Source organism: Anomaloglossus baeobatrachus, chromosome 3 (assembly GCF_048569485.1).
Source record: "Anomaloglossus baeobatrachus isolate aAnoBae1 chromosome 3, aAnoBae1.hap1, whole genome shotgun sequence".
NCBI classification, from domain to species: domain Eukaryota; kingdom Metazoa; phylum Chordata; class Amphibia; order Anura; family Aromobatidae; genus Anomaloglossus; species Anomaloglossus baeobatrachus.
In genome coordinates, this window is record NC_134355.1 from 374,044,050 (window position 1) to 374,188,228 (window position 144,179).

Sequence of the window (144,179 nt, forward strand, 5' to 3'; positions counted from 1 at the left end):
TGCCCCATTGATCTTTCCGAGGGTGACTCAGAACTGAGTGACTTGATTGCTTCCATTAATTCTGTACTGGATCTCAATCCGCCAGTAGCAGAGGAGCAACCCTCTCTGGCAGAAAAGCACCAGTTTACCTCGCCTAAGAGAGTAAAGAGTGTGTTCTTTAACCACTCCAGTTTTCAGACCGCTGTGACCAAACCCAGGGCCTGTCCTGACAAACGCTTCCCAAAGCGTGGTTCTGATGACCGTTTTCCCTTTCCACCTGAGGTGGTCAAGGAGTGGGCTCACTCCCCAAAGGTAGACCCGCCGGTGTCCAGGCTCTCAGCCCGGACCGTTGTGTCGGTGGCTGATGGCACTTCCCTTAGGGATGCCACTGACTGTCAAATTGACCTTCTGGCCAAATCCGTGTATGAAGCGGCGGGGGCCTCGTTTTCCCCCAACTTTTGCAGCAGTATGGGCCCTCAAAGCCATTTCTGCTTCTCTAGAGGAGATACATTCCCTCACCAGGGAATCTATGCCCGAGATGGTTACTTTAACTTCTCAAGCTTCAGCTTTTTCTTCTTATGCCATGTCTGCCATGCTAGAGGCTTCTCACCGCATTGCGGTGGCTTCGGCTAATTCCCTCGTTATCCGCAGGATCTTGTGGCTTCGAGAGTGGAAGGCAGATGCTTCTTCAAAGAAGTACCTTGCTGGGCTCCCTTTTGCTGGTTCCCGGCTGTTCGGTGAACAGCTGGATGAAATTATTAAAGAGGCTACTGGTGGGAAGAGTACTTCCATGCCACAAACCAAGACCAGGAAACCTGCCCAGGGTAGGATTCAGTCGAGGTTTCGCTCCTTTTGTTCCTCCAACTGGTCGTCCTCTAAGCCCTCCGCCTCGTCCGCTAACTCAGCTAAGGACCAGAAATCCAACTGGTGCTCAAAAGCGTGTCCACAGAAGACCGCAGGAGGTCCTGCCACTAAGGCAGCCTCCTCGTGACTCTCTGCCCGCTCCAGCAACGTCCTTAGTCGGTGGCAGGCTCTCCCACTTTGGCGACGCTTGGTTTCAACAAGTTTCCGATCAGTGGGTGAGAGATATCATATCTCACGGCTACAGGATAGAATTCTCTTACAGCCCGCCAAACAGATTTTTTTCTCTCAACTCCTCCCTGCTCCAAGGCCGCCGCCTTCTCACAGGCCGTGGCAGCCTTGTAGGCCAACGGGGTAATTGTACCAGTTCCCGCCCGGGAACGGTTCAGAGGTTTTTACTCAAACCTCTTCCTAGTTCCCAAAAAGGACGGTACCTTCCGGCCCATCCTGGATCTCAAGCTTCTCAACAAGCATGTTCGGGTGCGTCATTTTCGCATGGAGTCCCTGCGATCAGTCTTTGCCTCAATGACCCAAGGGGATTTCCTGGCGTCCATCGACATCAGAGATGCCTATCTACATGTGCCAATAGCAGTTTCACACCAGCGTTGGCTACGCTTTGCAATAGGAGAAGATCATTTCCAATTCGGGCTCTCCCCTTCGGGTTAGCCACGGCCCCTCGGGTATTCACCAAGGTCATGGCAGCAGTGATTGAGGTTCTGCACCTCCAGGGGTTGGCAGTGCTCCCTTACCTGGACGACCTTCTAGTCAAGGCTCCATCCAGCGCAGACTGTCAGCGGAGTATCTCGCTCACTCTTGCCACTCTAGCCCAATTCGGGTGGCTTGTCAATTTTCCCAAATCCACTCTGACCCCGACCCAGAGTCTCACGTACCTAGGGATGCAGTTCGAGACTCTGCCGGCACTTGTGAAGTTGCCCTTAGACAAACAGCTGTCACTCCAGCTGGCGGTGCGCTCTCTCCTGAGGCCCCCCGTTATACCCTCAGGCGTCTGATGCAGGTGCTGGGTCAAATGGTGGCGTCCATGGAGGCTGTTCCCTTTGCCCAGTTCCATCTGCGTCCCCTGCAGCTGGACATTCTCCGCTGTTGGGACAAGCGGCCTTCCTCCTTACACAAGTCAGTGGCTCTGTCGCCACGGACCAAGAGCTCTCTTCAGTGGTGTCTTCGGCCCCTCTCCCTGTCCCAATGGCGCTCCTTCTTGGCCCCGTCCTGGGTGATTCTCACCACGGATGCCAGTCTATCCGGCTGGGGAGCGGTATGTCTCCACCACAGAGCACAGGGCACTTGGACTCCGTCCGAGTCAGCCCTTTCAATCAATGTGCTGGAAACCAGAGCCGTGCTTCTAGCTCTCCTAGCATTTCACCACCTGCTGGCAGGCAGGCACATTCGAGTCCAGTCAGACAACGCGACAGCGGTTGCCTACATCAACCATCAAGGCGGGACACGCAGCCGCCTGGCAATGATGGAGGTACAACGCATTCTTCAATGGGCGGAGGACTCCGGGTCCATCATATCCGCAGTCCACATCCCAGGCGTGGACAACTGGGAGGCAGATTATCTCAGCCGTCAAAGCGTGGACGGTGGCGAGTGGTCCCTGCACCCGGCAGTATTTCAGTCGATCTGCGGCAAATGGGGCACTCCGGACGTGGACCTAATGGCTTCCCGTCACAACAACAAAGTTCCTGTTTACGTGGCTCGCTCCCACGATCCTCAGGCCGTCGCCGCGGACGCTCTGGTTCAGGACTGGTCCCAGTTTCGTCTTTCCTACGTGTTTCCCCCTCTAGCTCTCTTGCCCAGAGTCCTGCGCAAGATCAGAATGGAGGGTCGTCGAGTCATCCTCATTGCACCGTTCTGGCCCAGGCGAACTTGGTACCCAGACCTGCTCCAACTGTCCGTAGAGATGCCGTGGCATCTCCCGGACCGTCCAGACCTACTCTTGCAAAGTCCGTTTTTCCGCCCGAATTCTGCGGCCCTCAAATTGACGGCGTGGCTCTTGAGTCCTGGATTTTGACGGCTTCTGCTATTCCCCCTGAAGTCATCTCCACGATGACTCGGGCCCGTAAGTCTTCCTCCGCTAAGATCTATCACAGGACTTGGAAGATTTTCCTGTCCTGGTGTCGCTCTACCGGCCATCCTCCTTGGCCATTCTCCTTGCCGACCCTTCTGTCTTTTCTACAGTCCGGTCTACAGCTAGGAATGTCCCTCAACTCTCTCAAGGGACACGTTTCGGCTCTGTCAGTTCTGTTCCAGCGGCGTCTCGCTCGGCTGGCTCAGGTCGGCACCTTCATGCAGGGCGCGTCTCACATCATTCCGCCTTACCGGCGGCCCTTGGACCCCTGGGACCTTAACTTGGTTCTCACGGTCTTGCAGGAACCCCCCTTTGAGCCTCTTAGGGAGGTTTCTTTGTACCGTCTTTCACAGAAAGTGGCCTTTCTGGTTGCCATAACTTCTCTCAGGAGAGTCTCTGATTTGGCTGCGCTCTCCTCGGAGTAACCTTTTTTAGTCTTTCATCAAGACAAGGTGGTTCTCCGTCCGACTCCGGACTTTCTTCCTAAGGTGGTCTCTCCCTTTACCTTACCTTCCTTCTGTCCGGCCCCTGTTCATCGCTTTGAAAAAGCTCTACATACTCTAGATCTGGTGCGTGCTCTCCGGATCTATGTGTCTCGCACCGCTGCGCTTAGGCGGTGCACCTCTCTTTTCGTGCTAACCACAGGTCGGCGCAAGGGCCTCCCTGCTTCTAAGCCGACCTTAGCCCGTTGGATTAGGTCGACCATTTCGGACGCCTACCAGAGTACGCATGCGCCTCCCCCGCCGGGGATCAAAGCACACTCGACCAGAGCTGTCGGTGCCTCTTGGGCATTTAGGCACCAGGCTACGGCTCAACAAGTCTGTCAGGCTGCCACTTGGGCTAGCCTGCATACCTTCTCGAAGCACTACCAAGTGCATGCTCATGCTTCGGCAGATGCGAGCTTGGGCAGACGCATCCTTCAGGCGGCGGTCGCCCATTTGTGAAGTTAGGTTCTGCCTACTTCTTAGTTTTTCTGTTTATTTCCCACCCAGGGACTGCTTTGGGACGTCCCAAAGTCTGGGTCTCCCAAAGGAACGATAAAGAAAAAGAGAATTTTGTTTACTTACCGTAAATTCTTTTTCTTATAGTTCCGTCTTGGGAGACCCAGCACCCGCCCTGTTGCCTGTTGGCAATTTCCTTGTTCTGCGTGTTTCACCGGCTGTTGTCGTGGACAGAGTCTCCGGTTGTTCCGGCTCTTGCTCTGTTCTACTTGCGGGTGGCTATTCTCCTTCAGCTTTTGCACTAAACTGGCTGTGACTGGCTCACCAGGGGGTGTATAAGCTCAGAGGGAGGAGCTACACTTTTAGGTGTAGTACTTTGTGTGTCCTCCGGAGGCAGAAGCTAAACACCCAAGGTCTGGGTCTCCCAAGATGGAACTATAAGAAAAAGAATTTACGGTAAGTAAACAAAATTCTCTTTTTTGTCAGATCCCTATCAAACTATTCGCTTTGGCGTTGGCTGTTGGGCTCACATAAAACTGGCCATTTTTGTGTGCTAAGTATCTCAATTATTGCATGTTTTTCATAGCAGTAATGCAAGTCTATGTTGTCATAATCATTGCTACACATATCTTAGCACTGCAGTGTGCATCTGTCTCTTTTCTGTTACAGCATATATCTGTTAGGAAAAAAAAATCCTAAAATTTGACAATTTACCCAGCATTAATTGAAACCCTGTCAAAAAGTGTCCTTTTGGCTTACTGTATGTTTGGCTATAATTAGAGTTGTGCACTCACAATTCTAATAGAGTTCAATGTATTACACTTGTTACTGCAGCTATCTACAAAACACCTATTGGAAGCAGCGATCCTAAAAGTGAAATGTGGATTTTTAACAATCCTTTGCATATGACTTAGGATTTTATGCCAGATCTGAATCCCAATTTGCAGACGCGGTGTTTCGGGGTGCTTGCCCCTAGTCAGTGCAAAGTATGGGGTGTCTGATCTGGCTCATGAGAACCTTTGTGGGGACCACAGGGGAAGACTATTCTCCTTAAGGAGACTTTGCAAGCCAGTCTGACTGCCAGTAAGGGGACTTAAAGCTGCCATGCCCCTCTGGGAAATATTCCAATTGTCTCTCCAGGAAAGGAGACAAACTCTAGCGCAGCGCCACCTACAATACTTGAGAGTACGCCATTTACATTTTTATTTCTTAAATCAATAGTACACATGAAAATATCAACTTATATGTATTAACTTTCTCTGTAATATATCTTATCAGAGAAATCTGCTTCTTTCTCCTCCTGGACTGACCGTTAACTCTCTTCATCCATGGGTAAAATCTGTGAAATGTGTGTTCAGTGAAGACAATTTGTCCTGTTACTGAGATTGGAGATGGCAGTTGGTGCATATAACATTCTGTGGAGAGGGGAAGGAGGCGGACACAGACTTTCTGCTGAAAACGTTATTCTCCATAGAATGTTATGAGCACCAACTGTCATCTGCCATGTCCACAATGGTAATGTCTGTATCCACTGAAGACACGTACCCGTGAAGTGAGAATTTTGAGAATGAAAGATCAGTGCAGGAGGAGAAAGAAGCAGATTTCTCTGTTAACACATATCACACAGTTTCTTATTTTCAGGTTTACTATGATTAGGTATATTGTTATGTTGGTGCTTTTTTGTCTTACTAGGACCGTTTCAGACATTTCATGGTTGAACCGTGGCTTATTCTTTAGTATTGTCAGCAGATGTAATCAGGCAGATGGCATTTTATGGGTATAGGGCGTACAACATGCGTAGGATACGAGGAAAAAACCACTAAACCTCTGGATGACTGAAGATTTCTCTATCCTGCAGGCAAGATGCTGTTCTGCTTTAGAAATACCTGTTCACTCAGACGTCTTACAAGTGATTCTTGATTATATCTACACAGACGAGGCCCCTGCTGTAAGAGGTAGGTATAGATCTGAGGAGGGACACATGTTAGGGGGGAAAGGCAAAGGATGATAATGGGATGATTGCTAATTAATTGCCCAATGTAAACATGGCAGCTGACAAGTAGCCAAAAAATAACCACTGTCAGCAACAAATCTCCGTATGTGCTGCTGGGAATGTATGAAGACCAAAATGATGGTTCATCTCCATGCAGTTTCCTTCGGCATGTGTTAAAGGGAATCTGTCAGATCCCCCCTGCCGTCCAACCCAGCAGCATTGTAATCTGTATGCCCAAATTCCCTCCCTACCCAGCCCTGTATGATGCTATTCACTAATATGACTGTTTAAAAATAAATGATAATTAAACTGCACTGTGCCTATACTAATTAGCAGCTTGACTAGTCGCGGGGGTGTTGTTCCCCTAGACTAGTTGGCCCTCTTTCCATGTTATCACATCCCTGTGACCATAACATGTCCACAAGCCGGCGTCACAGCCAACTAATGGAAATCTCACGTCATGCTTTCAGCTCTTTTTGGCAGCATCAGAGTGCTTAAAGGGAACCAATCACCAGGATTTTCACATATAAGCTAAAGCCAGTGCGATACTGGCACTATCAGGCTGAGTCTATACATACCTGTAGTGGTCAGTTCGGATGTTTAGGTTTTGAAATCCAAGAAAGTGAAGTTTGTAAAATGAGCTGCTTCTTGAGTGACAGCTGCACTGGAGCAGATAATATATTCATAGTTGTCCCCTCTGTTAGAATTAGCATAAGCATTATACAAACGACTCACTTTGTCTAGCAGGACCTGTGTGAGGTCATAGCCATGTGACCTGGTATGCAGCTTTAGTGGCTGAGGCCCCGCCCCTTCTGGTCACATGGGTATAATCTCACCACAGGTCCTGCTAGACAAAGTGAGTCGTTTGTATAATGCTTATGCTAATTCTAACAGGGGGAGGGGATAACTATGAATATATTGTCTGCTCCAGTGCAACTGTCACTCAAGAAGCAGCTCATTTTACAAAGTTCACTTTCTTGGATTTCAAAACCTAAACATCCGAGCTGACCTCTACAGGTATGTATAGAATCAGCCTGATAGTGCCAGTATAGCACTGGCTTTAGGTTATATGCGAAAATCCTGATGATTGGTTCCCTTTAAGAAGGTGGATGCTTCATTAGGCACACTACGTATGACTGGATGGTCAGAAGATGGCTAACTTACACGTCTTCTGAACTTATGGTCATGTGCAATGTGCCTAATGAAGTCAGGAAGCGAATACCCTGCATCAAAGGCACACTGATGTGGCTGAAATGAGCCGCGGGTATGCGCCAGACTTACAAAAGCTGGCGGTGATGCCAATTCAGGGAAATCATGTTATCACATGCACAAGGGCATGATAACATGGAAAAGAGGCCAACTAGTTTCGGGAACTAATACCCCTGAAGCTAGTCACAGGTCTAATTGGCATAGGGAAAGCGAAGTTTATAAGTCGTTTTTTAAACATCCATGGTAGTGAATAGCATTATGTGTTGGAGGGCATCAAGGACCTGACCGGTTCTCTTTAATCGAACACCAATCAGTCTGTTAAATTGGTGTATGGCGCTTGTTATGTGCAGAAATCTACCGTGTAAATGGACCCTTACACAGACCTCTCATAGACAGCGTGAAGAGCATGGAGACATCTGCTTATCGTTGGATCTCCTTTATTCTCCTGTCAGCAGCCCATAAACTGTAATCACTCTTCTTCTAAAGATTCAGATTTTCCAACATGTCGTCACATATTGTGCAACAGTAAATGTTTCTAGTGGTTGGAAAAACACTTTATTTACCCCATTTATAGTGTGATTTTAGGTTATTCATACTTGATGCTTCCACCCCGTTCTGCTTTGCCAAGACTAACTATGACTAGTTTTGGCTGAGCCCATGACTTCTCATGAATAGTATGCGGTCTATGTGCACGGTGGAGCTCAATCAATAAGCCCATCTTGATCTCACTCCTAAAGTGGTGCCGGGTTCATATGTAATCATTTCTTTTTTTTCTCAGAGTCGGCAAATGTGGAATTTATTTGTAATGTCCTGGTGATGGCAGATCAGCTACTCATTGTCCGATTAAAGGAGATATGTGAAGTCACACTTACCGAAAGACGTGAGTAGGCGAGAAAGCATTTCTGCGAATGTGTTAAGTGCGCATTTGTGTTTTTTATCAGAGAACAGTTTATTGAAATGGAAAGTTGTATATATAAACAAGATTAAGTGGTTTCACGGACATCTGTGATCCATTACCACAAAGGTCAGAAGAAGTGTCACGCAGTAACCTACAATCTTATATCCATGTACCAGAAATGGCCCTTTAAGGGTAAGCCCACTTGGCACAGCCAAAATCCCATTCAGCCAGTGGCCACTGGTGGATGAAATTTCCACTCTACAGACATTAGTATGTGTGGTCTCATTCTAAAGCAGGGTGGGAACCAGTTTTTCTGCCAAGCGTCATTTGGATATTTATAACGCCATTCGTGGACCCTTGAAAATTATCGTGTTAAAAATTAGCCAGCTATATTAGATCAAACATTTAAAGAAGAGCGTTCACCAATATTCATATGTTGATTTGGACACAAAATGTAACCATTGCTGAGGTATTAGACACTTAATGAGTTAACTTGTAGTCTTTTTTTTAAGTCCAGGTTGGTGTTATTAAATAGTTTTGTAAAGGACTGCTCCCAGCAGTAAGTTGTTCTGTATACACATATATGTTTCAATACAGGTTTCGTCAAAATGGCAAATTTAGTACTGCTCATGTAACATATTTAGAATTCAAGTAGTGGAAGTCTGCAATATACATCACACAGGAGACACTAGGAATGCTTTAGAAACATCACATAGTATACACTGAGAATACTGTACATAAAACAGGGTACATTACATAGGATACGCCAAGACTGATGTATAGATTACATAATATACACTGAGACTGCTATATACATTATGCAGGAGACAGGGCAAGTGCGGCATACATTACATAGGAGACACAGTGAGACTGCTGTATACACATCACACAGGATACGTTCTCTCTATATATCGTATTTTTCAGACTGTAAGACGCACTTTTTTCCCCCAAATGTTGGAGGAAAGTGTGGGGTGCGTCTTATAGTCTGAATGTAGGACTGCGGGGAATGAGGGTGCTGTGGTGGAGCAGGTCATCGGTGGCATGTACAGGCTGTAGCAGCCAGCCGTGACCACTTGGGCCCGCTCATTTCATATGCATGCATCCTCCCGCCCATCATCTCTCAGCGCTTGCGCATGCTAAACAGCCGGCCCGCGTGATCACCCCTTGCAACTACAGCCTGGAGTGATCACATGTGGCTATATTCACTGCCCCCCCAGTGAATAAGTATACTTACCCGTCACTGTTTCCCTGCAGCATTGTGGTGTCCTCCCGTCTGCTGGCCAGCTGATCTGTGTAGAGAACAGTGAGCATAGCGATGATGTCATCGCTATGCGCACCGCTACTCTCCACACACATCAGCTGGCGGCAGACAGGAGGACATTGCGATGCTGCAGGGGAACGGCTCCACACAGGTTAGTGGTGCTGCTGCTGACACAGAGAGGAAGATGATCGATGTTGCAGGGAGTGAGGAAAGGTGAGTATAAACGTTTTATTTTTTTTTTCTGTGCCATAGGATACAGGCCATATAGCAGGATGAGGGCATATAGCAGGATGGGGGTATATAGCAAGATGGCGGTATATTATGAGCAGGATGGGGGTATTTATCAGGATGGGGGCTATACCAGGATGAGGGACATATATACAAGGATGGGGATCATATACAAGGCAGGAGGATCATTACCAGGATGGGGTACCGTAGTAGAGAATTTGGGGACATTACCCCCATAACAGTGTCAGCAGCAGATCCTCGCCCCATAACAGTGTGCCATGGCCACATTTTTTATGCTTAAAATTTTATTTTCCTCTAAAACCAGGGTGCGTCTTATAGTCCGAAAAATACGGTACATCACATAGGAGACACTACGACTGATATATAAATCACACAGGAGACACTGTGACTGCTGCATCAAATACCTGAGTGCAGAGTGCACAAACTCTGGCTACGAATTCCCTGACACTGGCCAGCTTCAAGACCTAATATTGCGTTGTGTGCACCACAGTAACGTTCAGTAGTAAACTCTACATGTGTGCTCAACAGAAAAAGTAAGAGGGCCAGCGATCCACGCATTGTGGCAATCCAGGGATTTTCCTGAGGTTACCCAACACTATCCTAAAGCTAAGCTCACATGAATATCATCTTTCAGCTCATGGGCTGTTCGTATGCAAAACAGACTGAACATGGACAAGCTAGTGGACCGATGTTAATCTAATTGGTATGCTATTGCTAATTTCATGAATGTTTTTCTACACAAAAAGGTAATCTGTGTAGAAAAAAAATCTCAGCAGGAGCTTGTCTCTTCTGTATTTCAGACGAGTCACACAAATGTTAAGTGTGGAAAATAGATGCATGCCTTGTGGAGCCATTCATTTCTAATGGATACTTTGCAATTCCATAAACTGTTAGGCCATGTATTTCTAATTGTTTTTTAAATTGAGATGTACAATACTGATATTGGATTTAAAAATCAGATAAACCGATGACAAACTGCGCCGTATGGAAGATAAAACACCTGCCTCTTTTGGGATTGATGAAAACTGGACAACGCTTATTGGGGTGTTTATTTAAAGGGGACCGGTCACCTATAAAAATGCCATTAAGCTGCAGGTATGGGGTTAATTTTCAGGTTAATAGCGTTTGAATCCTGCCCGGTGCCTGCACATTACACTCCACTGCTGGAAAAAAATGAACTTTAATTTCCCCGGCAGCATTCCGGTATCAATCACGAGGCGGCCCTAATGCAGGTTCAGTCATAGCTGTGTGTATGGAGGGCGGCGGCTGTCACCATGCCCCAACACTGTCATTCATCATAAGAAGAGGCTGTCCGTCAGTGCGGGGGACATGGTTAAAGGCGCAGCTCTCCATACATAGAGCGGTAACTGAAACCAAATCGGCGCCGCCCCCATGACTGAATCCAGGAAGCTTCAGGTGGGATTACAGTTCGATTCCTCTCAGCAGTGGGGTTCAATGTGCAGGCACCGGGTACGGTCCGAATGCTATTAACCTACAGATTAACCCCATATCTGCAGGCTAATAGCATTTTTTACACATGACATGTTCCCTTTAATGTTTTACACAAGATATTAACCCTTTTGCTTCCAAGTCATATTCTGCACTTGTGACAGACATAAATCAGAGCATTTAGAAAAATGGGAATGCCACCAAGCAGCCGGCAGCGGGCCTTCACATAATTTTGCGTCAAAGCTTGACCTTTTGGAAGAACTGCTTAAAGATTCATTCTTTGGGTTACGTCTGCCCCAAAAAGTCTGAAATTCACAAAACCTGAGGCTAACATCTAAGGTGTTCATGGTTCATTAGTTCATACATGCACATACCTGAAAATCTCTGCTATCCGAATACAATACACATCCATGTCATCAAGATGCCAAATTAAGCTGGAAGGTTGATGAGGTGTGCAGCTGCACCATTAGTAGAAAATATCTCTATAGAGGAGAGTGATAGCATGAGGAAAGGCTCCTACTCCTGGGGTCACTGCAGCCTCGTGCGGGAATGTGGTGACAGGGACAGGCTGTAATCACCATGTGTTCCTGAAGACTCCCTTTCACTTCTCCTTTAACTCCTTCCTGCAAATGTACATCCAGATTGCATGTTATCTCCTGCATTTAGGTATACAGTTACATCTGATCGATGAGTGGCAAGGGCACAGGAGTTGTCTGTGCCATCCGTTGCCGGAGTCAACTGCTAAACTCAGCCAGGCTTTTGCTGCAAGTTCTGAGATTGGACATAGTGCTGATCTCATATGCTGCTGTGATTGGTGAGGAATCTGCCCATTTGCACCCCCACCGCACAATCTTGGGGTGCCGATGGTTGCTATGGCAACAGGGAGACTTGACAATGACCTCCCTCTATGCCATATCACACAGCCAATCAGATTTTGTCAGGGACGGGGCCTGACAGTGGAGAAACAGGGCTAAATTCTGTTTGCTACAGGTTCTATAGTAGACACTGGCTGCACCTCAGTAGTAAGGATGGGGGTGTCTGGGGACAAGAATGGCTGGAAGGTTGGAAGAGAGTTTTTCTTGTTCAAAACAATCAAGATCACAAAGTCCTAGACGTGAGGATATGGCCCCCACTGTATTTTGATCTTTACATATTTGAGCCTGTCTAGGCTTACATGAAGATGCAGAAGGTTTTGCACAAGTCTACATTCACAAAGGATCTGTGGTTAGTTCTCCAAGATGTTTGGGCAGCCCTCTGTCAAGTTCCTTCACAAATTGTGTAGAAGAATTGATGTCTTTTTTTAAAAGCAAAGGTTGATCACACCAAATATTTGGAATATGTGTCACTATGAAAACTTCTTACTATACAGTGTTATATACACAAAATTAGATGGCACAAGCCAAATTGTATCCCCTTATGCATATAAGTAGGGTCTGATTAATAATGCAGCAGAATCTTACACAATCCTTCTCAGTCCTTATTATAACCATATCACAAGTTGGATTTTCCCAGCCTCAGTTCTAGTGACCTCTATAAGGGTATGTGCGCACTAGGCGTTTTTTTCACGCTGCGTTTTTATGTGCGTTTTTGTCTCAAAAAACGCACCCGCGGCTAAAAAACGCGACAAAAACGCATGCGTTTTTGCCGCGATTTGGTGCGCTTTTTGCTGCGTTTTTGCTCACTGCGTTTTTAATCAGTGCACAATGCCATTAAAGATTGTTGATGAAAAAAAAAAAAAAGGTCTGATGTCATTTCCTTCTTCAAAATGTTCATTGTATGCAGGAGAGCAGACAGCTGCAGAACTAGTGTATGCAGGAGAGCAGACAGCAGCTGCAGAACTACAAGGCTCAGCATCCTCCATTCACTAGTGTATGCAGGAGAGCAGACAGCAGCTGCAGAACTACAAGGCTCATCATCCTCCATTCACTAGTGTATGCAGGAGAGCAGACAGCAGCTGCAGAACTACAAGGCATAGCATCCTCCATTCACTAGTGTATGCAGGAGAGCAGACAGCAGCTGCAGAACTACAAGGCTCAGCATCCTCCATTCACTAGTGTATGCAGGAGAGCAGACAGCAGCTGCAGAACTACAAGGCTCAGCATCCTCCATCCAGGACTGTATGCAGTTTTTTGCCCAAAAAGAAAAAAAAATGACATGGGCTTCGCCATATTTTTGTATGTTAGCCGGGTACAGCAGGCAGGTACGGGCTGCCCCCAACCCCCAGCTGCCTATTTGTACCCGGCTGGGAACCAAAAATATAGAGAAGCCCTTTTTTTTTAATTATTTCATGAATTTCATGAAATAATTAAAAAAAAAAATAATGATGTGAGCTTCGCCTAATTTTTGAGTCCAGCCGGGTACAACTAGGCAGCTGGGGATTGGAATCCACAGTGCAGGGTGCCCAAGCTTTCTGGGCACCCCCACTGTGAATTGCAGTCTGCAGCCACCCCAGAAAATGGCGCTTTCATAGAAGCGCCATCTTCTGGCGCTGTATCCAACTCTTCCAGCTGCCCTGATGCCGGGTGGCTAGCTGGGTAATAATGGAGTTAGGGCTAGCTGTATATTATCAGCTAGCCCTAAGCCCGAAATTCATGGTGTCACGCCAATATTAGACATGGCCACCATGAATTTCTAGTAATGATAAAAAAAAAAAAAAAAACCACAACACACAGAAAAATATTTTTATTAGAAATAAAACACAACACAAATAGTGACTCCATCTTTATTGAAATAAAGAACCCCCCCCTCCGCAGTAATCCTGGGTCAGGGTCCCGCGCCGTCCAATCCGGATCCAATATCATCTGATCGGTTTGCTGGAAGGCAAAGCGATCAGATGATGTGTCAGGTTAAACTACGTGAATCACATCACACATCAGCTGATTGTATAAAAGCCGATTATACAATCAGCTGATGCATCAGTAGAAAAAAAAAAATACTCACTTATGTGCTGTGCTGATTACCGGCAGCTCCTGCAGCGATCGATTGGACAGGAGTCTGATCCTGTCCGATCGCTGCAGGAGCTGCCGGTAATCAGCTGATGAAGTCCCCTGACGGCAGGATCAGCTGATAGCCGGCCGGGCGCGAAAAAGCCGGCGAGACTACGATCAGCTGATGCGTCAGGTGACTGCATCACGTGATCCACCGCCAGGTCCTGCAAGCAAGGTCCTGCCCCGGGGAGACTGCACACAGCCAGAGCGGCGGTACCGAGACAGGGGCTGGGAGCGTGCATGGCACCGGGACCCTGCAGACAGGTGAGTATATATGACATTTTTTTTTTCTACTGTTCACTTTTGTTTTCGCCGCTGCCTCCACCTCCCGCCCAGACATGGCGCCGCACGGAGCTGACATGCACAGGACGGGAGGTGGACGCAGCGGTGACGGTACCGGGAGGATTCATGCTTCTGTGTTTACCAACAGAAGGAATCCTCTTCCTGTACACGTCACTTTACTGCCCACCCATTGCGTTTATAGCTGCGTTTTTAGTCATAGAAACGCGGCTATATGCGTTTTTCATTGCGTTGTTGAACATCTCATTGAACTCAATGGGTGAAAAACGCAGTGAAATAACGCAGAAATAATTGACATGCTGCATTTTTGTGGTCACCACAAAAACGCAGCTACAAAAAAACGCTGTATGCGGACAGCACTTATGAAAACCCATTGACATTGCTGGGGAAGCAATGTCACTGCGTTTTCAGCACAAAAACGCGGTAAAAAACGCCGCTAAAAACGCGGCAAAAACGCCTAGTGCGCACAAGGCCTAAGAGCCTTCCCACATATCACTGCTATGTACTGCTCAGCTGGTAGGAAACGTGATCATGGATGACTTTTCTGCTGTTTGTTTATTCTGCAATGCTTTATAAATAGGAATACTCCAAGATCCACATAGATAATCCATGAGTAAATGGACTTCTATTTGTCGTCTTCATGACATTTACTGTAGGGGAGAAAAACATGTTATGTGATTACAGAGACACACAATAATATATTTTAATAGGCTGTTGACTTCTACTGGTTTACTTGTGAATTCAGATTAAGGTGTTTAATGTAAGGGTGTCCGCCCAGATTACCAAAATGTATTGTGTAAAAGGATATACGGTACTCCACGAAGTGTATTTCTAAAGGTGCCCATACACCTAAGTTCAGCGTTCCCCCAGCTTCAGGGATCACCTGGACAATACTAAGGAAATCCTGAAAATATGATCTGTTTGTGGCTCTTAAAGGGAAACTGTCAGGTGTAATATGCACCCAGGACCACAAGCAGTTCTGGGTGTATATTGCTAATCCCTGCCTATCCATCCCAGGCTATATTAGCATACTTTTTTCTAAAGAGCTCATTATGTATTTCTAAAGATCTTTTATCATATGCTAATGAGGCCAGGGAGTAGTCGCAAGGGCGTTCGTTCCTGTCCTCCTTGCAACCTCTTAGGGATTTCAAAGACTGTGGAGGAAAGACAGGCGCATAGGGTCTTAACCGATAAAAACAATTCTGAAAATTACAAGGTGCACTCACCTATAGATGTTGTGAAAGTCACAAAACCTAATGACGCATACTCGCTGGTGGAGACAGCTGCGGACCCGCAATAGTGGAAATGGATCTTTATAGGAAACCGGGGATCACCGCCGCGCTTGTCACCAATGACACTTAAAGTAAGAAACGGCATACATAAATTCTGCATAACGATAGTAAATAATCAGCACAATATAATATATTATGCAGAATGAGGACCACAGATTAAGACCAAATCGCTAATACTATAGAACAAAAACAAAGAACAAGAGGCGATCAATTAGGTCTATTTATTTTTTATTATGAATAAAAGTGCGGACAGGTGAGGGAAGTCAGACCCGGTGTACATCACTACAGTCATCATGCACCAATCGTGCAAGGCATTAAAAAAGTCAAGATTGTGAATACATATGCACCCTCAAAATTACAATACAATCTGCATAGGGTATAAATTCATCAAATATCCCTTACTGATTTGCTGGGACTCGCTCATCCATACATGCACATATAGAGAGTACAGTATTATAGATCAATTGGAGATCACATGAACTACTCCAAGCTCAAAACACGGACCTGTGCCGATATAACTCTGAATATCCCCTATATGCGCATGGGAACCATACATAAAAGAGAATCCAAACATAATTCCAAGCACAGAGCACGGAGCAGTTCATGAAGATAGCACAATTGTCTAATTAGTGGGCAAAAATTATATGCCTGGCAAAGAATTAGGCTTCCATGTAATTCTTAAGGGATGGTGGTAATAAGAGCCAATGCTCAATATCCATAAACCATATGAACTGCTCCAAGCTCAGAACACGGAACACATGGCCAGAAATACGAGACCATACTCCAAGGATCACTATACCAAAAAGGCATCAATATAAGTCTCAATTATCCACATATATATGGTGACCATAAAAAACACATAAATGGTTCCAGGTACAAAGAACTTTGAGCAGTCCATGAGATGGTGGCACACCCACACAGAATATCCCTCATCTACTGTTATAGTGTACAGAGGATGAATTGTATAGGATAGGGACACTATTCATATATAGCTATAGTCTATGGCTACTTGGACGCCGGGTTCCCCGGCGTTCGTGTATCCATGACGCGCCTGTGAGGCGGGACTTCCGGTTGACCGGCCCCATGTGCGTCATCTTGCTGCCCAATCGGAGAGAGCGGTGGCCTATAATTACCTCACTTCCTCCGTGTTTGTTCATGCCCCCTGACGAAGGTTTACACCGAAATGCGCATTGGGCGCATTCCACTGCAGTCATTGTCATCTTTAAGTAACATGTAAGTCTTGAATTGTTGTTCATTACTATATGTACCTGCCTCTGCATATCCGGTTCTGGGCGATGCTCGTTCGTGCCTTGTGCACTATATGAGTGATTGGTGGACATTACATTGCCACGGGTTCATGGAGTGCCATGTGCTCCATGATACAAGCGTGAAAAAAACCTAGTGGTATTATCATTAGATACAATTCTTGAAATTGCCTGTGTACAGATGAGGACCCTTGGAACTACAATCTCTTTATTGTGTGGGTATTGAACACTGTCCTGTGTGATTATCATTGTTTCAGCATTATATGGGAATTTTTATTCCGTTGCTGAGCATGGGATATTATGATCATCTATATATGAATAGTGTCCCTATCCTATACAATTCATCCTCTGTACACTATAACAGTAGATGAGGGATATTCTGTGTGGGTGTGCCACCATCTCATGGACTGCTCAAAGTTCTTTGTACCTGGAACCATTTATGTGTTTTTTATGGTCACCATATATATGTGGATAATTGAGACTTATATTGATGCCTTTTTGGTATAGTGATCCTTGGAGTATGGTCTCGTATTTCTGGCCATGTGTTCCGTGTTCTGAGCTTGGAGCAGTTCATATGGTTTATGGATATTGAGCATTGGCTCTTATTACCACCATCCCTTAAGAATTACATGGAAGCCTAATTCTTTGCCAGGCATATAATTTTTGCCCACTAATTAGACAATTGTGCTATCTTCATGAACTGCTCCGTGCTCTGTGCTTGGAATTATGTTTGGATTCTCTTTTATGTATGGTTCCCATGCGCATATAGGGGATATTCAGAGTTATATCGGCACAGGTCCGTGTTTTGAGCTTGGAGTAGTTCATGTGATCTCCAATTGATCTATAATACTGTACTCTCTATATGTGCATGTATGGATGAGCGAGTCCCAGCAAATCAGTAAGGGATATTTGATGAATTTATACCCTATGCAGATTGTATTGTAATTTTGAGGGTGCATATGTATTCACAATCTTGACTTTTTTAATGCCTTGCACGATTGGTGCATGATGACTGTAGTGATGTACACCGGGTCTGACTTCCCTCACCTGTCCGCACTTTTATTCATAATAAAAAATAAATAGACCTAATTGATCGCCTCTTGTTCTTTGTTTTTGTTACCAATGACACTTAGTAGTTATTGTTCAAAGTCATTTATTCAAAGAGCATATACAGGTCTGCGCGTTTCAGGGGTCTCTGCCCCCCTTCCTCAGGACAGTATATTAATGACACGGAAGATATCTTCTGTGTCATTAATATACTGTCCTGAGGAAGGGGGGCAGAGACGCCTGAAAAGCGTAGACCTGTATATGCTCTTTGAATAAATGACTTTGAACAATAACTACTAAGTGTCATTGGTGACAAGCGCAGCGGTGGTCCCCGGTTTCCTATAAAGATCCATTGCACCCTCTTAGCATGGTAGCACACCCACAGAGGCGTGCTAACATGCTAGTCAATGCCCAGCGTCATCGGTGGTGACGCACTTACCTGTCTATTGTCACTACATCAGACGCAGGGCAGTGCGCATGATCAGGATGCCCCGCGCTTCAGGTCATGCGCAGTAGACTTCTCTGAAGCGTACCTCCGGCTTCATACTGCGCATGACTGGAAGTTCTAGGACTTCTCATCATGTGTGCACTGCCTGGCGTCTGAGGTGGTCACAACGAACAGGAGGTACACGCGTCACCACTGATGACGTTAGGCAGTTTGCATTGAATAGCATGTTAGCACGCCGCTGTGGGCATGCTACCATGCTAAGAGGGCGGAATGAGTACAGGAACTAACGCCCTTGGGACTAGTTGTTGGCCTTATTTGCATATTGTAAAGGATCTTTAGAAATACCTTTTCTAGAGATCTCTTTATCTATGCTAGTGTATACAGGGACGGTTAGGCAGGGATTAGCAATATGTACCCAGAACTGCTTGTGGTCCTGGGTGCATACTGCACCTGACAGGTTCCCTTTAAGGACTGGTATTGGGGAATAATGCCTTAGATGAGCATTAGATAAACTCGCTGGCTTTGACATGTACGGCTCGCCATCTCATGCAGGATTTCTCATGCTTTTTCTGAAACCTCACCTGACCAAACTGATATCTGTACCTCACCAGCAGTGGTCTATGCTAACATTGAATATTTCTTAATAAAACAATGAAGTAATCCTGAGTTGGTGAACTATTGTTAAGGCTGCTTTCACACATCCATTTTTTGCTGAGCGGCACAATACGGCGCTTTGCAGAAAAACGCAAACGTTTGTTTGTTTTTTTTTACGCCAGTTGCGTTTTTTCCCGCATAGACTTGCATTAGCGCCGTATTGTGCCGCATGACCTTGCGTTGCGTCTGTTTTTTCCCAGATGCGGCATATTTAGCCCATTCAGCGGCCGGATTGAACGTTGTCTGGCACGTTTTTTTGTGCGGCGAAAAAAACACATTGCGCCAGATCTGGCGCGATGCGGCGCGATTTACAAGGCAAGCCTGTGGACGCCGGATGCGGCGTCCTGCTGCAAAAACCGCATCCGGCCGCCGGATGTGTTTTTTTGAACTGTGCATGCTCAGTATCAAGCTGCATCAGTCAAAAAACGGACGGGCCGCATGGAAAAACTTATGCAACAGATCGCCGCATCCGTTGCATAGGTTTTTGAGCCGGATTGAGCCGCACTGCAAAAACCGGATATGTGAAAGCAGCTTAAATTCAAAGAAAATACTGTGCAGCAAATTATTACCGTATTTTTCGCTTTATAAGACGCACCGGAATATAAGACGCACCCCAAACTTAGACATAAAAAAAGGTAAAAAAAAAGAAAAATGGGGTCCGTCTTATACTCCGGTGTTCTCTTACCGGAGGGGGGCAGCAGTGGTGGTGAAGCGGGGTCACAGGAGGCACAGGTTGTGCTGGCAGGCGCGGCAGGTCAGTGGCAGCGAGGTCCGTGGTTGCAGGTGCCGTGGCGTCCGTGGTTGCAGGCGCGGTGGCGTCCGCGGTGGCAGGATCCGTGGGGTCCGTGGTGGCGGCAGCAGCCGTGGCGGGTGAGCCGTGCAGCAGGCCGGTGCAGTGAGTGTCCGCGGTCCCGGTTCAGTGGTGGCAGCGGCGGCGGCGACTGCTCAGTGGTGGCAGGGACTGCTCAGTGGTGGAGTGTGTCCGCGGTCCTGGTTCAGTGGTGGCAGCGGCGGCTCAGTGGTGGGAGTGGCGGCGACGGCTCAGTGGTGGGAGCGGCGGCAACTGCTCAGTGGTGGCAGCGGCAGGGACTGCTCAGTGGTGGAGTGTGTCCGTGGTCCCGGTTCAGTGGTGGCAGCGGTGGCGACGGCTCAGTGGTGGGAGCGGCGGCGACGGCTCAGTGGTGGGAGTGGCGGTGACGGCTCAGTGGTGGGAGCGGCGGCGACGGCTCAGTGGTGGGAGCGGCGGCGACGGCTCAGTGGTGGAGTGTGTCCGTGGTCCCGATTCAAGTAATGGCGCCCGGAGCGACGCATGCGCAGAAGGAGCTCTCATCCAAGGGCTCAATCTGCGCACGCGCTGACTCCCGGAGCAGCGCGTGCGCAGATGGAGCTCTCATCCAAGAGCTCCACCGGCGCCATCATTTGAAAGTGGGACCGCGGACAACTGGTAAGCTGCACAGCTGCCCGCCCCGCATGCACAGAGTGGCAGCCAGCAGGCTGCCCGCCCATCCTGCGTACAAGCCGCCGGGTACCTGTGCTTGCGTGCGGTGGCAGCCGGGTACCCATGGCTGTGTGCGGGCGGCAGCTGGGTGACTGTGTGAGGGCGGCAGCTGGGTGACTGTGTGAGGGCGGCAGCTGGGTGACTGTGTGAGGGCGGCAGCCGGCTGCCGCCCGCACGGGCACCCGACTGCCGCTCGCACACAGCATCCGGCTGCCGCCCGCACACAGCCATGGGTACCCGTCTGCCACCGCATGCAAGCACAGGTACTCGGCTGCCGACCCCACACAGCACCCGCTGCCGCGCGCACACAGCCACGGGTACCCGGCTGCCGCTGCACGCAAGTACAGGTACCCGGCCGCTTGCATGCAGCCACAGGCACCCTGCCGCCCGATCGCCTCAGACAGGACTCCCACCCCCCGGTACCGCTTTATAAGACGCACCCCCCATTTTCCTCCCAAAATTTGGGGAGGAAAAGTGCGTCTTTTAAAGCGAAAAATACGGTACTTATGTAATGTCCCCAGTTGCTCCTAAAAACACTAGAAAGCCTTAGGCCAGGGTCACATTTGGGTAAAGCATCTGATGATTTTCTTAAGCGAGTGAATCGGATGCTATGTAGTAATGATACTTGGCTCAAACGCTGCTGCGTGCGTGATCCGAGTGTCATTAACTGTGCTTCAATTCTCTCGTATGCAAAAAATTGGAGCACAGGTACAGAGAAGAGCTTAATTTCTCCATCTTCTCTATTGTCTGCTGACATCCAAATGCAGTCTGAAGTTTCACATGCACCCATTGACTGGTAGGGGTGTGGATCTAATTTGCAGAGGAACTCATAGCATACGGATATTGTTTTCTCATAGTAAATCAGCATGAGAAAAAAAATGGAAGATCTGCAGTGCCGCATAGTATAACACAGGTCCGAGTGCCATCCGATAAAACATCAGACAACACTCGGCCGTGTTATATACTCGTGTGAGCCCTTATAGTTTGAGAATCACTGGTTTAATGTGTATGACGTTGTCCCTGCTTCAGATGAGAGGTTGGACATGTTGAATTTCAGCATGTCCAATTCCTATGCTCTTAAAGGAGATGAGCCGCTGACAGAAAACACATGCACTGTGAACATACATGTGTATAGTGTCCGCCAATGTGAGCTCGAAATTATGAGGATTTGTTTTACGCTTGGTAAATCCATACAGCACAGCCTTTATGGTGTACTCAGGACTTCTCCTTTATTAGCACACGTGACCAGTTTAAAAAGAGTCACAAACAAAGAACAAGGTCCCTCTGAGCTATGTACCAATAAGAACAAGGGGCGTGAATAGACATGTGAAGCTTCCCCAACAGTCAGTGCCGCCCGATCACCATGACATACTGTTATAAGATAAGATGCATACCATAAGAGCAAAATGGATTCTGCACATAGATATCAAAATCCTTGTTTGTAGATTATTAAAAAGTCCAATTTGTTCTCGTTTTTTTTCCAGTTACTTTGAAGAATGCGGCTGAGTTACTGGAGCTCGCTGCGTTATATAATGCGGACCAGCTGAAGGTCTCCTGCTTCCAGTTCATTGGACTAAATATGGCGGCTTTACTGGAGGCCAGGTATGGAGATCGCATTGTGTTGTTCCAATCTTCTATAGAGTATCTAACACTAGGTCCTCACTATCGCACTTCTTTCTATGCTCCAATTTAATATTTTGGATTGGTTAGTGGTTTATTATACATCATTCTTCGCGCTTATGTTAAGACTAGACTATATCTATATCTAAGAAAGTCAAAAATAAATGCTGGAGTTTAGTTTGTCACAAGGAATAAAGGGTCTGTCTCTTGAAGATTATCCTGTGTTTATGTGTCCTATTAGGCCATCTGAATACATGAGATGGGGGGTCTCCCATCCTGGACTCCCCTCGTTTCTCTAAAGAGTTTCTCCGGAAGAACGGCTTTCTCTGGTGGACTCTGCATGTCCATGACGTTGATTAAATGCTACATTGCACCACAGGGTCTGGATGGGCTGGGGGGACCAGAGGGGCATATGTTCTCCTGGGCCAGTCCCATAGCATGTGTGTAGGGACCTCAGGAGCTTTAGCGGCACTGTACCTTTTAAATCCTCTAATCCTCTATGGCCACATCTCAATATGTAACTCCATTGTGACACAGCCACAATCATTCATACAGTAGTACTCGGGTGTAGTTATATTCTGGGGTGTAGGGGGTAATTCATTATTTTCCTATGGGGGGGTGTGATTTATAATCCTTGGGGGAATGGTTACTGCAGAGGGAATCTTCCATTCATAGTGGTGTGATTTATAATCTGAGGGTGGGTTATTGCTGCAAGGAGGTAAGTGATTGTGATCGAGGGGGGTTGGGAGGTGGTTAGAAATGAAGTGCATATTATTGCGCATTGTTAGTTGCCCCACAGTCTTGCAGAACCTGCTCAGCCATTAACAATAAGTGATCCATTTGTTATTTATTGCTAATGATACAGTAGATAGAGACTGAATTTTAAGAAGTGGGTTGTTAGCAGCCGCACCATGGATATGTGCTAATGCACTAAACATACTGAGCACTACATGCGATCCAAGCCTTAAAGGGGTTGCCCACATTTTAATCAACACATCTTGAGATAATAATAAGCACCACAACTGGATGTGCTAGAAAAAATGTTCCTGTATTGACATAATCAGAGATCCCTTATTCATTGTTAGCATTTTAGAGTGCAGGTGTATATGTTTTGCCGTTATAATATGTTTTCAGCTAGCACCTATTCACACCTGTTGGATGTGCGGGTCAGTCTTTGATATATATGTAGGGCATTTCTTTCTGACTTAGCACCCCGCCCTGTAACCAGGCTGTGTCCACCCTCTTTGGGCAGAAAGGATCCTGCTATCAGACACGTAGGCTTTTAACCCAGATATAGAAGCATTTCAAGTTAGGGTCCCAGTATATAGAGATATACCTTAATGTGGTGACCGGGCTCACATGCATTGGCCAATATATAAGCTAAATATCTTTTTCTCAAATATTCCTACAGCAGTAATGCAATACCAGAGTTCCCTTATTCAATATTAGCATTTTAGAGTGCAGCTGTATGTATTTTTGTACTTAAATATGTGTCCCTGTTGTGCACTGTGTAATAGATGTGTATGACCATGCAGGAACATGGTCAGCACATACCATATCTCCTAGCCAGGGGAGGATTAATAAGTGACTTTACAGATGACATAGCAGTCGCTTGCAGCTGCTGCTTTCCGTGAGGCAAAACATTTCCCTGCATGTTTTATCATATGAGCAAGTGTTTCTATGGTGTCTCCAGTGCTCTGAGTTCACCATGAATCAAGTCTGTGACTAAGAAGCTCAGCTGCAGTTGAGCTCATATGTCACTGACTTGATGTAGGATGAGCTTTGGGATTGGAGACACAAAAGAAACACTCGCTCCTGTGATAAAACAGGCAGGGAAATGTTTTACCTCACAAAAGCAACAGTTGCAAGCCACAGCTATGTCTTTCTAATCACTCATTTTTCCTCTGGCCAGGCAATGTGTGTGTAAACCATGTTCCTGCTTGGTCAGAAAAAGCCATTACACAATACGGGCACATTTATGACATCTCAGCAAAGGAACATTTTATTCAACACATCCAATTGTGGAAATTATTATTTCAAATTCTGTTGATTTAAAATCTACTTTGTTCATGGGAAAACCCATTTAAGCCCCCCATACACAAACTCACGAATCCCCTCCCCCATACACAGAGCTGCTGGACTTGGCCAAGCCTTCCCATGTTCTCTGAGATAACTGCTGCCAGACCCTTATGGCTTATCTCCCAGAGTAGAAGAGAATCGATGGTCTGAAATCGGATGTGCCAGATTCTTCTATGCCACAAAATAAACTATTGTAGTACTGTGAGGAGACCTATACAGATTAGACTTTAGACGATCCTGGCGTTATCGGAGGGTTTAACTGCCATTAGTCTGTGTAGGGGGACCTTGGGGATTCATTGTGATACTCGTTGGCCAGTGTTTTGTGCTTATCCACAGTGTAATCCCAGGTCGTAGGAAATGTATAGCTAAATACAGCGTCCCCAAGTGAGAACAGCCATCGTCTGGAGTTAGAGAAGACATCTGCAGCAATCAGCTGATCTTTAGTGGTCGTCTTTGAGATGAACGCTTTAAAAAGAATCTGTCACCAGATTTTTGCTCCCCTATCTGAAAGCAGCATAATACAGAGACCCTGATTCCAGCGATGTGTCACTTACTGAGCTATTTGCTGTCATTTTGATACATTCAATGTTCCCTCTGCTGCACATCTACCAGTTATACAGAGCTCATGAATATGCTGCACTACCTGCAGTACACCAAGTAGTCCTCTAATGATAATCTGCTGCTGATTAATCAGTGATTTTATCTGAAGTGCACTAAACAGCTCAGTAACTGACACATCGCTGGAATCAGGGTCTCTGCCCCTACGTTATGCTGCTCTCAGAATAGGTAGCAAAAACCTGGTGACAGATTTCGTTTAATAAAGATGTTTAATTCTATATCAGATTTTATGTCTTTTTATGTCTTTTAACATTTTTTTTTAATGTAGGTCTTTAGATGTTTTGAGTGAAGAAGTGCTGAAGGAACTGGCAACTTCTTATAGAAAAATGGTAAATATTGCTGTATAGGGGAAAATCTACTATATAATGTGCATAAAATGGCAGGCAGAACATCTTGTATGCTTAGAAGCATAGTGTTCATCCAGGTAGTTATTGATATAAATGAACTATGCCAGTTCTGGTGGCCGTAAAAGCCTGTGTGGGCAGGGTCACACTTAAAGGGGTATTTATGGCAAATCTCTGATTGGGGATGCCCAAGTCCTTATGGCAATTCCTATGACATAGCGTAAGGGCTTCAGACAAGAATGCTCCTTTTAACATTAGTACGTACACAAGATGTTACATGAATATAATGCTTTATAATCTAATGACAGATTCCAGCCATGGACAAGAGACTGATCACCCCTTACCTGGATGGACCTGACGTCAGCACTTTAGAGTATGAAGAAGGTGAAGGTTTCATGTCGGCTAAAGATGACAGTTTTTCTGAACAATTAACTCCGTAAGTTTAAGATATAGAAAACTAATTGTTAGGCCTTGTGCACACGCTGCATCTTTTGCCGCATTTTTTGCTGCATATTTTGGGTGCAGTTTTACATGCATTTCCTTCCCCAGCAAAGTCTATCAGATTTTATTTTTTCTGTCCGAACGTTGCAGTTTTTTTTGGCTGAGTCTTTGTGGTGACCACAAAGATGTAGCATTGACAATTCTTTCTGCATTTTTGCCAGTGTTTTTGAGCCCTTCCAGTCAATAGATTTCACTTAAAAAGGCACTGGGCAAAACCACTGTAAAAAGGCGGCAAAAAAAGTGTGCGCATGGCTGTATACAACTGATATGGTGTTGGGGAACCTCACTCTGCACAGTGTTATAATTGTTTTAACTTTGTTTTATAAAAAGAATTACAAGATTTTTCTTTCTTTTTTTTTCTTCTTTCTTTTCCTCTTTTTTTCTTCTTTCTTTCTTTCTTTCTTTCTTTCTTTCTTTCTTTCTTTCTTTCTTCCTTCCTTCCTTTTTCCTTCCTTTTTTCCTTCCTTTTTTCCTTCCTTCCTTCTTTCCTTCCTTCCTTCCTTCCTCCCTCCCTCCCTTCCCCCCTCTTCTTTTTTTCCTCTTTCTCTTTCTTTTTCTCTTTTTTTCTTTCTTTCTCTTTTCTTTCTTTTTCTTTCTCTTTTACTCCTTTTTCTTTTTCTCCTTTTTTTTTTTCCTTTCTCTTTTTCTCTTTCTCTCTCCTCTCCTCCTTCCCTTTTGCACCTTTCATGTAAATGCTGTTTTGTTGGGTGTGATCCTCTTCTCTTTTCTGTGGATGTATTCATGTGGACCTCACTCCCTTGGCCAACAAGACTAGATTTACATATGAGGTGCAAGAGAGGCCATATCTGATGACAGAGCGGAACAGTAAAAACAGACATATTCTTCAAAATGGTGCCAATTAGGCGAGCTAAAAAACTGTGTATTTATGGCAAATGACAGGTTGCCTTTAACACTATGGATTAAACCCTATTGAGTGGTTACGTATAGACCATAATTCTTACATATTTTTTTATCTAGGGAAGCACTTTTCAAGAAAGCCAAAACTAAAGCGAAAAGGAAGCCTAGAAAGCGTTCGGACAGCTCTGGAGGATACATCCTTTCTGATGTCATTCAGAGCCCCCCATCATCAGGTACATGATGTATTTAGCATGTGTATTCTTGTCCCTGCTTGTAAAGTACAGCTTCATATTGAAATGTTACTAATTTAGCACTTACAAGGCAGAATAGAAGCACTTTACCTTCCTGAGTAACGTTCCATGCAGTAATAACCTGAGAATGGGTGGTGGGAGAAATAACTCGATCTTGAGTGTGAGATTAGTCCCCGTTTCTTTGTCGCTCTATTGGGAGACCCAGACAATTGGGTGTATAGGCTATGCCTCCGGAGGCCGCACAAAGTATTACACTCAAAAGTGTTAAGCCCCTCCCCTTCTGCCTATACACCCCCCGTGCTCCCACGGGCTCCTCAGTTTTTATGCTTTGTGCGAAGGAGGCAGACATGCACAGCACAGCTCCACAGATTGGTCAGCAGCAGCTGCTGACTAGGTCGGATGGAAGAAAAGTGGGCCCATATAGGGCCCCCAGCATGCTCCCTTCTCACCCCACTCTTGTCGGCGGTGTTGTTAAGGTTGAGGTATCCATTGCGGGTACGGAGGCTGGGGCCCACATGCTGCTTTCCTTCCCCATCCCCCTCAGGGCTCTGGGTGAAGTGGGATCCTATCGGTCTCCAGGCACTGAGACCGTGCTTCATCCACAACTCCTGTGGAGACTGCTGGATAGGAGCCGGGTTCCGTTCAGGGACATGGCCCTGCATCTTGAAGATACTCTGTATCCCTGTAGGGACCGCGCACGGCAACACCTCAGCTTTGCTGGGTGTGCTAGTGCACCGGGGACCGCGGCGCTGACCGGGTCTATATGTGCCATTACACACTCAGCGTCGCTGAGTGTGTTTATATGTAGGGGCTACCGCGCTAACCGCCGCTGCCATGTGAAACTGCGGCGCGGCTGGGACTTGTAGTTCGCCGGGGACTTCGGCGTCGGCCGCGCTTTTACGGCGGCGACGCTTATACTCGAGTCCCCGGCTTTCTTGCGGCCTAGCTTCCTTTTTCCCGCCCTCAGCCCTGACAGGCAGGGGAAGGGCGGGACGCTGCACGGAAGAGAGGGACAAACGAGCAGCATGAGGGCTGGAGCATGCTTTGCATACTCCACTCCCCTCACTGTGCACTGTGTGAGACGCCCACGGCTCCCTCCTCTCGTCAGAACGCCGCAGCCATTTCCTGTCAGCTCCTCCGACGCTGCAGAGAGGGACAAACCCTGGGAAACCCAGACACGGTCTCTGGTGGCCTCACAACCGCTTTAGGCGGCTGGTAAGCAGCACCTGTGGCATTAGCCCCAAGGTGCTGTAGTGTATTGATACATTCTGTGTTATCACTATATACTTTACACTGTATGAGCACAGTTCATTATGGCTATTTACCCTTTTGTGTTAATCAGGGAAAACAATAGCATGGCGCCCACAAAGACAGGGGTGCCAAAAAACAGAATTATTATGCTGCCTGCGCCGCTTGTACGACCCAGCTGCCGGCAGGTCCCACTGACCCTCATTGTGTGCAATGTGTGGTCCCTGTGACTCTCTTCTTCAGCCAGAGCATCTGCTAAGAGGGGCCCAGGGGGAGACACCTGTTGACACGGTCCTTAGTGACGGGGATGGAGTTTGCAAAACTCTCTGAGACTATGGCTGAGATACTAGAAGCCTTGCAGTCCAGGCCGGTATCTCAGCAAAGGGACTCTGTTGAATCATTGTTCCCTGGCCCCCCTCAATTGGACCAACAATGTCCTCCCGGGATACATTCCAGGCTGAGGGTTCTGACTTAGACCCCAGCCCCAGACCGACTAAGCGGGCTCGCTTAGAATTTCCCTCGACATCATGTTGTTCAGGGTATCAGCGGGGGGAATCTCCGGTTGATGATGCGGAGACAGCTGATCAGGATTCTGATCCTGAGGGCGCTCTCAATCGTAATACTCCAGACGGGGACGCCATAGTGAACGATCTTATTGCGTCCATCAATCAAATGCTGGATATTTCTCCCTCAGCTCCTCCGGCGGAGGAGTCAGTGTCTCAGCAGGAGAAATTCCGCTTCAGGTTCCCCAAGCGTACACCGAGTATGTTTCTAGACCATTCTGATTCCAGAGAGGCAGTCCAGAATCACCATGCTTGTCCAGATAAGCGTTTTTTCTTAGCGCCTTAAGGATACACGTTGTCCTTTTCCACCTGACGTGGTTAAAGGTTGGACTCAGTGTCTCAGAGTGGACCCTCCAATTTCACAGACTGGCGGCTAGATCATTACTTGCAGTGGAAGATGCAGCCTCGCTCAAAGATGCCACTGACGGGCAGATGGAGCTCTGGTTGAAATCCATCTATGAAGCTATCGGAGCTTCTTTTGTCCCAGCATTCGCAGCCGTATGGGCGCTACAAGCTATCTCAGCACGGCCGCGCCACAAGTGGCATCCATTACCTCCCAAACCTCGGCAACGCTATTAGTGCTGTCCTGGACTCTGCGAGCTGTACGGCGGTTGCGGCCGCCAATTCGGTGGTACTCCGCAGGGCCTTATGGCTACGGGAATGGAAGGCAGATTCTGCTTCCAAAAAAGCGCTTAACCAGTTTGCCAATTTGTGGCGACAGGTTGTTTGGCGAGCGTCTGGATGAAGTCATCAAACAATCCAAGGGAAAGGATACATCCTTACCCCAGTCCCAACCAAACATATCCCAACAGAGGAGAGGGCAGTCGAGGTTTCGCTCCTCTCGGGGCGCGGGCAGGTCCCAATTCTCCTCGTCCACAAGGTCTCAGAAAGACAAAGGAGCTCTGATGCATGGCGGTCTAAGTCACGTCCTAAACAGACCACCGGGGGCGCCGCTAACAAAGCGGCTTCCTCATGGCTTTCGGCCTCCGCTAGTAGCATCCTCGGTCGGTGGCAGGCTCTCCCGCTTTTGCGACACCGGGCTGCCACAAATAAAAGACCGCTGGGTGAGAGTTATTCTGTCTCACGGTTACGAGATAGAGTTTACCTCTCGTCCCCCGACTCGATTCTTCAGGTCATCCCCGCCTCCCGAGCGAGCCGAGGCTCCTCTGCAGGCGCGGCGCACTTTGACGGCTGAAGGAGTGGTGATCCCTGTTCCTCTTCAGCAACAGAGCCACGGTTTTTACTCCAACTTGTTGGTGGTCTCAAAGAAGGACGGGTCTTTCCGCCCGGTCCTGGACCTGAAACTGCTCAACAGACGGGTAAAAACCAGGCTGTTCCGGATGGAATCCCTCCGCTCCGTCATCGCCTCAATGTCCCAAGGAGATTTCCTTGCATCAATCGATATCAAAAATGCTTATCCCCATGTACCGATTGCTCCAGAGCACCAGCGCTTCTTGCGCTTCGCCATAGGACACGAATACCTGCAATTCGTGGCACTGCCGTTCGGCCTGGCAACAGCCCCACGGGTTTTTACCAAGGTTATGGCTACTGTAGTAGCGCTCCTACACTCCCTGGGTCACTCGGTGATCCAGTATTTGGACGATCTGCTGATCAAGGCACCCTCTCTAGAGGCATGCCAACGCAGCCTTGACGCTACCCTGGAGACTCTCCAGGGTTTCGGGTGGATCATCAATTTTCCAAAGTCAAATCTGACACCGGCCCAATCGCTGACATATCTTGACACGAAGTTTCATACTCTCAGCGATAGTGAAGCTTCCGCTGATCAAACAGCAGTCACTACGGAAAGGGGTACAATCTCTCCTTCAAGGCCAGTCACACCCCGTGAGGCGCCTCACGCACTTCCTGGGGAAGATGGTGACAGCAATGGAGGCAGTCCCTTTCGCGCAATTTCACCTGCGTCCCCTTCAATGGGACATCCTATGCAAATGGGACAGGAAGCCGACGTCCCTAGTCAGGACCGTCTCCCTCTCTCAGACGACCAAAGCTTCCCTTCGGTGGTGGCTTATTCCCACTTCATTAGCGAAGGGGAAATCTTTCCTACCCCCATCCTGGGAAGTAGTCACGACGGACGCGAGTCTGTCAGGGTGGGGAGCGGTTTTTCTCCACCACAGGGCTTAGGGTACGTGGACCCAGCAAGAGTCCTCGCTTCAGATCAATGTTCTGGAAATACGGGCAGTGTATCTTGCCCTGAAAGCGTTCCAGCAGTGGCTGGAAGGCAAGCAGATCAGAATTCAGTCGGACAATTCCACAGTGGTGGCATACCACCAAGGCGGCACACGCAGTCGGCAAGCCTCCCAGGAAGTCCGGCGGATTTTGATGTGGGTGGAAGCCACGGCCTCCACCATCTCTGCAGTTCACATTCCAGGCGTGGAAAACTGGGAAGCGGATTATCTCAGTCGCCAGGGCATGGACACAGGGGAATGGTCCCTTCACCCGGGTGTGTTTCAGGAGATCTGTTGCCACTGGGGGGTGCCGGAAGTCATCTTCATGGCGTCCCGGCACAATAACAGGGTACCGACGTTCATGGCACGGTCTCAAGATCCCAGAGCTCTGGCGGCAGACGCCTTAGTTCAGGATTGGTCGCAGTTTCAGCTCCCTTATGTGTTCCTCCGCTGGCACTGTTGCCCAGAGTGTTACGCAAGATCAGGGCCGACTGCCGCCGCGTCATCCTCGTCGCTCCAGACTGGCCGAGGAGGTCGTGGTACCCGGATCTGTGGCATCTCACGGTCGGCCAACCGTGGGCACTACCAGACCGACCAGACTTGCTATCTCAAGGGCCGTTTTTTCCATCTGAATTCTGCGGCCCTCAACCTGACTGTGTGGCCATTGAGTCCTGGATCCTAGCGTCTTCAGGATTATCTCAAGACGTCATTGCCACTATGAGACAGGCTAGGAAACCAACGTCCGCCAAGATCTACCACAGGACGTGGAAAATTTTCCTGTCGTGGTGCTCTGCTCAGGGTTCTTCTCCCTGGCACTTTGCCTTGCCCATTTTTTCTGTCCTTCCTTCAGTCTGGACTGGAAAAGGGTTTGTCGCTCAACTCCCTTAAGGGACAAGTCTCAGCGCTCTGTGTTTTTTCCATAAGCGCCTAGCCAGACTTCCACAGGTACGCACGTTCCTGCAGGGGGTTTGTCACACTTTCCTCCTTACAAGCTGACGTTAGAACCCTGGATTCTGAACAGGGTGCTGCTGGTTCTTTAGAAATCACCATTCGAGACAATGAGAGATATTTCTCTCTCTCACGCCTTTCGCAGAAAGTGGTTTTTCTTGTAGCAGTCACTTCTCTTCGGAGAGTGTCTGAGCTAGCAGCGCTGTCATGCAAAGCCCCTTTCCTGGTTTTTCACCAGGACAAGGTGGTTCTGCGTCCGGTTCCGGAATTTCTCCCTAAGGTGGTATCCCCCTTTCATCTCAATCAGGATATCTCCTTACCTTCTTTTTGTCCTCATCCAGTTCACCAATGTGAAAAGGATTTGCACTTGTTAGATCTGGTGAGAGCACTCAGACTCTACATTTCTCGTACGGCGCCCCTGCGCCGCTCGGATGCACTCTTTGTCCTTGTCGCTGGCAAGCGTAAAGGGTCACAGGCTTCCAAATCAACCTTGGCTCGGTGGATCAAGGAGCCAATTCTCGAAGTCCACCGTTCGGCTGGGCTTCCGGTTCCCTCAGGGCTGAAGGCCCATTCTACCAGAGCCGTGGGTGCGTCCTGGGCTTTGAGACACCAGGATACGGCTCAGCAGGTGTGTCAGGCGGCTACCTGGTCGAGCCTGCACACTTTCAAGAAACATTATCAGTTGCATACCTATGCTTCGGCGGATGCCAGCCTAGGTAGACGAGTCCTTCAGGCGGCGATTGCGCACCTGTAGGAAGAGGCCATTTTACGGCTCTCTTACGAGGTATTATTTTACCCACCTAGGGATTGCTTTTGGACATCCCAATTGTCTGGGTCTCCCAATAGAGCGACAAAGAAGAAGGGAATTTTGTTTACTTACCGTAAATTCCTTTTCTTCTAGCTCTAATTGGGAGACCCAGCACCCGCCCTGTTTTTTTGTGTACACATGTTGTTCATGTTGAATGGTTTCAGTTCTCCGATATTCCTTCGGATTGAAGTTACTTTAAACCAGTTTATAATTCTTTTCCTCCTTCTTGCTTTTGCACCAAAACTGAGGAGCCCGTGGGAGCATGGGGGGTGTATAGGCAGAAGGGGAGGGGCTTAACACTTTTGAGTGTAATACTTTGTGCGGCCTCCGGAGGCATAGCCTATACACCCAATTGTCTGGGTCTCCCAATTAGAGCTAGAAGAAAAGGAATTTACGGTAAGTAAACAAAATTCCCTTCTTTTCCTCTTATTTCATTGTACATTTGTCTGCACTCAGAGATCCACTTATTGCACAATTATTTTTTTTTCAGGATTTTTTAAATCTGAGAAAACCAATTCTGTGGAGTCCCTCCAGGACTTGCTAACCTCGGATTCAGAAGGAAGCTTCGCAGGGGCAAGTAGCCCAAGAGACTTACAGTCACCGGACTTCACTGCCACCTTCAGGGTCCAAAAACATGAGGTTTGTTAGAATTCCTGATTCCAAGCTACGTCCTCCCCTTCCTTGTTTTTCCTTTATGCGTTTGCCACATATATTCTCTGCTCTAATCTGGATGAAGAGATACTCTCTCGAGTTTATGCCCATTAGTCCATTATGGCTCTGAGCAGAACATTCATTTGTGGAGCTTTCATTGAATCATCGATTCCTCCTTACTGCTTTGTGTAGGTTGTCTTCTGCTGACGCAGGACACTGCTAAATATTGCCCGGTCATCAGAAGTTATTACTTTTATATGCACAAATTACTTATACAAGTATAGATTATTGCTCAGTTGAATAGCACTTTGGTTCAGAAATCCCAATTCTTCATCTTACAACAGAATTGGCCCCATACCATAGTATATTTATTACATACAGTCTGCTTTAGCAGGTTCATTTAAAGGGAAGGGTTAGGTAATGGAAGGTAACAGCTGGTAGAAAGGAGTGAACACTTTTTATTGCTCAGTGTCCACCTCCTAGTTGAAGCAGTTATATTTGGGGTCATTTTATGCATCCCCCAATGAACATTGCTTTAATGGCGCACCAGCAGATTGTCATCCGAGTTCCTATTCTCTCTCTACAGTTCACCATCGATCAGCGCACTCATTCCCACTCAGTCTTCTGGATTGTAAGACAGTGATCATCATTATGGACTACTTGTATATAAACCTAGGGTTGTTCGCAATTCTTACAACATCAGATAAACCAATAGTCTACTCTGCACTGGTCCTTCTGCAGATCATTGCATGTGCTGTACAGACTTGGTCATTTATTTCTTTGTTGAGCTGTCCGTTTGTGCTAGAATTATAAAATCTGTTCTCTTATTCCATAGGAAAGTAGTAAAGTTTACAGTGCAAGCTCCATCACTTCTTCACCACCAGTGACTGGATCTACAGGTACAAAGATGCCACCGCACTTGGCTTCTTCTCCAAAAGCTATTCCAACCTCAAGGGCTTCTGCTTCATCTCCAAACTGGGTTGCTGTGGCATTCAGGTCAGTATGTAGATCTATATAGTGAATGTGTTGGCTTTGGCAAAATGTATAATGATTTTTTTTTTTACTTTGTCAATCTAAAATAATTTTAACAGTCACCTAAGTGTAGAGGAAACACTGAGCAGGTCAGGCATGTACCCATAATCTGTGTAAGGCAATTTATTTTTCTCTTCTTATACAGTCCGGTTAGTCCTCCGGCTATGGACCTAAGAACAATCATGGAAATAGAGGAAAATATACAAAAATGTGGAGCTACACCAAAACTTGTGACTGGGTTAGTACCATTATTGTTAGAAATAAGCAGGGTTGTAATGCGACATAGGCATGATACACAAGGGTGCGTATTGAGCCTCCTGGTTGATGGCTGAAACAATTTTGGGCCCCTTCATTGATGGTGGAAGCGAAGGATAAGAGAAAGGCTTGGCTGAGGCTTTCTACTCAGGCTGCAGACTGATTCGTAAAGATATTATTGAGCTTGTCTTCAAGCATTTGACTTATCTGTTTTTCCTCTGTCATTTTACCAATTGTGGGGCTACACCTGGACACCCCACTGATCACAAATTCTGATAAGTCCTTATGGCATATCAAAAGTTTTATGAGCACAGTTAAGCTGCTTCAACCCTTTTATACACATCCTTATGGTTTCATGTAGTAAAGGGACTCTTTCAGCACAAAATAACTGTTCAAAACTAAGTACAGGCGGTCGAGCATCATGGCGGGGCTATTTGTTTATGTGCACCTTCCCACCAGCTTGTTTTCCCTCTGTCTCCACCTCCTCTTCTTCTTTGTTGACATCTCTGGCTTCATAGCGTCAGAGAAGGGTGGTGATGGATGAAAACCATGCAAGTGGGAAGGTGGACTTAAAGGGGTTGTCCACTACTGACAGCCCCTTCTGATACCCATTTTGCCCCCATTAAAATAACAAAGCATATACTCTTCCCCTGTGCTGGCAGGGTTTCAGCCATATTTGTACTGTCATTCCAGGGGCTCACGTGAGGCTGTTACGTCACATGAGCCCCGTGCCCAATGACCGCCGGCTTCTCTCTCCCCGCCTTCGGGCGTATGAGTAATCAACAGGCAGTAAACACTGCGGCTGCCACTCACTTTCTGTTAACTGCTTATACATCCAAAGCCGTAAAGAGAGAAGCCGGCGGTGATTGGGCTCCGGTGACGTCACAACCTCACGTGAGCCCCAGGGACATGAATGCTGACGCCGCTGGAACCCCCTTGATATGAAAATGTGAATATAAGGTTTCTTATTTTAATGGGGACAAACATGAGGAAGGTGAAGGGGTTGTCCTAGTAGTGGACAAGCCCTTTAAATGTTTAGTCATGCCATGATGCATTGAGCACGTATACTTGGTTTTAAAAAGTTTTATTTATATTGTGACTTAAAACATTTACTTTGGGTTTTAAAAAAAGTGAAAAATGTATTTCTCGATCGCTTTCATTGGGGGACACAGGACCATGGGTGTATGCTGCTGTGACTAGGAGGCTGACACTAAGTAGACATAAAAAAGTTAGCTCCTCCCTAGCAGTGTACACCCTGAGCCGGAGGCGGATCCCTGCCAGTTTTTTGCTTAGTGTCGTAGGAGGCTGATGTGGGCCCATTTCTCTGTGGGCCAACCTCAGCCTAGGCTATTGCTTTTTTTTCCGTTTATTCGTGCTATACGGCGCCGCTCAGCCTTCTCATCTCTTCTAGGTTTTTTGTCTCTTCTGCAGGGTTAAAGTCCCTGCATCAGAGAGAACCCTCGCCTTCTCTTCCCCCACGGGGTACCGGCCCCAGGGTTGTCTGAGGGCTCGAGACACCATGCCCTATCCCCCTCCTGCCCCATGGTACCACCCCAGGGGCTGCTTGGGGACCGACATTGTTTAAGGGCACACACTCCCCGTCGACCCCTATGGTACCATCCCAAGGGGTGCTTCTGGTGGAGGCGACGAGAGATCTCTGGACCCGATGTCAATCGCAGGCTGCAGCGCAGGAGCGCTCACAACACCAGGCCTCCCCCAGCGTTCTTCCTCCTACCCTGGGCCCAGGCAGTGGATTTTCTTCAGACAGCGCAGGAGCGCTCTGCAGTATTTCCCTAGCTCCCCAGCGCTTCCCCCTGGTGGCTTCCAGGGGCAGACTGGACTCACCGGCAGCCGCAGCATCAGAGGATGAGGCCGTGGAAGAGCGACGCCGCCAGGACGCAGGTAGGATCTTCTCCAGCAGCGCTGCGCTCCCGGCGGCCGTTCACTAATTTAGCTCCCGGCTTCGCGCCTATCTCGGGCCGGTGCGCTTCGCCCCCCTGTTTGCGCGCGCGTTTTTTCCGGCCACGCCCCCCTCGGCTTCTGCCCGGAGACAGCCAGCCCAGTGCGGCAGCACGCCCCCATTCCTCCCAGCATCCCCTACGATGCAGGATCCAGGAAGAGGATCACAGCTGCAGCGCAGGAGCGCTCATCAGCACCAGGCCTCCCCAGCGTTCACAGGGGTTCGTGGCTACACAGTGCAGGAGCGCTCAGCAGGTCGGCAACTCTCCAGCAGGCAGGATGGGACCGAGGACCACAGCCTCGCCGGCAGAACGCAGGTAAGACTTCGCTGCGCACCCGGCGGGCCGTCCTCTAACCTAGTCCCCTGCTTCGGCCTACCTCAAACCATCAGGCCTCTGCCTCCCAGTGTTGCGCGCCCGCGCGCGTGTTTTCTTCCCAGGCATAACCCCTGCAGGTCCTGCCCGGTCCCAAGCCAGCCAGCCCCCCTACTGTAAAGGAAAAAAAAAAGGGAAGGGCTGCCTTTTTCCTCTTCAGCAATGCGCCCCCCGCGTTTTCTGAGACCTCTGCGGACCTGGGTGGGACACAGGACCCGGGTGAGTGCTGCTCCTGCTTAGGAACAGACGATATCTCTTTAATTTGTTCCCCTTTTTCTCCTGTCTCCCCCCTAGCGTCACTAGTGGTTTTTTTCTAAGCACCTCATAGCTTTGCATGCATGCACAGCCTGCTAGGTAAAATTCTCCCATCCAGGCTACGCCCCCCGCTCGGCTTGCGCCCCATGTCACCGCCAGCACCCGAGCTCCGCTGCACGCCCTGATCCGGAGGGGTAGATCCTCTATCCCAGTCTGTGGACTCTCTCTCAAGGGCGTCTAGGACCATCGCGCAGGCGTTGCAGTCGCTTCCTGCGCCCGGCCATGCTCCCCCGGTCCAGCTGGCTCTGGACAACAGTCGGTCTGATCCAGACCCGGTCACTGGAGCGCAGAAGGGGACCTGCTAGGCCTCCTTTCAAAGCCTCCCGGAGATCTCATCACCTCCAGGCCCCGAGTGTTCCTCGTTCCCGAGGTCGGCCGACCCTTTATTCAGGAGAAGAGTCGGATGCAGCCTCACTACTGATTCCAGATCAGAGGACTGAGGTCAGAGGTAAAGTGGATAGTCCGGCAAAAGCGGTAAGTCATACGCTAGAGCTCCAGACGGACTCTGTGGATACCCAGTGCTTGCTTGTCTCCTTAAAACAGGTTAAGCGGGCACACAGGCAATTCGGTGACCATCCAATCGTTGCTGAAAGTCTGTACAAGCACTGACGACAACCGGTCAAGATATTCAACAAGGGTAAGTCGCTTGTTTTTCTTGTTCCCTCTTCCCGAGGCTCTCAAGAAGGAATGGGCAGGCTCGCCTATGGTCGCCCCGCTGTTTGTTTTTTTTTTCCGGCGGTCACCTTCAAGCACTATTTCTCCCGCACGGGGCATCGCTCTGAGACGCCACAGGTCAAAACACCTAGAGAGTTGCCCGTTCAGTTTTTCTTCAGACGGCAGGCACGGTACCCCTACTGCCCTCGCCGCCATCTAGCTGGCAGCATCCAGGATGGCCGGGTCCGATAACCTCCACAACGTTTTTTTTTCGCGCGGGATCGAGCAATCCGGAGTTCACAACCTGGCACACGGTTTGCTCTAGCGGGTGAGTACATACTCATCACATCTCTGTCAGCAGCTTACTGCCCAGTGAAAGCGGCTAGCAGCACGGGGACCATCTGTCGGGCGATCTGGCTCAGAGCCTAGTATGCGGACGCGCCTTCTAGGATATCACTTACAGCCCTCCCCTTTACAAGAGGTCGTTTGTTTGGGGACTGGCTGGATCAGGTTATAGACGAGATCACGGGAGCTTCGGTTCCACACGCACGAGAAAACCAGGTCCTTGCAGAGGAACAGGAAGATTCTGTACCTCAACGCACGCCCTTTCTGGCTTTTCTCAGCCACGCCAGCCATCGACGACGACGTCCGGATCACAGTGCTACCCCGCAAGATAACTCTCGGTTGTTGCGCGCGGGGCGCAGACCAGGTGGAGGGGGGGGCGCCTGTCTCATCCCAATCACGTCTGGCGGACTTGGATCACAGACGCCTGGGTCGGAGAGATGCTGGACTCAGGGTACATAATAGAGTTTTTCAGCAGGTCTATCGTCGGACACATAGGTCGCACCTAATTTTGCCAACAGCACATATGTTCCTGCGTCTCGCAATAGCAGACGATCATTTTTGGTGATTCCGTACCTGGTCGTCTTGTTGATCAGGGGTTCTTCTTCTTTTGACGACTGTCGCCTAAGTGCTCATGTCACCATCGATATCCTGTCCCGACTCGGCTAGCTCATCAATCAGAAGAAGCCCTCTCTGACCCCGGCCAGCATGATTACCTGTCTAGGCATGGAGTTCGATACCATCCAAGGACGTGTGTCCCTCCAAAGGGACCTCCAGATCCTCTGTCACTCCAAGCCGAAGAGTCATCAGTCGGATGGTGGCGGCAATAGAAGCGGTTCCGTTTGCCGCTTCCACCTTCGTCTCCTTCACCTGACTTGGCCGAACAGATGGGCAATTCTTTGTTCACCTTAACTCGCAGGATCCAATTGACTCCGAGAACCCACCGTTCGTTTTTATGGTGAACCAGCGGCTCTCATCGGTCCAGTGGAATGTTTTTTCATACCAATACACTGGCAGGCAGTCAACACCGATACCAGTCTTCTGACTGGAGAGCGGTGTTCCGAAATACACGGCTCACGGTCGTCGTTTTTATCCCAGGAGAGCAGTCTGCCTATCAATTTTTTTTTTAGGGATCAGAGTTTTTTCTCCGAGCCCTACAGAATTTTTCTTTTCAGCCTTTCATACAAGAATCGCCACCCAATATTCAGTCGGACATCACCTGGGCGGAACAAGGAGCGTCATGGCGATGGCATAGGTGAAGAAGATTTTATAGTGGGCATAGCCTCACCACTCCAGATTTTGTCCGCAATCATTTTCCCCGCCGTGGAGAATTGGGCAGCAGACTTTATCAGCAAGGTTTGGCGGCAGGCGAATGATCCTTCAACAGAGAGGTTCTTCAATGGATCTGCCTCAGATGAGATATTCCGAATGTGGACCGGATGGCTTCTCGATTCAACAATCAAGTCACAAGAGTCCTCAAGAAATTCAGAGCAGGGGGCATCCCAGTGACTCTCATAGCCTTGGATTGACCCAGGCAAGCGTTGTTCGCAGAGCTCGCGCAGTTCATCAGACACCCATGGTGGCGTCCAGATCGTCTGAGCCTCCTGTCGCAAAGTCCTCTTTGCCATCAATATTCAGGGGTTCTCAATTTGACCGCATGGCTGTGGAACCATGGCTATTAGCCCAGGCAGGCTTTATTCCACAGGTGTTACAGGCCATGGTCAGAACGCGGAAGCCTCCGTCTTCAAACATCTATCGCACCGGGAAGGTCTCCTTTAAAGAGTGTGAGGTCAACGTCAACTCATCTCCACTGGATCTGTCACTCCCAGAGTTACTGGCCTTCCTACAGTCAGGCTTACAGGCGGGTCTCTCGCCAGCAACCTTCAAAGAGCAGGTGTCGGCTCTATCTCTTTTTTTCCAGAGAATTCTTGCATCTCGGCCTCAGGTCAGGACGTTCTTCCAAGGAGTCGTTCATCTGGCACCGCTGGATCGTTCCCCGCTAGGACCATGGAACCGCCAGCTGGCTCTAGGTTCTCGTCAATTAGCCCCGTTCGATCCTCAATCTCACGCCTATCCGGGAAGGAGGCTTTGTTGAGGACAGTCACCTCAATCAGGGGAAGGTCTGCCCTGTCAACCCTCTCATGCGGGTCACGTTTTTGTCTCGTTCTTTCCCAAGACGAGATTGTTTGGCACCCGTCTTAGGTTCTTTTCCTACCGGATGTAGTATCTGAACGAGGGATGGTGGCTCCATCCTTCGGTCCAGCCTCCATTCGATCCCTGGAGAGGTCACGGTTTACACCGGATCTAGTGCGAGCTCGGAGGAGTTATGTTTCGAGATCCGCGTCCTTCTGCAGCTTGGACGGCCTTTTCGTCCTGTCTACTGGACCCAGGAGGGGCATGCCGACGTCCAAGGCTACCACTGCGAATTGGATCAAGCCGACCATTTCAGAGGCCTACAGGATTAGAGTCAGGATTTCTCCGAGGGGTGTAAAAGCCTTTCCACCTGTGCAATTAGGGCGTCTAGGACAATCGGACGCCAGGCGTCAGCCGAGCAAGTCTACAGAGCCTCCGCGTAGTCAATTTTTTCTTACCTTTTCCAGGTGTTCCAGGATACAGCAAGGGGCTGTCGCACACCTATGATAAGCCGGTTTACTTTTGCACCGAGCATTCTTACACAGTTTTTGGATATGTTTTGAATCTGTATGATTACTTCTGTACCCACCCAGGGACTGCTTTTGGACGTCCCATGGTCCTGTGTCCCCCAATGAAAGCGATAGAGAAAGAAGGATTTTTGTGTAGTCACCGTAAAATCTCTTTCTCTGAGTCTTCATTGGGGGACACAGCACCCACCCTGTCTGGATATTGGGTTGCTCTTAGTCGCCGGATGTTACTGGTTCTTTATGGAAACACGTTCTTTGGTTCCCGGCTTATTTATGTTTTTATATACAGTATAGGTTTAGATAAGATACTGTGTGTTTCTTGTTATTACCTTGATTAGTTATGGTTGTTCAGGTTTCTCCTACTACTGCTTGTACACTAAACTGGCAGGGATCCGCCTCCGGCTCAGGGTGTACACTGCTAGGGAGGAGCTAACTTTTTTTATGTCTACTTAGTGTCAGCCTCCTAGTCACAGTAGCATACACCCATGGTCCTGTGTCCCCCAATGAAGACTCAGAGAAAGAGATTTTACGGTGAGTACACAAAAATCCTTCTTTGTGATGGGGCGTACAATGGATTTCTCCATTCTAAACTTATACCCTAAAATCTTGAGGTGCAGGTCTTCTCTCCAGTTATCTCCAGGTTGTCATCCTACATAAATTCCTACCGTCTGTCAGCGAATGATGCTTTCCAGTGTAGGCACCAATATGATTATGACACTATCAAGCTGCTCTTATTGACTAAATAATAATAATGTGTTGATTTTTTTTTGGCAGAACACAGAAGCCCGTGGCTCATGGGATAAAGATTTCTCAAAAGCAGAGGAAAATGATGGCGTTGTCATCTAAAGAGAGTAGTGGCGGTGCAGAAAGTGTTACAGTTACAAGCGCTCCAGCTGCAAGTATCAAGAGCCCACCGAAAACCTGGTAAATAGACATGCTGGTAGTATAGCCCTATACTAAGAGAGCAATTCTCCATTTACCCTGTCATGCCCTGCTCTTAGTACAGCGCTGGGCAAAGTACGCCCCTTGGGCCACATCCGGCCTTCTGGCTGGTCCAGTCCGTAGACCAAAACAGCCGAAGGGCTGAAAACAGTTGCTTGTGAGCATCACCATGCGCTCCCCAAGGCCCATCTACCGCCGCTCGCTTTCTGATGTCACCGCTATTTTCATCCACAAGATGCAGACAGTGGTGAACTTGTGGAGAGGCCACTGGATCAGTCTTTCACCAATTAGATTGAGGCACAGCAGACACAATGACATCAGATCATGTATGTTGGAGGCTGTGTGGACTTATATCTAGGAGGCTATATAGGGATCATAATGTATATAGGAGGATATGTGGGGCTTAAAATGTATTTAGGAGGATATGTGGGGCTCAAAATGTATTTAGGAGGCTATATAGTGGCTCATAAACTGTATAGGAGGCTGTGTAGGGGCTTAAATGTATAGAGAAGGCAATGTAGGGGCTCATAATGTACATAGAAGACAGCGTAGAGGGTTTTAATGTATATAGGAGGCTATGTGTGGGTTCATACTGTATATAGAAGGCTATGTACAGCTCAAACTGTATATAGGAGGCTATGTGGGTGCCCTTAATGTATATAGGAGGCTATGCGGGGCTCATAATATATAAAGGAGGCTATGTAGGGGCTCTTAATGTATATAGGACGCTATGTGGGGCTTATACTATATATAGGGAGCTATGTGGGCTCATAATATATACAGTAGGCTCTTGCTTTATACAAAGGGTTATGTGACTTTGTGGGGGCTCATACTATAAAGAAAGGTTATTTGAGGCTCACATTGTATGTTGAGCAATTTTATATATATATATATATATATATATATATATATTTACTGTGTGTGTGTGTGTGTGTATATATATATGTATATATATATATATATATATATATATATATATATATATATATATATATATATATATATATATATATATATATATAAAAATGTATTTATTGTGGACTATGTGAGGGTTCATACTGTATGTAAGCGGCTGTGCGGGGCCTCACACGGTGTATATAAAGGGCGGTGTGAGGGCTCATGCTGTACATACGGGGGTTGTGTGTGGGCTCATACTGTGTATAGGGACTTGTAACATGCTTAAATCTGCTCAATATTAAGTGATACAATTAATATTAGTATAAAGTAAGAATTATAATATGCTAATATTGAGCAGAAGTAATTTTAGGCTATAGGTTCAGCCCTACACACCTGTCGCGGCCTCAAGAAAATAAATTGCCCAACCCTGTCCTGGAATAATAAGGAGCATTGTTCGTTGCACAGTGTGTACATGCCTATTTGGACATATCCGTATAGCTTTATTACAGTAGATGGTAGGTTTACATGCTCGCAAGATTTCCCTGCTAACACTTTATTTTAACAGGCAGTGGAAAAAAGGCATCATATTATTTAAATAGTGTAGCCTCAGACTTGTGTGTCATCAACTTTTTCTTCAATTATATGAAGTTTGCCAGTGCCGTATGCTGAAAAATAGCCCACACCATGATGTTCACACCTCCAAACTTCACTGTTGGTATGGTGTTTTTGGGGCGACATACAGTGCCTTTTGGCCTCCAAACATAGTATGTATTATGGCATAAAAAAAAAGAGTTAAATTTTGGTCTCATCTGACCAGGTTTTATTTTCGCAATATATTACAGACATGTCGAAGTGTTGTTGAGCAAACATTAAACACGCTTGAACTTGTATTTTGTTCAGTAATGGAGTCTTGGTGAATGTACATACAATCCGAGGACTTTGAGGTTTGCTATTGTTTTGGTTTTTTTTTTTTAAAAAAACAATTGTCATCCTGATGCCAGGTTTTTGTGTAGCTCTCCACAGTTGCCTTGGCTCTTTTACATTTCTTGGGATAATTCTTTTCACTCATCTGTCTGAATTTTTGCGGTGAGCACTTAGTTGTGGCCGGTTTATGTTGAAAGGATGTTCTTTATACTTCCGGATTATGGTCACTGGAGCCTTCAGTAATTTAAAAATTCTTCTGTAAAACCAATGCGCTCAGTATGTTTTGCAACAATAAAGCTGCGTTGGTATGGAGTCAGCTCACTGGTTTTACCAATCATAAGATGTTTCTTGTGTGGCACCTAGATTATAAGACACTTTTTTTTTTATATGTCATCAATTGAACCTGCTAATATTATTTATCAATAAGTGGCAGGACTGCTTTCTAATTAGTTATAGATTTCAGTTGTAGTCATGACTTTCCATGGCTTTTTCACCTCTTTCTTGTGTTCAATGTTTTTCCCTGTGTCATTTCTGATTATTGCGCAAAACTTACTTTATGGACAACTATGGTTTGAATATCTTTGCCAGTGTGGATTGGAGGGGTTGTTACAGTGATCTGGTGAGAAATTCATGTCAATAGCACCTTTAGAAATAGATTTACTTAGAAAATTAGTGACATGTTCAATACTTATTCCATCCGCTCTATATACTATAAACAATACTCACTAGCACAGTAAGCTACGCTTTTCAATAGTAGAGTAACCGGAAAAATTAACACTTTATATATAAACATGTTCATTTTTCAGGATATTCTTGTATTGAAACGTGTACAACTGTTTAAGAATGCTATAAACCTATTTATATAGCAAAGAGACTATTTGTGAATACCTTTGGCCATTGAAGTTGATGAGTTAATGTATTCCCATCACAGGTGTACTACTAATGTCACTTAAAGGGAACCTGCCACGTACAATATGGGTTCTGACCTATCAGCAGGCGCATGTGTGCCCTAATTACACATCCTTACCTATCCCTGTATTGTAAAATTGTGTAATATGAAAGTAATATGTAAATAGCAGAGCTCGTCGCCCCATGGGCGTCGCATCACCCTGTGGGCGTTTGCATGCTTTCCATGGTATCACGCCCCTGTGGGCGTGATACAATGGATTCACATGAGCGACCTCCCACGTCGCTCCTTCAGAATCCTGCGTGTGCGCACTTACCGTTCCCGCAGCCTTTTCCGGGTGCTCGTTGTCAGTTTCAGATGTTCTCTGTGCATGATCAGAAGAGTTTGATCATGTGCAGTGCGCTTCTGAAGCCGGCGAGTGAACACCCGGAAAAGGTTGCAGGAATGGTAAGTGCAAACACGCACGGGATCTGAAGGAGCAACGGGGGAGGTCGCTCATGTGAATCCATGGTATCACGCCCACAGGGGCGTGATACCATGGAAAGCATGCAAACGCCCACGGGGTGATGCAACGCCCATGGGGCGACGAGCTCTGCTACTTACATAGGAAATATGTAAGTAATGTTTCTTCATCGTTCCTTATGGGAGAACCAGACCATGGGTGTATAGCTTCTGCCTCCGGAGGACACACAAAGTACTACACTCAAACGTGTAGCTCCTCCCTCCTAGCATATACACCCCCTGGTAGCCAGTCCTAGCCAGTTTCAATGCTTTGTGTTCAGGAGGTCACCCACACATGCATTCTCTGATTTTTGATTTTTTGGATTTCAAAGATTTGGAAGCAAAGCGGGTCCAGTCTGGACTCCCGGCATGTCCCTTCTCACCCCACTGTGTCGGCGGTGCTGTTAAGGTTGATTTTACAAGGCTGGAGCCTTCACATGCCGCGCTCCTTCACCATCCCCTGGGGCTCTGGCTTGAAGTGGGAGCCATCACGGTTCTCACTGCTTTGCAGGAGACCGGTCTCCATCCGCAGCCCTTTCAGGATCCTGCCGGACGGAGCGTTTAACCCCCCCCCCAGGGACCTGGCACCTGCGTCTCAAAAGCTAAGTATTGAGACGTTTTTACCACAGAAAGTGGCCTTTCCAGGGGTCCCTTGTACTTTATTTATTGGGGAGAGTGTGTTATATGACTGTGTTAACATTTCCGGCCGGTTCTCCAGTTTTCACTGGAGAACCGCGCCGATGGTGCCTGCACGCTGGCCGCATGTTTAAATCTAGGCCCCGGTTTCGCCTGAGGCCTAGTTTCGGTTTCACTGCCCCTGCATGTTAGTCATACAGTGGGACAGTGCGGCTCCGCCCAGCGGCTGTTCAGCACAGGGAACGGACACTCCTCACTGAGGAAAGATTCCCTCCCCTGTATACCTCATTTGCCCGCTCTCAGAGTAGGCCCCGCCCCCTCTCCTCGCTCCGGTCGCCATTTTCTCAGCGTTCTCAATGTCAGCATAGGCACAGAGATACCACATTGTGACAAATGGGGGCCTGGGCTGGGGGACTGGAGGGCACAGAAATGTATGTTAAACGGTCTGGCAAGCCACAACCTCCGGTTTCCCTCACAGAGCCCCCACTTCTGCAGCATGTCTCACATCAGAGCAAGGCTGCAAGGCTGTTCTTAATATGCACTGCATGTAGACTCGTACTGCCTGTACCGAGCACATAAACACAGTGGTCCCTCAGCCTGGAGGCTCATCAGTGGTCCCTCCAGCTGCTCCGACTCTCAGATTGACGGCGTGGCTTTTGAGTCCTGGATCTTGACGACTTCTGGTATCCCTCCTGAAGTCATCTCCACTATGACTCGAGCTCGGAAGTATCCTTTGGCCTTTTGGCCTTGCCGACCCTCCTGTCCCTTCTACAGTCCGGTCTGCAGCTAGGACTATCCCTCAATTCCCTTAAGGGACAGGTCTCGGCTCTGTCAGTGTTGTGCCAGCGGCGTATCGCCCGGCTGGCTCAGGTGCGCTCCTTCATGCAGGGGGCATCTCAATCATTCCGCCTTACCGGCGGCCTTTGGAGCCCTGGGACCTTAATTCGGTCCTCACGGCTTCCAGAAACCCCCCTTTGAGCCTCTTAGGGAGGTTTCTTTGTTTAGTCTTTCACAGAAAGTGGTCTTTCTAGTGGCCATAACTTCCCTCAAGAGAGTCTCTGTTTTGGCTGCACTCTCTTCAGAGTCCCCCCTTTTTTGGTTTTTCATCAAGACAAGGTGGTTCTCCGTCCGACTCCGGACTTTCTCCCTAAGGTGGTTGCTGCTTCCACCTTAACCGGGGCATTTTCCCTGCCTTCCTTTTGTCCGGCTCCTGTTCATCGCTTTGAAAAGGCGTTGCATACTCTGGATCTGGTGCGGGCGCTCCGGATCTATGTGTCTCGCACCGCTGTTCTTAGGCGGTGCACCTCTCTTTTGTGCTGACCACTGGTCAGCGTAAGGGCCTCTCGGCATTTAAGCCGACCCTGGCTCGTTGGTTTAGGTCGGCCATTTCCGATACCTACCAGTGTACTCAAATGCCTCTCCCGCCGGGGATCAAGGCACACTTGACCAGAGCTATCGGTGCCTCTTAGGCTTTCAGGCCCAGGCTACGGCTCAGCAGGTCTGTCAGACTGCCACTTGGACTAGTCTGCATACCTTTTCGAAGCACTACCAAGTGCATGCTCTTGCTTCGGCAGATGTGAGCTTGGGCAGACGCATCCTTCAGGCGGCTGTCTCCCATTTGTGAAGTTAGGTTTCGCCTACTTCTCAGTTTTTCTGTTTATTCCCACCCATGGACTGCTTTGGAACGTCCCATGGTCTGGGTCTCCCATAAGGAACGATGAAGAAAAAGAGAATTTTGTTACTTACCGTAAATTCTTTTTCTTATAGTTCCGACATGGGAGACCCAGCACCCTCCCTGTTGCCTGTTGGCAGGTTTTCTTGTTCCGTGTGTTATCACCGGCTGTTGTTGTAGACAGAGGTTCCGGTTGTTCCGGGTTTTGCTCTGTCTCTACTTGTGGGTGGATGTCCTCCTTCAGCTTTTGCACTAAACTGGCTAGGACTGGCTACCAGGGGGTGTATATGCTAGGAGGGAGGAGCTACACGTTTGAGTGTAGTACTTTGTGTGTCCTCCGGAGGCAGAAGCTATACACCCATGGTCTGGGTCTCCCATGTCGGAACTATAAGAAAAAGAATTTACGGTAAGTAACAAAATTCTCTTTTTTTTTAATTACTTTCATATTATACAATTTTACAACACAGGGATGGGTAGGGAGGTGTAATTAGGGCACATGTGCGTCTGCTGATAGGTCAGAACGCATATTATACGTGACAGGTTCCCTTTAAAGGGATTGTCCTTTTTGTTCCCGGCTGCCGTTTCTTTAAAAAAAAAAATAAATAAAAAAAACCCAAAAGTGTTGTTTACTCACTGTACTCAAAGGCAGCGCTGGGTCTCTGCCATTGCTCTTAGTGTCTGATATTGGCTGCGGCTCTGAATGCTGTGCCACTGGCATGATGCCAATCGGTGATCCCGGATTCTCTGAAGGGTGTGTTCCTTCTACAAGGGTAGAGTTGGTGTGCTTACTGATTGGCTGTCGACATGGCAGGGTCCGCAGCCAATTCCAGACATCGAGTGCACCAGCAGAGACTTGGCGCTAGACCCAAGAAGGGTAAGTAAAAAGCTATATATCTCGGGGTATTTGTAGTCTGTAGCCATTTCAATATGCTTCTCCTTAGGTGAATTCACATCTGCTTCAATGGAAAGGGTGGAAAGCAAATAGGTGTACATAAGTATTAGGATTTCAGTCATCAATAAATGTCTTTATTCGATCTCATTATTTTTAAAGCACAGTATAATTTTTTCCCAGCTATTCCTGGTAGAAAAAAGGTGGGAGACAAAAGCGCAGATAGGGTCTTATCCAAGCTATGCAATGGGGTGAGGACAGTTTAAAGAGGCTCACCTGTGGGGGTTGTGAGAGTCACAACTAAGAACGTGTGGCGGCTGCTGCAGTAAGCCGATGTGTAGTCAAAACAGGTCAATAAAAGGGTTAACCAACACTGTGCTGCCGCAATATCGAATCCAGTGGAATCTTGTATAAAAAAAAGTGAGTTTATTGGTCTATGCGTTTCATAGATTAATCTAATTTTTCAAGAATACCTTTTCTTGAAAAATGAGATTAATCTCCGAAAGGCATTGACCAATAAAATCACTTTTTTATACAAGATTCGACTGTGTTCTACCTTGTGGCAGCGCGGTGTTATTTAACCCTTTCTCTGACCTATTTTGAGCTATTCCTGGGGTAAGGTAACGTTTCTTGTTGCCTCCTTGAATTGCCATTGAAACAAACCATTTACCGTTTCTGCTGTGCTTCGTTTGCAATAATGTTTATTGTAATTTTTCAACAATTGTAAAGCAGAACAGGGAGAAATAAAGGAGCGTTTAACGCTTCAGTGAAGTCCTAATTTCCCAACATCTGAAAATTCTATCCACCTGTTTCAGATATAATCTTGGCCCGAGTCCGACACCGCTCTCCAAAATTAGAAGTCCAATTCCCTTGTAAACTGCAGTCGAGTGTACTATTGTGTCAGGCAATTATTTAGCCCGACGTTCCTTATAAATAGCATTGGCTTTGTGCTCCGATTATCTGCACTATATTGTGTGGCTGCGCAGATCCTGTTTTCTTGGTTCGCTTCGTATGTGTATTAACAATCAATGAATTATTCTGGCAGGGACGCTTGGTTTCCATTCATAACTTAAGTGGTGAGCAACTTGTGAAATCCATTGAAATGAAATACTTGCTATGGAAATCCAGCAGTATTTCTGGCGCTGTTGTGTGCCAGACGGGTGGGAACTTCAGAAGAGTACGGACTAAGAATACCTCAGACTTCCCATTCCAGAAGAAACCTCTGTTTTTCTTCCATCTTTTAAGCTATGAAATAAATTCTTCTACAGCTCGTTAGCCAGAGATAAGTCATCTTAGGTGAATCTGTCAAATTTCTGTTTCCGAATGGGTTACAGGATATAACTCAGAAGATTAAAGTGTATTTATAGGGCCTAAAGTCTTACTCTAGTCCCGGTGATCCAGTTTAATAATATGTACTTAAAGGGCCCCTGCCACATTTAAAAACCTAGATGACAGATTCACTAACCATGGTGTGGCACCTCTGCTCCATCTATAATAGGGGGTCTTGTGTAGCAATACAAAAAATGGCAGCCAATCAAGGCTCTGCTTTATTTTTTTTAAACCGCTACTGACATACGAAGTGTACTGTGATTGGAGGCCATGGGCAACAAGGATAGCTTATGTTTCCATATTGCAAAGCAGGCATAGCTCTTTTTCTTTCTACTTATAGGTGATATAGGTGGACACCCTGACATGCAGGAACGTATTGTAATATTAAAGGGAACCTGCCAGGTCCATATGCACTCAGAACCACAAGCAGTTCTGGGTACATATTGCTAATCCCTGCCTAATTGTCCCTGCATCTGGTAGCATAGATAAAGGGATCTCTAGAAAAGTATTTCTAAAGCTCTTTTATCGATGCTAATGAGCAAGGGGACTAGTCCCCTGGGCATTGCTTCCCTTGCTAGTCGGTTAGTTAGTACTCCCCTGTGGGTGTGCTAGCATGCTAATGAATGTGCAGTGTCAGAGGATGCGCTCACTCACCTCTCTGCTGCCATCGCCGCCCGACGCTGGATTTCGGCTCAGTTTGGGTCATGCGCACGACTTCAGTTTGAAGCCAGGACTCGTACACCCGGCTTCATAGTGCGCATGACTCAAACTCCAGGGTCATGCACACTGAGCTGAAATCCAGCGTTGGGTGGTGATGGCAGCGGAGAGGTGAGTGAGATCATCCTCTGATGCTGCGCATTCATTAGCATGTTAGTACTCCCACAGGGGCATACTAACATGCTAATAAGGCCGACTGGCAATGGACGTAATGCCCTTGGGACTAGTCCCCTCGTGCATTAGCATACAATAAAAAATCTTTAGAAATACTGTTTCTAAAGATCTCTTTATCTATGCTAGTGTATACAGTGACGATTAGGCAGGGATTAGCAATATGTACCCAGAACTGCTTGTGGTTCTTGGTGCATATTGGACCTGACAGGTTCCCTTTAAGTAGTAAAGTTTTTAGAGGCCCCATGAGTTACAGTAACAATCACAAATGTTACAATCACTCTGTGATGTCACAGAAAATTGATTTAGACACCGGAAAGGATGTTTTCCAGTTAAAGTAGTCAAACTTTGGAATGTCCTACCAGAGCTATCAGCGGCCGATACTGTTACAGCATTCAAAGCAGATGAATGCGTATCCAATGACGTTGAAAGGTGTAGTTAATTGAGCAATAAATGATGTACAATGAATGCAAGTAGACGGCCTAAAAGGTGTGAGGTTGTTGGCTAGCAAATTTCTCTTTTTGTTTTTGAGAAAATTGAAGACCGACAAAGTAATATTGTAACTGCAGTGTGGGAGATGTAGTGATCATCCATCATTGCGATTACTAATTCCTTCATATGCTCTTCTCCTACAGGGCAACTGCTCTACATCATGATGGAGAACCAAAGTCATTCCGTGACGTCCTTCGACAAGAGCAAAAATCTGTTGTTTTAAGTACACTGGGAGATACTGGAAAAAAATCCACCCATACACCAGAAGTGGATCCGCAAAAATCTGCAAGGTGAGAGTGCAAGGCATATTGATGATTTGGAATTTGTCATCTGTGCATTTGCCAGATTAAGATTGTATTGTAGAATGGAGTTCAGATGTGGCAGATTAGTTCCACTTCTATTTTCGCTGCAAGTCTCAGCACTTGCACAGCAAAATTTTACAGTTCTTTGGGAAGGACGCGGACAACATCCACTGACCACCAATCCTTCAGGTATAGTGCTTTACCATAATACTGGTATGAATTTTGTGAGGTCCCCCTATATATAGAGGTACCTTGGTACAATATTGGGGACTCACGTTAACAAGTCATACAGAAATGCTTGTTTTTTTCTATATATAATGGTATAGCCTTTCCTGAGTGGTGTCATACGTCCATTGATAACCTGTGTGCATTTCCTGATCATAGCCATGACCACAGTCTGTCTATGATGCCCATTGTGGGTTTTACAGAGTGATGTTAGTGCAGACGATGTACATTGATTGCATCATTTATATATACAATGGTGTCTCCCTTGAGATTGTTAAGATACTGATATTAATTAGATATCTTGAATGCTGGGAGATGTGGGGAAATTTTCCCTCTTTTGGATAATGCAATCTCACCTGTTGACATCTATACATTGTTTCGTGTAGATTTGATGCGTAATGTGTCAGTTCTAGATTGATGTTTACTCAGGATATGCCTCTAGCGAGATCTCATCATCAATGTGCATAGTTTGGGACTCCATTGAAATTGTCAACACATTGGATTTACATGAGTAGGTTTATGCATGGGATATATGGGTAAATTCCCTCTCCCTGTGATGACAATTGTGATGAAATATTCCACTCTGTGGATATCTGTAATTTTTCAATTTTTTGAAGTACGGATTTCAATGGTCTCCCCTATGTACATATGGTGATTGAGGTTTTGTGATCTTTACATGGATGTAATATTGCATTGATTGACTGTCTCCGAATATGGTCAGTGTCTGATTGTCTGTTGTCCCACTTGTATTGTGCCGCCCTGCACCTACCCCTACCAATAAAGATTTCACTTTTTGCACTTTGGATTTTGGTTGTATGGTTCTCTTCTTTTTGCTATTAATTACGACTTATCCTCAGTCCCCATCCAGGATTCTATACAAATTATAATGGTTACTATTTGTACTTATGTCTGGTAAATCATGGTGTGGCTGTGGTTCCTTTTGAACAGTTCTTACATGCAGACTTTGCAGTGGATTCCCCTCTGATTTCTTTAATATGAAAGGGTGAAATAAATACGTGAACATAATTGTTGGTACCCTTATATTAAAGTAAGAAAAACCCACGATCACGGAAAGATCTTGAAATTGACCAAAGTCATTTTATTGAATATCAACTACCCTAAACCAAACATTTGTTTAGTTATTTTCAATTTAAAGTTGCTGAATATTAACGACCCGAAATCAAACATTTGTGTTCAATTGTGGTTCGAGAAAAAAAATGAAAATGGTTTAGACAAAAATGATGGTATCCTTAGAAATAAATGAAGCTAATTTGATCATAAGGACATGTGAATCTAAAGTGTATCTTGTAATTTGCTCATAGGTGTCTACAAACGTATAATCTCTCAGTCTGCATGTTTAAGGCATGAAAAGTAGTCACTGTGCTGTTTGGTATCATGGTGTGTACCATACTGAACATGAATCAAAGAATGCTAAAGGGTGAGAGTTGTCTCAGGAGTTAGAAAATTATAGACGAACATGTTTAAGGTAAAGACTGTTGTAGGACCATCTCCAAATGGCTTGAAGTTACTTCAGTTTTACATGTGATTCAGAAATTTATGGTCTGTGGGACTGCAGCCAACCTAATGGGATGTAGCCAAAAAAGACAAATTGATGACAAATTGAAGAGACAGATAATGCGAATGGTAACCAAAGGATCCAGAACAACTTCCAAAGAGATTACACGTAAACTCCATGGTCAAGGTACATCAGTGTCATATCACACCATATATTACAGAAATCACTAGATTGCAGTGGTTTCCTGAAAAGGTTGTGCAACAAATATTAGGATAAGGGAGCCATCCTTTGTGTCCAGGCCATTTTCATTAGTTTTTTTTTTTTATTTACATTTTTCTGTTTGCTCACAATTCAAAAGCAAAGTCTCATTTTCATTAGTTGATATTCAGTAAATGTATCTGTTCTGTTCAAAATGTTCACACAGGAATAAGTCTCCAACAGCAATGAAGATCTGCATTATGCTTTCAGTTTTCTGCTTCATGTGAATGAGGCTTTTAGAACCTCATCCACTTACATTTTACTATTAACTACTAGTCAACACCCCACTGCTTAATCCATGTCCCAAATTTTCCACGTCTGAACATAACCTGTGCCGATGACAAAATGGTTAGGGTATCTGTGAATACTATACTGCTAACCTTTGCTGCATCTAACCGGGAACTTGATGAACTGTCTGCATTGTGCACGGCACCCGAATATATACAGTCTGTCATTACATATTCGATCTTTTAGATGGTCTTCATAAATCTTCTCCTTAGTATTCTCCCTTGGGCTTCTATGGAAATAGGATGTTAGACAATGGCGTGTCTGTCTGCACAGTGATTTAGTTTGTAAACTGGATTAGTAATTGTTACCATTTTAGAGGGGTTTTGGTACAAATTCATGTAAATGTTAACTGCCATAGCTCCAGATTGAAGTTTTCAGACTTTAAAGCAATAGTTTGTTTTTAGTACATTGACTATTCCGCTCATGAAGTCCCACAATCAGCAGAACCTTCTATTGTACCTTGTGTTCAGATCTAAGCCATTGTTAGGGAGTGTTTTATGTATGGCTACAAACATAGTGGTGGCTTTAACATCTTCATACCTTTTAGTTTTTATGACTCTTCCCCTCTGTCCTGAAGAACCATTGAAATAGCTATTGCACTGCTTCAATAAGCTTTGTGTGTAATCAATATTGGCTAGAGAATATGTAAAGGCTGGAACAGCATTGATCAGAGACACTGCAAGTGAGACGTGTCTATTTCTGTTATGACCCCAAATTTTTGAGCCACTTCTTCCTCTGCCCACCTGAGCATCCATCTTAACAAGACAACAATAACAGTCAGCTCGAGTGATCAGATTACAACAAGGCTATTTATCCCTAGTGACTATGCCAATATATTTAAATCTTACATCTCACTTTATATGGAATTATTAGAATGATTCAACAAAGCCCAGTGATTTTAAGAATTTGGTCTTTTCTGACACATTATACTTTAATTGTAAGTTTAGCTTGATATGTTTTCATATTCAGTTTCGAAGTAACCGTAGGAGACCCATACATTGGAACCGTCCCCCCAAAGTGATATTCCGTGGGAGACCTATACATTGGAACCTTCCCCCCAAAGTGATATTCCGTGGGAGACCTATACATTGGAACCCTCCTCCCCTTCCCCCCAAAGTGATATTCCGTGGGAGACCTATACATTGGAACCTTCCCCCCAAAGTGATATTCCGTGGGAGACCTATACATTGGAACCCTCCTCCCCTTCCCCCCCAAAGTGATATTCCGTGGGAGACCTATACATTGGAACCCTCCCCCCTTCCCCTAAAGTGATATTCCGTGGGAGACCTATACATTGGAACAGACAATATGAAAAACTTTCAGCTCACCCATTCCATGTGCTCAGATTTCCCTCTGCTGCTCGGGTTGCAGGTGCTGTTACCTGAGTATAATTAAGAGGAAAGAGTTCTGCCCAGCGCAAGGAGGGGAGATACGTCCGTAAATTTCCAGGTGCTTTATTTTACTTGGTTTCCAATAAAACGATCATATAAACATATGAACAGTTAAGACATAGTCCTCCGTGGATATACCTATACATTGGAACCCTTCCCCCCCAAAGTGATATTCCGGGGGAGACCTATACATTAGAACCCTTCCCCCCAAAGTGATATTCTGTGGGAGACCTATACATTGGAACCCTTCCCCCCTTCCTCCCAAAGTGATATTCCTGGGGAGACCTATACCTTGGAACCCTTCCCCCCCCCCCAAAGTGATATGCCGGGGGAGACCTATATATTGGAACCCTTCCCCCCAAAGTGATATTCTGTTGGAGACCTGTACATTGGAACCCTTCCACCCTTCCTCCCAAAGTGATATTCCAGGGGAGACCTTTACATTGGAACCGTTCCCCCCCCCCTTCCCAGTGATATTCTGTGGGAGACCTATATATTGGACCCCTTCTCCCCTTCCTCCCAAAGTCATATTCCGTGGGAGACCTATACATTGGAACCCCCACCCCCTTCCACCCAAAGTGATATTCCCGGGGAGACCTATACATTGGAACCCTTCCCCCCAAAGTGATATTTCGTGGGAGACCTATACATTGGAACCCTCCTCCCCTTCCCCCCAAAGTGATATTCCGTGGGAGACCTATACATTGGAACCCTTGGAACCCTTCCCCCCTTCCCCCCAAAGTGATATTCCGGGGGAGACCTATACATTAGAACCCTTCCCCCCAAAGTCATATTCCGTGGGAGACCTATACATTGGAACCCCCACCCCCTTCCACCCAAAGTGATATTCCCGGGGAGACCTATACATTGGAACCCTTCCCCCCAAAGTGATATTTCGTGGGAGACCTATACATTTGAACCCTCCTTCCCTTCCCCCCAAAGTGATATTCCGTGGGAGACCTATACATTGGAACCCTCCCCCCCCTACCCCCTAAGTGATATTCTGTAGGAGACTTACACATTGGAACCCCCCCACCCCCCTCCAAGTGATATTGCGTACTTTAAAAACAACGCTCCTCAAAAGTGGCATGACAGGAATGAACATTATTTTTACCAGCTAAATGTTGCTAACTTCTGAACAGGTCACTATATCTGGCAGACTCTGATACTATTAGACCGTGAATTGCAATGACAAACCTCCGGACAACACAATCATGATATCGGGGTGCCGAACACACACTATTAACCAACTATATGCTATAGTCACTATTGACAGCAGCATCTAAGGCAGTGTTTCTCAACTCCCGTCCTCAAGACCTACCAACACATCATGTTTTCAGGTTTTCCTCAATATTAGACAGGGAATCATTCCATCACCTGTGCAACATTAAGGACATCCTGAAAACCTGATCGAGGAAAACATGATCAGTTGGTGGGTCTTGAGAACCAGAGTTGAAAAACACTGATCTAAGAGGTTAAATTGCCATGGTCGGTGCCAAAACTTATTGGGGCTAATGCAGCAGCTTGTCAGTTATAATGTGCAGCTTAAAGCTTGGGAGGATGCTATTGTTTTATATCTCAGATGTGTAAAAAGAAGTATAGATGGTCACTAAGTGGTTATAGCCTATGGAGGAGCAGTGAGAAAAAAACATTGTCAGAGACAGGCAGATTGTGCTACAGTTTCTAAGTTATTTAGTTTATCCCAGAGCTGGATTCACAGCTACATATCTCAGTTCGTCTGTACAATATATTCTATGCTGCTAATTCGGTCTGTGTGCCACGTGGATAAAAAAAAAGGAAATAACTGATGGAAAAATGCGGGATATAAGTCATATAATGGCCAGAAATGGTGTTACTCGTCATGAACATACTCAAGACAACTGATTCTGAAAAGTCACCTGAAGTTGATGGTGCACATTAAATTCTGAATTATTACAGCTCTAGGTACGGGTGCAATCCCTCAAGATTATTCAAGGGCTATTCATATCTTCATATAGTGTGACAAGTGAATTCTGTTGTGTGTGCGGTCATGTATGTATATAACGTGTGTGTGTGTGTGTGTGTGTGTGTGTGTGTGTGTATGTATACGTATATACGTGTATATGGGTTTATATAATAACCATACACATATATGTTTAGATTTATGTGTACATAGTATGTGTGTGTTTTATATAGTATGTAGATATCTTTGATGTGTACAGACAACTGCTTCCATACTACATGGTGATGCTGGAATGTGACCACTAGGTTGCACTGTGGTACCAGTTGTGCCATTGCCTCTTGCGACTCCTATGGTAAAAGTGTAATTTATCCATTTGTCACTGCTCCCAGATTTCCTGTACCTGCTGCTGTCAGTAATGTTGTCCTGGAGGTGTTCAACCAGAGCATAGAATACAAATCATAGTATCATTGGCAGGAACTAGTACAAAGCAAGGTGCTATTCCTACAATCAGCGTAATTTGTGGCATATAAATTACTTGTATAGTAGAGAGACCCCCCATATTCTGGAAAGTAAATTGATTCTAAATGCCATAAAGTCCTAAAAGGGCCAGTGGTCCCACTAATTATGGCCTAAGACACACGGCATGAAAATCGGAGCGAGTGGAATGTGATAAAACATCGCATTCCACTCGGACCAATATTAGCCTATGTGCCAGCACCCATGAGCGATTATTTTCTCAGCCCTAACCGGACCGAGAAAACAATCGCAGCATGCTGCCACTGTAATGTGATCCTAATTTCTCTCACACCCATTCAAGTCTATGGGGCTAGAGAAAAATCTCACTGCACTCGCAGTACACCGGTGTACCGAGAGTGCAGTGCGAGAATGGCAATAGCCGGCAACGGAGGAGAGAGGGAGATAAATCCCGCGCCTCCTCAGTGCCGGCCCGCCCCCCGTAGCTGTGGTCCGATCTCACGACCTCAGTCTCAGTGACACTCGTATGTCATTCGGCTCCTGCTGTGCTGCCAGCGTGAGCAAAGTGTCATGCGAGGATCGCAGTAGTCCCCGTGTGGCCCCGGCCTTAAGAACAACCTATATCATTAAAATTATACACCTGGATTGGGTCAGGAGAGATTGTGTTAAGGTCCAGTCACACTAAGCAACTTACCAGCGATCCCAACAACGATAGGGATCGCTGGTAAGTTGCTAGGAGGTTGCTGGTGAGCTGTCACACTGCGACGCTCCAGCGATCCCACCAGCAACCTGACCTGGCAGGGATCTCTGGAGCGTGGCTACACGAGTTGCTGGTGAGCTCACCAGCAACCAGTGACCAGCCCCCAGTCTCCTAGTTACAGCACACATCAGGTTAATTAACCCGATGTGTGCTGCAGCTAAATGTGCACAGAGCAGGGAGCAGCGCACACTGAGCGCTGGCTCCTTGCTCTCCTAGTTACAGCACACATCGGGTTAATTGCCTGATGTGTGCTGCAGCTAAATGTGCACAGAGCAGGGAGCAGCGCACACTGCTTAGTGCTGGCTCCTTGCTCTCCTAGTTACAGCACACATCGGGTTAATTACCTGATGTGTGCTGCAGCTACATGTGCACAGAGCAGGAGCCGGCAGCACAGGCAGTGAGAGCGGAGGAGGCTGGTATCAAAGGTAAATATCGGGTAACCAAGGACAGGGCTTCTTGGTTACCCGATGTTTACATTAGTTACCAGCCTCAGCAGAAGCTGGCTCCCTGCTCACTGCACATTAGTTGTTGCTGTCTCGCTGTCACACACAGCGATCTGTGCTTCACAGCAGGACAGCAACAACTAAAAAATGGCCCAGGACATTCAGCAACAACCAACGACCTCACAGCAGGGGCCAGGTTGTTGCTGGATGTCACACACAGCAACATCGCTAGCAACGTCACAAAAGTTGTTCGTTACCAGCGATGTTGCTAGCGATGTTGCTTAGTGTGACGGGGCCTTTAGGCTAAGTTCACACTTCAGTTGTTTTCAATCCGTCAGGTCCGTCAGCAACGGATCAGTTGTTTTTTAGATGTCAACTGATGCAACTGATGTGTTTTTCACAGGATTCCTTTCACAGGAATCCTGTGAAAAAACGGATCAGTTGCGTCCGTTACATCCGCTGTGCGTCCGTTTTTTGACGGATCAGTCATGATCCGTCTGTGTTTGGGACAGCCCAGTGGGCGTGCCAAACATACTGGGCATGCTCAGTAGAGCATGACGGAATCCTGCGCTGGATTCCGTTGTAAGACGGATTACGACGGAATCCAGCACCATAGACATACATTACAAGCTTGACGGATGGCGACGGATTCCTGTGCGGCACGTTAATTTTGACGGCCCGAAAAACGTTACATTCTGCGTTGCTCCCCGCTCGGCGGTCAGTCAAAAACGACGGACCGCGACGAAGCGGATGCAATGCAGGGTCATCAGTCGCAATCCGTCACTAATAGAAGTCTATGGGGAAATACTGGATTCCTGCAAAATATTTTGCAGGATTCCGTAATTCCTCAAGGCTACGGATTGTGACTGATGCAAAACAACTGAAGTGTGAACTTAGCCCTGCACTGTGCCCATACACCCATCTGTTATTGTAGTTTACATTATATTGAGCAGTCATTAAACTCTATTTTTTACTCTGTTGTTATGGTCTTGGGATCTGGAGGAACAGTTTAAAACAAAATATTGATCTGCTACAGGCACTGGGTTTATTAAAATGTACTTCTTCTCATCTAGTGGCGCCTCCACCCTCGCCCCCTACATGTTTCACCACATACTTGACATCATCAGGGATCTAGGACACAGATAAGAAATCTTCTCTTTTCTTATCCATGTAGAAATACCAAAAAAAAAAGCTGAAAAAAGGCTATTGCCCTAGGAGGGATTACACCACTGGTTGGAGACTGGGCTGTAATTTTTTGTCTGCCATGTAGAATTACAGATATGTCACCTACAATGACACACGAGCCCTCCAGCTCTGGAACAATGATGTTTGTGTATACTTATTTTTGAGGCAAGGCTTAGATTTTGCTTGTGAAACTACATATATTCAGGGTGAATTCAGAGTGTTCATATACTGAACTGTTCCTCCAAAAATAATCCTTTTTCTATGCCCTATAATAATGACCAGAGATTCGTGCCTTACTTCACAATCACTAGATACCTGCAAAAACTCTCTAATCATGAATGTGGTAGCTTTTAATGATTGCCAACATAGTTGTTTTGGGGCTTTTTTTGAACTAAGTTAACTGAAAATAATGGCTCAATAGGAGGTGGCATAAATCAGATATTAGGCAACGATGCATGGTAAAATGAGAGGCAGGTGAATGGATGCTCAGACTGCAATATAGTGATGGAGTAGACCTATATATATTTTCTATCCTATATCTTCTGACCTAGTTTTACACGAGTGTGTGTGTGCGTGTGTATCTGTGTGTGTGTGTGTGTGTGTATATATATATATATATTTATAATATGTGTTTATATACACACACACATACACTGATGAGCAAGACGGTAACAATGTTTTGAACTTCTGACTTTCAGGCCCCATATCTCACCTTCCTTTACAGCTTCAAGAGTGAAGCGGGCTTTACACGCAGCAATATCGCTAGCGAGCCGTACCCTCCCCCATCGGTTATGCGTCATGGGCAAATCGCTGCCCGTGACGCACAACATCGCTAACACCCGTCACACTATACTTACCAGCCTAGCAACGCCGCTGTGGCCGGCGAACCGCCTCCTTTCTAAGGGGGCGATTCGTGCGGCGTCACAGCGCCGTCACTAAGTGGCCGCCCAATAGGGGCGGAGATGAGCGGGACGAACATCCCGCCCACCTCCTTCCTTCCTCATTGCGTGCGGCCGCAGGTACAATGTTGTTCCTCGTTCCTGCGGTTCACACATAGCAATGTGTGCTGCCGCAGGAATGACAAACAACCTGCGTCCTGCAACAGCAACAATAATCGGGATGGGAACGACTGGACAACGATCAATGATATGGTGAGTGTTTTTGATCGTTAACGGTCGTTCGTTGGTGTCACACGCAACGACGTCGCTAACGTGGCCGGATGTACGTCACGAATTCCGTGACCCCAACGACATCTCGTTAGCTATCTTATATATAAATTTTCAACTGTTCAGCATATGATTAGTTATGCATATTCTTGTCATGTTACTGAATTGTTACTGTTTTACTGCTGGTGGTGGATAAATCTTTTTCTTCCTGTATTCTACAAATTACAACTTGTTCTCACATTCCCTAATAGCTCAGTGGTTTATTATGTTGATTCCCAAGCGAAAGATCACTAGTTCAACTCAAGGAGCAGACATGAAGAAAAATGTGCGAGAACAGATAAACCACATCACCTTGATGATCGAAAGGCAAGAAAATTGCCAAACTGCTTTATGTTAGTGCCATGACAGTTGGAAGATATGAAATGACGTTCATCCATCCATTCAAAAACCAAGAGGTGAACGTCCAGGCAAAATATCGGAATAAGTCAGCTCATCACAAAGTCTATCAGTTCTGGTTCGACAAACTCTGCAGTGGAGATTTCAGATGTCCATGCAAGAACTGTGTAACGCACATTACACAAGTCTGGAATGGTGGCATGAAAAAAGGTGAAGAAGCCTCAACTTCAATATCGTCATAAGAAGTGTCTGCAAAAAAAGTACAAAAAGTGTACAGTAGAAGATTAAAAACGGGTGATTTGGAGCGATGAGATGAAAGTGAATAGACTAGGCTCTAATGGGTGCAAATGGGTCTTGAAAAAACAAGTGAAAAAGGGGCTAGCGGATCAAGAAATTGAAGGAACTGTCAAGTTTGTTCGACAAAGCTTGATGATGTGGAGTTTATTCACAGCCAAAGGCATTGGATACTAGAGCCAGAATCGATGGTGGTCTCAATTCTGAGATATTTGTGAATATCCTACAAGACGAGTTAATTCGTATACTCAAGTTCTATGGGTATGAAAAGGAAGACCTAGTGTTCCAGTGTCGCGGGCGGGGAGGAGGGTGCCTGCACCGCGCTCACCCCTCTGCTCGGGTCCGGCTGCTGCTGCTCAGTGGTGGCTCGAGCGGTGGGCCGGATCCCGGGGGTTCTCGAGCGGCACTCCTCGCCCGTGAGTGAAAAGGGGATTTTGTTGGGGAGATTGTCTGTGACGCCACCCACGGTTGTGGTGATTCGTAGCACCACCGCTGCTCAATATGGGGATCCCGGGAGTGGTGATGCGGAGCAGCCAGGTGTTGTGTTGCCCCTCCGTGGGTAGGGGTTGGTGATCCCGGGGCCCAGTGATGGTGTGGAAGGGTGCAGGGCCTGGTGGGCGCAGGGACGCGGGGGCAGCGCTGTGCCTTGCGGCACTGTGGTACTCACTCAGCCTGAAACGTTGACACAGTTTTACGGTAAACCACACGGCTGGAAAGACGGTTCCCACGGACGGCTGCACTTGCTCTCCCAGCAGGTAACGGTGATGTCCCTCTGACCTGCACCTGATGTTTCTAAGTTGGTAGCGATGGGTTCCCACCGGTAACCCGCTCCCCGGCTTGGATATGGGCCGGAGGAGCCCTACTTTGCCCGCAGACGCTGGCCCTGAGGAGCTGGTGCCCTGGCGGTGGCGGTGTTCCTCACTAATGGTTGGACGGTTGTCTTCAATCGGGACTTGGTTGTTGGGGGATCGACGTCCCCTTCACTGACGGATTCGGCAAATTATGGCGACTCCTAGCCTTGCCGGGGTCCGAGAGGCCCCTGCCCTGGTGCTGACTGTCCTTCGTATACTGCTCCAGACCGCCGGGCCACTACTCGACCACGGTCCTTCCAGCAACCTCCGAGCAGTCCCCCTCCAGACGTTCACCGCTGTTGCTGACCTTGCTGACCTGTCCTGCACTTAGCTGGACTCACTTCAGGTCTTTCTACGTTCACTTTCACTCCTTTTCTTCTTTGCTCCACTACCACTTCACTTTCACTTAGCTCCTTTACCACTTCCTTCTACTTCACTCCCCTGAACTGCACTTCACTCTAGCCCTGCCTGGGCTCAACTGCCTGGTACTTCCTGCCTCCAGGGCTGTGAACTCCTCGGTGGGCGGAGCCAACCGCCTGGCCCACCCCCTGGTGTGAACATCAGCCCCTGGAGGAAGGCAACAAGGATTTTGGTAGCTTTGGTGTTCCTAACTGGGATGTAGGGTGTGGTGGTGTGATGACCTGTGACCCCTGGCTTGCCCAGGGCGTCACACCAGCAGGACAACAACTTGTAGCATATGTCAAGACTAGCAAAGAAATGATTCAATGACAATGCAGTAGAGGTGCTGGATTGGCCCCCACAGTCCACAGACCTCAACCCCATCAAACACTTATGGGTAAAGTTAAAGAAAAAGCTGAATACATACCCAAGTGAGTCGACCAGTATTCACAAACGTTGGAAATGTGTAGAGAACCTGGCATCAGATTTTGGTCAAGACATGCTTGTGTGTGTGTAATATATATCTATCACAAAAGTGAGTACACCCCTCATATTTTTATGAATATTTTATTGGATCTTTTCATAGAACCGCACTGAAGATATGACACTTTGATACAATTTAAAGTAGTTAGTGCCCAGCATGTGTAACAGAGTAAATTAGGTGTGCCTTTTTAAATAACCTAACATACAGCAATTAATGTCTAAACTGCTGGCCACAAAAGCGATTGCACCCCTAAGTGAAAATGGCCAAATTGTGCACAAACTGTCAATATGTTGTGTGGCCATCGTTATTTTCCAGCACTGTCTTAACTCTCTTAGGCATGGAGTTCACTAGAGCTTCACATGAGTCACTGGAAGCCTCTTCCACTTCTCCATAATGAAATCACAAAGCTTTTGGATGTTAGAAACCTTGTGCTCCTCCACCTTCTGTTTAAGGATGCCCCACAGATGCTCAGTAGGGTTTAGCTCTAGAGAAATGCTTGCACTGTCCAGTACCTTTACCCTCAGTTTCTTTAGCAAGGCAGTGGTCATCTTGGAGGTGTGTTTGGGGTCGTTATCATGTTGGAATATTGCCCTGTGGCCCACTTTCCAAATGGAGGGATCATGCTCTGCTACAGTATGTCACAGTACATATTCGCATTCATGGTTCCCTTAATGAACAATAGCTCCTCACATCTGAGAGCAGTCATGCAGCCCCAAACCTTGACACTCCCACCATGCTTGATTGTAGGCAAGACGTACTTGTCTTTGTACTCCTCACCTTTTTGCTGCCACACATACTTGGCACCATCTGAAACAATGAAACAAATAACTTTATCTTGTCCTCATCAGACCACAGGACATGGTTCCAGTTATCCATGTCCTTAGTCTGCTTGTCTTCAGCAAATTATTTGAGGCCTTTCTTATGCATCATATTTAGAACAGGCTTCCCTCTTAGGCAACAGCCATGCAGACTAATATTGTGCAGTGTATGGTCTGAGCACTGACAGGGTGACCCCCATCCCTATAACCTTTGCAGCAATTCTGTCAGCACTCATACGGCTATTTTAAAAGACAACTTCTGCATATACCACTGATCACTCAAACTTTGAGTGGAACCTGTCTTGTTAAATCGCTGTTTGGTCTTGGCCACCATGCTGCAGCTCAGTTTCAGGGTGTTGGCAATCGTCTTATGGCTGAGGCCATCTTAATGTAGAGCAACAATTCTTTTTTTCAGAGCCTTATCCTCATCTTTGCCATGAGCTGCCATGTTGAACTTCCAGTGACCAGTATGAGAGTGTGTGAGTGATAACACCACATCTGCTTCCTGTTCACACTTCAGACTTTGTAACACTAATGAGTCACATGAGGGAGAGGTAAAATAGCTAATTGGCCACAATTTGGCCATTTTCACTTTGGCGTTTACTCACTTTTGTTGCCAGCAGTTTAGACATTTATGGCTGTGTGTTGTGTTATTTAGAAGGCACGTCAAATTTGCACTGTTATACAAGCTGTACACTGACCACTATACATAGCATCAAAGTGTCATATGTGATGAGTGTACTCACTTTTGTAATACTCTTTGGTGTGTGTGTGTGTGTGTGTGTGTGTGTGTGTGTGTTGAAAATGTTGACACCTTTAAATTTTGCCAGAAACTTATTGCGGTTACACAGGTTTTGTTATACACATGCTTATTTCCTTTTGTATTTATTGGAACAATAAAAAAAATGGCTTGACAAAATTGTTGGCATTCTCAACTTAATATTTGGTTGCTTCATTTAACCATGAACAAGTTTCTTAAGCCTCTTAGCTGGAAATTCGGACCACTCTTCTTTTGCAAACTGCTTCAGGTCCCTCATACTGCTTCAGGTTGCCTTCTTCCAACAGCGATTTTAATATCGCTCCATACGTGTTCCATGTGACTTAGATTCAGACTCATTACTGTCTACTTCAAAGCTGTCCAGCGCTTTGTTTCCATCCCAATGACACAAGCCCAGCTTTCTGACATTAGGCACTATATTGTGGCCCAAAATCCTTTTATAATCAGTGCCAGAGGAAACAAAACAACCCCAATACATCTTTGAATCTCCACCATATTTGACTGTAGGTACTGTGTTCTTTTCTTTGTAAGCCTCATTCCATTTTTGGTAAAAGGTAGAATTATGTACTTTACCAAAAAACTATTTTGGTCTAATCTGTCCACAATACACTTTCCCAGAAAGATTTTCGCTTGCTTATGTTCATTTTGGCAAATTGCGGTCTAGCTTTTTATGTCTCTGTGTCAGCAGTGGGGTCCTCCTGGATCTTCTGCCATAGTGTTTCATATCATTCAAATGTCTGGATAGTAATGGACGAACCTGAATTGTAAAGTTTTGGGTCCGTACCGGATACCTAGTGTCTTTACATGAACCCCAAACACGGACGGAGCTCCATGTAACTGTTTCAATTCAGCCACCTGGATAATTTAAAAAAATAAAGGGCAAAGAAAAAATATGGAATATTGCAGGAGTGTTATACTTACTAAGTCTCACTTGCAGTTGTAACACTACTTCCGGGTCTCCTCCTTAACCCTCATATATATTCAATGCTTGCCATCGGCATCTGGCTTCTGTGATTGATTGCAGTCAGACGGCACCCACATCTTGTGTGATTGCGTCTGTGATTGGTTGGAATCACAAGCTATCTGCATCACTATAGTGTAAAAATAAATAAATTGGCTTATGGTCCCCCATATATTATGATGCCCAATGTAGATATAAAGCAGATGGCTACAGGCTGCAGCCCCAGCCGTGTGCTTATCTTGACTGTGTATCAAAATAGGAGGGATCCTATGCGGCTTTTTCTTTAAATATTTAAATAATAGTAGAAACCAAAAAAAAACCCGCAAACCTGAATATCTCCGATGTCGATGAATAATTTGTGGCGACATTGATGCATCCTGAGCCTGCAGGACAGCTTAAATTTCTGTGGAACTTGATTGGGGTTACTTAGCCACCATCCAGACCATCCTGTATTGCAACCTTTCATCAGTTTTTCTCTGCCGTCCACGTCCAGAGAGATCAGCTACACTGCCATGAGTTGTAAGCTTCTTGATTATGTTGCGCACTGTGAACAGCGGAACAGCACAAACTCTGGAGATGGACTTGTAACCTTGAGATTGGTGATCCTTTTTTTTTTATAAGTTTTGACTCTCAAGTCCTCAGACCACGTCTCTTTCTGTTCTCTATTCTTAGTGTGGAACACAGACACACAATGCAAAGATTGAGTCAACTTCTCCCATTTTTATCTGGTTTCAGGTGTGACTTTCATATTGCCCACACCTGTTACTTGCAACGAGTGAGTTTAAATGAGCATCAGATGTTTGAAATAAAGTTCTTTACCCACAGTTTTTGAAAGGTGCCAGCACTTTTGTCCGGCCCACTTGTGTGTATGTGTGTGTGTGTGTGTGTGTGAAATTATGTGCAAGTTGCCTTTTTCTATGTTGTTGTTTTTTTTTGTTGTATTGTTCTAATACACACAAAGGAAATAAACATGAATAAGTGTATATTCAAACATTTTCTGGGAGAAATACTTGATTTTCTGAAACAATTTAAAGAATGCCAACACTTTTGGCCATGACTGTGTATACTATGCATTATATATAATGCCTGACGTAAGCTTTTATTTTACACAGAGTGGTCTAATGTTCATAAACTTACCTCTTATTTTAATGGTTGGGTTAGGACTCACTTTAGAAACGTTTCAGATTGTAAAGATAATCTTGAGTGCAATCATTTCATACCACTGTCAACCTCATCATAAATATTTTCTGCAGAGCGCAAGAAATATTATTACGCCTGTTAAAAAAAAATAAGCATAATTAAAATAAAATAGCCAAAGTGGAACAAAAATACAAGTGTGAAATCTGAAGGAAAGAAACAGTATTTTTATTATATTTTATAATATATATATATATATTTATATATAATGTTAATTATTGATGCTTAAAGGGGTGGTTCACCCATATTTTTTATTGTCTAGTTCGATATGTTGAGAAACAATGTTTCTCTCAAATACCTTGTGTTGTCAATAGTGCCTGTGAGAGGCGCTATTGCAGACCGCTGTTCCCTGTCCAGTGACGTACCAGTCAAGTGCTGCCACGTCACATCCGTGCAGCCGGCTACATTCTGAGCCCATCTGCTCCCTGCTCCTCCTCCCTCCCAGCACAGCGCGTCTCTTGCTTGCAGCGTTCTGCGAGGAGGGAGCAGCAGACGCGCCGTGCTAGGAGGGAGCAGCAGACGCGCCGTGCTAGGAGGGAGCAGGAAGCAGCAGACGCGCCGTGCTAGGAGGGAGCAGGGAGCAGCAGACGCGCCGTGCTAGGAGGGTGGAGGGAGCACATGGGCTGTGACAGCAGTGAAACACCACTCACAGTTCAGAGTCTGGAAGAATGTAGCCAGCTGCACGGATGTGACGTGGCAGCATTTGACGGGTACGTCACTGGAGCGGAGAACAGCGGTCTGCAATAGCGCCTCTCACAGGCACTATTGCCAACACAAGGTATTTGAGAGAAACATTGTTTCTCAACATAATATCGAACTAGACAATAAAAAATATGGGTGAACCACCCCTGTAAGGCATTGTAGTTTCAACTCTGTCTCATGGTATTTACTATATTTCTTAAAAGGATGCTTTCTACAAATCCACAGCATTCTGTAAAGGCACAGCCTTTTATAGGGTTTTTCTGGGATAATTTTATTCATTAGCTAATTGGTGTAGATCCGGATCCAAGCCCCACGATCAGTTAAAGGCATGAGCAGAACACAGCCCTCTCTGGAGCATTGAGCCTCTTCATGCAACTGATTCGCACACGGAATGCTATTCGAATCAATAGGGGGCAGATGTGCATTATCCGGCCACAGCTCTGCAAACTGAGCGCTTCTGACTGCAGCTGGTATTGGGATCAGCTAACCTTTTGGGGTACCAGGTCTCACACCCCCACTGATCAGATTTTGGTGACGTATCCTGAGTATAGTCTATCAATGTAAAAGTCGTGGACAACCCCTATAATGATTTTGGTTGTGCCTTGCACTGCAACTCCCAGTAGATCAATCTACAATGTAACTGTATGTACGTTTAACAAACTTTACATAAACCAATAGCACAGGTGATTAGAAGAAACTTTGTGATATATCTTATATAAAAAAAAAAACACCTTTCTTTGTCCACTTATCAAACACACTTCTTCTCCCCCTCCAGCTTCATGATTTTGACTGACACTTGGGGGGAAAAAACCCCCAGATCAAATACATCTTACTTAGACAAGACATACTGCTAGCTCGGAGGAAGAGGGGAGGTGTCGAGAGCACAAAATGGAAATGGCCAGTGGAGGAAATATAAAGATTATAGTGAGCTTTCTAACAAGTCACTTACCTCATCAGAGAGCTGACTTACATCCAGACAGTTCAGCTCTGCTGTATATTGTCCTCCATGCAGCTACCACTGGTCTAATGAATGAAGAGCAGGAATCCCTCTCTGTGTTGTGCTGTACATAAAAGAAATCACAGCAGCTAATCTCCTCACACCAGTTCTGAGTGGTGTGCACACTAAAAGATGCAGCCTGTATAGGGGAAAACTGTTGAAAATACAGGACAAGTCATGTAATTTCTACAAATATTGTTATTCATCATGAACACAAACACAGGATAGTTTATTCTAAAAATGTATTTGAAAGTACAGTTGCCCTGTAAGCCGAGGTACCAGACACAACTAACACCAGATGTGCAGCCCTGTGAAGCTGATGATGTACTACAGATCAGCATGCAAAGAGTTGGGCTGTTAACACTGAAATCTCAATAGCCTTTCCTAAGGATTGACCCTGAACATGCCTTAAAGGGAAAAGTGACAGCTGATACATGCTACCCACAACCTTGCAGCACGCATTAGGCAATGTTATCAGCCAGGTAGGTTTCATTCTGAAACTCTGCAGTGTTTTAACGAAAAACATAACTTTATTAGCGGCCGGGCACTGAGCCTCACTGTACACTATTCGGACTGGTAGATCTTGGCGTCTTCTCCCTGCCTGCTTTCCTGGATTGACAGGCATCTGCCTATCTGCGTGTATAGGCAGAGACTTGTCAGTCACGGTCCTGGGTGGCTTCTCCCTGCCCACTCTACTAGATTGACAGGTATCTGCTTATGTGCTTGTATGGACAGAGATTTGTCAATCATTGTTTCCCTTAGACTTCTCGCTGCCCTGGATTGACAGGTATCTGCTTGTGTACTTGTATAGGCAGAGACTTGTCAGTTTTGGTCCCTGGCGGCTTCTCCCTGCCCGCTGCCCTGGATTAACAGGTATCTGACTATTTGCGTGTATAGGCAGAGACTTGTCAGTCACGGTCCTGGGTGGCTTCTCCCTGCCCACTCCACTGGATTGACAAGTATCTACTTATGTGCTTGTATGGGCAGAGATTTGTCAGTTATGGTGCCTGGCGGCTTCTCCCTGCCCGCTGCCCTGGATTGACAGGTATCTGCTTATGTGCTTGTATGGGCAGAGATTTTTCAATCATTGTTTCCCTTAGGCTTCTCGCTGCCCTGGATTGACAGGTATCTGTTTGTGCACTTGTATAGGCAGTGACTTGTCAGTTACGGTCCCTGGCGGCTTCTCCCTGCCCGCTGCCCTGGATTAACAGGTATCTGACTATTTGCGTGTATAGGCAGAGACTTGTCAGTCACGGTCCTGGGTGGCTTCTCCCTGCCCACTCCACTGGATTGACAGGTATCTGCTTATGTGGTTGTATAGGCAGAGACTTGTCAGTCATGGTCCCTGTATTTTTTTCTCTGAAACACCACAGCATTTCAGTTAAACATACCTGGTTGGGATAGTATAGCCAGTGGCTGGTACTTGTTGCCCACAGATTGGGCAGTATGTAACAGCTGTCAGGTTCACTTTAACCCATAAACTATAGCTGGTTCTATTCTCAAGATACTGTACTTGTTTTAATCTAGTAGACGAATGCGAATTCACAATAAATATTTTGTTTTACTTGTCTTACTGGCATTCTGCCCTATACCAAACTACTTTTACCATCCTAACACAGTGTCTTGTGTTCACTTTTTTTTGTCTCAGAAGACCATCTGAAACTATAACCCCTGAATCCAAGTGGAAAAGTAGCGTGCCACAACCAGAGTCTTCCAAGTAATGTATTTATTGTTGTATTTTATAAATGTATGCATGTAAAGATGAACTACTTTACTTATTCATCTGTTTTTGTGACCTATTACACCTCAGGGTTGAGTGATGCAGTATTTAGTTATCTGCGTTGATATGGCAAGCCACAAATTATACATCCTAACTAATGTGTTGTTAAATGGCAAACTCAACAATGTCCCTCTTGAAAAATTCAATAGTTTAAGGGTTAAATATATAGATTTACACAGGCCTAAGATTAAAGTGATTATTCACTTAGAAATTAAATGTTTAGGTGTGCTTGAATACAAATCCATACAACTTATTCATGTACTTGTATTAACAATGGTGGTCTGATCTTGAGATATTAGCATCTGTCCCAGGCCTTGGTAACGCCACTTCCATCTTTTGTTTGACACAATAGAGGACCTAGTTCTGTGTTTCAAGGGGGCTGGATGACTGGCTTATTGCAGTAGCTATGACATCTCCACACACACAGCCCCTACCTGGTGCTTCCTCCTCCTCTTATGTCGACGTTCCATTTCACTGTTTTCAATATGGCGGTCAAAGGGCATGGGGAGTGCAGAGGTAGGTCTAAACTATGCCTTTCTTGTGCTGTGGAGGAGCGTTTTAGACTTATTACTGTGCGCCCACATGCATCTAGGGTGGCCATCTTGACAGTGGAAGGATTGGACCTCTAATCTGACCAGAAGAAACATTGGCAAGCAAACAGAGGACACCAGACAGGGTGAGAGTACATGAGAAATGTATCATCACTATTCAGTACTAGATACTTTAAACAGGAGGTTCACTACTTTGCAATAGTGACCACATCTCTGTAAAACTGCTAGGGGAGTCTTTTTCTAAATAATACATTCAGCCAATTCAGCCTCTGAAATATTGTTCGGCCAATTCAGCCTCTGAGCGGCACTATCGCGGTCCGCTCTTCCACATCGCGTGACCTCTGGGATCCGGTGATGTCTGGTCAACTTCCAGTTGACCTGGCATCACCCTGGTTGGCCCCAGTCTCCCTGAGTGACTAGGTTGTGGGTGGCGTTTCACCGCTTGTTATGGCCTAGTGTCACAGCACAGCATCTCTCCTGCTTGTGGCTTTCTGCAGTGAAGGAGAACGCAGGCAAAATGCTTTGCTGTAACCCTGCGCTGTGTTGAGCGGTGAAACGCTGCCCACAGCCTAGTCACTCAGGGAGACTGAGACCAACCGTGGTAATGTCAAGTGAACTGGAGGGCGATGTGACCTCACCGGATCCCAGAGGTCACGGATCCAGGGGGTCACGCGAAGAGGAAGAGCAGACTGCAATAGTGCCAGTCAGAGGCTGAATTGGCAACACAAGGTACTTAAAAAGAAAAAAAGCCTTCCCTATCAATTTTACAGAAATGTGGTCACTACTGCAGAGTAGTGAAATACCCCTTTAAGGACAAGGTGCTCACATACCTTCACGGGGGCTCAGCTCCATATAATACACCATTTTAGTGGTCACATTTAATGGCCCCGATTCATTAAGATCGTCGATTTTCTCGCTAGTCTTGATAAAGGGGCATGGTGGAGTGGTTCACAACTCTTCATGAATCAGGAGCGTCTGATGAGTGGTGTCCACCTCTGTGCACCATCCCAGAAATCCTGCGTCAGTCAGGTATTAGAGTAAGTAATGCCACAGCCCATCGTGGGTTAGGCATCATGCCCTCATCATTTGAAAACACCAAAAGTTGCCAAATTGTTTAGCAATTCCTAGTTGTGCCAAAGAATTGACTTTTCAGAGCAATTTACCCCAGAATTCTGGCCTGAATTGCTTTGATGAATCGCAGCCTATATCTATATACTACTTTATTGATACACATAACATTCGTTCCTGCCTGGCTTATTACTGGTATATACTGTACATTATTTCCTTTGCTTGCCTTTTAACATTCGCATTGTATCACTTTGCAGTCCATGGCTTTCAGCCTCAAGTAAAAATAAGCCATCGGTGGCCCCGGTGACTTTTACTACGATCGTTGAAGAAGAGAAGAAGCAAGAGGCTGCCTTAATTAGGAGCCGAGAGAAACCACTGGCACTCATCCAGGTAAGCAGAGGAACATTTTGGCTGAGGCTATTACATGTTTGAGATTGGAATATGGTTGTTTTCTTATTTTTTAGCCTACACACAATATTACGCCTGCCAGTAAATGACTAACAGAATATTATTATCTTATGTTTCTTAGATTGAAGAGCGAGCGATTCAGGATCTGCTGGTACATTACCAAGCAATAGACAACCCAGAGGAATATATAACTGTTGAGCGATCAGCACAAGGGCCCATGGCCACGCCAATGTGGACCAAGCATTGACTATGACTTGGTATATTCAGAATCGTGTACACGTGGATATGTTGTTGTTATGTTTTGGATCGTGTTTGCAGCTAGTAATTGCAGCTGAAAAGGCACAAGCATGACTTATAAAGTTTGGTCTGAATTTGCTAATCCATGATAAATGCACTAAATTCTTCTTGCCGGCCATACACACATAGGTATTGCTCATGGACATTTTATGTTCTCAGTTTTGGCCAATTTAATAATGATATATTGTCTATTATAGAATATTTAATATTGGAGGGCAGTATTCTGTTTACAGCATATTGAATTTCTATTGCAAATAAAAGCGGTCAATTCTAATTGTCTATTCATTTACTTATTTATTTAGTTTCTTGTCCTAATCCACTTTTAGGCCACTTGCACACATTGAGTATTTGGTGAAATTTTTACCTCCGTATTTGTAGCCAAAACCAGGAGTGGGTGATAAATACAGAAGTGGTGACGTATTTGTGACGCCCTGACAAAATCAGGGTGTCACAGATGACTGCACCTCTCTTCCAGGTGCAGGATTCCCTCCTCCTTGGCCCTCCATCACAACCCCCACATCCAGGTACACAACACCAGCCAGCAAAGCCTAGTCACCCCCCATGACAATAGGGACACACCAGTGGGTGGGGCTAAGCGGATGGTGACGCCCACCTAGGGGTTTTGAGGTGTGATGGGAGGGAACAAGTCAGTCAAGCTGAGGAGTTGGGTGAGAGAGGAGTGTGAAGTGACAAGGTAGTCATGGGTTGGAGCTCCTGGACTACCGGATTGCGGACTAGGTGGCAGTCAACAGACAGGGCCACAGGCGACGGAGATCCGGTCACGGGAAACCTTAAGTAGACCGGGGCAGGGTTGTAGTCCGCCGGTACCGACAGCGGGAATCCGGTTCAGAGGCCGTGCACGACAGGGTTCCTGGACCCTAGAGCAAGGACAGCTTCAAGCACCTTTCTAATTGACCAGCCGGGGACAAGATTTCAGGTGTTGTCCCACAGGAGCGAGACGGAAGCCCAACGAGGGGGATAGGGCTCTGCAATTGCCTGCTAAGATCCCACGGGTCAGTTCTCGTCGGCCACTGCTCCCAACACACAATATCACCGGAAGTGGACTTCCCCATTTCATGCGGAGTAGTCAACAACAAGGACACAACACTAAGTGCAGGAGGATGGGACCCTTGTTTGCTGTACCAGGGTGTAGGATCCGAACACACCCGCCGGAGGTCACCGGTCACTGGCCATTTGGTTTACCCTTTGGACTCTGTGTGAATTATTCAGAACTGTGAGTACACTAAAGGCTACTTTACACACTGCGATATCGGTCCCGATATCGCTAGTGTGGGTACCCGCCCCCATCTGTTGCGCGACACTGGCATATCGCTGCCCGTGCCGCACAACATCGCCCAGAGCCGTCACACATACTTACCTGTTCGGCAACGTCGCTGTGACCGGCGAACCGCCTCCTTTCTAAGGGGGCGGTCCGTGTGGCGTCACAGCGACGTCACTGAACCGCCGCCCAATAGCAGCGGAGGGGCGGAGATGAGCGGGACGTAACATCACGCCCACCTCCTTCCTTCTGCATAGCAGCCGGGAGGCAGGTAAGGGGAGCTTCCTCGTTCCTGCGGCGTCACACGCAGCGATGTGTGCTGCCGCAGGAACGAGGAACAACTTCGTTACTGCTGCAGTAACGATTTTTAAGAATGGACCCCCATGTCGCCGATTAGCGATTTTGCACGTTTTTGCAATGATGCAAAATCGCTTATCGGTGTCACACGCAACGGCATCACTAATGCGGCCGGATGTGCGTCACAAATTCTGTGACCCCAACGACTCCGCATTAGCGATGTCGCAGCGTGTAAAGCCCCCTTAACACTATCCGGTCCAACCCTGCAGATTGCGCTCCGCAGCACCATCCCACCTGTATTAGGGCCCCCTTTTCACTTGCGGGCGACGGATGGGTGCTCAGGCCCGGGTCCGGCTTCCCATCGAGCCACCTCCACGACCCCGGATCAGAGTGTCTCGAGCAGCCCCAAACTCACCAAACACTCAATGTGTGCATGTGGCCTTATTATTTACAGCTATCCCTTAGAGACTATGAATAACTTGATGTCTTTCTCTATGTCCCGGTTTACCGTGGATTTGCAGCACTTCTCTTTGCAGGATAGAGATCTGTAAGCCAGGAAAAATGCTACTTGTTTTTATGTGTTCTAAAAGTTGCACTTGACACCAATTAATTCAGATTGGCATGGTACATGTCAACCTTAATGATGGGGCTCGCTTCAATGTTCCTAATTCATTAAGAGGCGCTACTGAATGAATTTGGTAAATCTATGAACTGGCATGCCCTCGAAATGCACTCCAATCAATGTGCTCCTCTGTTTTTCTTTGTCTCAGATGTTGCTTTTCTACCTTATTAGAGCTACGTTTTGAGACTAAACATTGAAGTATATGCAACATACAGTGCTTTACAAAAGTATTTACCCCATTGGCTTTTTGCCTCTTTTGTTACAATCCAACCTGGGTTTAACCCCATTACGACCGCGTTACGTTTTAAAACGGCACCAAAAAAGGGTCCTTATTCCTTTCTGCCGTTTTAAAACGGCGGGCAGAAATAAGTGTATAGCGCCCCCCAGCGTCAGAAAATCTCCGGGGTTTCAGCTACCGGGGGTAGCTGAGACCCTGGAGATCATGATTCGGGCCGGTTTTTCCGGTCCCCAGTGACGTGATGACCGGTATACACCGTATACCGATCATCAAGTTATAGTAAATGACCGCGCCGGTAAAAAATGATTTATCTCGCATCTGGCATGATCAAACATGTCAGATGGGAGATAAATCTCTTTCCTGGTTCCCTCCGGTCCCCCGGTGTCCCCAAAGTGCCCCCCCCGACCCCCAACCCCCTCCCGAAAATCCAAGATGGCCGCGCGCACCGGCAAGCACAGCAGCGCGCCGGCCACATTCACACTGTTCCTATGGTTTCTGTCGTATGTGCCATAACACATACGACAGAAACCTGCTCCCCAGGCCCTGCCAAGTCACCCCCTATCCCCACCCCGGTGTTCCCCGGTGTCCTACATACCTGTCGGAGCGCTGATCCCCCGCGGCCCCCTCCTCCGGCTCCTTCACAGCAGACGCTGACACACGTGCAGAAGCGCGGCTGTCAGCTTCCTGTGTTCAGAGACGCTGGCTGCTGCTGCTCGGCACGCTGCAGCTGTGACCCAGGGAGAGTGGGTGCAGATTCTTTGCACCCACTCTCCTCAAATGGAGGGTCTGCACTCCCAGAAAATGGGGGATACGTTCCCTGAACGTGTCCCTCATATTCTAGAAGGTCCAGAGGCGACGTGGGACGTCCAAATGGATTACAGCAGATTTTTTTTTTCTTTTCATTAAACTGGTGAAACAGGGAATGTTTTTGGGGAGTGTTTTTTTTAAAATAATTTTTTTTTTTTTGTCAATTTTTTTTTTTTATTACTGTCAATTAGTTATGTCTGGTATCAAATAGACGCCGTGACATAACTAATTGCTGGGCTTGATGCCAGGTGACATTACACATCTGGTATTAACCCCATTTATTACCCCGTTTGCCACCACATCAGGGCAACGGGATGAGCTGGAGCGAAGCGCCAGGATTGGCGCATCTAATGGATGCGCCACTTCTGGGGCGGCTGCGGCCTGCTATTTTTAGGCTGGGAAGAGTCCAATAACCATGGCTCTTCCCACCCTGAGAATACCAGACCCCAGCTGTCAGCTTCACCTTGGCTGGTGATCTAATTTGGGGGGACCCCACGTTTGTTTTTGTTTTTTTTTAATTATTTATTTATAAATAATTAAAAAAAAAACAGCTTGGGGAGCCCTCCAAATTAATCACCAGACAAGATGAAGCTGTCAGCTGTGGTTTGCAGGCTACAGCTGTCTGCTTTACCCTAGCTGGCTATCAAAAATAGGGGGGACCCCACGTCATTTATTTTAATTATTTATTTTTTTTTGGGCTAAATACAAGGCTAGGCATCCTTTAGTGCCACATGAAAGGCACTAAAGGGCGCCAGCTTAGAATATGCAGGGGGTGGGACGTTATATATGTTTGACATCTATCCAATCATCCACTGTAGCATTTTAGGCTATGTGCCCACAATCAGGGTTTGCAGTGTTTTGGGCGCAGAGTGTTTTCCCTGCATCCATAGCACTGCGTTGTGCAGTAGAAGCACAGTGGAAGGATTTTTAGAAATCCCATGCCCACTGTGTTTCTTTTCTCCGCAGCATACACTGACCTGTGGCGCAGCTTCCCGAACCTCAGCATGTCAATTTATGCTGCGGAGACGAGAGTGTTCTCTGCAGGTAGAATAGAACTAAAGTCCACAGCAGCCTGAACCCAAATCGTGGGCATGGGCAGCTGCATTCTCCCGTGGACAACACTCACATCTCTGCAGGAAGGCTGACACTGTGTACTAGATGCCGTATCGCTGGATCATGGCCACATAGCCTAAAAGTGAGAAATTTGTTGCTACAGCAACATTTTTGTGAAGTACCTGTGGATTCAAAATGCTTACTATACTCCTGAATAAAATCCTTGAGGGGTCCAGTTTCCAAAATGGGGTCACTTGTGGGGGGTTTCTGATGTATAGGTACCCAAGGGGCCCTGCTAATGTGACATGGTGCGCGCAATTAACTTCAACTTTTCCAAAATTCAAATGGTGCTCCTTCCATTCCAAGCCCTCCCATTTATCCAAACAAAGGTTTTTGGCCACATGTGGGGTATCCCTGTGCTCATAAGACATTGGATAACAACCTGTTGGGTCCACGTTTTGTTGTTGCCTCTTGAAAAAGTGAGAAATATGTCGCTAAATCAACATTTTTGTGAAAAAAATGAAAATTTCAATATGGCAACCTAAGCTTATCAAATTCTGTGAAGTATTCGTGGATTCAAAATGCTCAATATACACCTAGATGAAAGCCTTGAGGTGTCTTGTTTCCAGAATGGGGTCACTTGTGGGGGACCTCCACTGTTTAGGCACCTTAGGGGCTTTCCAAATGCGACATAGCGTCCGCTAATTATTCCAGCCAATTGTTCAGTCAAATGGCACTTTTTCCCTTCCAAGCCCTGCTGTGCACCCAAACAGTTGATTTCCACCACACATAAGGTATCAGCATACTCAGGAGAAATTGCACAATAAATTTTATGCTGATATTTTTCCGTGTACTCTTGTTAAAAAAAAGCTATCTGGTTGAAGTAACAATTTTGTGGTAAAAATATATTTTCTTTGTCGCTCCATTGGGAGACCCAGACAATTGGGTGTATAGCTTCTGCCTCCGGAGGCCACACAAAGTATTACACTTTAAAAAGTGTAACCCCTCCCCTTTGCCTATACACCCTCCCGTGGACCACGGGCTCCTCAGTTTTATGCTTTGTGTGGAAGGAGGCACACATCCACTCATGCATTCTCATACTTAGTTATGTCGGTTGGAAGAAAAGAGGGCCCCCACGGGGCCCCCGGCATGTTCCCTTCTCACCCCACTATGTCGGCGGTGTTGTTAAGGTTGAGGTACCCATTGCGGGTACGGAGGCTGGAGCCACATGCCATCTCCTTCACCATCCCTTATGCGGCTCTGGGAGAAGTGGGATCCAGAGCGGTCATCCATTTGCTGGGACCGTGATCCATCCGCAGCCCCTGGTGGAACCTGCCGGACCGGAGCCTCTTCAACCTCAGGGACCGGGCCCTGCAACTTAAAGGTACTCTGTGTCCCCATAGGGGACTGTGCAGGGAGCGCACCTTCTTCCCGGAAGCCGCGGTAGTTGTGACACGCGTTACCCCTTTCCATCTGAAGTCGTTAAGGGTTGGGTTCACTCTCCCAAGGTGGATCCTCCAGTCTCCAGATTGGCTGCTAGGTCCGTTGTGTCTGTTGCAGATGGCTCATCCCTGAAGGATGCCACTGACAGACAGACAGAGCTCTTGGTGAAGTCCATCTATGAGGCCACGGGCGCGTCTTTCGCCCCAGCCTTTGCAGCCGTGTGGTCTCTCCAAGAAATCTCGGCTTGTCTGACTGAGATTAATGCTGTCACACGGAATTCTGCTCCGCACGTTTCGTCTTTGACCTCTCAGGCATCAGCCTTTTCGTCCTACGCCATGAACGCCGTCCTGGACTCCACTAGCCGTACGGCTGTAGCATCTGCTAACTCCCTGGCAGTCTGCAGGGCCATGTGGCTGCGCGAATGGAAAGCAGACTCTGCTTCCAAGAGGTTCTTAACTGGTTTGCCTTTTTCTGGCGACCGTTTGTTTGGCGAACGATTGGATGAGATTATTAAGGAATCCAAGGGAAAGGACTCCTCCTTACCCCAGTCCAAACCTAAGAGACCTCAGCAGAGAAAAATCCAATCGAAGTTTCGGTTCTTTCGTCCCTCCACCAAGCCCCAATCCTCTTCGTCCAACAGGCCGGAGAAAGGCCAGAGGAACTCCTATGCGTGGCGGTCCAAGTCACGCCCCCAAAAGGCCGCAGGAGGCACTGCCTCCAAGACGGCCTCCTCATGACTCTCGGCCTCCCCTAGCCGCATCCTCGGTCGGTGGCAGGCTCTCCCGCTTTGGCGACGCCTGGTAGCCACATGTTCAAGACCGATGGGTGAGAGACATTCTGTCTCATGGTTACAGGATAGAGTTCAGCTCTCATCCTGCGGTTCGTTTCTTCAGAACCTCTCCGCCCCCCGCTCAGGCCGACGCACTTTTTCAGGCAGTGGACGCTCTAAAGATAGAAGGAGTTGTGATCCCCGTTCCCCTTCAGGAACGTGGTCGCGGATTTTACTCCAACTTGTTCGTGGTGCCAAAAAAGGACGGGTCATTCCGTCCCGTTCTGGACCTCAAGCTACTCAACAGACATGTGAGAACCAGACGGTTTCGGATGGAATCTCTCCGCTCGGTCATCGCCTCGATGTCACAAGGAGACTTCCTAGCATCGATCGATATCAAGGATGCTTATCTCCATGTACCGATCGCACCCGAACATCAACGTTTCCTGCGTTTCGCCATCGGGGACGAACACCTTCAGTTCGTGGCATTGCTTTTGGCCTGGCGACGGGTTTTCACCAAAGTCATGGCATCCGTCGTGGCGGTCCTGCACTCTCAGGGCCACTCGGTGATCCCCTACTTGGACGATCTCCTAGTCAGGGCCCCTTCTCGGGTGGCGTGTCAACAAAGCCTTACCGTCGCTCTGGCGACTCTCCAGCAATTCGGGTGGATCATCAACTTCCCGAAATCCAAGTTGACACCGACCCAATCACTGACTTACCTCGGGATGGAGTTTCATACCCAGCAAGCGTTAGTCAAGCTACCGAGCGACAAACAGCTTTCTCTGCAGGCAGGGGTGCAATCACTTCTTCGGAGTCAGTCACACCCCTTAAGGCGCCTCATGCACTTCCTGGGGAAGATGGTGGCAGCTATAGAGGCAGTGCCGTTCGCGCAATTCCATCTACGGCCACTCCAATGGGACATTCTCCGCAAATGGGACAAGAGTGCGGCTTCCCTCGACAAGAACGTCTCTCTTTCCCTTGCAACCAAAACATCACTTCAGTGGTGGCTCCTACCCACATCTCTGTCGCGGGGAAAATCCTTCCTACCCCCAACCTGGGCTGTGGTCACCACGGACGCGAGCCTGTCAGGTTGGGGAGCGGTTTTTCTCCACCACAGGGCTCAAGGAACCTGGACTAGATAGAATCGTCCCTTCAGATCAATATCCCGGAGATAAGGGCAGTATATCTAGCCCTATTGGCTTTCCATCGGTGGCTGGAGGGCAGGCAGATCCGTATCCAGTCGGACAACGCCACTGCTGTCGCCTACATCAACCACCAAGGCGGCACTCACAGTCGTCAAGCCTTCCAGGAAGTCCGAAGGATTCTGCAGTGGGTGGAAGCCACAGGCTCCACCATCTCCGCAGTAAACATCCCGGGCGTAGAAAACTGGGAAGCAGATTTTCTCAGTCGTCAGGGCATGGACGCGGGGGAATGGTCTCTGCACCCAGACGTGTTTCGAGAGATCTGTCGCCGCTGGGGAACGCCGGACGTCGATCTCATGGCGTCACGGCACAACAACAAGGTCCCGGCCTTCATGGCACGGTCTCAGGATCACAGAGCTCTGGCGGCGGACGCGTTAGTCCAGGATTGGTCGCAGTTTCGACTGCCTTATGTGTTTCCCCCTCTGGCGATGCTGCCCAGAGTACTACGCAAGATCAGGTCCGACTGCCGTCGCGCCATTCTCGTCGCTCCAGACTGGCCGAGGCGGTCGTGGTATCCGGATCTGTGGCATCTCACGGTGGGTCAACCGTGGGCACTTCCAGACCGCCCAGACTTGCTGTCACAAGGCCCGTTTTTCCATCTGAATTCTGTGGCACTCAACCTGACTGTGTGGCCATTGAGTCCTAGCTCCTAGCGTCTTCAGGGTTATCTCAGGATGTCATTGCCACCATGAGACAAGCCAGGAAGCCAACGTCCGCCAAGATCTATTACAGGTCTTGGCAAATCTTCCTATCCTGGTGGGCTGATAACGGTTTTCCTCCATGGCCGTTTGCCTTACCCACTTTTCTTTCATTCCTTCAATCTGGAATGGGCAAGGGTTTGTCCCTCGGCTCTCTCAAGGGCCAAGTATCGGCGCTCTCCGTTGTTTTTTCAAAAGCGTCTAGCCAGGCTTCCGCAGGTCCGCACGTTCCTGCAGGGGGTTTGCCACATGGTCCCACCTTACAAACGTCCGCTGGAACCCTGGGATCTTAACAGGGTTCTGTCGGCTCTTCAAAAACCACCTTTCAAGCCGCTGAGGGATGTCTCTCTCTCACGTCTTTCGCAGAAGGTGGCCTTCCTAGTGGCAGTCACATCACTTCGGAGAGTGTCTGAGCTCGCAGCGCTGTCATGCAAAGCCCCCTTCCTGGTTTTTCACCAGGATAAGGTGGTTCTGCGTCCTGTCCCGGAATTTCTCCCTAAGGTGGTATCCCCTTTTCATCTCAATCAGGATATCTCCTTGCCTTCCTTTTGCCCTAATCCAATTCACCAGTGTGAAAAGGATTTGCACTCTTTGGATCTAGTGAGAGCACTCCGATTCTACGTGTCTCGCACGGCGCCCCTGCGCCGTTCAGATGCGCTCTTTGTCCTTGTCGCTGGCCAGCGTAAGGGCTCTCAGGCCTCCAAGTCAACCTTGGCTCGGTGGATCAAGGAACCGATTCTCGAGGCCTACCGTTCTTCCGGGCTTCCGCTCCCTTCAGGGCTGGAAGCCCATTCTACCAGAGCCGTGGGTGCGTCCTGGGCATTGCGGCACCGGGCTACGGCTCAGCAGGTGTGTCAGGCAGCTACGTGGTCTAGTCTGCACACTTTCACGAAACACTATCAAGTGCATACCTATGCTTCGGCAGACGCCAGTCTAGGTAGGCGAGTCCTTCAGGCGGTGGTTGCCCACCTGTAAGAGGGGGCCGTTTTCGGCTCTTTTTATCGAGGTATTCTTTTACCCACCCAGGGACTGCTCTTGGACGTCCCAATTGTCTGGGTCTCCCAATGGAGCGACAAAGAAAAAGGGAATTTTGTTTACTTTTCGTAAATTCCTTTTCTTCTAGCTCCTATTGGGAGACCCAGCACCCGCCCCTGTGCCCTTCGGGCTAGTTGTTCTTTTGTGTACACATGTTGTTCATGTTGAATTGTTCTTTTGGTTCATGGTCTTCAGTTCTCCGAACATCCTTCGGATTGAATTTACCCTAGACCAATTTATAACTTTTCTCCTTCCTGCTTTTGCACCAAAACTGAGGAGCCCGTGGTCCACGGGAGGGTGTATAGGCAAAGGGGAGAGGTTACACTTTTTAAAGTGTAATACTTTGTGTGGCCTCCAGAGGCAGAAGCTATACACCCAATTGTCTGGGTCTCCCAATAGGAGCTAGAAGAAAAGGAATTTACGGTAAGTAAACAAAATTCCCTTTTTTTTTATTTTCACAGCTCAACATTATAAACTTCTGTGACGCACCTGGGGGTTCAGGGTACTCACCAAACATCTAGATAAATTCCTTGAGGGGTCTATTTTCCAGAATGGGGTCACTTGTGGGGGACCCTCCACTGTTTAGGCACCTCAGGGGCTCTCCTAATGCAACATGGTGTCCGCTATTGATTCCAGCCAATTTTGCAGTCAAGTTGCACTCCTTCTCTTCCGAGCCCTGCAGTGTGCCCAAACAGTTGATTTCCAGCATGTACAAGATATCACCAAACTCAGGAGAAATTGTGCAATAAATGTCATGGTGATGTTTTTCCTGTTACCCTTGTGAAAAAAAAGCTACCTGGTTGAAGTAACAATTTTGTGGTAAAATTTTATTTTTTTATTTTCATGGCTCAACATTATAAACCTCTGTAAAGCACCTGGAGGTTTAGGGTACTCACCAAACATCTAGATAAATTCCTTGAGGGGCCTAGTTTCCAATATGGGGTCACTTGTGGTGCTTTTTTTGCTGTTTACGTACCTTAGGGGTCCTCCAAATGCGACATGGTGCCCGCAATCTTTTTCAGCAAAATTTCCTTTCCAAAATTCAAATATTGCTCCTTTCGCTCCAAGCCCTCCCATTTCTCCAAACAAAGGTTTCAGACCACAAGTGAGGTATCACCGTGCTAATTAAAAAAGTGGGTAACAAACATTGGGGTCAAATTTTTGGAATTACCTCTTGAAAAAGTGAAAAAATTGATGCTAAAGCAACATTTTTGAGGAAAAAATGAAAATGTTCAATGTGACAATGTAACGTTATCAAAATCTGTGAAGTAGCTATGGGTCCAAAATGCTCACTATACCCCTAGATAGAAGCCTTGAGGGGTCTAGTTTCCAAAATGGTGTCACTTTTGAGGGGTTTCTGCTGCTTAGGTACCTTAGCGGACCTGTAAATGCAACATGGTGCCCGCAATCTATTTCAACCAAATTTGCTTTCCAAAATTCAAATATTGCTCCTTCTGTTCCGAGCCCTCCCATTTGTCCAAACAAAGGTTTCTGACCACATGTGGGGTATCTGCGCGCTCATAAGAAAGTGGGTAACAAGTTTTGGGGTTCATTTTGTTGTGTTATTTCTTCTAAAAGGGAATAAATTTGGGGTAGAGCAACATTTTAGGTAAAATTTTATTTTTTGCTTTTTTTCATTCCACTTTGCTTTAGTTCCTGTGAAGCACCTGAAGGGTTAATAAACTTCTTGGATGTGGTTTTGAGTTCTTTGAGGGGTGCTGTTTTGAGATTAGTGTCACTTTTAGGTATTTTCTGTCACTTAGGCCTCTCAAAGTCACTTCAAATGTGATGTGGTCCCTAAAAAAATGGTTTTGTGAATTTTGTTGAAAAAATGAGAAATTGCAGATGAACTTTGACCCCTTCTAACTTCCTAACCCCAAAAAAATTTTTTCAGAAATTGCGCTAATGTAAAGTAGACATGTGGGAAATGTTATTTATTAACTATTTTGTGTGACATAACTCTCTGGGTTAAGGGCATAAAAATGAAAAGTTTGAAAATTGCAAAATGTTCAAAATTTTCATCAAATTTCCGATTTTTTCACAAATAAAAGCAAAAAATATCGTTCTAAATTTATAACTATCATGAAGTCCAATATGTCACGAAAAAACAATGTCAGAATCATTGGGATCCGTTGAAGTGTTCCAGAGTTATAACCTCATAAAGGGACACTGGTCAGAATTGCAAAAAAATGGCCTGGGCATTAAGGACAAAACTGGCTTCGTCCTTAAGGGGTTAAATATTTTTGTAATCAGATTTGTGTGTAATGCATCAGCACTAAATAGTCCAAGTTGGGGAAGTGAGGTAGAAAATTCTAGTCACATTCTTAGTGAAAAGAAGCCCACCTGTATGCATCATGTGTCAGATGGTCTGTCAGTTTATACACACCTTTTCTGAAAGGCCACAGAGGCTACAACACCATTAAGCAAGAGGCACCACTAACCAAACACCATGAAAACCAAGGAGATCTCCAAACAAGTTAGAGACAAAGTTGTTGAGAAGCCAGGGTTGAGTTCTAAAAAACAAAAACCCAATATCTGATGATCCCCCAGAGCACCATCAAAAACATTATCATCAAACGGAAAAAATATGGTACCACAACAAGCCTACCAAGAGAGGGACGCAAACCAAAACTCTGAATCCGGGCAAGGACTGCATTAATTAGAGAGGCCACACAGAGACCAAAGATAACCCAGAAGGAGCTGCAGAGTTCCAAAGCAGACTGGAGTATCTGTCCATATGACCACAATAAGCCGTACACTCTATAGAGCTGGCCTGTATCGAAGAATGGCCAGAAAAGAAAACCTTACTTACAACCAAAAATTCAAAGGCTTGTCTAAATTTTGCCAAAAGACTTGCAGGAAACTCTTCAAATGTATGGAGGAAGGTGCTATGGTCAGATGAGATCAAAATTTTACTTTTCGGTCACCAAAGTAAACACGATGTTTGGCGCCAAACCAACACCGCTTATCACCCCAAGAATATCCTCCCCACAGTGAGACATTGTGGTGGCAGCATCATGCTGCGGAGATGTTTGGACATTTTTCAGCAGCAGGACAGTGAAAATGGTCTGAGTCAATGGGAAGATGGATGTAGAAATACTGGGATATTCTTGAGCAAAATCTGTTTAACAGTGAGTTGAGACTGGGATGGAGGTTCACCTTCCAACAAGACAATGACCCAGAACAACACTCACGTGGTTTAAGGTGAAACATGTAAATGCAATGGAGTGGCCTAGTCAAAGCCCAGACCTTAAAGAGGTTGACCACTACTTTAACATTGATGATCTATACTTAGGATAGGTATTCAATGTCTGATAGGCCGGGGGGGTCCAGCACCCCACTGATAAGGGATTCACGGTGCGGGCGACGACAGCCTGTGGTTGGAGATGCACAGTTCCGGAGCTGCCATGTCAACTGATAGTGGCTGCAGCCAGGTACTGCACATCCACCTCCCATTGAATTAAGTGGGAGACAGATCTGCATTCCTCAGCCACTATCAGCAAACAGGCAGTTCTGGAACTGAGAATTTCAGGCTACCTGTTGCCACCGCCGGCACCGAGATCAGCTCATCCGGGGTGCAGGTTGTCAGATCCCAGCCAATCAGACATTGATGACCTATGCTAAGGGTAGGACATAAGTGTTAAAAATAGTGGCCAATATCTTTAATTCAATTGAGAATCTGTGGTCAGACTTAAAGATTGTCACCAGAGGAAACCATCTAATTTGTAGGACCTGGTGCAGGTTTGCCTTTACTGACTTTAGGGGGGTGAATAGGTGAAGTTTTCAGTTATTGTTTGTTTTACAATTAAAAACAACCAAATGTTCACAGTTGTCAGCATGTTCTCTACATAAACTAATGTAAACCCTCAAAAAAAAAACAAAAAACTGTGAAATTCCAGGTTGTGACGTAGCAAAACACGAAAAATACCAAGGGAGTGAGTACTTTCTCAAGTCACTAGGTAAATGTTTGGACATGTCGGCTGCTACAACTTTTTCATGTAAATGAATTGATTTACTGACTGTAAAAACTCCTGCTAGACTCAAAAAATTGGTATTCACTGACATTTCAGTAGTCTGTACCCTAATCGCTTTGAAATTCTGCAGATTCAGTATACAACAACACCTGTTGGATTTGCAAAAAAATTACTTGACAGAATGTAGGATCCATCATATAAATTTCGGAATACTGGCATATATGTATGCAGGTATATCTATACTATTATTTTGCTGTCTGGATCACTTAGAGTTAAGAAGAGTAAGTTAAGCTACTGTCTATTTCCAAGGCTGTCTAGCACAAATTCCACTGACAAGCAAAAGGGTAACAATGTTTTGAACTTTTGACTTTCAAGCTACATATCTCGCCACCCACTAGATCTTTGAGCGTGAGGCTACCATCATTTTATAGACTATTTGACTGATAACTAATTAGCTTATGATTAGTTATACAGATTTGTCATGTCACTGCATTGTTACTGTTTTGCTCCCACAAATTTAAATTTGTATTATCTTGTTAGTATTTTGTAAATTTCCTTTTGGCTTTCAACACTGCCTTGAATCCTTCACATGCTCTGGATCAGATTCAAGCATGTCTCAACCAAAATGTGATCCCAGGTCTCATCTACACGTTTCCAGTGTTGGTGTATACTGGTTGACTCACTTGGAAATATATACAGCTTCTCCTTCTGCTCTACCCACAAGTGATTAACTGAGTTGAAGTCTGAGGACTGTGTAATGAAAAATAATATAAAAAAATGCATGCGGTATTAGTCCAAATTTTCATCAAAATACGCAAGGTCGCCCCTAATGTCAAGAGTCCTCATACTTGTGAGTTCCTACACTATATTGTATTAAATGGCTTACTTAGGACGTAAATTAAAAAAAAAAATCACAGAAAAAGAAACAGCCGTTACCAGCACAAGACAAGATTAGCAATGCACCAGCAGGATGCAGCAGGCCCTGTGTGACTGGCGCTCTATGTAGCCTCATCTGTGTGCATTTCTAATGCTACGCACCCACCCCCCCATCCATGAATTGGTAAGTTGTGAGTACTTGTCTAATCAGTGCTTTACACATGGGCTGCTCCATCCTACTAGTGCTTTGGTAATCTCAATTGGTGTTTGTAATGGCTGCTTCACTGTGACTTTTTTTTTTCATGTCCTATGTGAGCCCTTTCATATTGAATTTTCATGAAAGCAACGCAACAAAATCTGCATGCTTATGAAAGATGACTAGAGGTGTTTGCCCTATGCGTTCCTACACTTTTATCTGCGATCTACTTTTTTATATACGTTATATAGTTTTCAACATTTTCTCATGACCATCAATGTGTAAAATTGCAAAATGTTTGTAAAAACAAGCAATACTGCAATATATCTAATTAAAAATCCTCCGTTCTCAAGAAGGCCATTGGTGGTTTCCACTTCCTAGACAAAGAAGCACGTTTAGCAAGAACAGTAACTCTTAATCCAGCTGTGACGATCGATCTAGCTTCAGCTTTATTATAAATGTCGACAAAAGATCAAATCCTATTTCTTTTAAAAAAAATCTTCCAGCATTCTCAATACATTCTACCAGAGCACCACCTACTGTACCTAAACATCTAGTAAACTTCCAATTTTCTTTATTTGTTTTTGTAGCAACTTTTCAGTCCACTTGCCCAAAGTGCTGGTGAACCTCCATTAGGTCTTTAATGCTGACTTGTCAAAGCATGATGGCATTGTTGCTCCATGCTTCTTCCAGTCAGCTTGTTGGCAGGAAAGTTGAAAGGTCTTGATGAATAAGTCCTCTTAATTCAGAAAGCCAAGGAGATACAACCTAGTCAACGGAGGCAGAACTCGCATAGCAAGCATATCAAAGATTAACGTCTAAATATAGTGGTTGTAAAGTAATAAAATGGTAGGGAAGCCTCACGTACTCTACAGTTATGTAACAGAACAGATGAACTTTGGGTGTCAGCTGGAGTTCACTGTCAATAATGACTGGATTGGGTTGTGCTGGCTTCACACCATATATACTTGTTACTTGTTGACATATAAATCTTTGCTGGGCAAGTATAAACCCATACATTTCAATTCTTCTATTCAGGACACACTCTTAGCATACATGTGCACCTTTTTGTTAGCGCAGATCTTTTTTTGTTTTGTGTTTCATTTCCTTGTTGCTTCTTTGTTTTAATCACGGTTCAGGCGGCTCTGGTGAGATCAAGGTGATTTTATGGACACTGGTGGTTGGGAATACACAGTCTTGCTCTGCTAGTAACGAGTTTCTTTGCTTCGCAATCAAGCTGGGGTTTTCACTAATCGTGTATATACATTTCAGACAATTAGACTGTGTGAAGTAGAACTATTTATTTTGTATAAAAAAATAAATAGGATCTAGTTGTGGTAGATAACTGCAGACTGGCAAATGAAGTGCATTTGGATTCAGCTAGGGAAGCTCAAATAGAGGTTGGTGAGCTTTAGCCCCAATGCTTCTAGTATTGGAACGTCATGCTGTGCTATAGCCTTTGGACACCAGTGGACATACCATTGGTGCAACCGCACGGGAGCCCAAGATGTAAGGGGTCTCTCTTCCACCTCCAAAGCGAGTAGAATTGTACATTATTATGAGCCATTGGACTGTAAAGGGCCCATATATTGTTCTTGCATAAGGGCCTGCTTCAGTCTGTATCTGTTCGTGTTGTGGGAGTCCTCTTAAGGGTGTTTGAGAGCCAAATATATTCCACATTACATAAGTGTAAAATCCCTGTGTAAGGGCCTACCTCTGTCTATATTTGCTCCTACTGCAGTAGCCCTCGTAACGGTGTGTGATGGCCAAGTATTTTACACCTTATGTCATTGAGAGACCTGTATGATTTTGTAAAGGTCTCATTGTCAGGATACTTATAGATACAGGATTCCCTTGCTTATTTTCATATATACCTAATATGTTGTGTATTACTTGACAATGGTTAGAACTTGAACATCACAAAATTATATGAGGCCTTCTTTTGCTCCATGGTCTGTGGTGTGAATGGGTTTGTGTCAACATGTGCTTCGTGGAGCCCACTCTATCACCCATATCTTCTCTGGCAGTTTAACTCTACTGTCATCTCCAGATAGTCCCAATGTCCCCCCACCCAGCTGTCACTGTGTCTCAGGGTGGTACAGTGCAATAATCCCTGATCTATAACTGATATAAAGCTGAGGACAAAAGAGCGCAAATGGGGTCTTATCAGATATTACAATGCAGTGTGCACGATATTACACTCACTTATTAGGGTTCTGGTAGTCACAACCCCTATGGAGGCTGAAGGTAATGGCGGCTGCCGCAGCCCCACGTCTGTTAAACTTCAGTGCTGGAGAGGAGAAACAGGGTTAATGCTGAGCTGCTGACGAGTGAAAATACTGTTGATTATTAATAAACTTCTTTTATTTCATAGGTCTACACATTTCAGGGATCAAGTCCCCTTCTGGACAAGAAAGAAAAATCTTTGATGTTGATTTTCCTTTCCTGTCCTGAAGAAGGGGACTTGATCCCTGAAACGCGTAAACCTATGAAATAAAGAAGTTTATTAATAACAGTATTTTCATTTGGCAGCAGTGCAGCATTTACCCTGTTTCTCCTCTCCAGCGCTGAAGTTTGATCTGGAACTAAGACACTTCTCTCAGTAGGAACTACTCTGGCCTTCTCTTCTGTACCTCTTTACTGTAGTTTACCACCACCTAGGGGTGCAGCTGTTCTCTGTTATTACTGACCACTTCACCACGAATGAGCCCAACAATCCTCCTTAAGGCTATGTGCACACGTGTGCACTCTGCACCGCACACAAAAGGTCCGCTTCAGAGCGCAGCTGAAAAGCTCCCTTCTGAAGCGCCTGGTGCCTGCAGAATTCGTGCACTCTGCATGCTGCCTCTCCCTATAGACAGCATGCAAAGCGCACGAAAGAAGTGACATGTCACTTCTTAGAACGCATGCTTCGGGCAGCAGCCGAATCGCTGCGTTCTAATATGCCACGTGCACACGCCTCCTGCACAATCTCCATAGACTGTGCAGGGGACGCAGGATGCATGCAGTTACGCTGCGGTGCAGATCGCAGCGTAACTGCATGCAATACGCACACGTGCGCACATAGCCTTACTGTTCAGGGACCTACTCTCTCCTCCAGTACTACCATCTTTTGGCAGGAAAACACCCCTTTCTATCTCCTTCAGTCATATGGCTTCCTGCCAGTCACTTAGTTTGGTGCCAGAATCTCATCTTCAATCAGTCCCATAGTTAACCCCATTGTTACCACACTTGCAATGAAGATTTGACACCAATTTCCATATATAACACATTTTTTTTAATGGATAACATGCCCAATCTTTGCTCTGTCAGCATGACAGATTAGGGTTCATAAATCATAGGGCTGTCCAGTTATACAAAATAACAGCATTTTTGTCATGAGGTTTTAGCTGAGGTATTGATTTGGGGGCTTCTGGGTTATTTGGTATTTATTCAGTGCCGCCATATTTATGAATTATTTTGTATTGATCCCCACTAGTGATGAGTGAGCACTACCACCATGCTCAGGTGCTTGATACTCATAATGAGCAGTTGGACGCTCGGACAGTCCCTACTCATGTATTAAGTAGGTCTCTGGGGAACTTGAGCATTTTTCTGGAAGATCATCTTGAAGAATGCTCGAGTTCCTAATTGACTTCTATTATACTCGATACATGAGTCGAGTCCATCCGAGTGTCCAACTGCTTGCTATCAGTACTGAGCACCCGAGGATGGTAGTGCTCGCTTATCACTGATCCCCACTTGTAGCTTGTCCAGAGCTGCCTTCACAATTATGATGCTTCAGAAGTAGACTTTCAGCTTTCTTTGCTAGCTCTGTATCGGCACTCTTTACTCTACAGCTTTATATTCTCGGAAGTGTAGTCTTTACAGTAGGTTCTCTGATGGTGGAAAAACAAACTGCAGTAAATTGCCGTCAAGCTTATTTTCTGCTTCAAGTGGCAGCTCTGGACATAATGGGAATAAGTAATAAAATATATGTACTTTTCACTTTCTCTGTTGTATAATTATTATGGGTATGCATCATCGAAACATGATTGTCAAACGGAAGAATGAAGGAGCAATGATCAAAAGATTATGGACTTTGCACTATCTGCTTGCTCATTTACATGGTTGGCATGTCGCAATGTAAGCCACTTTTCTGATAGCGTTGTTTTATATGTAGCCATAATACACAGACAGTGACAGAATTCTACGTTTAATATAAAGATTTATAATTTCACAAAGCAAAAAAGAGGCGAAAAGCCTAAGACTTATAATATAAAAATTGCCGGTTTGGAGCTCATTCTTTCTTCTGCTCTGTGGTTTAGACTTTGTGTATTGCTGTAGGGTATAATCATACTTAAGTGACAAAATATCTTCAACAAACAAGTGAAAATGCTTATAAATTTTAGATCTAAAGAATCTGTATTGCGAAAACGAATGACCTATATTATCTTACGCTGATAAACAGTATGCAGCAGCGCCCTAGGACTGGGCTTAAGGATCAGTCTGGTAAGCCAGCAGCAGTCTGTAGGTAATGCTTTAGAGCTGTGCTTGGGTTGGGTTACTACAGGTCAGTCACATACGCATGCTGTGTGTTTCTTTCTGGCTAAGTAGCCTTAAGCAGATCTAATGGTGATGTCGACAATTTACTGACTCTGAGACTATAGTTAAGAGACATACAAAGAAATGTGACGTACGACTTCCTCACTGTTTAGCCTTCTCAATAAACTCTTTAGTGCTTTTCAGTGGTTTCATTGCTTTTAATGATTGAATCAAGCCCAGAAGCACAGTAAAGCTTTGTCTGAAGAACGTTTTCAGACGTACAGATTTTCTTAGGAATCATTCCTTCTATCTTTTAAAGTGTTACCGTCTAAAAACACAAAGTAAGTAAGGCAATGTGCACATGGCGCCATTTAGATACCGGTGCTGCCGCCGAGTTCTTGTGGCTGGTTACTAATGGTGTCTTTTACTCTATACCGTACTCTAGTTTTTGCTCTGAAGTGAACAACCCCGGCTAAAAAACAAGTCATGACCCCAATTAAGACAAAAACAATGAATACTCACCTCCGGCACTCTTCTAGCGATGCTGGCGCTGTTGTCCTTGGAGTGTGACTTGCTACGTGCAGGTTGCAGCCAATGAGCGGCCAATGTTTGCCATTCGTCAATATTCTGTCAGGTCGCACGTCCATTCTAATGAGAAAGGAACGTCTGCAGATGACGAGCGGCGCACATTGACTGCAGCCTGGACGTGACACAACATAGTCATGTCACCACCAGAACAACCCCTTTGATCAAGGAGCTAACCCTAATCCCTGTACTATAATATGGCAGTTTTGCTGGCAATATATTATGAAATGAGTCATCTAAGATTACTATATGTTTTATTGATTACCCCTTGACCATAAATTATCTCAACACCCTGTAAATTAGCAGAAATTCCCAACTAGCCAGTCGAAGCATTTGGACTAGCTGTGGAGGATCTGTAACTTGTGAATATTAGCACTTTAATTTCTTTATAAAAGTTTGAGACCTTTTAAAAAATTGTATTCTCTGGACAACCCCTTTAACTAGTTAGATGTTAATTCATAGTATCATAGTTTTTAAGGTTGAAGGGAGACTCTAAGTCCATCTAGTTCAACCTGTAGCCTAACATGTTGATCCAGAGGAAGGCAAAAAAACCCCAATGTGTCAAATAAGCTCCACTGGGGAAAAAATTCCTTCCTGACTCCACATCCGGCAATCAGACTAGTTCCCTGGATCAATACCCTGTCATAAAATCTAATATACATAACTGGTAATATTACATTTTTCAAGAAAGGCGTCCAGGCTCTGCTTAAATGTTAGTAGTGAATCACTCATTACAACATCATGCGGCAGAGAGTTCCATAGTCTCACTGCTCGTACAGTAAAGAATCCTCGTCTGTGATTATGATTAAACCTTCTTTCCTCAAGACGTAGCGGATGCCCCCGTGTTCCAGTCGCAGGCCTAGGTGTAAAAAGATCTTTGGAAAGGTCTCTGTACTGTCCCCTCATATATTTATACATTGTGATTAGATCCCCCCTAAGCCTTCGTTTTTCCAAACTAAATAACCCCAAGTTTAATAACCTGTCTTGGTATTGCAGCCCACCCATTCGTCTAATAATCTTGGTCGCTCTTCTCTGCACCCTCTCCAGTTCAGCTTTGTCCTTCTTATATATCGGTGACCAGAATTGTACACAGTATTCTAAGTGCGGTCGCACTAGTGACTTGTACAGAGGTAGAACTATATTTTTTTCATGAACACTTATACCTCTTTTAATACATCCCATTATTTTATTAGCCCTGGCAGCAGCTGCCTGACACTGTCCACTAAAGTGAAGTTTACCATCCACCCATACACCCAAGTCTTTTTCTGTGTCTGTTTTACCCAGTGTTCTACAATTAAGTACATAATCATAAATGTTATTTCCTCTACCCAAGTGCATGACCTTACATTTATCTACATTAAACTTCAATTGCCACTTCTCAGCCCAATCCTCCAATTTACATAAATCTCCCTGTAATATAAAATTATCCTCCTCTGTATTGATTACCCTGCAGAGTTTAGTATCATCTGCAAATATTGAAATTCTACTCCGCATGCCCCCAACAAGGTCATTTATAAATATGTTGAAAAGAAGCGGGCCCAATACTGACCCCTGTGGTACCCCACTATGAACTGAGACCCAGTCCGAGTACGTACCATTAATAACCACCCTTTGTTTCCTATCACTGAGCCAGTTTTTAACTCAGTTACACATATTTTCCCCTATCCCCATTATTCTCATTTTATGTACCAACCTTTTGTGTGGCACCGTATCAAAAGCTTTTGAAAAGTCCATATACACAACATCCACTGCATTTCCCTGGTCCAGGCTTGAACTTACCTCTTCATAGAAGCTGATCAAATTAGTTTGACAGGATCGATCCCTCATAAACCCATGTTGATACTCTGTCATAAAGTTATTTTTCTTGAGATACTCCAGTATAGCATCTCTCAAGAAACCCTCAAGGATTTTACCAACCGTAGAGGTTAAACTTACCGGCCTATAATTTCCCGGCTCAGTTTTTGTCCCCTTTTTGAATATTGGCACCACATTTGCTATGCGCCAGTCCTGCGGTACCGACCCTGTTATTAAGGAATCTGAGAAGATTAAAAATAATGGTCTATCTATCACAGAACTCAATTCCTGTAGTACTCTGGGGTGTATGCCATCCGGGCCCGGAGATTTGTCAACCTTAGTGATTTCGAGGCAGCGGCGTGCTTAGAGCTGGGTTACGCAGGTAATATTCAAGGGTGAATTTATGGTATCACTGGTCATGTCATCTGTCATGGCATTTTCTTGTATAAAAACCGTAGAAAAAAAGTCATTCAGCAGGTTGGCTTTACCCTCATCCCCTTCCACCATTTCACCAAGACTATTTTGTAAGGGGGCCAACACTATCGCTTTTCAGTTTTTTACTGTTTATGTAGTTAAAGAATATTTTAGGATTATTTTTACTTTCTCTCGCAATGAGTCTCTCTGTCTCAAACTTAGCTAACTTAATTTGCTTTTTACATATTTTATTTAATTTTCTATAATTATATAATGTCTCATCACTACCTACCCTCTTTAATTCTTTTAAGGCTTTCTGTTTTTCTTTTATTGCTTCCCTTACAGCTCTATTTAGCCATAGGGGTTTCCTCCTATTTCTAGCATGTTTGTTCCCATAGGGTATATTTTCTGCACAAGCCCTATTCAGGATGCTCATAAAAGTCTCCCATTTGCTTTGTGTACTTTTATTTTTTTTTTAAATCAGATACTTTTTTATTAAAACAGAATACATACAACAGAATAACAAATCGGCATCCAAATTAAATTTATCACATCTATTACCCCTTTAACTCCCCCTCCCGCCCCCCTCCCCCACCCTGGCAGCAACACTTCTCCCCGATACTACATCCCATTTAGTACACACTTAGGATACCCTTCAACTGTAGTATAGCAACCATCCCGTTGTGCAGGAGGAACAACTAGTAACACAAATAAAACAAAACATACACATCAGAGGTCTCAGACGGCCATCCCGGTCCCAGACCAGTTTATTGGTCCATCACTCGTCTTATTCGCATTGCAGCCAAGGAGACCATAGCTTCTCAAACATTTTAACATTCCCCCTTCTTTCATACACTCCCCGTTCCAGCTGAAGAATACATTTCACCCTTTTAATGTACTCTCCCCTGGTCGGGGGGTCTTTTTTAATCCAGGACCTGGCGATTAGCTTTCTTGCCGCATATAGCAGCCTAGCAATGACAATTTTCATAGTATTTTCCACCCCAAGCTCCTCAACATATCCCAATAGGCATATCACTGGTTCCCTGGGGAGGACACACCCATATGTTCTTCCTATCTTGTGGATAACCTCAGTCCAAAAGGAGACCAGTCTCGGACAGGACCACATCATGTGAAAAATACCTGCGTCAGATCCCTGACACCTTGGACACTCCGAATTCCTTTTCAACCCCATTTTAAACATCAGTAAGGGAGACCTATATACCCGGTGAATCACGTATAGGTGAGACAGTCTGGCCGGTTCGCTCATGGAAAGTTTAGGGACATACTCCAGGATACTCTCCCACACCTCCTCCATTATCGGCCCAACTTCCTCCTCCCATTTAGATTTAGTTTTAATTGGGTATTCTAAAAGAAAGGTATGTAGTATATCTTTATACGTGCCAGAAATGATCCCTTTAGTGCTTCCTCCGCCCTTACACACATACTCCAGTACCAGGTCAGTCTGTATGGCCACACTTTGTTTAGCCGCTTGGGCTGCAATCGCATGTTTTAATTGTCTGTAGTGGAGCCAGCCGGACGCCGGTAACTGAAACTCACTCTGTAACTGCGGGAACGATTTCACAATTCCTCCGTCCAATATCTGATGCATGTATATCACACCCTTGCGTCTCCACTCCTCAATATTCCCCATTTTCTGAATCTCTGGGAGATTACTGTTATCCCAGATAGGTGTAAACTTAGTTAACCGGGTCACCCCTCTCACCCTTTTCAGCCTATCCCAGGTCTTATTTATAAGTGCCATTGTAGGAGACGTTCTACCCAGGAGCCCCACCGCACCATCCTCTAGTCCCATTACCAATGGACTTCTACCCACTATGTATTCCAGTACTTCTTTAATGCCCCCATCTTTCTCACGATCAGACCAACCCCTGAGGTGTTGACATTGCGCCGCTATATAATACAATTCCGGATTTGGGATTGCTAGACCCCCCTCATCCTTCGGCCTTTGTAAAGTCTCTAATCGCACCCTAGGCTGCTTTTTACCCCACACCAGGTCCCTAAACAGCGAGTTTATCCCTTTAAATCTTTTCCTTGAAATACAAACAGGGGCATTGTGCAGTATGTATAGGAGTTTAGGCATCACTATCATCTTTAGCAAATTAACCCTTCCAACAACTGACAAATGTAGCTTGTTCCAGGCATCCACCTTGGCTCTCAATTTTTTAAGGAGAGGCCATAAGTTCACCTGTATGTATTTTTCTACTGGCAGAGATATCTGGATACCTAGATATTTAAATTCGTCCACATTCTTCAATTTGTTAGCCCCAGTATCCTCATTTGTCCAGGCTACTTCCCCATCCACTTTAAGGAGGCTCGATTTAGACCAATTAATGGTCAGTCCCGAAACTTCTCCAAATTTCTCTATTATCTGCATGGCATGATCCAATGAGGCTGATGGATCCCCCAAGAAAAGTAATAAATCGTCAGCATAAAGAGCTATTTTCTCCTCTAAATGCCCATACTTAAATCCATGGATCTCCTTTGTTTTCCTAATGGCCGCTGCCAGAGGCTCTATTGCAATAGCAAATAGGAGCGGCGATAGTGGGCAGCCCTGTCTCGTTCCCCGGTGCAACTCAAACGCTGAGGAGGTCATAACGTTAACTCTAACTTTAGCAGTAGGCCTATTATACAACAGCTGCACCCACTTTACAAACCGTGGGCCAAAACCCATATGCTGCAACACTTTCCACAGATACCCCCACTCAACACTATCGAACGCTTTCTGGGCATCTAGCGAAGCGATCACCCTCCGGCCAGGGTTGTCAGGCGGCAACTGTAGATTAAGATATAATCTCCTGATATTAGCAGCTGTCGACCTATTGGCCATGAACCCTGATTGGTCCATATGGATTAGGTTAGATATAACTCCAGTCAGCCGGTTTGACAACACCTTAGCCAGAAGCTTCACGTCCGCTGTTAATAACGAGATGGGTCTATATGAGTCTGGAAGCCTCGGATTTTTATCCTCCTTAGGAATTACTACTATTATTGCTTCTCTCATAGATTCAGGCAATACACCTTCCCCCTCTGCCACCTCAAAGACTTTCAATAGTTTGGGTAATAGGATTTCTTCTAACTGTTTATAAATTTCAACTGGTAGCCCGTCTGCTCCCGGTGCCTTGTCATTGCTCATGCCATGCAGAGCGCCCTCCAGTTCATCAATAGTAATAGGTGACTCCAGTTTATCTCTATCCGCCACAGACAACACCGGAAGCTCACCTCGCTCAAGAAATGAGTCCACCTCTTCCACCCTCATCTCTCCGCTAGAAGAATATAGCGTGCGATAGAAATCTTTAAAGACCCCAAGGATCTCCTCAACCTCAGTGACCTGTGTCCCCTCCACCGTGTCCATACCATGCACAAATGAACTACTCCTTTGAGCTGCAGCTATGACCGATAATAGATGACCAACTTTTTCCCCCTCCTCATAAAAATGCAATTTTTGGAATGCCTGCTTCCTTACCGCCTTCTCCAAAAGCATCTTATTAACCTGTTCATGCGCCTGCCTAAGATTTTGCTTCGCGTCCGTAGTAGTACTCCGGATTGCTTCCAGCTCTGCCTTATCTAAGGCCTCCAGGCAATCTTTCTCATCCTGCCTCGTCTGTGTTTTACGTTTACAGATATCCCTGAACAGGAGCCCCCTGAGGTATGGCTTCATCGCATCCCATACCACCAGCGGACCAGTGCTACCCTCGTTGTGGATAAAGAAATCCCCAAGATCCCGTTCTATATTCCCCATATTAATATGACGGATCCATGCTGGATGAAGCTTCCACTCTCCCCTCCTTCCCCCTGTCAGGGTCCCCCGTCGTATGGACACTAGAATTCGGCTATGATCCGAAATCACTCTTGTCAGATATTGCACGTCGCTTATCATTGCATCCATCAGATCACTAGCTAGAGCCATGTCAATGCGGGACAGAGTGTTATGTGAAGCCGAGTAACAAGAGAAGCAGGATACCCTCCCATTCCTCACTCGCCAGGCATCCACCATTCCAAGTTCCCCAATAAGAGTGCCAAACGAAGTCATACAACTATCCTGGATACCTGGAGGTCTACTACTCCTATCCCAGTACAGATCTATCACATTATTGAAGTCCCCCACCAGTAAAAAAGAAAAAAGGGATTACTCCCCCCTTCTCAGAGAACTCCCTTATCTCCCTTAGTTTGGTGCACTTATATGGAGGTGGTATATATATTGCAGCTATACACATGAGTCTGCCAAATATTTTACACTTGACGGCCACACACTGTCCCTCTTTATCCACATACACTTCTATCTCTTCATATTGCACAGAGTTATGGATCAGCAGTGATACACCCCTTGCATAGTTGGAAAAGGTGGAGTGATAGGCCTTCTGCACCCATCTCCTATTTAAAACATGTGTTGTCTCCTTTGTTAGATGCGTTTCTAGTAGACATATTACTGACAGGTTCTGGTCTTGAACATATTTAATTATTGCCGCTCTCCTAGACCTATCTGATAACCCTCTAATATTCCAACTCAACACCTTAATTCTATCCCCCATTATCCCACCCAGTAAAACCATCAAACCTTGTAGTATCTCCCCATGCTGCCTCTACCCTACCCCTTTCCCCCCTCCCCCCCTGCTCCCCTCCCCTCCTACTCCCCACCACTTCCTGTTTTCGAGTACTCCCGTGAAGCATCGGGTTTTCCAAACCTGGTCCATAATCCCTACTAAATTCCCCCCTACCTCCCTCGCCTTCCCCTCTTAGACACATTTTAAAACTCGTCCCTTTTCCAACAATTCTCCACTCCCCCCCTTTCTATGTATAATCATATTCCACTCAACCAATATAACAGTAAAATGGCGAACAGTAATTAAACTGGAATCTCAAATTGTAAATACCACCACCGCGCCAAATTAGGCAGTCCCTATGTCCTGCGAAGCTCACATCAAACCCTTCGCATTCCCCCTGCATACTACCTCAATCCCAAAGGGAAGGAGAAAAAAAAAGAAAAAACAAGAAGGGTCCCCTGTAAGCTCCTAAGGATGTTGTAGAGCCTCAGCCGGCCTTCTCCAACACACTGCAGATTCAGACAGTCAGCTCATTCCTTCAAACGGATCCGCTTTTCATTTGCGTCCAACCACTGCATGGCTTCCTCTGGAGTTGTAAAAAAGTGCACCCGCTCCAACGCCGTCACTCTTAGCTTTGCCGGGAACATCATTGAGTATTGCACCCCCATCTCTCGCAGGCGCCTCTTTACTCCTGTAAAAGTCATACGTAGCTTTTGAACAGAAATGGAGTAGTCCGGGTATATGGAAATTCTCTGGCCGTCAATCATAAGATCCTCCATGTCTCTTGCCTTTCGCAGTATAGTGTCCCTGTCTCTGTAGTTGAGGAGCTTGGCTAGCATAGTGCGAGGACCCCTGCCTGCTGTTTGTGGCTGCATCGGGACTCTGTGTGCACGTTCCACGGCATAGAGCTTGGATAAGACATTAGCACCCATTTTCCCCCTGAGCCAGTCTTCTACATATTCAGTGGGGTTTCTTCCTTCCGCTTTCTCAGGGATGCCGACAATTCGGATGTTATTTCTTCTAGAGCGGTTCTCTAAATCATCATTTTTTGCCATGATTTCAGCTATCTGCTGTGCAAATGTTTTTTCAGACTTTTGTAGTTTTGTAATATGATCCTCTGTTATCCCCACTCTCTCCTCTACAGCCGTTGTTCTCAGATCTGCTTTCTTGAGGTCTTTCTTAATGTCAGCAACCTCTGCCTGTAATCCCTTAACTTGCTTCGTCAGGGTAGTCAGAGCCTCTTTACAAAAAGACACCACTGCAAAAACGTCCTTTAAAGTGGGGTTTTCTGGAGCCTCCTGTGCACTATGTGCTTTCTCCACTTCTCCTGTCTTATCTTGCTGCTTTTCACCATCCCCCATCTCATCAGAGCTGGCATTATTTTCTCCTTCCTCACCTCTGTTATCTATATGCTGATGTGATTTCTCTGAAGTCCAGGCAAATTTCTCCAGCCTTGCCGCGATCTGCATCCTCTCCTGACAGGCTGCATTAACTTTCTCAGCTTCCTGCCTTATCATGGCACCATCTTGAGAGCTGGGAACTTTCCCGCCTCCATTATCTTTTTGCCTGTGACGGACCATGGCACCTCTCTGCATCCACCAGACTCACTCCAGATAAGTCCTCACCACCTTATCTTCCTGACAGCCAGCTGAGGCAGTGATAACAGCGGTATTCAGGGATTTATCAAGGGAGTTTGCAGGAGAGCTCCACAAACACTTCTCTTCACATTGCCGTCCAGGCCACGCCCCTTTGTGTACTTTTATTACTTAGTACATCATCCCAGTTTATTGCACTAAGATCATCTCTCAACCGTTTAAAATTTGCTTTCCTGAAGTTTAGTGTCCTTGTAGCCCCTTTACTAGACATCTTACTAAAGAATACATGAAAACTTATTATTTTGTGATCACTATTCCCCAAGTAACCCCCAACTTGTATATTTGATATGCGGTCTGGCCTATTGGTTAGTACAAGGTCTAGTAGTGCTCCCCCTCTTGTGGGGTCCTGTACCATTTGTGAAAGGTACCGTATTTTTCGCTTTATAAGACGCACTTTTGTTCCCCCAAATTTTGGGGGAAAGTAGGGGGTGCGTCTTATAATCCGAATATACGGGGGGGGTGTGTGTATATATATATATATACACACACTACAGAGTCCAGGGGAGGTGCGGGCAGCTCTGGAGCTCTGCTGGGGGACTTGTGAAAGCTGGGAGCAGCAGACTTTAATCTCCTGCACCCGCTCATATAATATGCACAGCTGCTGTCCACCACCATGGTGCTGAAAGTGCACCGCGGCGATAGGCTGGGGCAGCAGTGTATATTATATCTGCCTGCCCCTTCTTTGATTGCACATGCCCCCTCCCCCGTGTTAGCCATGTCCCCTATGCTGCTGCAAACAGTAAAATAATAAACTTTTTACTCACCTCCTCCAGCGTGTCTGCCAGGCCTCCCTCCTGCTGCTGTGATAAGGCACAAGAGATTTCACTCTGCCGTGCCGATCACATGACCGGCCGAGAACCAGGAAATGCAGGAGGCCGGAGATCAACCCCGAGGAGGGGGACACAGACAGGACAATGCTGGAGAAGGTAAGGAAAGTTTATTTTCCTAAAAGCAGCAGCATGGGGCGATATATAACACAGGGAGCTGTGTGCCAGCAATAGTGGGCCATGTGCCGCTACATGGGGCCGTGTGCCGCCACATGGGGCCATGTGCCAGCAATAGTGGGCCGTGTGCCGCCACATGGGGCCATGTGCCAGCAATAGTGGGCCGTGTGCCGCCACATGGGGCCGTGTGCCGCCACATGGGGCCGGGTGCCGCCACATGGGGCCGGGTGCCGCCACATGGGGCCATGTGCCAGCAATAGTGGGCTGTGTGCAGCCACATGGGGCCGTGTGCCACCACATGGGGCCATGTGCCAGCAATAGTGGGCTGTGTGCAGCCACATGGGGCCGTGTGCAGCCACATGGGGCCATGTGCCAGCAATAGTGGGCTGTGTGCAGCCACATGGGGCCGTGTGCCGCCACATGGGGCCGTGTGCCGCCACATGGGGCCGTGTGCCGCCACATGGGGCTGGGTGCCGCCACATGGGGCCGGGTGCCGCCACATGGGGCTATGTGCCAGCAATAGTGGGCTGTGTGCAGCCACATGGGGCCGTGTGCCGCCACATGGGGCCATGTGCCAGCAATAGTGGGCCGTGTGCAGCCACATGGGGCCGTGTGCAGCCACATGGGGCCGTGTGCAGCCACATGGGGCCATGTGCCAGCAATAGTGGGCCGTGTGCAGCCACATGAGGCCATGTGCCAGCAATAGTGGGCCATGTGCCGCCACATGGGGCCGTGTGCCGCCACATGGGGCCGTATGCCGCCACATGGGGCCATGTGCCAGCAATAGTGTGCCGTGTGCAGCCACATGGGGCCGTGTGCAGCCACATGGGGCCGTGTGCAGCCACATGGGGCCGTGTGCAGCCACATGGGGCCGTGTGCAGCCACATGGGGCCGTGTGCAGCCACATGGGGCCGTGTGCCGCCACAGTGGGCCGTGTGCCGCCACAGTGGGCCGTGTGCCGCCACAGTGGGCCGTGTGCCAGCCACAGTGGGCTGTGTGCCAGCCATAGAGGATGTGTGCCAGGCATAGGGGACATGTGGCATCACTGGGCCATATCCAGATTCAGAGGGCTAATTTTAGGATGGGGGGGGCTATGAGGGACATATACCCTATATGATTTGTCAGACGGACACTGGCATTATAAGACGGACCCCATTTATTAAAAAATTCTCTATTCCTTCACCAAATTTGGGGGTGCGTCTTATAATCAGGTGCGTCTTATAAAGCGAAAAATACGGTAATTATCTTTGATTGTTATCAAAAATCTATTTCCTTTGCTGGAACTGCAAGTTTCTGTTCCCCAATTTATAATTCATGAATCTGATAAAGCAGATGGATTCTCCTGGTCATTTCATGGAAGCCATATTGTTTGTTTCTCAGCTGCTCCAAAACTGAATCTTGTTTATCTCTCGTGGGTCTTTCTAGTGCAGGGGTGCACAACATTTTTGGTCCAAGGGCCACATTGTCATACTGAACCAATCCGAAGGGCTACAGAAAGATGTAAAGGGGCACTTACTCAAAATTTGCCTCTGCTGATGTATTAGTGTATTTGAGAAGGATTTGGAGAGTTTCTGCTAAAAAAAATAAATAAAAAGAAAAAAAAATCACCCAACTCGCACTGAGTTTTTGGAGCAGAAACTCAACTAAAGTCTCCTCATAATCTCAAAACTAAGTTTTGAGGATTTTTTAGTTTTAACATGAAGCATATTATGGATTGCTACATGATCAGAACCACAGTCAGTACAGGAATACATCACCAAGCAAAGTACAGTGATCAATTCCAGGTCAGTCCCATGCTGTGCCTCTAAATAAATAACTGATCCTCACTGAGCTGTCTACACAAAATAGTCCCGCCACACTGAACCTCTCTGCAATATTCCCCCCACCCTGCCACACTCCATAATGTTCCCCTGCATGCACCCTACGCTGCACCATAATGTACCCCCGCTCCAGTTCATAATATTCCCCTGCCTCGTTCCATAATGTTCCCCCGCACACCATATTACTCCATAATACTCCCCTACACTAGTTCATAATGTTCCCCAACACCCTGCACCGCTCTATAATGTTTCCCCACATCATGCACCATTCCATAATATTTTCTCACACCCCGCACTGCTCCATAATGTTCTCCCACACCCACGCATAGCTCCATAATGTTCCCCCCACATCATGTACTGGTCCATAATATTTCCTCACACTCCTTAGCACTTCATTATGTTGCCCCACCCCCACTTCATGTGGTTCACACCCTGCCCCACTCCATAATGTCCCCCGCACCTCTCCATAATGTCCCCCACACCCTGCACCAATCCATACTATGTCTCACATTGCCCCTCTGCATACTTTTCCCCCTTCACAAACTCTCCCCCCCCCCATGCCCCATAAGGTGTCCTCATAGGAACACCAACCCCCTCCTTCCTCCTATAATATTAGATATAATCTTCGGCTCCTTCAGGGGCACTTTCTATTTCCAGCTGCATACTGCCGGTGACAGCAGCAGTGTGATGAGGTCACAACAAAATGACCTCATCATGTTGGTGCACGCGGAGGATGACACACGATCCTCTCCTCCCTTCGGTACCAGTGTTCAAGGATTAAAAAGTATTTGCATCTTAAAGACGCGAATACAACAGAATATAGGAAGATGAGAAGCGGAGCCTCCTTGTCCTCCACGAGCCACATGCTGTGCAGGCCTTTTCTAGTAATTGGCCATAAAAGTCCAATTTCCTAGATGAGTAGCACAGCTGACTTTTTCCTGAAATATTTCCACACTGCTATGGCTTCCAAAGTATTACAGTACTTTTTATTTGTATACTTTATGCTTAAAGATAAGCAGGTCAGAGCTAAAAACGCCCAGTTTGTTTGCAGTAAAACTAGCATAGCATGTCTGCAGGTAATTCTGGAGCTCATGTCACGAAAAATCTGTTTGCCTTCAGCATTGAACAGAAGGTTTTTATGCCGACATAGCACTTATCTGACGTTGTTAGGTGGATAAGTGTTTGCCCAGGATTTCTAAAGTTCGTAAGACGTTTCTGTTCTGTGAAACAGCTTGTGTTTTTGGAGTATTTAGTGGTTGCCAGACAGAAAGCACGACTTCCACTAGGCTATATATACATATTTATAGATTATGAAAAGTAATAGAAAACAATCTGGTCATGATTAATTTCATGTATTTAAAATTCCATGAAAAGCTTACATTAGTCTCAACAAAGCATAATTATTTTCTAAGACATTTTAATTTAAGAAATGTTGCAAACTTTGAATACTACAATGAAAAATCTATCTAATATATAAAGCTGAGTGTATGTGTGTGTGTGTGTGTGTGTGTGTGTGTGTATGTATGTCCGCTAAAGGAATCCGCACCGTCGCATTTACAATCACGAAATTTTGCACAGACACTCCATGTGACTCAAGGAATGTCATAGACTGTGTATGGGCGGGAAAATGTAACCCTGTGCTTTACAGTTACTCTCGAAAAATCCTGCATCCATTAAACTGAAAGGAGCTGGGAGCTGCAGGCTATTAATGGCAACTGTTAGTGGTTGCTATAGGAACAAAATAAACTGTTAGTATAAGAAGCTTATGTGTGAGGTAATAGGATGTCGGTGGTGAGACAGAGAGAGACTGAAAAAGACAGAGACACAGACAGAGACAGACAGGCAAAGAGACAGCCGGGCAAACAGGCAGACCTGGAAAGAGACAGACCTGGAAAGAGACAGACAGGGAAAGAGACTGCCCTGGAAAGAGACAGCCCTGGAAAGAGACAGACGGGCAAAGAGACAGCCCTGGAAAGAGACAGACCTGGAAAAAGACAGCCGGGCAAAGAGAAAGATGGGCAAAGAGACAGACGACCAAAGAGACAGACGATCAAAGAGACAGACGACCAAAGAGACAGACGGGCAAAGAGACAGACCTGCTAAGAGACAGCCCTCGGAAGAGACAGATGGGCAAAGAGACAGACGGGCAAAGAGACAGACGGGCAAAGAGACAGACCTGGAAAGAGACAGACCTGGAATGAGACAGACCTGGAAAGAGACAGACCTGGAAAGATACAGACCGTGAAAGAGACAGACTGGGAAAGAGACAGATGAGGAAAGAGACAGATAGGGAAATTGACAGCCCTGGAAAGAGACAGCCGGGCAAAGAGACAGCCGGGCAAAGAGACAGCCAGACAAAGAGACAGACTGGCAAAGAGACAGATGGGCAAAGAGACAGATGGGGAAAGAGGGAGACAGGAAGAGACACACACAGAGACAGACACAGAGATAGAGACAGACAGATACAGAGATTGAGACAGATAGACTGATACAAATGCAGACAGAGAGATAGAAACAAACAGAGACATAGACACAGACAGACAAGGAAAGAGACAGACAGACAGCGACACACAGAGACTGGGAGAGAGACAGTTACTATCCTGGGCAACGCCCGGGTACACAGCTAGTTGCTTATAAAGGATATACCCGATATTGGAAAAATACTGTGTGCACAATTATTAGGCTATTTGTATTTTTAATGATCAATTTCATTATTGAACAACTACAGTGCTATCAGTCCAAAATATTAATAAACCTGAATATTTAAGAAAGTAAAAGTGAGGTTTTGTCTTTCTTAGGAGAATATGTGCACATAATAATGGGGCAGATACTAGTGAACATAATTAATATACATGTAATTGAAAAATGGAAATTTACCCATCTCATTTGTTTATTTTCATCTGTTAAAGTAAGAATAATAACCGAACAAACTAAAAATTTACAGAAATTCATTTTTGTCATTTTTGAATAACTGTTATATGCCTTCCATCCATGAAGTCTGTCAGTTTCTTAATCTGTTGACAATGGCCTTTTTGGGCAGCTTCTCCGACCACGTTGAGAGAGGTGTACTGTTTTCTTGTTCAAATGATTTTTATTAGGTTTTGTAGTTAACAAATCTTGAAATCATGCGTTACAAAATTTAAGGACATATAGATAGTAAAGCAAGGTTAAGAAAATGCACATATTTTGACCCTCCAGTTTGTTAGTGTTGATACATCAAGCAGTATATTTTGTTGGTCAAATCAATTGCTTATGAATTAACTTTTTGCAAAACATAACTAAACAACAAATAAAATTAACTTCCTGACATGGATTCCGTAGACAGTCTAGCAAATTTGCAAGATCAGAAACATATAATTCTAGTGAGTTTTAGATCAGGGAGGTATCAAAGACTAGAGCTTCAGGCCTGGAATTATTAGTGAGCTTGTATTTCTCGAATATAGTTAGTGTTTTCTTAACGTCAGTTGGGCTATATAGTCTGTCGGTGATTGGGCTCTGGCCATGGGTCCCATTTGGTGAGGTACTTTGTTTGAGTATTATTTTTTATGGCATAGTAGTACTCTAAAGTTTTATGTAGAGTTAGTTTCTCCTTAGCTTCTTGAATATTAGGAGCTTTCTCACTTTTCCATTTGGATGCAATGAGATTAGTGGACACTAGTAGAATATGTATTACTATGGGCGTAAAATGTTTAGGTATCGCTTCAATGTTTAAGAGAAGAAGAACTAATTCTGGAGTTAGAGTTACATCTAGCTGTAAGGTGTACTGTTTTCTTTCTCCGTAAATCTATTTACGAATGACCCACAAATTTTCAATTGAGGAAGGGGCTATATATTTATTCTTTCATTTTAAAGGGAGTCTGTCAGCAGGTTATTGCTATGTAATCTTAAGACAGCATGCTCTAGGAGTAAAACACCAAAAATCAACTATGCTTCTCTTATTAGGTTGTGTGCTTTTGTTTACTTAAAAAAAGCCTTTATCACCTAGTGTTTATCATTGCTGGACTACAATGTCTCGTGGATGGTAGTCCGGCATACCTCCTTTGATTGACACCTCACTGTCAATGTACAGTCTCTATTGAGAACCTGTTGTGGGCAGGGAAAGCTCTCTCCTCTCTGGTGCTTTGCTAAATCTAAAAGCTATGATTGTGTCAGAAGCAGCTAGTAATCTAAGTGATACATTGAGTCTCTTATACTACGTTATGTTGTTCACAGATGCAGTAGAAAACCTGCTGACAGATTCCCTTTAAGGCCTTCAATAACTAATAAAGCAGTGGAGAACTTTGATGCATGCAATGGAGAATTGTCCAACATAAATGTCATGTTTTTCTTGAAAGATGCAGACTTTCTTCCACCCCTGCTTGAAGAAAATGTCTTGTAAAACTGGCAGTAGATTTGAGAGTTGATTTTGTTTCCATCTGCAACCCAAAATGATCAAACTAGTTCATCCTTAATACCAGCCCATAGCAGTACCCCACCTCCACCTTGCTGGCGTTTGAGTCGAAGTGCAGGTCTCTGCTTGTTACTAATCCAGCCATCGGCTTGTCTATCTGGTCCTTCAAAAATATATTTCTCTAAAATGTAAATCCAAATTTTTAAAATAAAGCTATTGATGAAGTTAGAATTAAACTAGCTTGGTATTAATTTTGGTTATAATAACTTGATGACAGGTTCCCTTTAAAGTGTTATTTCCACAACGGCATTATTTTTCACAAAGTATAGTAAGTGCATTCTTACTGTTAATATTAAGACCAAGTCAATAAAAAGATTCTTTCTTGTACTTTCCATCTCTTTTTCATCTACATCTGTCCCCTCCGTATATCTCTGAACTAATCTCCTGCTACTCTCCAACACGTAGCCTCCGGTCCTCCCAAGATCTCCTTCTCTCCTCCTCTCTCATTCGCTCCTCATGCAACCGCCTCCAAGACTTCTCCCGAGCATCCCCTGTCTTCTGGAATTCGCTGCCTCACCACGTTAGATATCTGCTACACTTGCAAGCTTCAAACGGAACTTGAAAACTCACCTGTTCAGAAATGCCTATAATCTTCAATGACCCCATTGCGTCATCACCACTGTGTGGAGCTGCCGCCTGACCACCGTACGGAGCTGCCATCTGACCACCGTGCGGAGCTGCCGCCTCACCACCATGTGAAGCTACTGCCCAACCTACACCCCACCTATTGTCTCCTCCCCAAAATCCTATAGAATGTAATCCTGCAAGGGCAGGGTCCTCTTCCCTCTGTACCAGTCTGTCTACTGTAACTTGTATATGTATTCTGTATGTAACCTCCTTCTCATGTACAGCACTATGGAATCAATGGTGCTCTATAAATAAATAATAATAATTTACATTTATACTGTAACTACATTTCCCATTGCCAAACTAATTTTATCTTGTCATATCTATATATATATATAAGAGCCGTTGTGATTACTTGTGGTTACTCGCTAATCCCTCCCCTCCATGTGACGTCATCACAGCTGAGCCATCCCACACATAAATTTCCATGCGCTGCTACCGCCTCCTCTCCTGCCAAGCCTCTCCTGTGGATCCACTCGCCTGCTCCTGGCTGCATTCTGGAGCTTCTTGCACCCGCCACCTGCCATGCACCTGACGGGAAACCCGCCAATATTCAAGGCTGCAGTGTAGTATCACTGTGACTAACCTGTCACGGTGATTAACCCTTACACCGCAGTCTGCCAGGAAAGCTGCCAATATTCAAGGCTGCAGTATAGTGCTACAGTGATTAACCCTTACACACCCAACCTGCCGGGAAACCCACCAATATTCAACTCTGCAGTGTAGTGCCATGGTGATTAACCCTTACACCCCCAGCTGTATACAGCTAGCTGTATACAGATCGGGGGGCTGTATATCCTTGGGGGAGGGGAGCTGTATACCCTTGCGGGGAGAGCTGTATTCCGGGGAGGTGAGCTGTATATCTTTGGGGGAAGAGCTGTATACCCTTGGGGGAAGAGCTGCACTCATATCTGGTGTCCACCAAACAATTCATCTTCTGCCCTTCAAACTTGGCCTCTAACATTGGACTGCAGGCATAGAGAATGTGTTTTCCATATTGCGGGCTTTGTTAATCAGATCCCACCACAGATACCCTTTAACTGTTCTGCTCTCTGCTCTGCCATATCCCCAAAACAGAGCTTGAAATAGGCATTCTGGAAGCATAACAGAGCTGAACTGTGCCTTCTGCAGACAGATCAATGATACAAAACTGTTAATGCGCACTGGTGATGCATATGGCAGAGAATTATCTTCTGCCAAGTGCATTAACAGAGTGACATTTGCAGTTCACATCACTAATGTGTCAGCAACAGACTAGTCTTAGCTTTGAAGTGTTTCCATTGTGGAGGTAGAACACAGTGCAAAGAGTGATCACTCCAAATATTGATTTGATTTAGTGTTCTCTTTTGTTCATTCATTTTGCAACTTGTTAATAAATATACACATTTATCACTTCTAGTTCTGAAAGCATACTTACTGTATATACTGCTTATATTAACAAATATATGTAGAAATGCTTCCATATTAGTGTACAATACATTACATCAATACTTACAGTACATTTCATATCCTTTACTTTATACCGCCACATATCATACTGTAACCTTGATAAAAACCACAATTTCCAGCATGCATAATAACTTTTCAAGTTTTACTATAGGTCTCCAGTTGATGGTCTCCCGCTGCTATTTTTAATGTGGGCTGTTAGTAGTTATGGTCTGGAGTGATGTGTGCAATCAAGATTCCAGACAATACTGTAATGCTATAGAAGGATAATGAGTACAATCATTAAGTGGTCAACTTGAAAGTAACTGTTTGAGGAAGTCACATATCAACTAGACAGTTTCTTCCCTATCAAAACATCCACATTCTAGGAATACTGAGTATTTTATAATCTTGTTCCTTGGTTTTGTAAATTTTTACAATATAGGAAAACTGAACTTTTGTTGCCACTACGCATCTATGCTCTGTACTGTGTCTGGAGGGCCGGTGATGGTGTTGAGTGTTGACTTCTGGCCTGTGTCCATTGTGCACAGTCTTGCTCCTCCTGAAACGTGCACAGCACCACATCTGCCAGAAACAGGAGGCCAGCCAGCTTCCTAAACGTTCTTAGGGACCGTGGTGCAGTGATGACTCCTGGTTACAGAGCATGCTGATAACGCTCCTCCTTCACAAATACAAATTGGCGAGAAAAGGGCCCTGCATTCTGTGTGGTAATAGCTAATATGACTCCTAATCTTTTCAAAGCTGTGAGCTAGGGCCACTTCCCTGAGCTGCTCCCTACCCCTTGTTACCTCCTAATGACACAGTGGAAAGAGACTATGAATAACAATATAGGCCAGTTAGTTTTATTTTTACTTTATTGTCCAGTTAGGACTGTCGACTGAGTCAAGCAGTGAGATAGACTGTTCAATTTCCAATAAATTTAGAGGCTAAAATGGTCACATGATGTAGGAACAATTGTTGGATCCAAGATAATAAAACTTAAATTTATTATACAAAATCCCTAAATCTAAAATTCTATTATTACGCAGTCAGCACTCCCAGCCCTGAAGTGCCGACGCTTCCCTGGCTCCCCTCCTCTGTCCTCGCTGCCTCTGTCCGGCCCCACGGCTCCCGAGTCCCTCCTGTTCCCATGTCGGCACCTCCGCTCCCTGAGTTCCAGGGGCGCTGACATTTGCCTGCTATCCCCTCCTGCTCCACGCTTCTTGGTCTGTCTACTGGCTCCTGAGGTCTGCGCATGCGCAGTAGGGCTCTCTGGAGCGTGCTTAGGACGCAGTCGTGCTGCTTTCCCCTTTCTGAAAGAGCCAGTGTGACTTAACCGGCTCCCCTATTAGGCACAGTGTATATAAGGCATTCTCTCCTGTTGGGAGGTGCTTGTTCAATGTCTCCTCGTAGCTAGTCTGCCTGTGCTGTACCCCGCATTCCATATTGGTCTGTGACTCTCTAGTCGTGCCCGTATACCCGCCTGTGACCATCTTGTGTTCTCCAGTCCCTGCAAGCTTTTACCACCTGCCTGTGACTACGAGTACCAGCCTGTTCCGGACCACACCAGCCTCTGCCTCATCCGTTCTAATTCCTGGTCTGCATCCTGTGGCTGTCTCCTAACAGTCACTTATCCGTGTGTGTAACTACAGGGGCGTAACAACTGCGGTCGCAGAGGTCGCCACTGCGACCGGGCCCGCAGGGTTATAGGGGCCCGGCAGCCGCTCTGCAGAGATAGCTCCTCTCTGTAAGAGAGGAGATGCGCTGTGTAGTGGCCGACTACCAGGGGACCGGCCTGGGGGGCCCGGTGTCAGTAGAGGGGCCCCTGACCTTGGGAGGCCCACCAGGCGTTTCTGACCTGCAGCAGAGCAGAAGTGCTCCTGCACAGAAGACGGAATCCATCCTTCCAGGACCTGCGATGATGTCATGCCCATGTGACTGTGTAGGAAGAAAGCATCAGAAGATATCGATTCCTTATGGAGATTTGGACACATGACTGGTAATGAGAAAAAAGGGGACATGAGGGGGAGGGGGGGAGTGCAGGGGGAGTGGCATATGAGGGCTGCAGACTGTGACAGAAGGATGTGAAGGGGTGCAGAGTGTTTGAGAGAGGGGTAAGTTGGGGTACAGGCAGAGTGAGATATGTGGGACAGGGTGTGTGACATATGGGGGTGTAGTGTGTGTGCTATAGGGGGGTGCAGGCTATATGGGGAGCAGGGTGTGTGACATATGGGGGCAGGGGTGTAACTACCGCAGTCTCAGGGGTCGGAAGGAGAAGAAAGGTACTTGTTTTTTTTATTTGCATGACACATGGAGTCCTGGCGGGGCTGGCTGCATGACATGTAGAGGCCCGGGGAGGGCTGGCTGCACGACACATGGAGACCTAGGGGGGATGGCTGCATGACATGTAGAGGCCCGGGAAAGGGGCTGGCTGTATGACACATGGAGGCCCTAGGGTGGCTGGCTGCATGACATGTAGAGGCCGAGGGGGGCTGGCTGCATGACACATGGAGGCCCTGGGGCGGCTAGCTGCATGAAACATGGAGGCCCTGGGGGGGCTGGCTGCATGACATGTAGAGGCCCGGTGGGGCTGGCTGCATGACACATGGAGGCCCTGGGGTGGCTGGCTGCATGACACATAGAGGCCCTGGGGGGGCTGGCTGCATGACACATGGAGGCCCTGGGGGGCTGGCTGCATGACAAATGGAGGCCCTGGGCGGCTGGCTGCATGACATGTAGAGGCCCGGGGGGGCTGGCTACATGACACATGGAGGCCCTAGGGCGGCTGGCTGCATGACATGTAGAGGCCCCGGGGGGGAGGGGCTGGCTGCATGACATGTAGAGCCCCGGGGGGGGTTCTGGCTGCATGACACATGGAGGTCCTGGGGTGGCTGGCTGCATGACACATGGAGGCCCTGGGGGGCCTGGCTGCATGACACATGGAGGCCCTGGGGGGCTGGCTGTATGACACATGGAGGCCCTGGGGGGCTGGCTGCATGACACATGCAGGCCCTGAGGGGGCTGGCTGTATGACACATGGAGGCCCTGGGGCGGCTGGCTGCATGACACATGCAGGCCCTGGGGGGCCTGGCTGCATGACACATGCAGGCCCTGAGGGGGCTGGCTCCATGACACATGGAGGCCCTTGGGGGGCTGGCTGCATGACATGTAGAGCCCCGGGTGGGGAGGGGGTTCTGGCTGCATGACACATGGAGGTCCTGGGGTGGCTGGCTGCATGACACATGGAGGTCCTGGGGGCCTGGCTGCATGACACATGGAGGCCCTGGGGGTGCTGGCTGCATGACAAATGGAGGCCCTGGGGGGGCTTGCTGCATGACAAATGGAGGCCCTGGGGGGGCTGGCTGCATGACACATGGAGGCCCTGGGGGGGCTGGCTGCATGACATATGGAAGCCCTGGGGGGGGCTGGCTGCATGACACATGGAGGCCCTGGGGGGGCTGGCTGCATGATACATGGAGGTCTATGGGACTGCATAATAAACATGAAGGACACCTTATACATGGACTATAGGGGTGTATTATCCATGGCGGTCTATGGGGATGCATTATACAACATGAAGGACGCCTTGTACATGGACTAGGGAAGCATTATACATGGAGGAGTATGGGGCTTCATAATACAAAATGAAGGACACCTTATACATGGAATATAGGGGTGCATTATACATGGAGGAGTATGGGGCTGCATAATACAATATGAAGATTTATGGGGCTGCATTATAATACATATAGGACTTTGGGGGCTACATTATAATAAATGGAGGCCTATGAGGGCTACCATACACATGGACTATGGAGGTGCGTTATAAAACATGGAGGACTATGGGGTAAATTATAATTTATAGAGGACTATGGGAAATGCACTATAATACATGAGGACTATGGGGCTGCATTCTAATATATGAAGGGTTATGTGGGACCCTTTATACTATATGGAAGGCTATGTGGGGGCATTATAGTATTTGGAGAACTATATACTAGGGGGGACAAAGATAAAAGCATGGGATGGAAATGTTTAGTGCTAAGGTAAAAAGGCTCTTTCTCTCAGCACCCAGCTTTCCCATGCTCTGCTATACGTCTTCTCTCAGCACCCAGCTTTCCCATCCTCTGATATGGGAAAGCTGGGTGCTGAGGGAAAGATGTATAGCAGAGCATGGGAAAACTGGGTGCCGAAGACAAGATGGATATCAGATCATGGGAAAGCTGGGTGCTGATAGAGGGATTTCAGATCATGGGAAACCTGGGTGCTGTGGGTAAAAGCCAAGTGTCAGCGTGATTATCCTGTACCCAGAGTGTCAGTGTCATTATCCCATACCCTAAGTGATGGTGTACGTGGAGGGGGGCCCCGATATAAATTTTGCACCAGGGCCCATCAAACTCTAGTTACGCCACTGTGTAACTACTTCCACTTTTGGGGGTTGTAGTGAAGACTCGGAGGCCACTAAGCTCTGCTCCTCTGGGTCAGTGAACGGTACCTTGGACCAGTGGACCCACATCTTCCTAGTCCAGTTACCCGGGCGTGACATCCATGTTGGCAGTCATATGAACCACTCTAATTGTTTCCAGTTTTAGATGCCCTTAATCACTAAGATCACATGATATCATATCTGTAGGGACTGATGAATAGTTGCAGAAAATATGACCTCTGTAGGGGCTATAAGCTTTGTAAGGGCTGATCAAATGATCTTCTATCATACAGTCCATGAAGCAGTTTGATTATACACAATATTGGTGTATGTGAGCAGAGGTCATATCCGTTTTGGACACAGCAGCGCCATTCAATATACACTTCAACTTTTCTCCTCAATGCACAATTGACATTAAAGGATAATTTTCCATTGTTAAAAACTGGATGGAAAAACCATTGCATATACAGTATGTCCTGTGTGAAGATACCCTTAAGGGGGCTTTACACGCTACGATATCGTTAATGTTTGGTCGCCGGGGTCAAGTTGTTAGTGACGCACATCCGGCGTCATTAACGATATCGCAGCGTGTGACACTGACCAGCGACCTTAAGCGACCTCAAAAATGGTGAAAATCGTTCACCATGGAGAGGTCGTCCCAAACTCAAAAATCGGTAAGGGTTGTTTATGCAGGTGGTTCATCGCTCATGCGGCAGCACACATCGCTATGTGTGACACCGCAGGAGCGAGGAACGTCTCCTTACCTGCCGCCGGCCACAATGAGGAAGGAAGGAGGTGGGCGGGATGTTACGTCCTGCTCATCTCCGCCCCTCCGCTTTGATTGGCCGGCCGCTTAGTGACGTTGCGGTGACGTCGCTGTGATGCCGAACGTCCCTCCCCCTTGAAGGAGGGATTGTTCGGCAGTCACAGCGACGCCAATGACCAGGTAAGTATGTGTGACGCTGCCGTAGCGATAATGTTCGCTATGGCAGCGATCACAAACAATCGCATGCGCGACGGGGGCGGGTACTTACACGCTCGCTATCGCTACAAATTGCTAGCGATATCGCTACCGTGTAAAGCCCCCTTTACACTATGATTACCAGCTCTCTTATAAGCCCATAGTATATACTGTAACTTAAATGTCTGACGCATGGGAGACTAAACTCATGGGCAATCAGAAGGTTGTACTGTGAATAGGCCTGCTTAGATTTTTGAGGAATTACTATCTTGTATCTATTACACTTTTCTACATATTTTCAAAAGTTCTCAGGTTTAGTTATGAAATGAGCAACTTCTTAATTAATTAAAATCTGACAATCCAAATTTTTAGTTGGCTCTTGTTTCTGATATCAAATAGTTTTCCTTCCACTGCTACATATAATTAATGTATAAAAGATTCAGTACTTTGAAACATTATTATTTTTGCAAATATAAAAATGCAGAATATTTGTTTATGCCAACTTTCTGATATTTATTTGTGAAAGTGTATTCGTGACATTTTATCCACTGTGTAATGCTGCAAAACACTTATTTACTGTTTATTGTATGCATTGTTACTGACCAGCCACAAGAGGCCGCTGTTTTGCATCTGCATTCAACTGGTTACTATAGCAACATCTCAACTGACTTCTTGACTGGACTTGGAGACCCGAGGAGGTGCTGTGTGTGAGCTGCAGGGAAAGTGAGAGCTGTGCGTAACAGACAGGAGCCACTGCAGAAACACTTAAGTGAATTGTGAGAAGACTCATGTTGGAGCTCAGCGAGGTGGACCGCGACACGTGTGAACAGCATACTGTGCCAGACGGAGATCACCATTCTGCAGTTGCTGGCTATACTGGTTTACCGTGAGAGGATCTCCAAGTCTCTGGTTATGGCAGCTGGACACCATAGTACCCGGGTACGGTAGACTGGGCTCAGGACCGCGTTCACGCTATACTTTATGTTTTGGTACCAAAACACCTATCTGTTCTGCTTTGGCTGACTATATACACATAGTAAGACTTGCCGGCTCTGCTGTGTCAGTTGACAGTTATATTTAAACTTTTAAAGGGACTGCGCCACACGTTTGCATTGACGGTTGCTCTATAAGATTTCCAGTATTGTGTTGCTGAGCTGCGTGGTTTCCCTTCCCACTTTTACCATTTGCCTTCTCTGTGAGGCTTCAGCAATTAAAGGTATTCAGGGGGGTTTATGGGATTTGTTTATGTTTAGGTGGATAAGTTGTAAGCTCTTGTGCTGCACCACTGGTAGGGCGTGTTAATGCACACACAATTATTCCAGCTTCCCAGAGGAATGTATTAGGCGACTGTCCAGACAGTCCCTTGGTTAGGCAAAGGTTAGTGAGAAGGTGACATAAATTGCCATTACAGGTGGCGCAGCATAGTAAAGGGCAGAGAGCTCCACTCCGGCTCAGACGCCAGCAAGGTGGAGGTGGGGAACTGGTATGGGCTGGTATCATCAAAGATGAACTTGTGAGACCTTTTCGGGTTGAGGATGGAGTGAAGCTCAACTCCCAGACCTACTGCCAGTTTCTGTAAGACAACTTCTTTAAGCAGTGGTACAGGAAGAAGTTGGTTATCGTTAAAAAAAACAAACATAATTTTCATGCAGGACAATGCTCCACCACATGCATCCAACTACTCCACAGCATGGCTGTCCAGTAAAGGTCTAAAAGATGAAAAACTAATGACATGGCCATCTTGTTCACCTGATCTGGACCCAATAGAGAAATGGTGTGGTCCCTCATAAAATGTGAGATCTACATAGAGGGAAAACAGTACACCTCTTGGAACAGTGTCTGGGAGACTGTGGTGGTTGCTGCACGCAATGTTGATCGTAAACAGATCAAGTAACTGCCAAAATCTATGGATGGTAGGCTGTTGAGTGTCATCATAAAGAAAGGTGGCTATATTGGTCACTAATTTTTTGGGTTTTGTTTTTGCATGTCAGAAATGTTTATTTCTAAATTTTGTGTAGTTATATTGGTTTACCTGGTGAAAATAAACAAGTGAGATGGGAATATGTTTGGTTTTTATTAAGTTGCCTAATAATTCTGCACAGTAAGTTATCTGCAAAAACATCCTCCTAAGATAGCCAAATCTAAAAAACCCCACTCCAACTTCCAAAAATATTAAGCTTTGATATTTATGAGTCTTTTGGGTTGATTGAGAACATATTTGTTGATCAATAATAAAAAAAATCCTCTAAAATACAACTTGCCTAATAATTCTGCACACAGTGTATATATCAAATCATATGGTAAATAGTTGCAAGTCAAATTTATGTATGAGTTAGCCAAGATGATTGTTGATAAAATGAAGGTAGTATCACCTTCAAAGATGAAGTGGATGGTAAGATATGGAGCCCAAAAGTGAAAAGTTCACAACATTGTTACCCTTTTGCTTGTCAGTATAGATATGTCATGTAATGTTTTCCTCTGGTTTCTTAAGCAGGTACCTGGCAAATAATGTCTATAACAATAAGTTACAAATCACTATTCATTTGGGTTGTTTCAATGAGTTGACATGTCTTGTATGTAATGAGGGAAAATATGTATTACCTGGGAATTCCATTCTTAGGTTCTTTGAAAAAACATAATTACTATTCAATGTGTTGGGTAATTATAACCTTTCTATATCACCATCTGTGTCTTTTTTCTCAATGTGTTCACTTTTCTGCCAGAATGAATCATTTTATATGTTTCCAAATTATGTTTATCAAGTTAATGAAAACAAACTGTAATGGAAAGTGCTGCGCCTGTGAATATTTTTAGGTTTGCAAATGTGCTGTGACAAAAGAATTAGAGGGTTGAATACATTGTGCATCTTACTTTCCTAACCAATGTAGTGGTTTGGTGTTAAGATTTTTGTTGTCTTTAACATTCAATCAGAAATCTCAATGAATGTCTAAAAGCAGCCTATATAAGGATCAAGTTGGCTTCAAACTCATTTAGATTAGTTGATAATCGTCAAAGGAGCTTTTGAACATATGCTCATACTGCCTTTTTTTGAAATGTGATGATGATCAATTTAAAAGTGAAGAAAGCGCTGACTAATGTTTATCGGATCGTTTATAATGACAAAAATATCATTATTAATGGCAAATATATAATTGGTATCAGCAGCTCATCACCACGTGTAAACAGTCAATGTTCTAATTGGTATTGGCAGCACATCACCCGGTCTAAACAGGCAATTTTTTATTTGGTATCGGCAGCATATCACCCCATGTAAACAGCCAATTTTGTCATGTGTATCGGCAGCACATCAACCACTGACTACTGTTATGGGATCATTTATAATAACAATAATATCATTATTAAAGGGAACCTGTCAGCAGAAATTTTGCAATAAACCTAAAAGATTCCCCCTCTGCAGCTCGTGGGCTGCATTCTGGAAAGGTTCCTGTTGCTATTGTGCCACCTTTGAGACCAAAAGAAAGACTTTATAAAGTCTTACCTTTTTGTATGCTAATCTTTTTTTATGCACACAGGGGCGGGCTCTCTTGCGTCCGTTATTTGCCTCCTGCCGCTTTACGCCATCCCCATCACTCATTTCCATAGCTGAGGACGCCGCCTAGTGCTCCCAAGGTCTCGCGCATGCGCCGTGCCACTCTCGCGGGACTGAGCACTGTGCACAGTGTGACCGCTGGTGACGTGATTACTCAGGCGTGAGATTATGGGCGGCACTGTGATTTTCATCAGCAAGTACCCGCCCCTAATCTCATGCCCGCGCTTTCCCCTCTGCCTCCATCATTCTGCGCAAGCGCTGGCTAGATGAACCCACATCACCTCTTACCCATCTTTCCCTGGAGCAGGAAATAGATGGGAGGAGCGGGGCAGCATAACTGTGGAGGCAAAGTGAAAAGCGCGGGCACAAGATTATGGGTGGGTACTTGCTGATGACAATCACAGCGCCGCCCATAATCTCACGCCTGCGCAATCACGTCACCAGCGGTCACACTGCACAGTGCTCACTCCCGCGAGAGTGGCACGGCGCATGCGTGAGACCTCGGGAGCACTGGGCGGCGTCCTCAGTTATGGAAATGAGTGATGGGGGATGGCGTAAAGCGGCAGGAGGGCGACTAACGGACGCAAGAGAGCCCGCCCCTGTGTACATAAAAAAAGATTAGCATACAAAAAGGTAAGACTTTATAAAGTCTTTATTTTGGTCTCAAAGGGGTCACAGTAACAACAGGAACCTTGCTAGAATGCAGCCCAGGAGCTGCAGAGGGGGAATCTTTTAGGTTTATTGCAAAATTTCTGCTGACAGGTTCCCTTTAATGGCAAAAATATAATTGGTATTGGCAACTCATCAGCCCGTGTCTAGAGCCAATGTTTTAATTGGTATCAGCAGGATATCACCCACTACTCCCTCAGCCCCTCACTTCTTGAGGGCTAACACTACTCTCTGTCTACTTCCCTCCCACGAGTCTGCCTGACCCCTAGGTGGGCGGCCCTATTCCAGCTAGGCAGCCCACTGGTGTGTCTGACAGGGTGTGGTGTGAGGTGTGGTTGGGATTTGGACGCTGATGGAGGCAGTATCATATGTTGGGAACCCGGAACCATGGGGGGGTTGAGCTCTGCCCTAAAGAGCAGAAAGTGCAGTACCCTGTGACACCCTGACTAGTCCAGGGGCATCACAGATACACATAACATCATTGCCTGTTTACACAGGGGGATGAGCTGACAATACCAATGATAAAATAGCCTATTTACATAAGGTGATGTGCTGCCGATACAGATGACAACATTGCCTGTTTACACAGGGTGATGTGCTGCCAATAACAATGATAACATTTCCTGTTTAGATGAGTTGATGTACTGTCGATACACATAACATCATTGCCTGTTCACACAGGGGGATGTGCTGCCGATAGCAATGATAATATTGCCTGTTTACATAAGGTGATGTGCTGCCGATATAGATGACAACATTGTCTGTTTACACAGGGTGATGTGCTGCCGATACTGATGACAACATTGCCTGTTTACACAGGGTTATGTGCTGCTGATACCAATAATAACATTGCCTGTTTACATGGGCTGATAAGCTGCCAATACAATGATATTTTTGCTGGTGCCAATTATATTTTTGAAAGTATAAATGATTAGATAACCATTAGTCAGCGATTTACTAATTTCTCAGGTGATCAACATCACATTTAAAAAGGAGGACAATCGGGAATGTGTATATGTTTGAATACTCCTTTGATGATTATCAACTCCTCTAAATGAGTTTGAGGGTAACTTGATAGATGCTGTATAGGAGTATCATTTATACTGCAGAGATGGCCAGTGAGATATGTTCACACAGTATATCTCTTACTGCGTTTTTGGTGCATTTTTGAGGTCACAAAGATGCACCTAAATGCATGCATTTCCATAGCCCTGCAAAGTCTATGAGCATTTTTTTGGCTGCATCTTGGCTGCGTTTTTGAAGGTGCAGCCAAGATGCAGGCAGCATGTCAATTCTTTTTGCGTTTTTGCAGCATTTTTTGGGGCCAAAATGCTGCATCTTTTTGGTTAAGAAAAGGTACAGTGTGTGAACATAGCCATAGAGGAAAAAATTCAAATGCAGGTCTCTCAGTAACCTCACCCCTCGTTCCCTCTAGAAGATGGGCCCTCATGCGTGCATACAGTAGTTTTGTCTGGGCATATAGACTAAACTTACCGTATAAATGGTTTCAGGCCCAAACTCATGAATGATGCTTTTTCCAAGAGTTGCGTCTAGTAACATTATCCTTCTCTGTTAGATTATGGTCATACGGGTTTTTACATTAGTTATATGCAGGGTTTTTATTCCATGATTCCTACTTTCATATTGGAGTATATATTTGAAGCATCCTGCTGAAACGGTGGAAGCAGACTCGCAAAATTGTCATGTATTTAGAATTTACTTGATGTGACAACCCATTGGATAAACAAAACTATGCAATTATGTAGAGAACAGTGAAATCTAGAGAGGTTGGCGGTGGTGTCCAGCAATTCTATTGCTCGAAGAGCAGGAAGAATTAAGGGTTTACTGTAGTTTATTTTTGAAAGACAAACAAAGATTCACATGTAATATTTATTGTGTGGAGATCAATACTGTTATTATGGTATTTTTTTAGACTACAGCTATGCTATTATGTTGTTTTTAAAGAAAATTGTATATATACCATTCAGTTAACATTCCAATTGATTTCAATTACATTTTTCTGAAGGCAAAACCATCATTATTTTATTTTTGTGACTATAATATTGTAGTCTGTGACATTGTTCCTTGAGATAAAAATACAAATCAATAAGTTACTGATTTTACTTATTTTTAGTTACTTATTTTTTTACTTAAGGCCCTGTCACACAGAGATAAATCTGCGGCAGATCTGTGGTTGCAGTGAAATTGTGGACAATCAGTGCCAGGTTTGTGGCTGTGTACAAATGGAACAATATGTCCATGATTTCACTGCAACCACAGATCTGCCAAAGATTTATCTCTCTGTGTGTGACAGGGCCTTTAGTTCCTTAGGTTACTTAAATCTGCAGTCGTCTGATCGCTTGTGCTGTATGGAGCAGTGCATCACATCACTTTGTACAGCACAAATGCTGTCTTCCTATGAATGTACGCGCTCAGCCGGCGTTCACAAGAAGTACATCATGACAGACACAGGGTTCATCAGGACAGCCCATTGGCTCCCTGTCATTATACCACAGGGCCGCCGATGGGAGAGGGGAATGGTGTGCTCCCCCGGTGCGCATTAAATCCTGCTGACCGGGATTTAACTACTTAACAGTCATGGGTGGATCTCCGATGTTCGATCTATACCCACCTGTTGGATGCACATGATCAGATCAGCTGACATGCAAGAAACATGCGGGCCCACTTTGTGAACCTACATTAAAGGGAAGTACACAACCTATGACATAACAGTACATCATAGGTCGTGAAGGGGTTAATGAAAGACATGTATTGTATTCTAGAATCTATCATTCATTATTTTTTAATTTATGGCCCTAAGCAAAAAGCTGTATTTGAAGTCTGCTGTAATTTTACTTTGTATCTATTATACCTATGCTACAATATTTTTTGTGCCATCTATATATATAATTGCCTTATTCTGTCTGTCTGTCTGTCTATCTGTCTGTCTGTCTGTCTGTCTGTCTGTCTTGCTCCAAAATTGTGTCCTTACGGTGACACAAAGCTGATTGGCCGCTGGGCTCGCCATGGCCCCGCCCCCCTCACAGATTGGCCGCTCGCCCAGGCTGCGCCCCCACACGGATTGACCGGCCGCTCGCCCAGGCTCCGCCCCCCCACAGATTGGCCTCTCGCCCCGGCATCCTGCAGGCATTGGCAACTCGACCACGCCCCGCCCCCCTCACGCAATGCACGCTAGCTCTGGCCCCGCCCCTCCACGCATTCCCCAAACCGACACGGTCAGTGAGCCACGACTACCAGGTGAGTACTGTACTCCTGGGAGCCCACATCAGCGTACGCCGCCAAACCAGCCGACACATACCCTCGCATTGCTGGGGCTGGCCGGCGTATGCTGGTGTGGGCTCCCGTGCGAGCGGGGGACGAGATGCGCTGGTAACCATGGTAGCATAGTTACCAGCGCATCAAGGTCCTGCAGCGGCGGAAAATACACACACGCACACACATAACAGCACACACACACACACATACACACACACATCAGATCACATTCGCTCTCACACACACACACCTCACACACACATCACATCGCATCCACATACTCACAACATCCTGGGATATCGCTTGCTTCTCGGTGGCGATACTGTGCTGTGAGCTTCCAGGACCTGCCGGAGGATCACATGCCCAGAAGCATGTGGTATCTCCGGATGTTGTGAGTATAAGCGCGTATGTGCAATATCGTCAATGTGTGTGTGCGTGAGTGTATGCGATCAGGTGTGTGTGAGTGTATGCGATCGGGTGTGTGTGAGTGTATGCGATCGGGTGTGTGAGTGTCGGCAGAGGAGCACGGCGTGCTGGAGGAGGCTGGGAGGAGAGAGGCTGATCCTGGGGAAGGCTGGGATGGGTAGGCTGAGAGAAGAGAGGCTGATGCTGGGGGAGGCTGAGGCTCGGGTAGGCTGGGAGGAGAGAGGCTGATGCTGGGGACCGAAAAGGCTGATGCTGGGAAGAGAGAGGCTGATGCTGGGGGAGGCTGAGGCTGGGGTAGGCTGGGAGGAGAGAGGCTGATGCTGGGAGGAGAGAGGCTGATGCTGGGAGGAGAGAGGCTGATGCTGGGGGAGGCTGAGGCTGGGGTAGGCTGGGAGGAGAGAGGCTGATGCTGGGAAGAGAGAGGCTGATGCTGGGAGGAGAGAGGCTGATGCTGGGGAGGCTGAGGCTGGGCTAGGCTGGGAGGAGAGAGGCTGATGCTGGGGACAGAAAAGGCTGATGCTGGGAGGAGAGAGGCTGATGCTGGGAGGAGAGAGGCTGATGCTGGGGGAGGCTGAGGCTGGGGTAGGCTGGGAGGAGAGAGGCTGATGCTGGGAGGAGAGAGGCTGATGCTGGGGGAGGCTGAGGCTGGGGTAGGCTGGGAGGAAAGAGGCTGATGCTGGGAGGAGAGAGGCTGATGCTGGGGACAGAAAAGGCTGATGCTGGGAGGAGAGAGGCTGATGCTGGGATGAGAGAGGCTGATGCTGGGATGAGAGAGGCTGATGCTGGGGACAGAGAGGCTGATGCTGGGGACAGAGAGGCTGATGCTGCGGGTAGAGAGGCTGATGCTGCAGGTAGAGAGGCTGATGCTGCGGGTAGAGAGGCTGATGCTGGGAGGAGAGAGGCTGATGCTGCGGGCAGAGAGGCTGATGCTGCGGGTAGAGAGGCTGATGCTGGTGCAGCATGGGGGATGGAGCACGATGGGGGGTGCGCAGCATGGGGGATGGAGCACGTTTGGGAGTGCGCAGCATGGCGGATGGAGCACGTTTGGGAGTGCGCAGCATGGCGGATGGAGCACGTTTGGGAGTGCGCAGCATGGCGGATGGAGCACGTTTGGGAGTGCGCAGCATGGCGGATGGACCACGTTTGGGAGTGCGCAGCATGGCAGATGGAGCACGTTTGGGAGTGCGCAGCATGGCGGATGGAGCACGTTTGGGAGTGCGCAGCATGGCGGATGGAGCACGTTTGGGAGTGCGCAGCATGGCGGATGGACCACGTTTGGGAGTGTGCAGCATGGCGGATGGAGCACGTTTGGGAGTGCGCAGCATGGCGGATGGAGCACGTTTGGGAGTGCGCAGCATTGGGGATGCAGCACGATGGGGAGTGCGGAGTATGGCGGATGGAGCACGTTTGGGAGTGCACAGCATGGCGGATGGACCACGTTTGGGAGTGCGCAGCATGGCAGATGGAGCACGTTTGGGAGTGCGCAGCATGGCGGATGGAGCACGTTTGGGAGTGCGCAGCATGGGAGATGGAGCACGATGGGGGGTGCGCAGCATAGGGGATGGAGCACGATGGGGAGTGCGCTGCATGGGGGATGGAGCACGATGGGGAGTGCGGAGTATGGCGGATGGAGCACGAAGGGGAGTGCGGAGTATGGCGGATGGAGCACGTTTGGGAGTGCGCAGCATGGCGGATGGAGCACGTTTGGGAGTGCGCAGCATGGTGGATGGAGCACGTTTGGGAGTGCGCAGCATGGCGGATGGAGCACGTTTGGGAGTGCACAGCATGGGAGATGAAGCACGATGGGGGGTGCGCAGCATAGGGGATGGAGCACGATGGGGAGTGCGCTGCATGGAGGATGGAGCACGTTTGGGAGTGCGCTGCATGGGGGATGGAGCACGATGGGAAGTGCACACCTCCCCCCAACACACACACACGCGCGCGCGCACTGCACAACACACCACACCACACACACACACACACTGGGAACCACAAACAACTGCCCTACACAGACACCCACACACACAGACAACGCTGCACACACACAACACCCAACACACAAACACCACGGCACACACAAATATACGCACATACCGCACAACACACACATTGCACAAAACATACCTCCCCAAAACACACCACACACACACAAACCGCGCAACACACACACACACACAACGCTACAGACACACAGCGCTCCACAAACAATGCAACACACATACAACACCGCTCTCACCCCCCGTCACACCCAGACAACACCCAGAACATGTACAGCCTCTACACAAACACTTGGTAACTACACACAACAACATCTATATATATATATATATATATATATATATATAACAAAAATCATACATGAACTACACAATACGTAAATTCTAGAATACCCGATGCCTAGAATCGGGCCACCTTCTAGTCTATATATATACAGTCAGGGCCAGAAATATTTGGACAGTGACACAAGTTTTGTTATTTTAGCTGTTTACAAAAACATGTTCAGAAATACAATTCTATATATAATATGGGCTGAAAGTGCACACTCCCAGCTGCAGTATGAGAGTTTTCACATCCAAATCGGAGAAAGGGTTTAGGAATCATAGCTCTGTAATGCATAGCCTCCTCTTTTTCAAGGGACCAAAAGTAATTGGACAAGGGACTCTAAGGGCTGCAATTCACTCTGAAGGCGTCTCCCTCGTTAACCTGTAATCAATGAAGTAGTTAAAAGGCCTGGGGTTGATTACAGGTGTGTGGTTTTGCATTTGGAAGCTGTTGCTGTGACCAGACAACATGCGGTCTAAGGAACTCTCAATTGAGGTGAAGCAGAACATCCTGAGGCTGAAAAAAAAGAAAAAATCCATCAGAGAGATAGCAGACCTGCTTGGAGTAGCAAAATCAACAGTCGGGTACATTCTGAGAAAAAAGGAATTGACTGGTGAGCTTGGGAACTCAAAAAGGCCTGGGCGTCCACGGATGACAACAGTGGTGGATGATCGCCGCATACTTTCTTTGGTGAAGAAGAACCTGTTCACAACATCAACTGAAGTCCAGAACACTCTCAGTGAAGTAGGTGTATCTGTCTCTAAGTCAATAGTAAAGAGAAGACTCCATGAAAGTAAATACAAAGGGTTCACATCTAGATGCAAACCATTCATCAATTCCAAAAATAGACAGGCCAGAGTTAAATTTGCTGAAAAACACCTCATGAAGCTAGCTCAGTTCTGGAAAGGTATTCTATGGACAGATGAGACAAAGATCAACCTGTACCAGAATGATGGGAAGAAAAAAGTTTGGAGAAGAAAGGGAATGGCACATGATCCAAGGCACACCACATCCTCTGTAAAACATGGTGGAGGCAACGTGATGGCATGGGCATGCATGGCTTTCAATGGCACTGGGTCACTTGTGTTTATTGATGACATAACAGCAGACAAGAGTAGCCGGATGAATTCTGAAGTGTACCGGGATATACTTTCAGCCCACATTCAGCCAAATGCCGCAAAGTTGATCGGACGGCGCTTCATAGTACAGATGGACAATGACCCCAAGCATACAGCCAAAGCTACCCAGGAGTTCATGAGTGCTAAAAGTTGGAACATTCTGCAATGGCCAAGTCAATCACCAGATCTTAACCCAATTGAGCATGCATTTCACTTGCTCAAATCCAGACTTAAGACGGAAAGACCCACAAACAAGCAAGACCTGAAGGCTGCGGCTGTAAAGGCCTGGCAAAGCATTAAGAAGGAGGAAACCCAGCGTTTGGTGATGTCCATGGGTTCCAGACTTAAGGCAGTGATTGCCTCCAAAGGATTCACAACAAAATATTGAAAATAAAAATATTTTGTTTGGGTTTGGTTTATTTGTCCAATTACTTTTGACCTCCTAAAATGTGGAGTGTTTGTAAAGAAATGTGTACAATTCCTACAATTTCTATCAGATATTTTTGTTCAAACCTTCAAATTAAACGTTACAATCTGCACTTGAATTCTGTTGTAGAGGTTTCATTTCAAATCCAATGTGGTGGCATGCAGAGCCCAACTCGCGAAAATTGTGTCACTGTCCAAATATTTCTGGACCTAACTGTAATTGCCTTATTCTGTCTGTCTGTCTGTCTTGCTCCAAAATTGTGTCACCGTGACAGTGTCACCGTGACAGTGTCGTTAGTGGGACAACTGTCGGATTAGCCTAAGGGCTCGGCCTGGCCCCGCCCCCCATGGATTGGCCGCTCGCCTCGGCCTGGCCCCGCCCCCGCATGGATTAGCCGCGCGCCCTGGCCCTCCGCACGCATCGCCTGCTCCAGCGTACACCCGGCTCCCGGTACACATGTGCAGGGAGCCGGCATTTGCTGACGCCTCGCCCGCTCGCCCCCGCCACACATTGGCACACTCGGCCCCGCCCCCGGCGGACATAACCTTGCGATGCTGGGATCGTGACGGAGCCGGTGTACGCTGGTAACCATGATACACATCACGTAACTATAGGAAGCGCTTCATGTGCAGGGAGCCGGCATACGCTGCGGTCAATAATGAAGTGTCATGCAGCGGTGAAAGAGTTAAAGACACTGCAAGACACTTCATTATAGGCAGCGGGCACCCCCAGAAGAGAGAAGACAGAAGAAAGAAGACCCCGCAGTCATACTCACCAGACGCCGACCGGGAGCAGGTGAGCGCATCAAGGTCCTGCAGCGGCGGAACACACACACACACACATAAGAACAGACACACACACATCAGATCACACTCACTCACTCTCACACACACATCAGATTGCATTCACACACAAAATCCAGTGATATCGCTTACTTCTCGGCGGCGATACTGTGCGTGCAGTGACCTTCCAGGACCTGCCGGAGGATCACATGGCTGGAAGCATGTGGTATCTCCGGATGTTGTGAGTGTGTGAGCGCGTATGTGCGATATCGTCAGTGTGTGTGCATGTGTATGCGATCGGATGTGTGCGTGTATGCGATCGGATGTGTGCGTGTATGCGCTCGGATGTGTGCGTGTGTTCTGATGTGTGAGTGTATGCGATCGGAACTGTGAGTGTCGGCAGAGGGCAGAGGAGCACGGCGTGCAGCACAGCTGCTGGGACCGCCCACCGGAGGGCACAGGGAGAAGTGGGGTGTGAGTGTATGCGATCAGATGTGTGCGTGTATACTGTCTGATGTGTGACTGTGGAGCACGATGGGGAGTGCGCAGCATGGGGGATGGAGCACGATGGGGGGTGCGCAGCATGGGGGAAGGAGCACGATGGGGGGTGCGCAGCATGGGGGATGGAGCACGATGGGAGGTGCGCAGCATGGGGGATGGAGCACGATGGGGGGTGCGCAGCATGGGGGGTGCGCAGCATGGGGGATGGAGCACGATGGGGGGTGCGCAGCATGGGGGATGGAGCACGATGGGGGGTGCGCAGCATGGGGGATGGAGCATGATGGGGGGTGCGCAGCATGGGGGATGGAGCACGATGGGGAGTGCGCAGTATGGGGGATGGAGCACGATGGGGAGTGCGCAGCATGGGGGATGGAGCACGATGGGAGTGCGCAGCATGGGAGATGGAGCACGATTGGGGTCGCAGTATGGGGGGTGTGCAGCATGGGGGATGGAGCACGATGGGGGGTGCGCAGCATGGGGGATGGAGCACGATGGGGGGTGCGCAGCATGGGGGATGGAGCACGATGGGGAGTGCGCAGCATGGGGGATGGAGCACGATGGGAGTGCACAGCATGGGGGATGGAGCACGATGGGAGTGCGCAGCATGGGGGATGGAGCACGATGGGGGGTGCGCAGCATGGGGGATGGAGCACGATGGGGGGTGCGCAGCATGGGGGATGGAGCACGATGGGGAGTGCGCAGCATGGGGGATGGAGCACGATGGGGGGTGCGCAGCATGGGGGATGGAGCACAATGGGGGGTGCGCAGTATGGGGGATGGAGCACGATGGGGTTGCACACCTCCCCCCAAAACGCACACAGCGCCACACGCGCACCGCACAACACACCACACACACACTGGGAACGACAAACACCGCCCTACACAGACACCCACACACAGACAACGCCGCACACACACAACACCCAACACACAAACACCGCGGCATACACAAATATACGCACATACCGCGCAACACACATTGCACAAAATATACCTCCCCCAAAACACACACGCACTCCACACACACACAAACCGTGCAACACACACAGCACCACACACAGACAACACTGCAGACACACAGCGCTCCACAAATAACGCAACACACAATGCAACACACATACAACACCGCTCTCACACACCCCCACACCCAGACAACACCCAGAACATTTACAGTGCCCTACACAAACACTGGCAACTACACACAACAAGATCGATATATATAACAAAAAACATACATTAACTACACAATAAATTCTAGAATACCCGATGCGTTAGAATCGGGCCACCTTCTAGTTTGGTATAAATGTTGATAGATCTGTAAGAATTAGATGATGAAATTAAATGGGCATGTGTCAAGATTTTACCACTCATTATGTCCTAGTGATGCAGTAAGTGATAGCTCAGTCCAGTCAAAATGCGGTTTGACCCGGAACAAATTCCAAGAAAGCGTTTTATGATTTTTTTTTATTACTATCATATTTGGGGAACAACATATTAAAAGTTTTCCAAAAATTGATCACCACAAAAGGTCTAACTATGATGTCATAAGGTGATGACAGCCATCGCACTAAAAATAACGAATATTTCCCTATTTCAAAGCTGTAGCTGTAGGTTACAGAAGAGTTTGCATTTTTTATACTATATATTTTCATATAACAATTTTTATACAAAGTTTTATACTAACTACATGGACAGGCGAGGTCATGACGTCATCAATGATGTCATGACATACATGTACATTTCTAGAAATTATAGAATTAATACACAGTGCATTTTAAGACCTACTTCATCACTGAATAACTGTGTCTGGTCAATAGTCACTATTTTCATCATTAGACACTGCTTCCTCACTCATTTTGTCACAATGCCCTTCTTGACATGGTCCGCATACCCGTGAACAGGTAAGTCTGTGTCTTTTGCAAGTGCACCGAAGTGTACTACAACCACGAGAACAATTGCAGTGAATTATTTTCAGAAGTGTTTCTAGCGCGGGTGAAGTATCCATCATCACTGGAACTAGACTGTTGTTCTGCAATTCCGATCCCCATTCAGTAGTGTCTATGGTCTCACCATTGTCCATCCAAAGCATCACTTGGAGGTAACTCTGAAAGGCATGATACTTCGTTGCAGAAGAGGTCGGTGGTAGTCATTCAGGTGTAGTAAAGATTTTGGCTGAACCAACTTTTTTGCAGAGAGTAGAATACTTATTTAAAAAAAAAAAAGCATGCGCAGTGAAATCCTATGGATTGCGCTGCTCAAAAAAAAGTTACATGCTGCGTTCCTTCCACTGGACGCTGCGTTGTCCAACGGATGCAATGCTGACACTTGCGTTAGCGCGTCGTCCATACAAGTCTATGGAGAATAGCGCAGTGCATTAACGGAATGCGCTATTCTCCATAGTGATGGATTGCAAACTTCAAACGGAACCTAAAGACTCATCTGTTCAGAAATGCCTATAACCTTGAATGACCTCACTGCCCCACCACCGTGCGGAGCTGCCGCCCCACCACCGTGCGGAGCTGCCGCCCCACCACCGTGCGGAGCTGCCGCCCCACCACCGTGCGGAGCTGCCGCCCCACCACTGTGCGGAGCTGCCGCCCCACCACCGTGCGGAGCTGCCGCCCCACCACCGTGCGGAGCTGCCGCCCCACCTACACCCCACCTACTGTCTCCTCCCCATAATCCTATAGAATGTAAGCCCGCAAGGGCAGGGCCCTCTTCCCTCTGTACTAGTCTGTCTACTGTAACTTGTACATGTATTTTGTATGTAACCCCCTTCTCATGTACAGCACCATGGAATCAATGGTGCTCTATAAATAAATAATAATAATAATAATAATAATAATAATACCTCATTGCAGACAGATTGTCTCCAGGTTTGCCCCCCGAGCAATGCTACCATCACTTTACACTCAGCGTCTTCAATCTCAGCTATGTTTTTCTTAGGTGAGGAAAACATTTTAGCACAGCCATTTAAGACAGAGTCTCCCTTCAAAACCTTGTGTAGACCGAGTTTTTTTCTGATTCCAAAAACCACGGAAGTGGTATCGCAACCCGTGAATGCATGCAGGAACAGAAGACTGCTGCAGACATGGTTTCCCAGGAACTTGTTCATAACCTTAATTTCATATACTGTTGCAGGACTCCCTTTATTCGAGTAGAAATAAAGCTTGTTGCCATTGGTAGTTGACGCGTGATGAAGTAACAACACCAAAAGATCTGTATCTTTGCCAATGAGACTAGTACTTTTGTTGGATGACATTGACACTGCTGCCTTAACAATCTCCACATCTGCATCCCCCTCTGATTGTATTACGTGGCAACCTCTGTCATTCATGCGCTGTGAAACGATATTGATAAGAGATTGTTTGTTCTCCACATTCGAAAGAAAGTCCTCCTTTTTCCCGACAAATTTCATTCCTTCAGCAATGTTCACTTTGTTACTTGTTCGATTTTTGCGCCGTCGCTGATGGGTAATGTCCTTAGTGTTTGGTCCTCCAATGTAAGCATCAAATACTATCGTAGCCTTACCATAGTGCTTTACTGCGAAAGATGCATAGTCTTCAGCGATTGAACAATATGTCTTTCCTTCTGACCACTTCAGTCGTTGGAGAAGAGAACCTCCGTCAAGAACATAATGTTCCACTTCTGGTACATCCTTGAGTACTGCGTCATCTGAACTCTGTTCTTATATAGCAGCCATCAGTTGTGCTTTGTTTGGTTTGCGTAAGAGATGTTTTGCCTCAAAGAGGGATAGTGGGTATGGTGAAAGTTCGTAGACCATCACCTCATCAAGGGAAAGATCAGCAGTTTGAGACACCACAAGAAACCTTTGGAACAAATGAGCGAGGTCTATTGTTTTGTCCTTAGCAACGTCAATTGCCTCACTGGATGCCAGGGTCTTGGCTTTCATTGACCGCTTGTACTTAACTGAAAACAGGGATTGACCCTCCATTGTCGCCACTATTTCTCTGCCAATGGTGAACAGGTTATGGACATTCACATCCTTATTTGCATTGACACCGGTGATAAGGCGAAGAGACACTTCATCAGAGAAAGGTAAAAAGGTCTCCAGTTTATCTGCAGTTTTCTCCAGGTCTTCACGATCTCTTCTCATCCTTGAAGTTCTTGCCTCCTTGTGTTATTCACTGGTGACAAAGCTCTGGCGATGAAACCCTGCATTGCTTCACTGTAGGAAGAGGACACTGGCACAGACAGAGTCCACAAGGCCCTCTGATGTTCGGAAATTCCACTTCCTCTGGTGAGTCCTCCTGCAGTTTTTAGGGAGCGCATCAGAGCTTGCTCGATGACTAGGTCGCAACCCAGGCCTGCCCAGTACTGATCAGTACACCTTACAACATGAAAGCCATTCATAAATCGTTAAATAATAAATATAATAATAGTAGTAATTGTAAAAGAAATATGATAGACACTGAAAGGCGAGTCGCCTTTAACATTTTACAGCTTTGGCGGCCATATTCTTTGACGTCACATTTGGACTTTTTGTGGTAACCCTTTCTTGGTAAACTTTTAGTATGTTTTTCCCTACATGTAATACTACCAAAAAAACTAATAAAACGCTTTCTTGGAATTTGTTCAGGGTAAAGGATTTTTTTTTTGTATTTTGACTGGATTATAGAATCAGTGGCATGTTGCACTGTTAGTATTATTAGTGATAGCTTAGCCGCCCAAACAGAGGAAAAATGCTTTCTATTATTCCTGCTGGTAGTATTCATTGTACTAGGTAGCTTTCCATCTGGGTTTTCATCTGTCCTCCTTTAGTACCCAGCAAAGCCCTCTTTCCATCCAGCTGCTGATTATTAGTATTCTCCATGTGGTTGAATACTCCCATCTTCCCTGGAATTGTGCTGATGATATTATTCAGTTAATTCAAGCCTTGGTTGCAACCAGATGGCTTGTACTCATCTGTGGTAGTGTTCCTGTAACTTCGCTGAACTTGTACCTCAGTCATCTGTGCAAAAGTAGTTGATGCATTTTTTTCCCTTCTGTGTCCTCCTTGTGTCTTCTCTACTGTTTAGGGGGATGAGGAAAGCGCTCATCCCATCCATTCCCTATTTAGTGCCCAGCACTAGGGATATCTAGGGTCAGGTATCCGGCTCAGTGCATAGGTGCGCAACCTATATAAGGTGGTGAGGAACCCCAGGGACTAGCAGTAGGTTTGGTTCAAAAGGATAAGGCACTTCTACTGAATTTCTAGTTACCAGGGTGCTCAGGTAGGTTTCCAGACCATATACAGTAGTAATATATACAAGGCACTCCTGAATTCAGTAAATTGATGATTTTTTATTTTTTCATACTCAGTATAGTCAAGTCAAGACGTTGCGGGCCAAACATGGCCTTCATCAGTAACTAGCAGATATGTGACTGGGATCTGCAGCCTGTTATTTCTGCCATGGGCAGTTGTAGTAATGCTATTAAGAGTCTCTGTGGTTTGCAGCCTGTCATTAGCAGTATCCACTGATGTGTGGAGGGCATCAATTTACTGAATTCAGGAGTGCCTTGTATATATTACTAGCAGTAGGTTTGGTCAGGGGCCACCATCTCCCCTTCCCTAGACACAGGGTTTCCTTTCCCTTTTGCCATTCACTTGGTACTTTCCCATACCTAGTGTGACAGCTGGGCTGTCAGTATTGTCAGTGAAAGCCCAGCTGCCCAATCTTGCCAGGTCTGCTGGAATTCCTCTAGATATTACCCGTTCAGGGAGATTGCCTAGTTATTCCGCTGGCTGACAATGTGCGAAACACTGTGGAAAAGGAGCGCAATAGGGTCTTACCCGACAAACAAATGGGGTATGATTCACAGAGGTTACTCACCAAGTGTAGTTGTGACAGTCACAACCACTATGCAGGCATATGAAATAGGTCAAAGGCAGCAGTCATCCCTGTAATGGATAGTATAGATGAAGAGATGGATGTTTGAAAACCGCGCCAAGGACCACTAGTGCAGGAGATGGATTTAACGTGACTTTATTCCATATTCAGGTCTACGCGTTTCAGGAGCGTCCGCTCCCTTCCTCAGGACAATACAGGCACAAGCAACATCAAAATCCTTTTTTTTTTTTTTTTTTTTTAGATTTACCCGTGATAAATATACATGGGAGATGTTACTAAATAAGAAAATATGTGTAGAATAATGAAGAAAACAGTAGAAGTATATCAGAAACCAAAAATTCACATAAAATTACAGAGAATAGAAAAAACAATAAATATAAAAAAATATATAATATTAATATCTATTAAATAATTTTTGTGATCATTAAAATTACACAATCTGCATAAAAAATACCAGAACAATAATACTAAAAGCAATAATCAATTAATACAATATTAAAATATGAGGTAAGACCTGAATATGAGCTATAAAAATACAAGCAAACAGTATTTAAAACCGATTATAAAAGGATTTTGATGTTGCTTGTGCCTGTATTGTCCTGAGGAAGGGAGCGGACGCTCCTGAAACGCGTAGACCTGAATATGGAATAAAGTCACGTTAAATCCATCTCCTGCACTAGTGGTCCTTGGCGCGGTTTTCAAACATCCATCTCTTCAGCTGGCTGACAATGGTCAGACCATTCCCAGTTATAGATTTGCTAGGTGGTGGTGTGCCTTGATCTTTGATATTGCCTTTTGAATATTCATTTGTATTGCCTCTTTGCCTTTGACGTATTCTCACATTTGCTGCCTGACCAGACTTTGCCCTCTGACCATTCTGATGCTTTATCCTTTTGTTTTTGACACAGTCTCCTGTTGTTTGGCCCCAAACTCCTTGACTCTCTCATCTCACAGCTTGTCCGTGAGAAGTGACTCAGTGTCACAATATGCCTATTTTTATGACAGATATGGCTGCTCCACAGCTACTTTGTTGAGTTTGGCATGTTAACCAGGATCACTACCTTGCATTTGCGTTGTATCAAATTTTGGTCATTGATAGAGATAAGCAAATTAATTTGATGCAGATTGAATTTGTTTAGAATATTCTAAAATTTGCCAAACACGGTGAATTCTAATGATTTACAATTTGATTTGCACAAATCGTCCAAAAAATTGCAGATTTCTGGATACCTGGGATAGGTGCGTAACTGTAACGCCTGCCTGGATCAACAGACTCAGATGGGCTGTAATGGACAGGCTAGAGGGAAGCCACTCACCAAGCAGGACCCCCAGAACCCTGAAACCCTTTAACCCCTCCACAGGGATTTGGAATTACACAGGGCTCTGGTGATCACTACCTGTGTAAGGCTGCAGTTCGATGAGAGTAGTCATCAGGCAGGGTCAAACTGGGACTAGCAGAACAGGGACAGAATCGGCAGGCAAGGACGTAATCAGAAAACGTAGCAGAGGTCAAATCCAGATCGGGCAGCGAGGTACAAAAACAGCAGGCAGAAGTGTAGTCAGAAAACACACAGTAGTCAGCACACAGGAATCACAAAACAGAATAGGGCGGACCAGGAGCCAGGAACTATCTCTGGCAGAAGTCAGCAGACAGGAGGGGAACTAAGAAGGGTGTGGTGTCTTCCCATTGGCTGTAGCTGAATGCTGGCAACTTCAGCTGGAAGACACACGCCACCCACAGTCAGCCAGTGGTACTGCAGATCCCAAGATAACCCATCCCAGTGGATGATCGGAGCCTGTGCCCACCGATGCCGCTGGCATCGACTCCTCTCCCATCACCAGCACCATCCACGACAGGAACACAGCGTCGCCTGGCAATCGGAGCAGAAGTCGCTGGAGTGGACTCCGGTGGTGATGTAACAGTAACAGTACCATCCGTTTCAAGGCCCCTCCCAGATGGTCAGTGATAGCAGAAAGATAATGCATACCATGAAATCCCTTGAGCAAGATTGGAGTATTTATGACCTTTTTCAGAGTAGGAGGTAGTTTAAGATGAAAGGAGAGTGGGTTTATTTGCTAAATAATTTGGAATTGGCCAATTTACTTGACAGCCAATTTTTTTGCAATGAGTCTTCAAATAGTTCTGTGGAGCCCCTGCAGCCTCAGGTGCCACAGGGTACTGCACCTCACCCAAGGTGCAGTATTCATCGCGGATACGGAGGAGGTTGTCATCGGTAACAACCACCATCACACTCAACCAACACATAACATGTGGGTTCTGTCACTGGGACCGGGCTAGGGTAGGTGCTGGGGTGGCCATCACGAGGTATGGGAGCTCATGCCCACTAGTCCAGGGATCCAGGAAACGGGGCACCCACAAGGGAAGTTAGGAGCCATCTGACACACTATAGGCAGTTAGCACTGGACAGCATCCGAGTCACGTCGGACTCCGGAACAGACAAGCTAGCAAAGACACAGAAAGTTCGGGGCCCGTGGTCTGGAGCCGGAGGCTCGACCCGGGTTCTTAGGAAAAGAAGGGGAATCCCAGGATTCATGGGGAGTGCAGAAGGCACCCATGACCCGTTCCACGGCCCAGGAGCTGGGGTGGAGGGAAACCATCGAAGGGTGACGTACAGAAGGAACCACCGGCCACAACCTCCAAAGTATCTGGGATCGACTGAAGCCCATCACAGTGTAGCCCAGTGCTCCAACGGCAGTATGTGACCAGTGAGTAAAAGACCTTGAACTGCTCCGTCTTTGTCGACTTGTTACTGCCGGCGCCCTCCCCATCGTGCCACCACGCCATCAGCGCCTGAGAGACTACTACCACCACCATCCTCCCTGGGGCCATAGCTTTGCCTGTGGAGAGCTGCACGATCCAAGCTGCGTTGTCATCCGCCCCAGCAGAGAAGTCCTGCAGCGGCGGCTAATACTGGCTGCACACCACCGGTGGCGTCACAAAGAACTACCCCATCATCCCCATCCCCAGCCTTTTATTGACACCCGGGGCCACGGAACCGGACTAGGCCACCTCGGCATCCCAGGAGAAGCACTGTGGCCCGGGGACGAGTAACTCCCGACCCCGTGGCCACGTCAACTTGGCGTCACAAACAAGATATCGTGCCCGCAACAGCAGGCACTGTGCACCTCAAAGACTGTGTAAGACGTTTATTGAAAGCAACTGTCTCATTAACTGCGCAGTACGGGTGAAGAGGGGCGTGTCTTCTTGGGAGGGACCAAGCACGCGAAAAGAGGTTCTGCTGCTAGAAATTGGAGAATTGACTGAAGATGTCAGCGGAAGACAAGAATCAGGTTGTCCTAGCGATCGTAGTTGCAACTCCTGAAGTACTAATTTCACCGCCTTGTACCTTGAAGACATAGACCCCGCGGTGCCCGGGGGAGCTGCCTCTGGGGCAGGACTGCATAGACTGTTTCAGGCATATCCTTTAGTGGAGACTCTGACCGGGCAAGGCTACCGCTGAGTCCCAGGAGAAGCACTGCGGCCCGGGGATGAGTAACCACCGACCCCGTGGGCGCATTAGTTCTTTTTAGTGGAAAGTCATACCTTAACTCTGCGAGCGATAATGGGAACAGGCCGATGGATTATATCAGAACACTTCTTGACTCTTAAGGGGTACTTTGCACGCTGCGACATTGCAAGCCGATGCTGCGATGCCGAGTGCGATAGTCCCCGCCACCGTCGCAGATGGGATATCATGGTGATAGCTGGCGTAGCGAACATTATCACTACGGCAGCTTCACATGCACTCACCTCCCCTGTGATGTCGCTCTGGCCGGCATTCCGCCTCCTTATTAAGGGGGCGGGTCGTTCGGCGTCATAGCGACGTCACACGACAGGCGGCCAATAGCAGCGGAGGGGCGGAGATGAGCAGGATGTAAACATCCCGCCCACCTCCTTCCTTCCGCATTGCCGGCCGGGACGCAGGTAGGAGATGTTCCTCGCTCCTGCGACTTCACACACAGCGATGTGTGCTGCCGCAGGAACGAGGAACAACATCGGAACGTCGCAGCAAGGTAATTATGGTTTTCGACGACGCTACACCATTGATACGATTACGACGCTTTTGCGCTCGTTAATCGTATCATCTAGGCTTTACACATTACGATGTCGAGAGCGACGCCGGAAGTGCGTCACTTTCGACATGACCCCACCGACATCGCACCTGCGATGTCGTAGTGTGCAAAGTACCCCTTAGTAGCTGCAGCTAAATTAGCTTGTACCACAGGGCAGATGATAGGAATGGCCTGATAGATGATAACCACAGCAGGAAGTAATGATGTAGATGGAATAGGCTGAGGGGGACAAGGTTCTCAGCTGAACACCTTTAACAATAGGAGACGTCTTACAAGACTCTGCCCAATGAGGCAGATCTGACCAATTACAAAATGTATGGTAAAAAAATAATCATACTATGGCTAGGAATGTGGGAGCCCCTAGCTACAACAAAGGCTCCACCACTGGCCCTGGCCATCCGGAGAGTTGTACTACTAAACACAGGTTACAATTTACCTTTAGCAAGCAAATTAATTGTGAGAAACCAGAGGCCGTAATGGAATATATGGCACATAGCTTTCCTCTATAACAGGAGGATATGACCTCTGAGAACAGCATGGTCAGTTTGAGCCAGTGTTCTGCACAGAATGCCCTGACACATTACAAATGACTAAATAAAGTAATTTTTTTTCATTAAAAAAACCTAATATAATATATGGGGAGATACAAGAGGTAACACCAAAATTAGCAATACCCCCAAAAAATTGGGTGTTACCTCTTGTATCTCACCCTACACTATATTAGGGTTTTGTTTGGTGTATTTTACCTTTTAAATTGATTTTTAAACTTTATATTTTATGTGTTGTTTTTTTTTTGTTTATATACATTAGTATACCCCTTACTTTTATCAGCTGCGGCTTTTAGTTTTTCATCACTGAGTCTCCTCTGCTGCACTGTTGTATTCTCGTAAACTGTTACGCTTACATTATTACCTTTTTTAGTAAGTGCCTTTTTCTTGGAAATTTTGATTAAAATCCATATTTTTTTAGCCTATTTTGTAAAATCTGTTCATAATTGAAGACTATATTATTTTAAGAGAATATTTGGATATACTGTGCTCATATAAATGGAAAGACTCCTAAGCATGATACTTTCTAACCAACATGAAACCACAATGGAAAGAACAGACATTGTAAAGAGTTTTATATTGTACTTCAGCTGTATAGTCATTTCCTACTGTCACTTGAGCATCCTGAGTAAGGTGTTCAGAACATAAGGTATTCTTCCTATTATTGAAAGTGACAAAGGGGTGTGTTGTATTACACTTCAGTTATTTGATGAAGCACTACCATTTACTTGATTTAGCCAGCTAGTAATTTCTGTTTGTGTATCACATTACGTGGTTAATTATGTGTAAAGGAATTATAAAATGTGTTTTCATGCATAAATTAGGAAGTAGATTAAAATGGTTTTCTATATACACTGCACAAAAGGTCAGACGCACACAGTAATTCCATAAGGTCAGCCGTGTTCAAAGACGCACGTATATATTCCATTACATGTCTTGGCAATTATGGGCGCTAGGACATGGTAATATTACATTTACTAAAAATATCATGATTGTACTTACTCTAGAAAATGTCACTTTTCTGTGTTTCACACATTTAAATGTCAAAAGAAATCTACTGGGCCCTACTGACCTTCCATGTCCCTTATTACAGCCCATATTATGGAGACATTCTTACCCCAGTATTATTTCATCTTAGAAATATGGTGTTATACAGAGGCAGCACATAAGGTACATAGAGTTTAGAATTACAAGCTTTTTGCATACAGCTGTGTGCACTCCTGCCTTAAAGGTGTCTTCTTATAAAAGGTCAATTTGTGACGCCCTGGCCTATCGGGTTGTCACAGGGGTATTGTGCAATCTGCCCTTCTGCACAGTATCCACCCTCCTTGGTTACGGATCCTGGTCCTTTGGTGTTGCTAACAGCTTAGCCAATCAAAATCTTAGGAACACTTCCCACTTTAACCTACCAGACACACCATTGGGGGGCCTGAAGGGAATAGAGCTGCCCACATGGGGGGTTGGTGAGGCAAAAGTGAGGAAAGTGACAGTTGAGCGGAAGAGAGTTGAGCAGAGGAGAGAGTGGAAGGAGGTAGTGGTGGCTCTCGTGAGGAGAGGCCACGGAGGAGAGTTCCTGTGTACTAGGTGGCAGACGTTGGTCTGGGCCTGGTAGGAGCTGGAACCCCAGTCGCAGGGGACAGTGTCAAGGGGCACGGACTGCCGAGGAGGGCAGCTGGCGGCCTTGAGCTATCACCGGGCATGGGCCAGGGCACGACGGGGTACGTGGACCCCAGGCTGGAAAGTAGCTTCACGCGTTCCACTAATTTACCCAACGGGGGTGCAGACTTAACTGTCATCCCCAACCCGCTCTAAAATTGGGGTACTAGCGCACCAATGGGATAGGTCTTTCCCACTACAGTCCAAAGAAATCCTACGCGTGAACCCTGAGAGCAAGTTCACTCCGTTAGCCATACAGGTGAGAGGGACCCGAAGAGTTTTATACCAACGGGTCCAACAGAGACGAAGGTGTCAAGGACAGGGCCACAGGCTAACAGCAACACCAAGGGCACGGACCCAAGCGTGTTCCCTACAAGCTACAGAGGCGCTCAGAATTCTGGTTTACAAGCTGTCGGTGTAGTTATTCCAGGAACTGAGTGAGTACATTGAAAACCCGTGTTTCTATCCCTAACGGCAACCAACTACCATCCCAGCACCGTCAACGGGCCCCGGGACACAAACCCCCTACCCACGGAGGGGTTAAACATCAGGCTGCCACAACATCGTCACCGGGCTCCCCCCCCAACCGCAGCGGTGGTCCCTCACATTACTACGCACCGTGGGTGGCGTCACAAACTTTTGAAACCCTCTGTATATAGCCCTCCTTTCATTCGAGTGGCCGCGCGACCCCCGGGTCCAGAGACCCCTCGAGCTACTGCGGATCCGGATACGAGCAGTGGCCCGGCTGCTGGCGCGAGGGCGACACAAATTTTCAAAGGCCATTTTTTGCTCACAAATGAACAGCGATCAACTGTATATTACAGTGCTGGCCAAAAGTATTGGCACCCCTGCAATTCTTTCATATAATACTCAGTTTCTTGTTGAAAATGATTGCAATCACAAATTCTTTGGTATTATTATCTTCATTTATTTTGCTTGCAATGAAAAAACACAAAAGAGAATGAAGCAAAAATCAAATCATTGATCATTTCACACAAAACTCCAAAAATGGGCCAGATTGGGCCTAATACTTGGTTGCACAACCTTTAGCCAAAATAACTGCGAACAACCGCTTCCGGTAACCATCAATGAGTTTCTTACAATGCTCTGCTGGAATTTTAGACCATTCTTCTTTGGCAAACTGCTCCAGGTCCCTGAGATTTGAAGGGTGCCCTCTCCAAATTGCCATTTTGAGATCTCTCCACAGGTGTTCTATGGGATTCAGGTCTGGACTCATTGCTGGCCACTTCAGTAGTCTCCAGTGCTTTCTATCAAACCATTTTCTAGTGCTTTTTGAAGTGTTTTTTGGGTCATTGTCCTGCTGGAAGACCCATGACCTCTGAGGAAGACCCAGCTTTCTCACACTGGGCCCTACATTATGCTGCAAAATTTGTTGGTAGTCTTCAGACTTCATAATGCCATGCACACGGTCAAGCAGTCCAGTGCCAGAAGCAGCAAAGCAACCCCAAAACATCAGGGAACCTACGCCATGTTTGACTGTAGGGACCGTGTTCTTTTCTTTGAATGCCTCTTTTTGATGGCTTTTCTCAAAAAGCTCTACTTTTGTCTCATCTGACCAGAGATCATTCTTCCAAAATGTTTTAGGCTTTCTCAGGTAAGTTTTGGCAATCTCCAGCCTGGCTTTTTTATGTCTCAGGGTAAGAAGTGGGGTCTTACTCCTGGGTATCCTACCATACAGTCCCTTTTTATTCAGACGCCGACGGATAGTACGGGTTGACACTGTTGTACCCTCGGACTGCAGGGCAGCTTGAACTTGTTTGGATGTTAGTCAAGGTTCTTTATCCACCATTCGCACAATCTTGTGTTGAAATCTCTCGTCAATTTTTCTTTTCCTTCCACATCTAGGGAGGTTAGCCACAGTGCCATGGGCTTTAAACTTCTTGATGACACTGCGCACCGTAGACACAGGAACTTTCAGGTCTTTGGAGATGGACTTGTAGCCTTGAGATTGCTCATGCTTCCTCACAATTTGGATTCTCAAGTCCTCAGATAGTTCTTTGGTCTTCTTTCTTTTCTCCATGCTCAATGTGGTATACACAAGGACACAGGACAGAGGTTGAGTCAACTTTAATCCATGTCAACTGGCTGCAAGTGTGATTTAGCTATTGCCAACACCTGTTAGGTGCCACAGGTAAGTTACAGGTGCTGTTAATTACACAAATTAGAGAAGCATCACATGATTTTTAAAACAATGCCAATACTTTTGTCCACCCCCTTTTTTATGTTTGGTGTGGAATTATATCCAATTTGGCTTTATGATAATTTTTTTTTTTTTTTCATTGAAGACAAATTAAATTAAGACAATAATACCAAAGAATTTGTGATTGCAATCATTTTCAAGAAGAAACTGAGTATTACCTGACAGAATTGCAGGGGTGCCAATACTTTTGGCCAGCACTGTATATATCAACAGAGGAGGACAGGAGTATTTGTGCAAAAAGGTGAAAATCTTTATTCAAAAACACACACACAAGACAAGATATCAGAGATAAAATTTTACCATGTAAAATGGGGACATAGTATTGTATGGGTCATGAGATTTCAACACATAATAAACCCTCCTAAGTCAACAAGAGGATGATGTATAAGTTTAATTAATATCAAGAAGTAAATACTATCGGAGGGAAGAAAATATACAATATTGGATCCAATGGACCTATAGGGATTATAAAGTGCAAGTGCGGGGGACTTTGGAACGATCATTTGTATCTGTTTGACTATTTACATGGTGTTGAGGTTTATGACCCAGTGATCATCATAACCCCTCCTTACCTTTGGTCGGAGAGGCCATGGTGATTCAGGGCTTTGTTCCAGCCCCCTACACTTGCACTTTATAATCCCTATGGGTCCATTTGATCCAATATTGTATATTTTCTTCCCTCCGATAGTATTTACTTCTTGATATTAATTAAACTTATACATCATCCTCTTGTTGACTTAGGAGGGTTCATCATTATGTGTTGAAATCTCATGACCCATACAATACTATGTCCCCATTTTACATGGTAGAATTTTATCTCTGATATCTTGTCTTGTGTGTGTTTTTGAATAAAGATTTTCACCTTTTTGCACAAATACTCCTGTCCTCCTGTTTTGATATTTGCTATGAGTAGTGCTGGCACTGATTCAGCCTTATTTGGGTTGACTTTGTGTCTACTTTGATGGCTCTGTTTATGAGAACTGTGTTTCTAATCTGTATATTATATATGTATATACAAATGCATCTCAATAAATTAGAATATCATCAAAAAGTTAATTTATTTCAGTAATTCAATACAAAAAGGTAAACACATATATTATATTGTCGTTATATGGGGAGCTATATCATCTGCTGATGACGGTTCGCTGTGTTTTATGAAGACAAAGTCAGCGCAGCCGTCTACCAGGAAATTTTAGAGCATTTCATGCTTCCCTCTGCTGACAAGCTTTTTGGAGATGGAAATTTCATTTTCCAGCAGGACTTGGCACCTGTCCACACTGCCAAAAGTACCAATACCTGGTTAAATAACCACAGTATCACTGTGCTTGATTGGCCAGCAGACTCGTCTGACCTAAACCCCATAGAGAATCTATGG

At 46.3% G+C, this 144,179-nt stretch overlaps 1 protein-coding gene across 1 annotated transcript; it reads left to right on the top strand.

Annotated features, from left to right (window-relative positions):
• Positions 1-5,671: 5,671 nt before the first annotated feature.
• Positions 5,672-72,964, top strand: IBTK (inhibitor of Bruton tyrosine kinase). Its single transcript, XM_075338427.1, has 14 exons — positions 5,672-5,819; positions 7,845-7,946; positions 21,899-22,016; positions 25,000-25,060; positions 25,384-25,511; positions 26,555-26,667; positions 32,926-33,074; positions 33,922-34,082; positions 34,264-34,356; positions 41,452-41,601; positions 50,898-51,044; positions 70,230-70,298; positions 72,238-72,370; positions 72,510-72,964. The coding sequence occupies exons 1-14, from the start codon at positions 5,696-5,698 to the stop codon at positions 72,633-72,635; spliced, it is 1,674 nt and encodes a 557-aa protein (XP_075194542.1). The 5' UTR covers positions 5,672-5,695; the 3' UTR covers positions 72,636-72,964.
• Positions 72,965-144,179: the final 71,215 nt, after the last annotated feature.

Excerpts from the sequence above, each read along its gene's own strand:
- IBTK (XM_075338427.1), top strand. The coding sequence starts at position 5,696 with ATGACTGAAGATTTCTCTATCCTGCAGGCAAGATGCTGTTCTGCTTTA. Across the intron at positions 7,947-21,898 it reads AGTCACACTTACCGAAAGAC|TTACTTTGAAGAATGCGGCT; the intron begins GTGAGTAGGCGA and ends TTTTTTTTCCAG. Across the intron at positions 34,083-34,263 it reads TGGGTTGCTGTGGCATTCAG|TCCGGTTAGTCCTCCGGCTA; the intron begins GTCAGTATGTAG and ends CTTCTTATACAG.